Source organism: Bubalus kerabau, chromosome 6 (assembly GCF_029407905.1).
Source record: "Bubalus kerabau isolate K-KA32 ecotype Philippines breed swamp buffalo chromosome 6, PCC_UOA_SB_1v2, whole genome shotgun sequence".
Taxonomy (NCBI): domain Eukaryota; kingdom Metazoa; phylum Chordata; class Mammalia; order Artiodactyla; family Bovidae; genus Bubalus; species Bubalus kerabau.
Window position 1 is genome coordinate 59,658,409 of NC_073629.1, and position 144,179 is coordinate 59,802,587.

The 144,179-nt window shown below is 43.2% G+C and overlaps 1 protein-coding gene across 3 annotated transcripts; it reads left to right on the forward strand.

The window, feature by feature from the left end:
* Window positions 1–1,056: 1,056 nt before the first annotated feature.
* On the forward strand, window positions 1,057–84,807 carry LPAR3 (lysophosphatidic acid receptor 3). 3 transcript variants are annotated; one of them, XM_055585324.1, is made up of 3 exons: window positions 1,057–1,222; window positions 28,998–29,754; window positions 82,674–84,807. In XM_055585324.1, the coding sequence occupies exons 2-3, from the start codon at window positions 29,019–29,021 to the stop codon at window positions 82,997–82,999; spliced, it is 1,062 nt and encodes a 353-aa protein (XP_055441299.1). In that variant the 5' UTR covers window positions 1,057–1,222; window positions 28,998–29,018; the 3' UTR covers window positions 83,000–84,807. The 3 variants fall into 3 exon arrangements, with proteins under 3 accessions (XP_055441299.1, XP_055441300.1, XP_055441301.1); XM_055585325.1 differs by lacking the exon at window positions 82,674–84,807 and adding an exon at window positions 38,978–39,196; XM_055585326.1 differs by lacking the exon at window positions 82,674–84,807 and adding an exon at window positions 38,981–39,196.
* The last annotated feature ends 59,372 nt before the right edge of the window (window positions 84,808–144,179 follow it).

Sequence of the window (144,179 nt, forward strand, 5' to 3'; positions counted from 1 at the left end):
CCAATCTCTATGAAAGTTTGAAGCACACTAGGCTGTCATGGCCTACAGGATGAGATCCATTGCATAAAGAAAAAAACATTATTATTTTCAGAGGGAGCAGAATTTCTTTAATGGTAAGAGGGAAGTTATCGTTCAGATTGTTTCCTGGGATATGGTTCCTAGTTAGCATACAAAAGGGCCTGATATCAGCATCGAATGATGAGTGAAAGAATGGATGAATGAATGGCAAAGGGTTACAGGAAGACATCTCCGCTTCTGTCTGGGTTTCCCAAGGTTTTGAAGAATTAGGAGGAAGGACCTCACTTTACCGTATTTCCCTCCTGTGTGGTCACTAGGAAAACGCGACTCTCTGCACGTCTGTGCCATTTTTGCTTTGCAGACTTTAGAGAGAACCAAGTCTTCATGACAAACATTGTTTTACTTTGCACCTTCCTTCTTTACCAAAGGTGGGTCAATGGAGGCTTTATATTTCAGCTTTGAGAAACAGTATCCAAGACTCTTGACCCCAAGAGGCCCAGAATTCTCTTACAAGAAATTTAAATATTTTGTGTTCCCTGTTGCAATAAACAGGTGCCTAGGAAAGGCCCCGAATCAAATGTCTGTAAACACCCTTGGCTTCTGGGACTGCCTGCTCCCTTAAAGGGCTTTGGGATTCGAGTTTTAGAGCAAGAGGCCAGCTGCCTCCCACGTGATCTGTACTTTGCTGAAGCCACTTCAAAGGAATCTCTCCCCGCAGAATGAGGAGAGGTACAGGGGGACAGTGCTTTAATACAGGGCTCCAAGCTATGGCTCTGTAGGGCCTGTGGGTGCTAGGGGTCCTTCAATGAGTGCCATCTCCTGGAGGCCGGTCGCACTCCTGAGGACCAGTCCCAGGCAGAAGGGCATCTGCAGAAGAGCCCCGAGCGCCGATCCGTGCCTCGCCGGTGGGGGGCGCCCTCCCGTGGGAACAGTCGGGCCGGGCGGAGCGGGAGAGGCGGAGCAGGGCGGGACGCGGACCCTCCGCCCCCTGGGCGCCGCCCCTCGCTCTGCCAAACTTTGGGTTCCCAGCGGGTCTAAGCGGCCACTGGAGAGGAGGCGCGCCGCCGCCCGCCCGCCCGCCCGCCGCGTCGTCGGCCGCTGCTAGCGCTCGGCCCCCGGTCGCCTGTCGCGCTCGGCCCCGAGGGCATGCGGCAGCAGCAGCGGTCCCGGTTCTCGGGCTCGGCGGCGCGGGCGAGCGTGAGCGGTGAGTGGGGCGCGGAGCTCGGGGAGGGTTCCCGGAGCTGCAGCCGGCCGGGCTGCGTGGGGAGGTCGGGGCGCATCTCTGCCGGGCCCAGCCCGCGGCTTTTTTGGGTTGCCTGGCGTCTAGCCCGGACCCCAAACCTAGTACCTTGGACAGACCTCTTTGGGCGACGTGGAGCGCATCTTGCCCTTTCCGCCTTTCTTTTTTCCCCGTTAGGAGTAAAAAGCCGTCGGGACGTAGAATCCGCGCTGCGTCGGTCCCTGCTGTGAGCTGGTGGGCTGGGCGCAGAGGAGCGGAGAGCCGGGCGCAGGTTCCGCTGCCTTTGCACAGGTGCTTCTTTTCCGAACTCGATCTTGCAGCCGTCGATGGTGAACTGAGGTTCTCCAGTAGAGCCCACAGATACAACATTTTCCAGCCATCAACTCCTCCCGGGGCGGCGGTGTGTTAGTTAGGGAACAGTTTGAACCATGCGAGGCATCCAAAGATTTGGGAAATGGTTATTATGAATTCACTAGTAACTCTGTCAGGGGCAGTGCTTTGAGAGTAAGTGAAGGTCCTGACGGTCCCCCTCACCACCTGCAGACAAAAGTGCTTTGTTCTGTAGCAGTGTTACTTTATTGCTTTCCTTCAACAAGTTACAACTACCTAAAATTGCTTAGAAATTTCTCAAGCAAATACTTTGAGGAGTGACTGTGCTATTGGAAACAGTTTAGTTTTATTAAGGGAATCATTAAAACTGCCCCCAAAATATGTGGGCCATTTTTACACGGCATTTTCCACGAAATGTTACTTGTTACTGTCACCGCGGTGCGTTTCACCCCCCTCACTTCTTTGCTGCCCTGGGTATTACTTGGCTTTGGGATATTATTTTAGAAGTTAAGAGCTTCTTTCAGCTTCTCACTACTTTTGTAAGTCAGAGAATAAAGTAAATGCCAGTCACAGGTGATCCCTCTTCACCAGTCAGTTATTATTTCATGCACTGCACAGCATATCATCAATGCATGACCTTTTGTATTGCTAAGGAGAGTTACTGGGTTTTCCAGTGAGCTACTTAATCAGGGGTTGCTAACCTTGCTTCCGATAAGGAATTTCATCCAATTTTGTGTGTTCTGATCCAGTGAATAGAATTTTCCTTTTTTTGAACAGAAGTGATACAGTTAGAAACACACCACTTCTGCTCTCTTAACACCATGCTTGTCCAAAGTGAGCTATTCTAAAATACACCAGCAAGCAGCCCCTGCCAGTGAGGTTTCTATACTTGAGATAAGCTTCTGGAGGTGTCTCTTGTACCATGCTACTGTATATATCCTGTAGTGATATCCAGTCATCTGGACATAACATATTCATTGTTATGTCAATATAAGTACCAAGTGCGTGCATGTGTGGTATGCATGCTCAGGCATATCCGACTCTTTGCAGCTCCATTGACTGTTGCCTGCCAGGTTCCTCTGTTCATCCATGGGATTCTCCAGGCAAGAATACTGGAGTCGGTTGCCATTCCCTTTTCCAGGGGTTCCTCCCAACCCAGGGATCGAACCCATGTCTCTTACGTCTCCTGCATTGGCAGATGGGTTCTTTACCACCAGCGCTACCTGGTAAGTCCATATAAGTACCAAGTACCTAGAAAAACAGATTATTTGAACACATTTTTCAGGTTTTCTATTTTTGTAGCTTTAACTGTAAGTAACACATTTCTTTTCTAAATCTTACAGATGCATAAATAGTAGTTACCAGTCTCTTTATATTATTAGGTCAGGTCTAGTTAAATATCTAGGTTTCCCTGGTGGCTCAGTGATAGAGTCTGTCTGCCAACACAGGAGACTTGGGTTTGATCCCTGCATCAGGAAGAATCCCTGGAGAAGGAAATGGCAACCCACTGGGAAATCCTATGGACAGAGGAGCCTGGTGGGCTACAGTCCATGGGGTCACAAAGAGTTGAATAGGACTTAGTGACTAAAGAACAATTTACATATCTGGATGATTTACAAGGTGTTTAATTGAGCAGATCTACGTATGTTTTCTACAAATGAAGACTAAAATGAAAACATTTCAAAATGGGATAATTTTCCATTTATGTTCATCAGAACCTATTTGAAAATCTACATGCTAATCCACTCTCATTTTTCCAAAACACATAGACACAGAGGAACCCCTGCACACACAGCACCATAGCCAGTTAGCAATCAAGGCACACACCCTCAAAATGGTGCACTCATGCCCGAGGCTGGCTGCCTCTCTGCCAGGTTTTTCATCTTGGAGCAAAAGTCCACCATAATCTAAGCCTAGCGTCTGATTTCTTTGGGCTGTGGCTGGGGGAATCATTGTAACTCGAATGGGAATTGCTATAACTCAAATTACCCATTAGCCATTCTCTGTGGAGTATACATTAGTTCAAAATGCTTTCTGGACTGTGATTATACCCAACAGAGTGGTTAAGTCTGATTGCAAGGTTCTAAATGGCAGAGCCCAGGCCCAGGGCATTATTACTGTGGTGTAAAGAGAAGAGCTGGGCTTTGCAGTCAGACCAGCCTTTGTTCCAGGCCAGGCTTTGCGACTATGAATACTTCGCTTCACCTCTCTAATTTCCTTGTCTGTAAAAATGAAGATTATATCCACCTCCCAAGATGAAAAGAGAAAGCACTTAGTGGGGTCTCGATGTATAGGAAGTACTCCTTAAATGTTGGCTGCCCCCTTTCCTTCCTGCTGCTAAGTCGCTTCAGTCGCGTCCAACTCTGCGCGACCCCATAGACGGCAGCCCACCAGGCTCTGCCATCCCTGGGATTTTCCAGGCAAGAACACTAAAGTATTGACATTTCTATAAATATGCTGCTAATGTACATTGTACTGATTAGAGTGCAAAGAGAGATTCCCAAGTCCTGGGTGACTTAGAGATGTTCTTCTCACTTCTCTTACTCATTTTCCTGCTTCCTCGCCATGGCCCTTTTACTCTCTGTCCATTGTTTCTCCTGAAGGTACTGAGCTGCCCCCTCTCTGACCTTTGTCCCTCATCCTGGATTCTTTGTGTATGTGGAGGAATCCCCTGGAACTTAGTCCTGCCGTGGCTGGGAAAGGTGGAGGTGAGGGGTGCAGAGCTGAGTGAAAGCCCCAAGAGTTTGTGCCCTTACAGTGCTGGGTTAGAGAGGCAGTTTGGTGTACAGGGATCTGGGTTCTAATCCCAGCCACACTTGAGTGAACTCTTGTGACCTTGAATAAATCGTGTATCATCTTTGAATCAGTTTTCTCATTTGCACAATGGGGATAATAATTCCTTTTCTAGCTACCTGCATTGGTTGTGTTGGGTCCCATTAAATCAGGTATGCAGAAGAGCTTTGTGCCCGGCCAGGGTCACATAACGGAGAAGGCAATGGCAACACACTCCAGTACTCTTGCCTGGAAAATCCCATGGACGGAGGAGCCTGGAAGGCTGCAGTCCCTGGGGTCGCTGAGGGTCGGACACAACTGAGTGACTTCACTTTAACGCACTGGAGAAGGAATGGCAGCCCACTCCAGTGTTCTTGCCTGGAGAATCCTAGGGACGGGAGAGCCTGGTGGGCTGCCGTCTATGGGGTCGCACAGGGTCTGACACGACTGAAGTGACTTCGCAATAGCAGGGTCATATAAATGTTGGAATTAAAGAGGCAGGGCCTCCAGATATGGGGCAGACAGGCTGTAGGGGTGGGAGGATCTCCACATGGGTGTTGGACGTGCTGAGTGAACTTGCTGCCTCCTCAAGGAAGAAATCCTGCCAAAGGCTGCGAGATTGCTCCGTGGGAAATATGAGAGGAAGAGAAACTTCAGGACCAAGATTACCTAACATTGTATGATCGAAGGTGCAGGGCAAAGGTCCAAAGAAGTTTTCATTCCATCTTAGAATTACCTGTGCTGTCTGCTCATCTCAGTTCTTAGTAGACAGAAACATAGAGTTAACTAACCAGCCAGTGAGTCAGAGCAGAGCGGTACTGGCGATCATCAGACATTAAATTGGGGTGCCCCATCCTGTCCCTGGGCTTCCCAGGTAGCACCGGCGGTGAAGGACCAGCCGGCCAATGAAGGAGACAGAAGAGATGTGGGTTGATCCCTGGGTCAGGAAGATTGTCTGGAGGAGGGCACGGCAACCCATTCCAGTGTTCTCACCTGAAGAATCCCATGGGCCCAGGAACCTGGTGGGCTACAGTCCCTGGGGTCGCAAAGAGTTGGACAGTACTGAAGCAACTTAGCAGGCATGCACAAGCCGTCCCTACTGGCCTATGCCTACTTGGTAACTTGAGTCTTCAAGGCTTACTCTGCAAAGCACTAAAGTGACTCAAGGCTTTCCCCCTCCTACCCCAAACAATTAAGCCTATTATTTAATTCAGTCTGAAAGGTGTGTGTTGCTCTCTGTCTGACTTGCCTGGTGAGCCAGGAGAACAGAGCCCAGTGAAAGGAACATCTCACTTCCTGGGTTCTACCCCCTCTTCCCTCTCCAGGCTGATGTCTTCATCCTTATTGCTCTTCATCTCGTGGCCTGGCCTCTGTGGCCCTGACCCCTAGCCTCTTGTCCCATCTGCCTACTGCCTTGAACTCCTCACTTGCCTGTTCCCCTCCCTGCTCCCGTGGACCTTGCCTCCCATCCTCAGATGTGAATTATTCATACAGCCAAGTCTGGGCCAGACTGAGTGTCACTCTGAAAAACAGCCTGCCCCACCCCTTCCTAACGATGTTAGTCAGCCCCTGAAATTACTCATCAGCTCTCCTGTGTCTTTATTGTTCCCTGGATGTTTGGCTGGAGGACCTACTAGCCCTGGTTGATTCAGCCTTGTGCAGCCTGATATGGTATCATCAGGGTGGCTTGGCAGGTGGCAGGGATGGGTTGGAGGGCATTTTATCTCCTCCATAAGTGCCACTAGTTTGCCCAAAGGCTCTCCAAACAAATATGCAATCTGAATAAAAGCAGTGTGCTTGCTTTGTAAATGCACCTTTAAGGCAAGTCCCCTGGTCTCCCCTTTCAGTCATGCTGCCTCCAGACCCCTCTTTTTCAGAAAGGCTTGAGCTGTCCCCAGATGGACTCAGAGCATGTAAATCAAAGGTGGGCAGTAGAGTCCATCACAGATGTTCACTTCCCAACTGCTGCTAAGTTGCTTCAGTCGTGTCCATCTCTGTGCGACCCCAGAGATGGCAGCCCACCAGGCTCCCCCGTCCCTGGGATTCTCCAGGCAAGAACACTGGAGTGGGTTGCCATTTCCTTCTCCAATGCATGAAAGTGAAAAGTGAAAGGGAAGTCGCTCAGTCGTGTCCGACTCTTAGGAACCCCATGGACTGCAGCCTACCAGGCTCCTCCATCCATGGGATTTTCCAGGCAAGAGTACTGGAGTGGGGTGCCATTGCCTTCTCCATCACTTCCCAAAGGGAGCTAGAATCCAATGTTAAGGGTCAGAGCCCTTGAGAGTAACTAGTTATTGAAGATCAAAGCAAGGCATTGGATATAGAACATCCCTGAATAATTTGCCTCGTGCCCTGGTTGATTTCTAATAGGTGAATCCTTTGAATAGGAGCCCTTTCCCTGAACTAAACTGTCACATGGGTCTGGCAAGGAGAAAATAAGTATAATCTTTTTCTATATCCCCATGGCATTAGGTGGAAAAGGCAATGACACCCCACTCCAGTATTCTTGCCTGGAAAATCCCATGGACGGAGGAGCCTCGTGGGCTGCCGTCTGTGGGGTCACACAGAGTCGGACACGAGTGAAGCAACTTAGCAGCAGCAGCAGCATGGCATTAGGATTAGTCAGCGTTCTCCAAAGAATGGAACCAATGGGATAGCTATTTATCAGAGGGTGTTTGTTTTAAGAATTGACTTAGGGTCATGGAGGATGAGAAGTCACACAGTCTTGCCATCTGCAAACTAAAGAACCGGCAAAGCAGGTAGTGTAATTCAGTCTGAGTCTGAAGGCCTGGGAATAGAAGCTCTGATGTCTGAGGACAGGAGGAGATGTTATCCCAGCTCAGACAACAGGGAATATTGGCTCTTCTGCCTCCTTTTTGCTCTATTCAGTCTCTCAGCATACTGGATGATACTCAGCCACTTTGCTTGAGGATCATCTTCTTTACTCAGTCTACAGATCCAAATGCTAATCTCTTCTAGAACCACCCTCATGGCACACTTACTTACCAGCTACCTGGGCATCCCTTAACCCAGCCAAGTTGCACATAACAATAATCCTTGCACCACCAAACCATGAAGTTGTCATGGTTACAACAGTACCATCCAATCCACAAAGCCCGCCCATATTTCATCAAGAGTCCCCCAGATGTCTCCTTTTTTCCTGCCTGATTTGGGATTCATGTTAAATTTGTCATGTTGTTTTCTAGAATAGTTCCTCAGACTTTCCCTTTCCTAAAGCCCTTGCAGTTATACAGGTCTTGCATACAGTAGATGACTCTCAGCCTGGGTCTGGCAGGCATTTCTTCCCAACCAGACTTGAGCATATGTTCTTGGCAGGATGCTCTGCTCTTCTCAGCACATCACATCAGAAGGTACACAATATCAGCCTATTCACCACTGGAATTTTGGCCCTAATCACCTGATTATGTTGGTATCTGCCACATCTCCCCACCTTCAATTCACCGTTTTTCCCTTTGAAACATATTGGTGTTTGTGGAGAGGCGTTCTGAGATTATTCTAATAGCCTGTTCCTCATTAAACCTCTACCTAAAGCCTTATTGGGATTCCCTGATAGCTCAGTTGGTAAGAATCCTCCTGCAATGCAGGAGACCCCAGTTTGATCCCTGGGTTGGGAAGATCCACTGGAGAAGGGATAGGCTACCCACTCCAGTATTCTTGGGCTTCACTTATGGCTCAGCTTGTAAGGAATCTACCTGCAATGCGGGAGACCTGGGTTCAATCCCTGGATTGGGAAGATCCCCTGGAGAAGGGAAAGACTAGCCACTCCAGTATTCTGGCTTGGAGAATTCCATGGACTGTAAAGTCATGGGGTTGACGAACAGTCAGACATGACTTTTTATTCTTCCCTGCTGACTTCTGCCAGAATCAGCTACCTCTCTGAAGGTTGCCAAATGGTGATTATTTAGTTCCATTACTCCTTTCACATTTGTTAGTTGGCATTCAATTATAAGGAAGAACTTGCTTTCTCCTTCATGCATTTATTCATTATATTAGGACGTATTCGTGGATTCCTTTTGAATACAATATGTTGAGATCTTGTACTATCATTACTTATTTTGATGCTCAAATTGTTCTCAGTTTGACCAGTTGAGAGTCCCTCTGAACTGGCTCCTTTGTCCTTTTGGCATCTTTATCATTCACTGAGCATTTTAAAGTTTTCTGTCATCACGAGATATCTCAGGCTTATCTTGTACTTTCCCTGACCTGGTTAGTCATCCCTTTTGGTAGAGAATGGTATTTAGAAATCAAGATATGGAAGGTTGGTGTGCCATTGTTACTGGGTATTGTTGCTTTAGATCTCTCAGAGGACAAAACTAGGAAATATATGTATATATACATATACATTTATAAATTGTCTACATAAGGCCATATATTATAAAATCATGAGTTCATACTAAGACCTCCAATTCCAATCCAACACCCAAGGATCTTTCTAGTCTTACCTGTTTATATATTTCTATACATCATCTCTGACAGTTAGAAACTTGACTCCCATTGCCTTCAGTATTTTTACTTATTTGTTCAAAGTAGCTCATCTCTCAGCCACAAAGGCCATCCTGCTTCCTCTGTGTCCACTTCTCTTCCCACTGCTGCCTGTCTTTGACTGCCAGGCCTGTTAGCTCAGGCATGTGTGCAGCTTTATTATCAGCCTCCAATCCCTCCAGCTCCCTATGGTTCCCCAACTATAGCCCTTTCTTCCTTGCAACTCCCCAGATTCCCTTTCATCATAACTGCATTCTCAGCCACCTGCTGGCCCCTCAGTTCTGGAGAGGGAAGAAAAGAGAAGGCAGAGGAAGAGAGAAGATGGGAATGATAGAAAGCAAAAAGAGAAATAGTATATACATTTTAAAAAGTTTCCATGGGTTGATACTAGGTCAACAGTAGCCTTTCTTAGTTAAGTTCTAGTCTAACTTCGGTAGTCAGATAATTGATGTCTGTGGCCTAGTTCAGCTGGTAAACTCTGTTGAGTTGATGGGGAAGGTAAAATTCGTTAGGAGAAACTATTTCTTAAATTATATCATTCAACATGTTAGAAGTAAACTGGGTTGCTTGCTCTTCTGAGTTCTCTCTGAAGGAGGCAAACTAATTAATCGCTATTTTCTATCTGTACTTAGAGTTTTAGCCATTTTCATTTGATAATGGATTTTCCCCATAAATGCTTGTCAAAAATTCTAAGCAGAGATACATTTACAAATTTTATTGACATTTACCACAATCATATTATATTACTTCTAGAATCACTAAATGTTTGCAAAAGGCATTAATGTCATTATGAAAAACAATCTGCATATTTTATTTCTCATGGGGTTAGAGGATTAACTACTGAAAAAAAAGAGGCTGCAGTGGTCAGTGTGGTGGAAAGAGCCCTGGGCTCGAAGGATGAGAGCTGGTCCGAGTGAATCAGTGTCTCCTGGTTTTACTTTTCTCCTCTGTGAGAGGGAGAAAGCTATACTGCCCATCTCACCATGGGCTCAATGGGAAAAGAGACATGAACTCACCTCGAAAACTGCTCATTGGTTTTTTAATGAATATATTTTGATGGGTTACTCCAAGATCCAAAGTGGTAGAGGAAGTGTAGTAAAATTATTAGAAGATTAAACATCAGGTTTAATTTCATTGGGTGAAGATTAAACACCCAGCTGGCTAAACTCCATTTATACTTTTTCTCTGGGGCTGCATGTTTCCAACTGGTAGTGAGAAACACCAGTTAGTGACCCTGGACAGGGTGGTAGAGGGGAGACGTCTTGAGGTTGTAACGCCAGTGACCCAGCCAGCCTGAGTGAGGGATTTCCTCCTTTGATCGTCCCTCCCTGGTAGTCTCTCTTGGGATCCCCGCCCCCACCTGTTGGGAACAGACTTGCCTGTTGCTTTACTGGACTTGTCTGACGCCTCTGGACCTGGAAGTGGGCTGAGAACTTTACACTGGCTGTTTCATTCACTTTGTCCCAATAACCCAATAACCTGACAAGTTAGTCTTGTCTCAGTTTCATAACAGAGAAAATTGAGGCTCAAAGAGGATAAGTAACTGTCCTCGTGTGTACATGCTCAGTCGTGTCCAACTCTCTGTGACCCTGTGGAATGCAGCCCTCCAGGCTCCTCTGTCCATGGGATTTCCCAGGCAAGAATACTGGGGTGGGTTGCCATTCCTTCTGCAGGGGATCTTCCTGACCCAGGGATGGAAACCCAGGTCTAGTGCCACCTGGGAAGCCCAACTGTCCCTCAGGCCCCACTGACAATAACAATACAGCCTCTGTGTCAGAGACTACTCTGAATGCCTCATTAAATCTCACAGTAGTCTTAGGGAGAGGGTACTGTTGTTACCCCCATTTTATAGATGACAAAATTAGGGCACAGAGAGGTTAAACCTGGTAAGCAAGGCTTTGGGTTTACCTGTTGGCTCAGTGGTAAAGAATCTGCCCACCAGTGCAGGAGACACAGGTTGGATCCCTGGGTCAGAAAGATCCCCTGGAAGAAATGGCAACCCACAGCAGTATTGCTGCCTGGAAAATCCCATGGACAGAGGAGCCTGTCAGGCTACAGTCCATGGGGTCACAAAGGGTCTGATACAGCTGAGTGACTAAACAACAACAACAAAAGCAAGGCTTTACACTCAGGCCAGTTATCACCAGAGGCCATATTCTTTTTGGTCTTTTGATATCCAGTTTCCCCAACACCATTTGTTGAAGAGACTGTCTTTTCTCCGTTGCATATTCTTGACACCCTTGCCAAAGCTCAGTTGATCATATACACATGAATTTATTCCTGGGCTGTCTATTCTGTTCCATTTGTCTATGTGTATCAGTCACTCAGTTGTGTCCGACTTTGTGACCCCATGGACTGTAGCATTCCAGGGTCCTCTGTGCATGGAATTCTCCAGGCAAGAATACTGCAGTAGATAGCCATTGCTTTCTCTAGGGGATCTTCCTGACCCAGGGATCAAACCCAGGTCTCCCACATTGCAGGCAAATTTTTTACCATCTGAGCCAACAGTGAAGCCTCCATTTGTCTATTCAGTTCAGTCGCTCAGTCATGTCCGACTCTTTGCAACCCCACGAACTGCAGCATGCCAGGCCTCCCTGTCCATCACCAACTCCTGGAGTTCACTCAAACTCACGTCCATCGAGTCAGTGATGCCATCCAGCCATCTCATCCTCTGTCGTCCCCTTCTCCTCCTGCCCCCAATCCCTCCCAGCATCAGAGTCTTTTCCAATGCATCAACTCTTTTCATGAGGTGGCCAAAGTACTGGAGTTTCAGCTTTAGCATCAGTCCTTCCAAAGAACACCCAGGGCTGATCTCTTTTAGAATGGACTGGTTGGATCTCCTTGCAGTCCAAGGGACTCTCAAGAGTCTTCTCCAACACCACAGTTCAAAAGCATCAATTCTTCGGCGCTCAGCTTTCTTCACAGTCCAACTCTCACATCCATACATGACCACTGGAAAAACCATAGCCTTGACTAGATGGACCTTTGTTGGCAAAGTAATATGTCTGTCTTTATGTCATACTTTTTCTGATCACTGTAACTTAATATTGGTTTGAAGTATGTTTTGAAACCAGGAAATATGAGGCCTCCAGATTTGTTCTTTCTCAAGATTGTATTGGCTATTTGGAATCCTTTGTGTTTTCACATGAATTGTAAGATTGTTTTTACTATTTCTGTAAAAAAAAAAAGTGCCATTGAGATTTTGATAGCAATTGCTCTGAATTTGTTGTATAGGCATCTTAACAATCAATTCATTTAAGTTCAGTTCAGTTGTTCAGTTGTGTCCAATTCTTTCTGATCCTGTGGACCTTAGCACACCACGCCTCCCTGTCCATCACCAACTCCTGGAGTTTACTCAAACTCATGTCCATTGAGTCGGTGATGCCATCCAACCATCTCATCCTCTGTCGTCCCCTTCTCCTCCTGCCTTCAATCTTTCCCAGCATCAGTCTTTTCCAATGAGTCGGCTCTTCACATCAGGTGGCCAAAGTATTGGAGCTTCAGCTTCAGCATCAGTCCTTCCAATGAATATTCAGGACTGATTTCCTTTAGGATGGACTGTTTGAATCTCCTTTCAGTCCAAGGAACTCTTTTTTTTTTTTTTTTAATTTTATTTTATTTTTAAACTTTACATAACTGTATTAGTTTTGCCAAATATCAAAATGAATCCGCCACAGGTATACATAAGAGTCTTCTCCAACACCACAGTTCAAAAGCATCAATTCTTCGGAGGTCAGGTTTCTTTATAGTCCAACTCTCACATCCATACATGACTGCTGGAAAAACCATAGTTTTGACTAGATGGACTTTTGTTGGCAAAGTAATGTCTCTGTTTTTTAATATGCATCTAGGTTGGTCATAGCTTTTCTTCCAAGGAGCAAGCGTCTTTTAATTTCATGGCTGTAGTCACCATCTACAGTGATTTTGGAGCCCAAGAAAATAAAATCTCTCACTGTTTCCATCTTTTTCCCATCTATTTGCCATGAAATGATGGGACCAGATGCCATGATCTTAGTTTTCTGAATGTTGAGTTTTAAGCCAGCTTTTTCACTCTCTTCTTTCCCTTTCGTCAAGAGACTCTTTAGTTCTTCACTTTGTGCCGTAATATCTTAACAATATTAGGTTCTAATCCATGAGCACAGCATGTCTTTCCATTTACTTATGTCTTCTTCAGTTTCTTTCACCATTGTTTTATGGTTTTGAATATACAAATATTTTGCTTCCTTGGTTTTATTAATTCTTAAGTATTTTATTCATTATAGTGCTATTGTGAATCAGATTGTTTTCTTAATTTCCTTTTCAGTTTGTTTATTGTTGGTGTTTAGAAATGCAACTGATTTTTGTATGTTGATTTTGTGTCCTACAACTTTACTCAATTCGTCCATTAGTTCTAACAGGTTTTTTTTTTTTTAACGTATGTGGGATCTTTAGGGTTTTCTACATACGAGATCATGTCATCTGCAGACATAAGTTTACGCCTTCCTTTCTGATGTGAATACCTTTTATGTCGTCATCTTGTCTGATTCTGGCAAGAACTGAGATACTGTATTGAACAGAAGGGGCCAGAGTGAGTATCCTTGCCTTGTCCCTCCTGATCTTACAGGAAGAACTTTCATTTTTCACTGTTGAGTATGATGTTCATTGTCAGGGCCTTGCTCTTTAACCACTCTGCTCACCTGCTTTACTAGTAGTACTTGAACCCAAAACCCGTGTTCTTCCACCACACCATGTCGCCTCTCCTCTGCTTCCTCACCCTCTTCTACCCACGCCTTCCTGCTTCCCTGCTTTGTTTCAAGCAGCAGAAGAGGGAAGTGGCAGTGCCCTAGGCCTCATCACGGCAGTGCTGGGCCCATACTTTCAGGCAGGTGAAGAGTCTTTCCTGGACTGTAGGTAGTGTCGTGTAGGTATAGGATGCTTTTGGTATTCGCCCTTGTTAAATTGAAGTGTTAGAGCATGAACAGTGATTCCAGAATGCCAGTTGCATATTCCATGGAATTTGGGGGAAATTTTGAGTTAACTGACTTTCTTGGGAAGTAATATCTACCATTTATTGAGTACACCCTATGTGCTAAGGATCTTGCTAGGTGCTTTATAAACATTGCTTTCATTATCCTTTCAACAATCTATATAGTTGTTGTAGTTATTGTGCTGTAGTTACCTTTAGAGAGGAAGGAAAAGGCTCTGGCCAGATCAGTGATGTGCCAGGTTAGAGGTGTTGCTGATAGTGAAGAGCCTACATCTGACCCAGGGCCAGCTGTCGCCAAAGCTCGTGCTGCTTTCTCCCTGCTCCCCAGCCTCCTGTGTATCACAGCCTGCCATACTTTCCTTGAAAGGATTTAGATGACCAGAACTCCACAGGTCTGGCCTTCCCCTCTCTAAACCCTGTTTTAAATACTCATGGTAAATGTCCATTTCATTGCTTATTCTGACTGACAAACATTCATTATACAATAGAGGGATAGAAGCAAGCAGACCACAACAAAATAAAACTCCCATTCTGAAAAGTGGAAGACACCTAGGAGCCATAGGTGTGTAAAAATGATGAACCACTGCCGGGCAGGAATTATTAAGGTTTCCCTGCCTCAATCCCTGCTTCTACTCTCTGGGAGAGTCTTCCTACTGGCCTTGACTTTGACTCTGTTGCCTGGGAAGTTCTTCCTTGTCCATTACCCTCTATAGCCATATCTGAAATGGATGTTGGAAAGTGTGAGCTCCATGCCACGCTGTAGCTTCCATGGCAGTATGGTTCCTTAAAAAGTTTACAGTCTTCTGATCTGTTTGCTTCTGGTCAATTCCATACACCAGTTACCATATCCAAGTTCTATTTTGGACCAAGTTCTTTAGCATTCCTTATTTCCAAGCTTCTGTCTGGGCCCATCTCTCTCTTCCTCTCCTTAGTGGTCTCTACTCTGACTTCCTCTAAAACACAGACTTGGGCAGGAGGGTGCACGCTTACTCTGATCTTTCCTATCACCCTGACTTCTTTGTTCCAACGCCATGTTTTACTGAGCGGCCTTTGAGAAAGGCTATGAGCAACGATACTATTTTCTAGTCTTTGCAGTTGTAGAAGCAGTTAACTTTTCTGATCCTCCAAGGCCTCCAGCTTCTAGGTACTGCCCATTTTTCTCCACTTTTTGCTTACAAATGATCCTTGCCTGAGCTCATCTCTTTCTGGGAATGCCTGTCTAAGAGCTAGGGCTTCCCAGGTGACTCAGGGGTGAAGAATCTGCCTGCCAATGCAGGAGACACAGGAGATGCTGGTTTGATCCCTGGGTCAGGAAGATCCCCTGGAGAAGGGCATGTCAATCCACTCCAGTATTCTTGCCAGGATAATCCCATGGACAGAGGATGCTGATGGTCTGCAGTCCATAGGGTCACAAAGAGTCAGACGTGACTGAGTGAGCGCACACACACACACACACACACTAAAAACTGTGAGGAGCAGCCATTGCTTGCTCACAGTATGTTTCCTTCCAACACTTGCACCTAGAGCTGCAGGCTTCTTTGGCAGAGAGGCCCCCAAATACAGTGATTTGAAGATGACAGAAGTTTTTTTTTTTTTCTCTCTTGTTAATAATCCTGAGGTTTGGATTTGAAGGGCTACTTTTATTTTGTTTCTCCACCATCTACCAGGGTAACGTTTCTCAAACTCCCTTTGTTTAAAGATAGATTTCTTTACAGCCAGTATGCTGAAGACCAGTATTTTGGTCTGGACTCCACAGATCATGCATTTGTATTTCATAACAATGTCAAATTGTGACAGACATTTCTAGGTGTTTATTCATAATTTCTGTAGTTTTATCTGTTTATTAATGGAAAGTTGTCCCCGGATGACTTTGAGTTGTGCTTCTAGGGCTCTGCCTTGGTCTGAATGTTGAGTGCCGGATCACAGGCCTCTATGAGCTCCAGCACGCAGGAAGGTGAAAGAGCATGAAGGTGTCGGGCTGCTCCAGGGCTAACCTGGGAGCTGTGCTCTTCATTAACGCTCACAGTCCATTAGCAAGGAGTTAGCCACACGACCACCCTGGCTGTAAGGAGGCTGGGAAATGGAGTGTATTACTCTGTATGAAAAGGAAGACAAGATCTAACAGTCTGTGCCATAGACCATAAAGCCAAGAATGATGAAAGAAATAATTATGAGAGAAGTCACAGGGCAGCAGACAGTCATGGGCAAGTGAGTTGGAAGAACTGTCCTGAGCTCAGTGTCCTGTCACTCAGAACAGGACCTCTTGGAAGTGGAGTCTGGGGTTCTGCTGGCCCTTTTATGCAGCCTGAGGGCCACAGGCTGGTAGTGTGGTGAGGTTAACAAGGGGGAAGTTCGCTCAAGAAGGGGCCAAGAACCATTCTCAGGAGGAAATCCAGAAATGAGATACACAGATTTGGCGTTAGAATCCACAAGGCTGTGTTCAAAGTGCTGGGGCAGAGGTGGATCTGATTGCCTGAGACGCTGCAGTAATCAGGATCGTGGAGCACCGGGAAAGGGGTTATACTAGTCTATCCTGAATCCAAGCAAAGCCCTGGAAGAGGGAAAACAAAAGATCCTGACCAATGTGAGCTGGGAGAAGTCTCTCCAATCCCAAACCTCTCTGCCAGCTTGCAAATGCTATGCTACAAACAACCAGTAAAACCCAAGACCACCCTTGCTTTAGCCCCTGCGTTAAAACCTGGTGCTTAAGCCTCAAACTTTGTTCCTATTCCAGCAGCTGAACTGAAGGAGGTTTCATCCCATCCTGCACAGATGCTACCCTCATGGTGACTTTCTTGTTTATCTTGGAGGCAGTTTGGGAGCTTAGCATGAGAGAGAGAGGACATGAGCAGTGTCAGGGCTTGAGCTAGTTCCAGAGTCACCATATAGAGGAAATAACTTAAGCAATCATAGCTCTGGTGCAAGAAAGTTTAAAGGGAAAAGAAGAGAGACCTGAGGGCCGAGTCTAGGAATATGTACACTCCAAGGCTGATGGAAGAAAGCGTGACAGAAATATTGAGGACAGTGGAATGAGAACCAGGAAAGAGTAGAGTCACAGAGGCTTGGGGGGGGAGTTTCAAAAAGAGAGTAACTCTCTGTCCATATCCACAGTGAAACCAAAGAAAAAGAGAGACTGGAAATAAAGGATTTGTTATCGAATTATTCAGTAAAATTGAGCATATTTTTATTATGTGCTGATTACAGGCAAGTTTCTGTGTTTGTGCTTCAGAGAACAGGGAGACAGAAGGATACCAGCTCTGCCCAACAGGTTTGGAAGTGAGGTGAAGACAAATAAATATTTAATACGGTGTGTTGAATGCCATAGGAGAGGTACCAAGTATTTCATAGCTGAATTTCTTGAAAGAATAGCCTATACTTTCTTTCTACTTCTGTATTACCCAGGCATCATTCAATAAAGTGTGATCAAGTTCTTGCCTCCTCTACTCCCAACCAGCAAACTAAAACTAACCAACACATGAACTAGACACGTGTTGTCCATGCCCATGGACATGCCCATGATGCCCATGTCCATTGGGCATCAGGTGCACAAATTTAAGTAAGAAACTGGTGGCCTTTCAGAAGCTTGCAGTCTGGTGGTCAAGGCTGACACTGAGACAGAGGCTGCTTCTACAGTGCAGTAACAGGGGAGTTCCCCCCAGCAGCTAAAAGAATCTGAATTTAGTAAATAAAGAGTCACCTTAGGAGAATGAATGTATATATGTCTGAAAGTTCCAGGGGTATACATGTGTATAGGTTCCAGAGTTAAGGACTGCCTCTGGCCTCCCCCAAGTGTGTTTGTATTCATTTTGGAGGAGTAAAGGTGATGAATGCTGGAATAAGATGAGACTGTTGATGGAATGGAGATGAGCTGATTCCTGAGCCCCTCCCTCTCCCTCAGTGCCTTAAGCCCCCATGCTCTTTGTCTACTTAGGGACTAAGTCTGGTTCATGTCCGCAGGGCCTAAAAATCATCTGCCATCATAGCATCACCACCATTATAGTATCTCCACCATTTTAGCATCTCCACCAGCCTGCAGAGCTTCTGGGAGAGCAGCACTCGTCCAGCAGCCCCCGTGGCTGGCCCTGCCACTGGAAATGCCACTGTGGAGGGTGGATCAGTGGTGCCACCAAAAGGCAGCCCTTGTGGCAATGTCTGCCTGGCCTCAAATCAGGTGGCAGTGCCCCTTGGTTCAGGTTGTCATTACCCTGCCCCTCTCCACCCCACCCTCTTCACAGGACCTTAAGGAAAAGTCTGCTGCTTCTTTCTCTCCACTTCTAGTTTCAGACCTGGCTAACCTGAGGCCCAAATGAACACCTCAACCCATGTCATTTATTTCCATGGTATATAAGACCAGGAACTCAGAGCTGGGACTGATGCTGGAGTACACTGCAGGACATCCATGAGGTAGACTCCAGCATGCAGGGATCTGTTGTGCAGTCATCTTGCTTGTATATAACCCCTGAGGCAGATGCGTATGTGCTCAGTCGTGTCTGACTGTTCCCAACCCCATGGACTGTAGTCTGCCAGGCTCTTCTGTCCATGGGATTTCAAATGCAAGAATACCGGAGTGGGTTGCCATTTCCTACTGCAAGGGATCTTCCTGACTCTGGGATTGAACCCATGTCTCCTGCACCTCCTGCATTGGCAGGCAGATTCTTTACCACTGAACCACTAGCGAAGCCTGCATGTAACCCCTAACTGTGGGCAAATCACTCATCGATTGAATTACTTAGTATGTGTAAGGAAATTGGCTAGGGTTCTGGCATGACTAAGGGGACATGGGGAACATCTAAAGAATTGTAATACTGGCCCATGACTTTGAGAATACTGTTTATTCCTCTTTCCTTCTTTGAGAGTTGCTACATTTATAGCTGGAAATATTATGTGTGCTTGATCATATAAAAGATTTAAGAAAATCTATAGCATATTAACACCTTTAAAATAACACTGTTGTATTATAATGTACTTGAAGATGATATCTGTTTCACTACATGAGAGTTAATTTGGTATCTGGAGGAGGGGGTTGATCACCTGGTAACTGGGGGAGGGCAGAGTTCATGAAAATCAAGAGATGGTGCAATGACCCAGAGCTGGAAACAGCAAGGAGCTGTTAACACCCCTCAAGCTGAAAGCCAAGGAGAGGGGGAAGGGGAGGCTGCCAGTAACGAGAGGCTGCCTGCCAGGTACTAACCCGGCCAACTCAGAGCAATATGCCAGGGAGTGAGTAGGGGAAGTCAGTGTCTCAGCTCTGCCCCACCCCCTCCTCTTCATCTTTCACTGTACCTCTCAGGGTAGGAGCTGCAGGGCAAGGAAGCCAGTTGATGTGTTCCCAAGAGGGAAAAGAGCAAGTGGAGAGGGTCGGAGAGGGAGCTGGATGGGCAGATGGTTGAAATCAGGCACAGCGTTCTCTTGTCTTTTACATGCACTTCTGTGACCTGATTACCTTAATACAGGTGTGCTGTTTTACTTCTCGACGCGCATAGGATAGTAGAGGGGGATGGAATGGGGATGGCTGTGAGACTCCTGCTTTAGTGACCAAACAGCGGTGCTCTCCTTTACAGCCTCTGAAGCTTTCATTAAAACAACAATTTCCCTCTATAGTCACATGATTTTAAAGTGTGATTTTCCTTTCTGTATCAAATTTCAGGATTCAAACAGGCACTAACCTGGGCAGACATGCTTTCTAGAAGCAAGGAGGGGTCACTGCAGGTCACTATTCACCTGTTACTGGGAAAAGCAGGGGACTATTTGGAACACACCATGTCAGTGAACTCCGGGAGTTGGTGATGGACAGGGAGGCCTGGCGTGCTGCGATTCATGGGGTCGCAAAGAGTCGGATAAGACTGAGCGACTGATCTAATCTGATCAGATGTAGAGTAGGAGATTCTTGAACATCCTTCTCAGTACCAGAGGCAGATTTAGTCACGAAATGGATCGAGCCAGGGAATGAATGCAGTATGTGGTTATGTTAAGACAAGCAGTTTGGGCCAAAATTTTCTCTTGTGAATTTTATAATGAAAAGAAATCTGATTTTCTTCTGAGAAGTCATTGGCTGTAAGTAGGAACTTTGAAATTTCTCAAAATATATCTTCACAGAGTGACAAAGTTCTTTGTACAAAAAATATCTCTTTCAGGGATGAATGTCCACATTTTAAATTTTGGCATTCTCTCCTCCTTCAAACATGTGATTACATGATGATCTAAGGATCATTTGCTACATAATAGAACATATGGAGTTATATGTAAATATTATTCATTTTAAGCATTCTGATTAGCATCTTTACTTTTAAGATGGCCAAAATGTATGTCATCTGTCCAGCCTAATGAATTAGAGGAGATTAAAATTGTATACAATTGACAGAGTAAACACAGTTAAAGATTTATATTACATGTGGATAAGCTGAGTCAGAGAATTTGCTGATCACGTAAAATCCATGTCTCACCTCTTTTATTTGGTTTAGTTCGGTATGTTTTCAAGTTTGCTTTCCTGTTTAACCAAGAGGTTTAAGACAGTCCTCAGTCAGTCATCAGTGACATCTGGGGAACAATACGTTTGACTCTAGTTGTTTATTAAACAAGTTCTTGGGTAGAAGCTGTGTGTTTACAGCCTGCGCTTTCATAAATCCACCCACCTGATGGAGAGAGAAAGCAGTGATCGATCAGCTGACATGCAACAGGCGGTCCTCCCTACCTACAGGGCTTAGAAATGAACCCTGACACAGTCATCTGTTTATTCTGCTGAGCTCTCGGTGCCGTTTCCCCTGTGTGTCACCACTCGAAGCTGAAGATGGCTCGAGGCACGGAAGTTTCTCATTTCCCAGGCGCACCCGGTTGTGCCTGCTCCTCCCGTGTGTCTCCTGCTGGGGCACACCACTCCCAGTAGCGTCTCTCGGTGTACCGCGGGACCTGGATGCTAAGCGGAGAACAGGGGTCGAGATCGGAACAACTTTATGTGCCTGAGTTTACCATTTGCTCTTAAACAGAGTAATGAAACTTTTTAACAGAATTGAGTTTAACTTGCTTAAGAGAAATGGTCTAGTGTATTCAGAGAGGGTAGCAGATTTGTAGTAGCTGTACGCTTAGCAGGTAGCCCTAATATAAATGTATGAGCTTTACCTGAGAATATCGAGGATCCCAGTCTTCTGTCATGGACGGTTATCAGTTTCAGTTGAATCTCCAATAGATGGCTGCTCCTCTGTGTTATTTTGCTATAGCAAAAAGTAAAATTACTGCTTTTGAAACCTACGGGCTTTATTTATTTTGAAATTGCTGCAATATAGCAGAGATGACATCCTCTCCCCTCTCTTTTTAAAATCTATTTTAGATATTATTTGCTTATAGGACAATTTCATATTTACAGAAAAATTGACCAGATAGTATAGAGTTCCCATGTTATACCCCTACTCCTATTACTAACATCTCCCATTAATATGGTGGATTTGTTACACTTAATGAACTGATATGGAAACATTATTAACTAAATATTTATTTAGTTAGTTATCCTCAGATATTAATAATATTATATAATTATAATAACTGCATATAATTATTATATATAATCACATATATAATTATGTACTTAATATATTTAAATTTATAAATTATATATTTATAAATATATAAATATACTGTTTATATTATAATTATATATATTCTATAATAATAAATATAATATTCATTCAAATATTCTCACTTTTTACATAATATTCCTTTTCTGTTCAAGGATCTGAGATACACATTATATTTAGATGTCATGTCTCCTTAGGTTCCTCTTAGCTGGAACAGTTTCTCAGATTTTCTTTGTTTTTGATGACTTTGATGATTTTTGAGAATGTCTTCCTGTTGGGATTTATATGAGGTTTTTCTCAGATCAGGCTGGGATTATGGGTTTTGTGGGGGTTCCTTGGTAGTTCAGCTGGTAAAGAATCTGCCTGCAAGGCAGGAGTCCCTGGTTCAATTCCTGGGTCGGGAAGATCCCCTGGAGAAGGGGTAGGCTACCCACTCCAGTATTCTTGGGCTTGGGCTTCCCTGGTGGCTTAGATGGTAAAGAATCTGCCTGCAATGCGGGAGACCTGGGTTTGATCCCTGGGTTGGAAAAATCCCCTGGAGAAAGGCATGGCAACCCATTCCAGTATTCTGGCCTGGAGAATCCCCATAGAGAGGAGCCCGGCAGGCTACAGTCCATGGGGTCGTAGAGTGGACACAACTGAGTAAGCAGCAGCAGCATGGTTTTGGGAAAGATTACAGAGTAAAGTATCATTCTTAATGTATCTGATCAAGGTTACAGGCTAGCAGTGTGACTGGTCACTGTTGATGCTGACCTTGATTACCTGGCCGAAGTCATGTTTGTCAAGTTTCTGTGCTGAAAAGCGGACCACACCCTGTCATGCTCTCTTTGGGGAGAAGCTACCATGCACAGTCCACATGTAAGGACTGGGAGAGATGTTCCCCTCCCGGGGAACATCTACATAATTTATCTGGATTTCTTCTGCATGGGAGATTCATCTCTTCTTTTTCATTTATTATATTTTTCAGTCTTTTATTTCCATCAGTATGACTAATAGAATTTTTTTGAATACTTTGGGTGATAGTCCAATCCTACTTTACTTTGTTGCTCAATTGGCCTAGCTTTGGCCATTGAGTCCCCTTTTTCTTTGAAAGTTGTGTTCAAAGAGGAGTCATAATTTCTGATGTCCATACAGACCGGGGAGGGGTCTCTACCATGGGACTACCCTTCAGACCACCCTGATTTGCCTGCTCTTGTGAAGTTTCTGTTCCAAGGTGGCAAACACCACTCCTCACACCTCTCATCTAGCAGGGCTGGGAGCCAAGTCTACAGAGGAAAGTGAAAGAGTTCTGAGACCCTAATTAGAGAGTATGCAGCAGCAGAAGCAGCAGCAGAAAGTAATAATGCTCAGTTTGGGTAAACAGGCAGGGTGCATGTGGGCACATGTGTGCTTCATTTAATTCTGCATTGGACTAGTATCTACTGAGTGCCTATATGTGCTGGGCATTGTTCCACGTGCTGGGGACATGCCACAATAGCACAAAGGCCCCAGCTTCCTAAGCATATGGGGAGACAGACCATAACCCCAAGTAGACAGTGTCAGGTGGTGAGAAATGCTGTAAAGAATAATAAAGCAAGGGACAGGGTGACAGTGCAGTTGGCAAGGGGTCGGGTGGGGGTTTGGAGACGTGCTCTTTTACAAAGTGGCAGGGAAGGGACTCTCTGATGAAGTGATGTTTGGACAGGAATGAGGTGGCAGAGTGAGCCCTGAGAATATCTAGGAGAAGAGGCTTCTGAGCAGAGGGGCAGCAGTTTAAGGGCCTTGAAATTCATGGCTGAAATGAACCTCAGGGACCATATGTGGAGTTAAAATATCCCATGCTATCCCAATTTTGCCATTAACATGAATTAGTAAGAAGAATTTAGTGCACAAATGTGGTTGATTGGCAGGAGTGGTCTCTTTTCTGGTTGTTAGTGTACCAACTAACCTGATCTCCAGCTCCCATCTGGCTGGGGTTTCCAGAGAGGAGAGGAGAGTTCTACACTTGTGGACCACAGGAAACGAAAATGTGCACAGCACCAACAGATCTTGTTTTGGAGGTACCCTGTTTCATCCTAAGGGGAAAAAGAAAGTGTTGTTGAAAGCCAGCTAAAAGGCCAGCAGCAACTTGTCTCCCAAGATGTAGTTTGAAATAAGCAGCTTGAGTGGTTTTCACATGTTTTAATTTTCATAATTGTTTCCACATTATGGGCTGGCTGGACAGTGTTTTAGAGAATCAAGTTTGGGAGAGTCTAAATGAAAGCTTTGCTCCTGAAGTTTTCATTTGGATTCTACATATAGACTTTCTAAACCATCATTTTCTGAAGTCTTAAATTACTGAAGTTTAAAGTTGTGGTAATACCTCCAGAGTTTAACATCTTTTGTTTCTGGGTCAAAACTATTCAAACTTGGAAGGAATGATGCTAAAGCTGAAACTCCAGTACTTTGGCCACCTCATGCGAAGAGTTGACTCATTGGAAAAGACTCTGATGCTGGGAGGGATTGGGGGCAGGAGGAGAAGGGGACGACAGAGGATGAGATGGCTGGATGGCATCACTGACTCGATGGACGTGAGTCTGAGTGAACTCTGGGAGTTGGTGATGGACAGGGAGGCCTGGCGTGCTGCAATTCATGGGGTCGCAGAGAGTTGGACATGACTGAGCGACTTAACAACTGAACTGAAAGTTGTGGTAATACCTCCAGAGTTTAACATCTTTTGTTTCTGGGTCAAAACTATTCAAACCCTCTATACCTTTAGTATAGGAAAAAAAAAAAAAAAAGAAGAAGAAGAAAGGAAGAAAAAGAAAAAAAAGCCAAGTTTGAGATTTGGCAGAATTCAAGTTGAACAACATTAGTCTTAAAATTGTATTGTGTGGCCTGCTTACTATGAAATATGAAAGCGTATTTTCAGAAAAAATGCCTTTTCCTATATTTCTCAGGACTTTAAAAACAAAATAAAAACCTAAAGGGTATTTAGGCTGTCCCAATTTTTTTTTAATATGCGTATAACACAAGACAGTCTTTGAACGTGATTTGATGGGATCATTCTATTTTGGTAATTCTGTGGTTATTGTAAGTATGACTATAGTTCTCAGTCTGTCTGGTATTTCATTGTCTGTGGAGAGAAAATGTAGTGTTGTAGAGAAGCTTGAGAGCTTGGGAGCACAGCTGCCTCAAGAGAAGCCAAGGTCTTCCACTTAATAGCTGTGTGACCTTAGGCGAGGATACTTCAGTTTCCTCACCCGCACAATAGATCATATAATAGTATCTGCATCACTGTGGGTAGGATTAAATGAGAAGACCTACATAAAATGCTTAGTCCAGCATCAGGCACAGAGTAATCACTCAAATATTAGCAATTAAAAATAGTAATAGTAAAGTCAAGATATTAAGTAACTAACCCAAGAACACGTAGTTAATCAGTGAAATTCTCCAACTGGCATAGTTAGTGGGTGATGTGTAAGTCATCAAAGGCATTTAACCGAACCTCTTCCTTTTAGTGGGGAAGAGATAGTGTTAAATGGAGATTCATTTGCCTCCTCCACACATGCTGATGCTATAGATGTGAGCATAAAAGGCAAGGTCCCTGGTCTCACGGAGCAGAGAGGTCTAGCAGAGGGGGATGGATAATAAAGACAAAACACACACAAAAATATGTCATAACTGGTAGAGAAAGCAAGGCTCTCAGATAGCGGGAACTGAGGGTTACTTTGGATTGGTTTAGTATCTCTGAGGAGGGGATGTTTAGAATTTATAATAGAATCATATTTTGAGGTTTGAGAGAGGTCAAGAAATGATAAGTCGATCATTTGTTATAAGCTCACTAAGTTTTTGGTAATTTCCAGCTAAGAGAATATGGTGATCTGTTGTTAATATGTACTGGGGACTGTCAACAAGCTTGACAGCTTATGGCAGAGGAAAAAAAAAAATCAGAAGTACTAGTTCACAAACTTCCATTATTCATTTTTGGGACTCTGGGGTGGTTGTGTTGGGAATGTTTTATAAGAGAGTTAGAGAACCTCTTGATTTGGCCAGTTGTCAGCCTTATAAGGTTTTGTTGTTTCATGAAATTTTAAGTAGAAAACCATTTTATTTTCATTATCACTGGAAAACTCTAAAGTGTGCTGTGCTGATATAATAATGAACATAAGTGAATCCTTGAGATTTTTCCTTTGAGGGTTAATTTTGATTTTTCAGTGTCATAGTTTTCAAAGAAAGGTATACTAAGTAGAATGTGTTCTCCTAAAACAGAATTTGTAAACCAGCATTTAAGAGTCTATTTATTTATTACAAAAAATGTAGACTGTAGAAAAAACTGGAAAGAATTAAAAAATAAAACCCCACAATTCTACCATTCTTTGTTAACTATTTACATGTTGAGTTTTTTCCCTTTTCTTTTTTTTGTCTTTTAAAAATAGTCAAGATGCACACACACACACATATTTGTGTGTGTTTATATGTTTATATTGTTTTAATTAAAATAAAGTATATGTATGTATACATATTTATGTAAGTACACATATATTTATATATATATACACACACATATATTTATGTGTGTTTATATGTGTGTGTATACATACAAATATATGTGTACTTATATGTATATGTATACATACATATACTTTATTTTAATTAAAACAATGGCATATGTTTTTCTTCATATTAATACAGCTTCATAGTAAACATGATTTTCAATGGGTGCATAATATTCCGTCTTGTGGAATCTTTTTCACTAATTCCCTATATTAATTTTTTTATATTCTCATTGTCTACTTCTCCCGAAAGTAGAATTAGAGCCTGGGAGGTAGGAAACTGTGGTGGGAGTTCTGGTTAATCATGGTTTTCCTGTGGTTTTCAACTTTGTAAGACAAAACTACTTCGCATTCCCTGGACAATTTTGCTAAAATATGTCGAAGAATGTGCCATTTTGGTTTTGATGAGGGAAAGTTGAATTTGAAGATTTTTAAAGTTTTTAAGAATCATTGTAGTTTTAGGGCATGATGTAATTACAAATTCAACCAAGTTTATGACCACAATAAATGTTAAAAACCCCTTTTAAATGAAATTAGGAAAATTTAGCTTTCTGCTAGTATGTTAATTCCTATATCTTTCTGACATTAATCTTGATAAACTGATGAGTTAAAGATAATATAATTTTAGGACTTCCCAAGAGGTTCAGTGGTAAAGAATCCACTTGCCAATGCAAGAGACTCAGTTTCGATCCCTGAGTTGGGAAGATCCCCTGGAGAAGGAAATGGCAATCCGCTCCAGTATTCTTGCCTGGGAAATCCAATGGACAAGAGGAACCTGGTGGGCTACAATCCATGGGGTCACAAAAAAGTCAGACATGACTTAGCAACTAAACAGCAATAAATATAATTTTTAAATCAGAACTGTGTTTCTCTTAGCTATCTAGAACATATAGCAAAATAAAATACATGAAATATTTTTAATTAGTAGAAGGACACATAGCAATTGCATACTAAAAAGACACATAATCATTACAATTTCTCATGTGGTTTTTGGATTTTTTGTCCTGAATTTCAGTATACTTTCAGTACTGTTGAAAGCTACATTTTCTCTTTGGATATTAAAATTGAATTTTACTAGATTAGTATCTTCCATTCAACTCTCATCTGCTGCTGGTGGGATTAGAAATACCTGTCTTGAGGGCAGTTCAACAACATATACAAGAAACCTTTAAATAAGTTTATATTTGCTACTTCATCAACTAAAATCTATGGATTAATCCTAAGGAAATAATTGGCCAAGTGTGTAAAGATTAATTCATAAGAATGTAGTCTTTCTTGTCAAAGTAAAATATTAGAAACAACTTAAATATCCAACAGTTAGGGATTAGTTAACTAAATTATGGTATAGTCATACTGGAATATTGTGAAAATTATCATATAGATGCATAGTTTTAATTTGGGAAAATTATCATGATAAAATGTAGATATATTGACCTGTTTTATGAAGTTGTCTGATATTGGCAGTTAGTGGTTGGTGAATATCTTCCAAAGAGAATAGTTTTTGTTTTTTAATGACAAAATAGTTTTTGTCATTAGTAAAAGGCACTTAGACCCATTTGTATCTTGAGATCATTCCCATTTGTTTATCTGAAGCATATAACATGATATTTTACCTTTCATTATTTGTGGCAGAGACACATATCTAATTTAGTAAAAATATCATTATACCATTATACATTAAAGACTGTCTACAATAAATATCTATTTTGTACTACTTTAGGCTGATATTTGATCCCCTTATCCTGATTCTGAATGTGATATTGAGCTTTACAAGAGCCTTTAGAATTTATAAGAGCCTTAAAAGCTGGGGATTTCCATTAAGTTTTCACTGTTAGAGCCACTTCATTCCCACCAGTGGACTGCTCAGTGCATGTGTCTATCAGGTATCCAGTTTTCCAGAAGAAATATTGTAGCCTCGTTTCTTGAGAGAGAGCCCTGGTCATTCTCTCCAGAAGGTAGATTTCCTGGTCTTCGACTCCATTCTCCATTGATTGGACCCTTCACAGCAATGGCCAGATCACTCTGAGGCAAAACACCTGATCTTCCCAACAAGCACAGATGCGTGGGCATCGTTTGAGCCCCCGCCCAGCCCCTCCTTGGTCAGAACCCCTCACTTTCGGACTGCAAGAGACCTCATCCTGAGATTAGTATCTTACTTGTCTGTCTGGTACCCCAGTGTGGGGTCTACTTTCAGACATGTGTCTGGAAAACTTGTCCTTACTTGGCAAGTGCATTATTATACCCTTGGACTCCAGATTCTAGTCTTACCCATGAAGGACTGGTCTTCTGCTACCGGCCGTTAAACAGAGCCCAGGGAAGGAAACTGACTTGAAGTGATTGAGCTGGATAATCAAATATGCAAATTCACATTGGTGCAGTTTGGCTTAGGAGAGTAAGAAAGAAGTGAACAAGAAGGTAAAAAAAGGAGGATTGAGGACAAAGTTGCCAGCCCTTTACCACATGCTTAACCATGTTGTCGTAGCTTGAAATTAAAACGTGGCAAAGGTGGACCAGAAGTCTTGGGAAAGGCATTATGGTCATGTGAAGAGTAACTCAACACCTGATATATTGGCAAGAATGTGCCTGGCATTACCAACTTGCCCTTGATTAATAAACAGAACCTATAAATAAGAAATGAGCTGGAAACCACCAGGAGAAGTGTTAGCATGCTATGCTGTAATTGTTACCAGTATAGAGTGGATTATTGCAAGGTTCAGAATATTTGACTTAGTTTTGCCTCCTGATCATTCATTCTTTCAGCCAGCCAGCCAACCATTCAGTAAATATTGGTCTTGAGACAGCCAGGGCAGAAAAGTCCTGGGCTTATCATGATGAACAAAATAGATACAGACCCTCCCTCACTGAGCTTGCACCTAACCTGAGAAACAGACAACAGTGACTGATGTGAGATAAAGGTTGTAATAGGAGGTCGAGGGCCAGGGTCCTGGAGCAGGGGACATTTATACTGGGATCTGAAGGCTTAACAGGAGTTGACTAGAATAAGGGGCTTAGCAATGGCAACTGGTGGTTTAGTGATTGATTTTTGCAAAGAGTGATATTTGTTTCTTCTTTAAATTTCTTTCTAGGATGTTCAGTTCTTCTCCACAATGAATGAGTGTTACTATGATAAGCGGATGGACTTTTTTTATAATAGGAGCAACACTGACACTGCTGATGAGTGGACAGGAACGAAGCTTTTAATTGTTTTGTGTTTTGGAACGTTTTTCTGCCTGTTTATCTTTTTTTCTAATTCTCTAGTCATCGCAGCAGTGATCAAAAACAGGAAGTTTCATTTCCCCTTCTACTACCTGTTGGCTAACCTGGCTGCTGCAGACTTCTTTGCTGGAATTGCCTATGTGTACCTGATGTTTAACACTGGCCCAGTTTCAAAAACTCTGACTGTCAACCGGTGGTTTCTCCGCCAGGGACTTCTGGACGCTAGCTTAACAGCCTCCCTGACCAATTTGTTGGTTATTGCCGTGGAAAGGCACATGTCAATCATGAGGATGCGGGTCCACAGCAACCTGACCAAAAAGAGGGTGACGCTGCTCATCTTGTTCATCTGGGCCATCGCCATCTTTATGGGGGCTGTCCCCACACTGGGCTGGAATTGCCTCTGTGACATCTCTGCCTGCTCTTCCCTGGCCCCCATTTATAGCAGGAGTTACCTCATTTTCTGGACTGTGTCCAACCTCATGGCCTTCTTCATTATGGTCGTGGTGTACCTGCGGATCTACATGTATGTAAAGAGGAAAACCAACGTCTTGTCTCCACATACGAGTGGGTCCATCAGCCGCCGGAGGACACCCATGAAGTTAATGAAGACGGTGATGACTGTCTTAGGTAAGAGGAACCAAGTTAGACATTATTCCCCTTCATTCAGCAAATATTTATTGAGTACCTGCTGTAAAACAAGGCACTTACTAGGTAGTAGGAATGCAGGAGTTAACATGAACAGACACAAACCCCCACCTGCCTGGAGCTTATACTCTAATAGGGGAAGGCAGCGTAAGTACTCTGATAGGACAAACAAAATAATTTTATAGTAAATTTTATTATAAATTTTGTAAAATAAGATGTTGAGGAGTCTAATGGGAAAAAATAGAGCAGGGAAGATAAGGAGTGTGCTAAACAGGTATAGTTTGCAATTTAAAAAAAGTGTTGTGAGGTACAGCTTCACCTAGAAGATGACCTTGTAGCCAAGATAGGAAAGTGGTGAGGGAGCGAATCATGTGGGTATGGGGGGATGGGTGTTCCAGGCAAAAGATGCAGTGAGTTTTGGAGGCTGAACAGCAAGGAGGCCAGTATGGCTGGAGTGGAGTGAGCGAGGTGGGCTATGAGGTCAGAGATCTGAGGGGGTGGGGGTGGGGAGACTCAGATTCAATGGGGCCGTGCAGTTATTGTAAAGGCTTTGGCTTTTCTGAATGAGAGGAGAAGCCATTGGAAGGTTTTGAATGAGGGAGTGACATGATCTCACATTTTAGTGGCATCTCTCTGGCTGCTGTTTGGAGGAAATACTGTAGTGGGGCAAAAGCAGAGGCTTAAGAGGGCATTTCAGTGCCCAAGAGAGATGGTCCAGAGAGCAGGACCAGAGAATAGTCTAGACATGGCTGGTTTCTGAATTTTTTTAGATGATAACCTCAATAGGATTTACTGATGGGTAAGGTACAAAGGAAGATGGGAGGGCTAGGGGAAGGTAGAGATGGGGAAGACAGAATAGATTTGGGGAGAAGGTGGGGAGATTGGCTGTGGTCTAGCTAAGTTTAGGGTTTTTTTTAGACATCTCATGGAGTTATTGAATGAAGCTTTCAGGATTTAGGGGTGGACTGGAGATCTATATTTGGAAGTCACTGGTGGGAAAAGTGGTATTTTAAACCAAAAATCTGGATGAGCCCACTGTGAAAGGGAGTGTGGATGGAGGAAAGAAGAGGACCAAGGAATGAGTCCCAGGACATTCCAATGTAGGGAAGGTGGAAAGGCAGGAGCAACCGGCATAAAACCAAGAAAAGGGGTAGCCAGAAAACCCAGGGGAATACAGTGGCCTGGAAACTGTGAAAAAGAAAGAGTGTATCAGCAATGTACATACTCCTGTGAGGTAGAGTCAGACAAGGTCCTGGGTTTAGCAGAGTGGTAGTTGTTTGGTGACCTTGGAAAGGTCAAAACTCAGGAGTTTTGACCAGCTCTCAGGAGTTTTGCTTTCCACTGTGATTCTTGGACCAAGAAGACTCATTTGGGTGAAGAATTTTACCTTTGTTTTGTATTCTCTCTGGCAGGTAGCCAGTTGTGCACCAATTCCAGTCCTGTGTCCAGGTGACAGGTAGACTTTGTGATGGGTGGACAAACAAAGACTTTTATGGTTTTGCAGGCCTTGACTTCTACATTAGAGAGGCCATTTCTCACCCTGTGTGGTGGCTGCAGCTGTGGGGATCATTGTTGAGAGAGATTCTGGAGTATAGTCCTTTTAATTCCCAATGTGGAGGAACTATAAAGTGAATTCCTGGGGAGCAATTCATAATGGAAGATGCAGGGGATATGTGGTCTGGAATGGGAACCATCAAGATATCTGTAGGTCCTGAAACTGCTGGTGTGGTTTGGAGGTCAGCAGACACGTAGTATGATTGTTAAAATAATTTCAAACTGAGAATTTATTTTAGATAACAAATATTTATATAGGGTTTAATATGTGTCAAGCACTGTCCTAAGGGTTTTATAGATACTAGCTTATTTAATCCCCTTGGCAACCCTGTGAGGTCAGCTACTGTTATCCCTATATCAGATGAGGAAACTGAGTGGAGAATTTAAGTACTGTGGCCAAGGTCATTCATTGTTAATGGTGGAACCAACACTGAGCAGTTGGCCGTTGAAGTCCACATGTTTATTACCACATTCTGTAACTAGTTTTGCTTTATTTGGACTTTTTACTGGCTTCTTTGTTCTGTCTTCAAGTTTGAATACCTCATTCTCCTTGTAGTGCCTTGACAAGAATGTAGACAACAATAAGAAAAGGTGGAGTCATATTGATCCATGTTTCTACTCTTGAGCTAGAGCTATTGATGTTTTTGGTCTTTATTCTTAGTGTCAATAAACTCTACTTTTCCTACTTTCAAGCATAACCATTTGCTTTGTTGTTGTTCAGCTGCTTAGTCATGTCTGACTCTGCAATCCCATGGAGTGCAGCACGCCAGGCTTCCCTGTCCTTTACCATCTCCTGGAGCTTGCTCAAATTCATGTCCATTGAGTCGGTGATACCATCCAAAAATATCATCATCTGTCATCCCCTTCTCTTACCAACAATCTTTCCGAGCCTCGGGGTCTTTTCCCAGTGAGTTGGCTCTTCGCATTACGTGGCCAAAGTATTAGAGCTTCAGCTTCAGCATCAGTCCTTCCAATGAATACTCAGGGTTGATTTCCTTTAGGATTGACTGGTTTGATCTCCCTGCTGTCCAAAGGACTCTCAAGAGTCTTCTCCAAAACGACAGTTTGAAAGAGTTAATTCTTTGATGCTCAGCCTCCTTTATGTCCAACACTCACATCCCTACATACAAGAAAAACCATTGCTTTGACTATACAAACCTTTGTCATTTTTTAATACACTATCTAAGTTTATCATAGCTTTACTTCCAAGGAGTAAGCATCTTTTAATTTCATGGCTGCAGTCACTGTCTGCAGTGATTTTGGAGGCCAAGAAAATAAAGTCTGTCACAGTTTCCATTGTTTCCCCATCTGTTTGCCATGAAGTGATGAGACTGGATGCTATGGTCTTAGTTTTTTTAATGTTGAGTTTTAAGCCAGCTTTTTCACTCTCCTCTTTCACTTTCATCAAGAGGCTCTTTCCTCTTCACTTTCTGCCATGAGGGTGGTGTCATCTGCAATCTTGATTCCAGCTTGTGCTTCATCCAACATGGCATTTCACATGATGTACTTTGCATATTAGTTAAATAAGCAGGGTGACAAGATACAGCCTTGACGTACTCCTTTCCCAGTTTGGAACCAGTCCATTTTTCCATGTCCGTTTCTAACTGTTGCTTCTTCAACTGTGTAGTTTTCTCAGGAGGCATGTAAGGTGGTCTGGTATTCCCATCTCTTTAAGAATTTTCCAGGGCTTGTTGTGATCCACACAGTCAAAGGCTTTAGCATAGTCAGTGAAGCAGAAGTAGATGTTTTTCTGGAACTCTCTTGCTTTTTCTGTGATCGAATGGATGTTGGCAATTTGATCTAATTCCCCTGCCCTTTCTAAATTCAGCTTGTACATCTGAAAGTTTTCAGTTCATATACTGTTGAAGCTTAGCTTGGAGAATTTTGAGCATGACCTTGCTAACATGTGAAATGAGTGCAATTGGACGGTAGTTCAAACATTCGTTGGCATTGCCTTTCTTTGGGATTGGAATGAAAAATGACCTTTTCCAGTCCTCTGGCCACTGCTGAGTTTTCCAAATTTGTTGGTTTATTGAGTGCAGGATTTTTACAGCATCATCTTTTAGGATTTGAATTAGCTCAGCTGGAATTCCATCACCTCCACTAGCTTTGTTCGTAGTGATGCCTCCTGAGGCCCACTTGACTTCACACTCCAGGATGTCTGGCTCTAGGTGAGTGATCACACCATTGTGGTTACCTGGGTCATGAAGATCTCTTTTGTATAGTTCTTTTGTGTATTCCTGCCACTTCTTAATATCTTCTGCTTCTGTTAGGTCCATACCGTTTCTGTCCTTTATTGTGCCATCTTTGCATGAAACGTTCCTTTGGTATCTCTAATTTTCTTGAAGAGATCTCTAGTCTTTCCCATTCTATTGTTTTCCTCTGTTTCTTGCATTGTTCACTTAGAAAGTCTTTCTCATCTGTCCCTGCTGTTCCTTGGAACTCTGCATTCAAATGGGTTTATCTTTCCCTTTCTCCTTCGTTTTTCACTTCTTTTCTCTCAGCTATTTGTAAGGTTTGCCCAGACAACCATTTTCCATTTTTGTTTCTTTTTTGGGGGAATGGTTTTGATTATTGCCTTCTGTACAATGTTTGAACCTCTGTCCTTAGTTCTTCAGGCACTCTGTTTATCAGATCTAATCCTTGGAATCTATTTGTCACTTCCACTATATAATCAACAGATTTGATTTAGGTCATACCTGAATCGCCTAGTGGTTTTCCCTACTTTTTTCAATTTAAGTCTGGATTTTGCAATCAGCAGTTCATGACCTGAGCCATAGTCAACTCCCAGTCATGTTTTTGCTAACTGTATAGAGCTTCTCCATCTCTGGCTGCAAGGAATACGCCAATCTAATTTTGGTGTTGACCATCTCATGATGTCCTGTATAGAGCTGTCCCTTGTGTTTTTAGAAGAGGGTGTTTACTATGACCAGCATGTACTCTTGGCAAAACTCTGTTAGCCTTTGACCTGCTTGCTTCATTTTGTACTCCAAGGCCAAACTTCCCCGTTACTCCTGGTGTCCCTTGACTTCCTATTTTTGCATTCCAGTCCCCTGTGATGAAAAGGACATCTTTTTTTTTGGTGTTAGAAGGTCTTGTAGGTCTTCATAGAACCATTTGACTTCAGCTTCTATGGCATTAGTGGTTGGGGCATAGATTTGGATTACTGTGATATTGAAGGTTTGCCTTAGCAATGAACTGAGATCATTCTGTCATTTTTGATATTGTACCCATGTACTGCATTTTGGACTCTTTTGTTGACTATGAGAGCTACTCCATTTTTTCTAAGGGATTCTTGCCCATTGTAGTAGGTATAATGGTCATATGAATTAAATTCACCCATTCCCATCCATTTTAGTTCACTGATTTCTAAAATGTTGATGTTTGACCAATTGCTGTCTCCTGTTTGACCACTTCCAATTTACCTTGATTCAGGTAAATTGACCTGTACCTAACATTCCTGGTTCCTATGCAATATTGTTCTTTACAGCATCGAACTTTGCTTTCACCACCAGACACATCCATAATTGGGCTTTATTTCCACTTTGGCTCAGCCTCTTTCATTCCTTCCGGAGCTATTTCTCTGCTCTTTCTTCAGTAGCATACTGGACATTTGCTTGGCCATGTACCTTCAGAAACTACTTGCCTGATTGGAGAGAAAACTTTTTCCAGCATGTTCTATATTTTACATAGCATGAGATGGAAAAGAACTCTGTCATCCTGTTCTGTCCTAGAATAGGACTTTTTGTGAGGTGGTCATCATGGTCACCAGCTTCAGTGTCATATGTAACCTTGTCTGGAACCTATAACAAGTTTTTCTGGAAGGATTAAAATTAAGGTTGTATAGTTTGGGCAGGTGTGGTGTTGGATAAGGGCCGAACCAGAAGAAACAATGAAATTGCCAGGCAGGATAGGAGAAGTCATGGCATCAAGAGGAAACAGCATTGAGGAATTGGTTAATGGCAGGAAAATAGCTTGGTGTGGAGGACCTGGGGAAGTTCCTCAGTGGTGAGACAGAGGCATCTGGTGGAAGACGGGAAGTGTGGGGACAGAGGAAATGAAACTGAAGAGCTCAGTGGTATGAGGTTTTTAGACTTACAGCTCCTGACTTCTTTGGATAACAGGTTTAGGTTTTTAGCCCCACTTCTATAATTTTCTACAGAGATGATGTGAAGCTCACCTTTTCCTGGTTAAATTTCCTTATCAGAGGTTCAATAGGTAATCTTTCAATTCTTTTAAAGTTCTGAAATTCAGTAGTCTACCATGACAATAAATAACCAAAGCCTACACAAAGTTCAAGGATTCACTGAGTATCAAAGCACAAAGTCTCCTTCCATGAGAGCATCTTCTATGGTGTTCCTTAGGAAGGGAGCCACTCAGTTGCTCTGTCTGATGCATGTAAGAATTCAGTTGCCTAATATGGGTGTCTGTCATATGATAGTATATATATTAGAAAAATCAAAGGACTGGCACCTACCGCCGCTATAGTCATGGGTTCTGAGTATGTTCAAATGAACAGCTTAATACTTATTTCTTTAAAGATTACTTGATTTAAATAAATTCATGATAAAATACTAAATCTTCATGTTTACTCCTTGATGTGTATTTTGTAGAAAATTTTAATTTAAAATTAAAGTTTCTTATAAACATAAATTCTTTTAAGTATTAGAAAATTAATAAATACATATCAACTGTCTGTTAAATAGCATCTAAGAGGCCAAAAGCTGTACAAACTCAGTGAGCTTAATCTCATTTCAAAGAAGGAAGAAGGGATAACAGGCCCATAGGATTTGGGGAAGGCTTCTTAGGGATCTGGAATGGTGGGTGAGATTTGTATTGGCAGGAGGGAAGGAATTCTAAGCCGGAGAAACAGTATAATCAGAAGTGTGATGGTAGAAACATCTCAAGCTTGTGTAGTATCACAAGGAATGCCCTGTGAAACACAGTTGGATGTTGAGGAACAAGGGGAAGTGACTATGAAGAAGAAAAGTTTAGTTGGCTGTTCTCTTTGGAAGGAAAAGGGTAGATCCAGATGACCTTTATGTTTCTTTCCAGGTTTAGGATTTTGGTTGAACACAAAAAACATACAGAACTGGATGGGGAGCACTCTTTAGGCTTGAGGAGATAGATGATGGTAGCGACGATGGCAGTATGAATTTTAAGTCTGTGCGTGACTGGAAAGGCATCTAAGCAGTGTGTTCCTATTTCAGCTACCCTGAGGCGGAGTGCTGCTCACATCTGGGTTATGATGTGTGATGATCCTTTTACATGAAAGAAGTTGCTTGTTGAATGTTCTAATTGAAAAGACACTGGAGACATATGATCCTACTTTCCACAGGGCACGAAGGCCCTTCCTAAGAGAGACTCCTGTATTTTGAAATCTTACTGGTCAGCCAGCCTATGGCAACCAAACACACAAAATAACCTGTGTAGAAACCTCTAACTTATTGTCATCAGCAGCACCTTATGTGAACTGTGCACCCAGGGATGTTATGTTTCCTAGGAAATGGCTTGGACTTTCTTTTATTTTGCAATATCTGGAAATGCAAAAGAAAAGAAAGATTCAAAGGATTTGTGATGAACCATTCTTTTGAAATTTTTCATAAGTCTTCCTTGTCTCTTAGGATGGTGTTTTCAAGTTGCAAGTGTGACCTACAAGCAAGTAATGAAATCAGTTAGGAAATTGTAACTGACACTTTTTTTAATGACGTACAGTAGAATAGAAGAGGAAGTATCAGAGTTAATTACATATAGTAGATATAAATGTATTGTTTCATAGTGTGTATGTGTGTGTGAGAGAGAGGGAGAGACTGGTTTATGGTATATATATATATATATTTTTTTTTTTTACTATAAGTTATGGAGAAGAATGGGCTTCCCAGGTGATGCTAGTGTTAAAGAACCCGCCTGCCCATGCAGGGGATACTAGGTATGCAGAGACGTGGTTTCGATCCTGGGGTCGGAAAGATCCCCTGGAGGAGGGCATGGCAACCCACTCCAGTATTTGTGCCTGGAGAATCCCATGGATAGAGGAGCCTGGTGGCCTACAGTCCAGAGGGTCACAGAGAGTCAGACACGACTGAAGCAACTTAGCACACAGACATGCATGCATGGAGAACATTTGAAAAGCCATGGTCTTAGGGTCAAGGTTAGTTTTTGCCGGGTCAAGGTTATTTTTTGCCCAGTACAGACTGAGGTTTTTAAAAATATGAGCAGCATTAAGTTAAGGGACTTTTCAGTTTGTGGTCGTTGAATCAAAGAGCTGAAAGTTTTTCTTATTTCTGCCTCCCACCTCTCCACTTAGATCAATGCTGAATCTCCTTACCTTCTCTCAGTGGGGAGGGAAGGGTGACAAAGTGGTGGTAAGAGAAGAAGCAGTACCTGGAGTTCTCATGCTAGGAAATGGGTGAAAAGTTAGCGCCATATGAACCTTGCTAGAGTACTACTAGTAATCATACACATTTCTGTGACACAGTGTCTTTTTCAGTGTTTTAATTGTTCTTGTTTGGACTTGTGGTAATTCTATAGGGTAAGTGGGGAAGATACTATTATCCTTTTCTCCTGCCGCTCCCCTAATTGCTCCTTGTTACTCAGTTATAGGTCATTATTGAGTTCCTCAGTTGGCATCACTGAGCCTTTGCTCAGACTGGAACACCTTTCTTCTTATTCTTCCTGGGAAACTCCTTCAGTTTGTAAGCCTCAACCCAAGGGCCTCTATTCTCTGAATCTTGCCCTGCCTAGATACATCTGGCTCCTAGCTCCTTTGGGCCGCTCTCTGACTTATCTACACCTCAATCAGCACACTTCATTTGTTTGCATGCCTTTAGTTTGAACTAAGGTGTCCACTTTTGGAAGTTGGGACCTGTACCTTGTTGGTCTGCCTTTGCATATCTAACATGTAGCATGCTGTCTGGAATACATGTGCTGAGGTTACAATAGAAGGAATAAGTGAGGAAACTGAGGTTTACAGAAGTGGCTTTTCAAAAGCTAGAACTAAAAATAGAACCCAGGTTTCTTCACATGCAGCCCGACCTTCGGCAGGCTCTGGCTGTGACTTGCCTGTGAGGTAAGCGATGGCGGGGAGTGGGTGGGTGGGTGTCCCCTGTCATACTGTGGGAGACTGAGGTCTCAGAAGGGCCAGTGACAGTGGTCTCTTGGGAAGAGGAAAACGAATGTTTTCTGAGTGCTTACTCTGAGGTCTGCATCTTACACGCTTTTAGGGTTTTATTTCACTTAACCCTCTTGACAACTCTCTGCCAATCTGCTTTATAGATGAGGAAACTCAGATGGACTTAAGCATCTTGCCCAAAGGCCCATACTGGTAAAAATAATAGTAGTTAATACTCGCTGTGTACTATACATGGTTCTGAGACATGTTTTACTTCATTTAATCTTCATGACAACCCTGTGAGAGAGGTTCTGTTATTATAACAGGCAGCTGAGGCCCTGAGAGGTTCAATGTCTTGCCTGAGATTAGTATTAATAACAGAGCTGACATTCAAATCTGAGCAGATTGGCTCCAAGACCCAGTTTTTCAAGGTTAGTTAGCAGCCTCTGGTAAGTGGTAGGGCTAGAGTAGCATTGATGCACGTAATGAGGTTTATGGGCTTCCCTGGTGGCTCAGATGGTAAAGAATCTGCATGCAATGCAGCAGACACAGGTTCAATCCCTGGGTTGGAGAGATCCCCTGGAAAAGACAATAGCAACCCACTCCAGTATTCTCGCCTGGAAAATCCCACGGAGAGGAGCCTGGCAGGCTACAGTCCATGGGATCACAAAGAGTCGGATGCCGCAGAGCAACTAACATGACTAAGCTTTATACTTTGTATCTCCCTTCACTTGTAGTTCAGTTTATCTCAATAAAGGCCCTTGATATCTGACGTTTACCTTGCTCTTTGTCTTAAAGATTCTACAGCATGGTGACAGTGACGGCAGCATCTCCCGGGAGGAGTGACAGCACATCTTCAGACTTTCTGTTCTTTAAAGTCAATGGCAAGCATAGGGGCTTTGAAATAGGGAGGGAACCAGATTTCAATATGGCTTTGCTGCTTCCGAAGTGCGTGACCTTGAGCAATTCACCTGACCTCTCTGTGACTTAGTTTCCCCATCTGTAAAACAGAGATAATATCAGTCCCCCTGGCATGCCAAGGTTTTGAGGATGCAGTGAGACAATGTGCGGGAAGTGCCGATAGCAGTGCTTGACGCGTGGAAAGTACTAAACAACTTACATAGTTAAGGACTAAGCGGAGTAAGTTGCTCTGAAGAGCTCTGCCCTGCATTCAAGCCCTCTTATCCCCAGGAATGTTGCAGGTACTGTGGAGATGGGGACTGGAGGCCCACTGTGGGCATCATCATGATGGCAGATTTTGTACCATGGGCAAGCAGCCAGAAAGAAGCTAACTGGGCGTGCTTTGCAGAGGCTGCCTGACAGCAGACATGTGGCAGCAGCTCAGTTCCCGGAGACCCAGGCCAACCTGAAAACACGGCCACCATGGCCATGAAGGGCTCTGCGCTTGCATCGCTAGTCCCTATAAACCACCCTCTGCCGCCCCGTCAGCCCTAGTAAAATCCTGTCAATGGTTCCTATCTTTAACAAATGATCTTTGCATTAATAATTCATTTGCTTTTGCATCGTTTATGAATCAAACATGCTAAGTGAGACCCTGACTATCAAGTGTTAGCTTAATAGGAATCCTGTAATATAGTACCAACATCTTATGTGTGGATCTATAAGATATTTCTCATAAGAAACTGTCCTCATCTTCTAATGAATTTTACCAGGATTCCTAGTTAGCCACGTACTATTACCACCTTTACTAGGTTTGGGAGATTTGCTCTTTGAAAAGAATTGGTAACACACACAGACGTATATACACACACATGCACAGAAATCAGGACTCAAGAGAAACTAGCTATGGGTCCCCAGGAAATGTGAAATGTTTCTTTCTAGCTTTTGTGACCTTGTAGTGGCTTCTGCATCATAAAAGCCTGCTTTCAGTGTTTGCTGCCTTGCATGCCTTCATAATCAAATTATCTGTTTAAAAAAAAAGTTAAAGCTTTGCCTTAAGAAATGCTGAGTGAAATGATCAGATTTTTTGGCACTCAAGACTTCTCTTGTTGCTGTGCAGTTGTTTCAGAATGACTAATGCTTTTCAGAGTCAAGCCATCCAGGCACCAGTACTCAGTACATTTTGTCCAGGGGTGTTTGTACTTTTGTCTTTTAAACAGCTAATTAAATGAGCACCTTTTGGCAGACGCTTCTCCCATAGGCTTGTCACTGCAGCAGAGGCCTTCAGCAGAGGGGCTTGGCTTCCAGGCCAGCTGTAAATGAATGAGGGTAAAAATGCAGTCACTTCCCAAATGCTGCCCCCAGCAACACAGTGTCACAGACCCTTCCATTCTGAGGGGAAATGTGTAGACTGAGAAAACCTCAGCATCTGGATTTAGCTCTAAATTTTAAAAAAAGCGTCATTGTTTGTCACCATATCCCACCTTTTCAAATTGTCTGCACTTCTTAATACTTCTTCTTATCCCACATTTTTAGGAGTCTGTCTCTTCCCGTCTGCCTCTGCTGTATATGTCCTTTGTTTTATCGTCTCTGGCTCTTAGTTCTTTTTTTTCCTGCTTTCATGTTTTAGATACCTTCCTTTGCAAGTCAGTTCAAAAGTCTTCTTTCCAAATCTTTGTCCTTATTTCCAGTGTAATCACTTCTCTGCCTTATTCCCACTTCCGTTTCCTCCATGTGCCCCTTGAGTTCCGTTCATCTAAATTCATTCAGCTTCTTTCATTTCCCGATCACACGCCCTCCTTCAGAACTGTTTTTTCTGGTTTTTCATCTTTTCAGAAACCTGAAACCTTTCTCTTCAGCTGGAACAATGACTGAATATTTCCTGAGTATAAGGTACAAGAACACGTCTCAAATTCTGCCTCTTTGCTTTTCCCCCCCAACTTTATTAAGGAATAATATAGAATTGTGTGTGTGTAAAGTACACAGCAGGACAATTTGATAGACATATACCTTGTGGAATTGATGACCGAGATCAAGATAATGAACACATCCATCACTTCATATAGTTAACTCTGTTCCCTTTTTTTGTGGTGAGAACAAAAAGATACACACTCAGAAACTTTCAAGTAAACAGTTATCAACTCCAGTCATCATACTGTATATTAGATCCTCAGAACTTACACTTCCTCCAATTGAAACCGTGTGCCCTTTGATCTACACCTCCCATTCCTCCTCCCCTCCCTCTGGCAATCACCATTCTGTTTTCTCTGTGAAGTCAGCCTTTTTTTTTTTGAGTTCACATATACATGGTGTGTGCAGCATATGTTTTTCTCTGTCTGGCTTATTTCATTTGGCAGAGAAGTCTCATTACTCAACCGCATCCCGCTCTCCTGCCGGCACCTAGCCTCCTGGAAGGTTTAGTTCCAGAACTCAATGATGCCCTCTCTCAGGGCCTTGGCATCTGCCAGAGGAGAATGTGCTTATTTCCTGTCATACCAGCTGAATAGCTTAACACCTGAAAGAGCATGGTATATGTTGATCCATGGTAGAATTTACATCAAATCTGTGTTAACCATGTTTGTACTTTTAAAATTTCCACTGGCTCCAAGCGAGGAAAGGAGGGGAGGGGGATAAATTGGGAGATTGGGATTGACATATATATTTATATATATATTATATATATAATATATATATACACACACACACTATTTTTTGTTATGTATTCAGATATTACCTTTTATTTTTGGGGGGGTATAGTTGCTTTCCATATATATACTAATGATACTATGTATAAAATAAATAACTAATAAGAAGCTAGTGTATAGCACAGGGAACTCAGTGCTCTGTGGTGACCTAAATGGGAAGGAAATCCAAAAAGAGGGGATATATGTAAACCTATAGTTAATTCACTTTGCTGTGCAGTAGAAACTAGCACAACATTGTAAAGCAACTAGACTCCAACAAAAATTAATTTAAAAAATAAAATTTCCACTGGGGACTGCACTCAGTGTGTAGCTAAAGCACACATTTTATGGGAGGGAATTGGGAATAAAGGGTGTTTGCTGGAATCACAGCTGCTCATAGACCTAAGGGTCAGCATGGAAGCTGGGATAAAGGGAAACCAGGCAATACTGGCGGGGAGGGGACACCACATGGGCAGCCCTCCCCCTGCTCTGATTGTCCCTCTAGTCCTTCTCTCTCCACAAGGTTGATATCATAGCTCTGCAGAGTGTGAGAAAGAAAGATCCCATTACCTAGAAAAATCAGTATTGGTTGAGAGATTTATTCAGGTTCATCTTGTAAATCATCACTAGTGTGGGGGCCAGAGCTTTGGGTTTCCTAGCCCCTGCCCATGGACAGAGGAGCCTGGTAGGCTGCAGTCCATGGGGTCACAAAGAGTTGGACACGACTGAGCAACTTCACTTTCACTTTTCACTTTCATGCATTGGAGAAGGAAATGGCAACCCACTCCAGTGTTCTTGCCTGGAGAATCCCAGGGACAGGGGAGCCTGGTGGGCTGCCGTCTATGGGGTTGCACAGAGTCAGACACGACTGAAGCAACTTAGCAGCAGCAGCAGCTGCTTCCTGCAGGTCTCGTGGCTTGCCTTGGTGAAATACACCTGTCCTTGGGTGCCTGAGGGGACAGTGATGAACAATAAGAGTTGTTTATTTCCATCGAGTCAGAGAGTTTACATAAACAGTAAAACAGATAAAACAGTGGGCCTGTTTTATCCTTTATGTTTTCTTAACAAGAAGAAATTTCTGCTTTTTATACTTCCCCATCATAAATGTCTATTGAGTACCTTCTTGATTTTAGACGGTATACTGACTGTAAGACATTGCTTCTGTTCTGAAGGCTACAAATCTGTGCGGCTCTAATGTTTTTTGGTTGTCGGGGCATGGCCATGATTTGAGACAATGGTTGGGTGGTGTGTGAGATAGATTGTGTGAGTGACTTATAGGGAATCCTACTTATAGGCTTATCTGAGGAAATAAGCTTATTAAAAAAGATAACTAAAGGAACAAAGAAATATACACAAGAGCAAGTAAAGGGTCCAGGCAAAAAGTACCGTGGATTTGGATCATCTGTGGAGTCCTCCTTGAGGAGAGAGGAGAGACGAGGGGGTCTGTGTGATGTATGGAGAGGAGAGGGCAAGGCCTTACTGATAGGGGAGAGGAGGGGTGGAAGGCAGGCATATAGACATCTAGAGAGACATGCCGAGGTCAAGAGGGGGAGGACAGGACAGGGCGGCGGGTCTCTGGAATAAGGGCTTTGCATGGTGATGACAGTTTGGTTTGAGAAGTGACTGGACCAGAGGTTGAAAGGCCTTGAATCCCAAGATTGCGTGGACTTTATTGTCAAATGTCTACAGAGACCGAGTAGAACACCTTGGTGTGTGAATTGGGCCTGGGGTGGGAATCAGGCCCTAGGGAGGGGTGGCACTGTGGCTAACCTGACAGTTCAACCTTTGTTAAAAGCCTCCATGCAGGCCAAGGCAAATAGGTCTGGGGCCAGTCTTCAGCCCATAGCTAAGCTGCCTCACCTGGCAATGGAGAGCTCCTGTAGGACCTTGGGGTGTTGATGGCTTGAGAAGAAGATGGGAACTGCAAGATGGGCTGCAGAGGGAGAGATCCCTTAGGAGACTGCTGATATTGGCCCAGGACTCTGTGGGCAGTAGATAGCTCAGATACCAGAGAGAGACAGAGCTGGCTTATCCTAGCATTACTTTGCCAACAAAGGTCCGTCTAGTTAAGGCTATGGTTTTTCCAGTGGTCATGTATGGATGTGAGCGTTGGACTGTGAAGAAAGGTGAGCACCGAAGAATTGATGCTTTTGAACTGTGGTGTTGGAGAAGACTCTTGAGAGTCCCTTGGACTGCAAGGAGATCCAACCAGTCCATCTTAAAGGAGATCAGTCCTGGGTGTTCATTGGAAGGACTGATGTTGAAGCTGAAACTCCAATACTTTGGCCACCTGATGCAAAGAGCTGACTCATTTGAAAAGACCCTGATGCTGGGAAAGATTGAGGGCAGGAGAAGAAGGGGATGACAGAGGATGAGATGGTTGGATGGTATCACTGACTCAATGGACATGAGTTTGGGTAGACTCCAGGAGTTGGTGATGTACAGGGAGGCCTAGTGTGCTGTGGTTCATGGGGTCGCAAAGAGTCGGACACAATTGAGCAACTGAACTGAACTGAATGGGTGCTGCAGGAAAGCACATCTGTCATCAGCAGTCCCAGTCTACACAGGGAGGCAAGAGCAGCCAGGGAGGCCCAGGAGACTGCAGGGGAGAAGAAGAGAAGCAGGCCAGTGAAGCATGAGCTGGTGGAAATTTGGCAGGAGAGGAGCTAGAATAAGCAGGTGGCCAAAGTCGGAGAGACCTGGAGGCAGGAAGCAGGGATCTATCATGGGGACTAGGATTTGGGGGTAGGAGGCTGGTAAGAACAAGATTGGACCTACTCAAAGTTTTCCCACTTTCCTTTAGGCTTTTGGGCTTTTCCCTTTTCCCCTCCCAGCTGACCTCTCCTTCCTTCTAACCAAGAAGACATAAGTTACCTGGCATGAATTCCCCTAATTTCTTTCCCTTCACCAGCTTAGCCAGCTGGAAAGACCCCCATCTGTTACCTTCTAGCTTTTCTGTGACAGTGATTTCTCATCTCCCCAGGGGCCTCATCCTTATTTTTGCTCTCAGGTGCTCTCTTTTCGGCCATGAAAAAATGTAACCCTTGATCTTAACCTCCCTTTTGTAACTACTGCTTTATCTCCTACCATTTATTATACTCTTTTCTTAATACCTCAGACCATGCTACCTGTGCCATTCCACTGAGACTGCACTGATGAAGCCGCCATCACCATTTTGTTGCTTAACACTGCGTCTGTCTGGATTCCTTTTTCCCAGTCTTCTCTGCCCCAGGCCTTCCTCCATACCATCAGCTGAAGCATCTTCCTAAAAAGCACAGTTAACTCTGTCCAATCTTTTCTCCTTCCTCCTACGTGCTAGGTCAAACTCAGATTCCTTTGCTGGAATTGCAAGGCTCTTTTCACCTCTCTGTTTCCAGTCTTCTTTCCCATCTCCTGCCCCCATTCCAGTCCATGCTTCTGTGCGTCAGGCCTCTCCCTGTCACCTTGCGAGAATGCAGGGATGGTTTAATGCTCCTTGTGGTAATTCTTAAAAGGGCAAGCTCCTGTCCATCTTTCAAGATCTTTCCCTGTGGTATTTTCTGACTCTTAGGCAGAGTTTAATTATCCAGTGCTTCTATAGCACGCTGTTTATATACATAAAAATATTTAGCCCATTTTATTGTAATTCATTTGCAAATTTTCTATATCTCTTACTAGATTGTGAACTTGTCAAGGACAGGAATAACAAAGAATATCTTCATTCTGCACAGATGTTTATAAAATGAACTAACAAACATATTTACTGGATGGGTCACTGGGCGGCAGCTGCCCTAGCCTCTATCCTCGTCCTTGTCATAACCACAGGGATGGTCCTGCTGCCACTCAGGATCCTTCTTACTAACTCTAGGCTATCTTAATCCGATTGCTTTCTGGAATGCAGGTCCCCTATGTCCTGCTTTTCACCAGTGGCCTTCTTTTTTTGAGCTGGGAAAGTTTTGAAAAGGGTAGAAAGTAAAGCTGGGATGGGAACTGACTTGTGTGAGGAGTGACCCTAATCTCCTTCAAACGAGATTTCTTTGGGAGGCATGGGACTAAAGGTTGAGGGAGCTCCAGAGAATACCTGGAGTTTTATTATGTTGCTTGGGAAGCAGTTATATCAGGGCTGCTGACAGGACCAGCTGCATAATTTGTGGACCTCTTAAAAGAAGGCAGGAAAGGGGGAGGACTGAGAGTTTGGGGTTAACAGATGCAGACTATTATATACAGACTGGATAAACAAAAAGGTCCTACTATATAACCTGTGTCTGTGTGTGTGTGCACACGCATGCTCAGTCGCTCAGTCATGTCTGACTCTTTGCAACCCCATGAACTGTAGCCCACCAGGCTCCTCTGTCCATGGAATTTTCCAGGCAAGAATACTAGAGCAGGTTGCTGTTTCCTACTCCAGGGATTCTTTCTGACCCAGGGATCAAACCCATGTCTTTTGTGTCTCCTGCATTGGTAAGCAGATTCTTTACCACTGTGCCACCTGGGAAGCCCCACTGTATAGCATAGGGAACTATATTCCATATCCTGTGATAAGCCATAATGGAAAAGAGCTTAAAGAGCTCTTAATCACTTTGCTATACAGTAGATTTAACACAACACTATACACTGTGAATCAACTATACTTCAATAAAAATTTTTTTAATTACAAAATTACAGGGAAAAAAAGTACCACTAAAGGTAGTAAGATATAAAGCTCTTTCCTTTCTTCTGCACATCTCCTCTGCTCACACTCATACTCATTGTCCTGTCAAACTTCACTTACAAAAAGTTAAGTTCAAAGATACACTTAGGATTTCAAGCAGAGCTGTAAACCAACCACAGGGCTCTTGTGTGAGCAACTTGTGACTACACAGTCTTCACGCCCACAAGGTTGGCCCTGGCTGCTCAGTTTGACCCCTTGGCCTTAAGTCACTCAGAACCCCGCTGCTGTGATGCAGGGCACTTTGAGCAACTTAAGTCTCACTGCATTTGTGCCATCAGTTTTATGAGGACCAGCCATGTGCGTTGTCTCATGATCTGTCTCCTCGACTATGAGAGTTGTTTTCTTAGAGGCTTCCTTGTCTTCGCCAGGGCCTGTACCTATTTCCAGGGCGAGTCTCCTTATCACCAGTTTTGAGTACTGGTGGGAGGTGGAGTGGGGCTATGTGGCTGAGACAGACCTGGGGCTCCAGCTCAGAGCTCATGTGTTGCTGGGGTTTCAGAACTGGATTCACCGATGAGTCAGGGAACAGCCTGTTCCTGCTCTGTATCTGCTCTGAGCTGCCTCTCTGGGTTCAGGGCAAGGCTTATGAGATAAGGGTTGTATCCAGAACAGTCCCCCTCATGACTGGATCACCATGAGAACACTGCAGATGGGCCTTGTACAAAAGGTCAGGATTTTGCACGTGACTTGAACAATCCCTCCCTTGGGAGGTCTGTGTTTTCCTCCTGAGGACATGTTCCAAGCTTCTCAATCCTGGGGCTCCTCATTGCTAGGTCTGTCATTCTGTGGACAGCTCTGGGCTCCAGAGAAGTTGTAATGAGTTTGTTCCTGAGGGTCTGGATGCTGGAAAGCATGTAGCCAACTTCCTAGGACCTGCGTGGCCCCTTTGATATCTTATCGTTACTCTAGGGACACATGGCAAGCCTTTTGTTTTGAAGGCTTACAAACACACATTTCTTTTCTCATAGTTTAGAGGCTGGAAGGCCAAGATCAAGCAGGGCTGGATTCATCTGAGCCCTGTCTCATCGTCCTATAGATGGATGAATTCTTGCTGTGTCTTCACATGGCCTTTTTTCTATCTACCACGTGGCAGACTTTTGAATGTCATCTTGGAGTGGAGTTCAGTGCTCTCACCAGGTCTGGGGAGTCTAAGGATACTGAGGTCTCACAGCAGGCCTGAGTGGTGCTGGGTGCTCCATTGGATCTCTCTGCAGCTTAGAAGCTAAAATGGTGTCTCTTTGGTAGCACAGGACCCTCAGAAGGACATAGAGGTGGTCCTACAAGAGGGGAATGTTAATTTCTGGAGTGATAACTGGACTATCTTCATTTGTTCTGACTTGGAGGGGAAATATTGTTCCCCTGCTTTAAGGCAACTCACAGTTCAGGGCCTGGAGGATCTTTAGGTGTCCTGATTCTTCCGTGGGACCTCTGTATAATAAGGGGCCGTATAGACCCTTCTGACACAGGGAGTCTCTCCGACTGTAGTCCCCAGGGGCAAGGCCAAGAACCAGCCCCTGGATTCTGGATTTCTGCCATTCGGGAGAGACATTGGCCAGCCTGGGGGCCCTTCAGGGAAGTCTGGACATTTTTAAGTTGAGGGCTTTCATGGATTCCCTCAAACTCAAGGATGAGATAACACAGGCAACTTCACTCCTGGGTGGGAGAGTCAGGCCGAGGTCTGCCCCACATGGAAAACCGATGCTTGGGTTCAACTTGGGGGGCTTCAGCGATTGTAGACTGGAGGAGCCGTGGCCTTTGAATCTGGCCAAGAAGAATAGGGATCTTTAAACTGTGGAGTTCCCTGGCATCTGGCTCTGCAGCTTCTCTGTACCCCCCAGGGCTGGGCTCTGGGAATGTGGAATCAGGGCAGCCTTAAGAGGTGTCAGGGCCTCAGGAGAGAGTGCCATCTTGAGTCATTAAGAGACTGGCTTAACTTGGCACTGGAAGGCAGATTCTGGTAGCTCAGACAGTAAAGAATCTGTCTGCAATGCTGGAGACCCGGATTAGATCCCTGGGTTGGGAAGATCCTCTGCAGAAGGGAATGGCAACCCACTCCAGTATTCTTGCTTGGAGAATTCCATGGACAGAGGAGCTTGACAGGCTATATAGTCCATGGGGTTGCAAAGAGTCAGACGTGACTGAGCGACTAACTTAAACTAGGCACTGGTCTTCCAGAGAACACAGCCAAGCCAGGGTTCATTAGCTGGAGGCAGCACTGGACAATGGAAAAGAAAGTGGAGTAGGGTCCAAGGGCTCTATAGGAGATGCCATATTCTCTTAAGGTCCCTTGGAGGCATACTGGAGGACACTAATGCCTGTCCCACATTTGTCAGTCAGGGGCACTGGATGAGACAATCCTTCCTATGCTGAACAAGAAAGATCAGATGCAAAGCTCAGTGCACCCGTGGGAGATGAAGTTCTCTAGCAGCTGTGGGCTCCTCTGGAGTTTCCTAGGGAGCTATCTGGACATTCCCTTGACATGGGAAATGGATGCCTGGAGATCTGGTAGGACAAATGGCCCCCTGGAGTCTGATGGCCACCTACGTGGAGCTTTTCCCACACATCTTGACCAGGATCAGGTCACAGAGTGATGGCAGGACCCCTTGTAGGGTTAAGGAAGTAGTACAGATGGGGGCTGGCTACATTCAGGTGGAGAATGCTGTTCCCTTCAAGCTGCCACTGTCCAGTCTCTGCTGCAGGTGAAGGCGGGGTCGGCTGAGAGGAGGGGGCCGGGTTGTGGGACCGCTGTGGAGGGAAGGAGCTGGCTCCAGGCAGGCTCACAAATGCCTGTGCCTGCTGTCAGAGGTGGTGCTGAGGGAGTGCCACAGACAGATCAATGTAAGTGGCGGGTCCTTATTGACAGTAGGGGCCCAATATTAGTGCCCAGGAGCCTCCAAGGAAGAGTTGGGATCCAGGCGGAAAAGCTGGGGCAACAGATGTCACTTCTTGCAACAGCCAGGTGCAGGCAGCCCCCCTGGGAGTGGCAGCTGGAAGTGAGGGTCAGGGAAAGCTGGCTGTGGGTACTGGGAACTGGTCATCAACCTGGGGCAGGCGGGGATCAAAATGGGTGGATGAATTGTCTGCAGGGCTGGAAGGTCCCTGAGAGACTGACAGTCTCTGAGAGTCCTTGAGACAGGTCTCTGAGAGTCCAGGAGAGGCTCAGCCTCAGTGGACCTTGAGTATCAGGTTGCCATGGAGACCTTATTAGTGGGGCCGGAATATAAGGCAGATGCCAGGGTTAAAGCGGAACTGAGGCTTCAGGCTCCTCAGATTCCTCCCCATCAGAGATGGGCTCTAAGTGCTCCAAGTGCTTGGTTTGGAGGGTTGAGAAAGGAGGGCCCCAGACAGTTCATTATAGAATGTGGTTTCAGGGTGGTGTGGTGATGCTTTGCATCAAGGTCGCGTGGGTGTTTTGCACATACTCAGAGCTCTCCTTCCGCTCCTACACACACATACCAGTTTCTACTTCAGTGGTCTGCTGGCATAGTCCTGATGTGCGTATTTTGAAAAAACTACCGAGGTGTTCTGAATGCCCTCATTCCACACATACACACTGCAGAAGCAAGAGTTCCTGTGATGGCACTGAGAAAAGAAAAGAAAAGATAGAATTAAAAGACATTAAAATGATAGATGCCTCAGAATGTGGAGACATATCAGACATGAGGGGAGCAGCCAAAGGATGACTCCAGATTTCCAAATTTTAAAATTTGGGTGACTGACAGAACAAAGAAAATGGTGGTTTAGAAATGGAAAAGTTCAGTGAAATAGAATCAAACCCAAATCTCTGATATTCCTAAGAAACATAAAATATCATTTCTTTTAAGGCCTTTGGAAAACACCTGCTTCCCCAACTCCAGTCTCTAGGAGAATAACCTATAGGCTAGATCCTCACAACTTCCAGGTAGCACATTGAAGCTGTATCATTTGCTCTGATAGACCTACCTATTTATATACATTTCTTCTCTTCTGCCTCTCTGTTATAGAGACTTAACACATTTTTCATCAATGTCTTATTCTTTTCATTATAGGAATAAACTATTTCGGTAGGTTGAAATTAGCCAGTGTGAATTTGTATCAGATCTCATTTGCTCTGACACAAATAATCCCTTGGTGGGTAATGAAAACAATTTAGGGATGTGGTTTGAAGGAGAAAACAATATTACTCAAACTATTGACACCAGGGGACTTCTCGCTGACCTCTCAAGATGCCCTGCAGACTGTGCTTGGAGTATTACTGCACTCTTGAGGAAACATGGAGTGGAAGCTTGCCCCGAAATATTTTAGAGAATGCTTCATGTGGGAAAGTCGTAAAGGCAGAGAAGGGGAGAAGGGACTTCTAAAATTAACCTGATGACAAGGTTGACTCATTTTGAGAAATGTCTCTAACACCAGTCTGTCTGAATTGTGCACAGGAGCCCGTTGCTATAGCATCTTGAAGATAAAAATTACATAGGGTTCTGCAATATTGTGTTTTGAGATTCTCTAATAGGACTGGAACTTTCAAGGAAATGCAAATTAGGCCTAGCATTTCCAGCCTTAATTCTGAGTGTTGGGTGAAGCCCTTTGAGGCAGAGACTGGTTTGTCTTTATATTGTACTGTAAACTACACACAGGAATTGAATTATCCAAGCAAGGACATCTTTAAGAAAACAACCTTTTCGTGCCTAGAAGTATAGATGGAAGGAAGAGAGAATAATGATTATTATTTAAAATTAATGTCTACTGTTTCAGTTATATAAATGGGATATCTTTAAAATGCCTGTTTTAACATAAAGGAAAATTTATCTGGGAAGTTATTTTTAGTCTTTTATGATCAATAAAGGGCTTCCCAGGTGGCCCTAGTGGTAAAGAACCCACCTGCTAATGCAGGAAACGTAAGAGACATGGGTTGGATCCCTGGGCCGGGAAGATCCCCTGGAGGAGGGCATGGGAACCCACTCCAGTATTCTTGCCTGGAGAATCCCATGGACAGAGGAGCCTGGTAGACTACAGTCCATAGTGTTGCAAAGAGTTGGACCCTACTGAAGCGACTTAACATGCACGATGATCAATAAACATGCTATCTCGAATTTGGTTTTTAGATCCATAGTGCTGGGAAATTGATAGAACTTTGTAATATTGATTAAAAACTTGCTTGAAGCTGAAAGAATTGGAACATACCCACCTTATCTGGGAATGTGCCCTCTTATTTGAAGTCATGTCAAGAGTGAGAGGGGCTTCCCTGGTGGCTCAAACGTAAAGCATCTGCCTGCAATGCAGGAGACCCGGGTTCGATTCCTGGGTCAGGAAGATCCCCTGGAGAAGGAAATGGCAATCCACTCCAGCACTCTTGCCTGGAAAATCCCATGGACGAGGAGCCTGATAGGCTACAGTCCATGGGGTCGCAAAGAGTCGGACTTCACTGAGTGACTTCACTTTCACAAGAGTGAGAACTTCCAGGGTTATGGCTATGTGAAACAAGTAGGACATGCCATGCCCTCGTTTGTACACCCACTTGTGTATAATGGTAGCTGTGCCCCAATGAACAAAACTTCCTTCATAAACTTCCCAGTGGCTAAAACATCCACCCCTTCATAGATCTTGGCCTTATGGTGGCAAAAGGTCTTGCATAACTCAATGATGCTATTAATATGAGCCATGCTGTGCAGGGCCTCCCACGGTAGACAGGTCATAGTGAAGAGTTCAAACCAGTCAATCGTAAAGGGAGTCAACCTTGAATATTCTTTGGAAGGACTGATGCTGAGGCTGAAGCTCCAGTACTTTGGCCACCTAATGTGAAGAGCTGACTCATTGGAAAAGATCCTGATGCTGGGAAAGATTGAGGGCAGAAGAGAAGGGGGCGACAGAGGATGAGATGGTTGGATGGCATCATCGACTCAATGGCCATGAATTTGAGCAAACTCTTGGAGATGGTGAAGGACAAAGAAGCCTGGTGTGCTGCAGTGCGTGGGTTCGCGAAGAGTCAGACACGACTTAACAACTAAGCAACAACAACAGAGTATCCCTTTCTGCACTTTGGTGGAATTAGTGCCCCTCTTTTTTCTAAGTCTCATTTTTCCTCCCGGTAAATGCATGTTTGTCTTATCAAAACATACATTTTCTCTTCTTAAGTAAAATCCTGAAAATTTATTCTGAAGAAGTTTTCCTAAACCGTTCTGGTTTTAAGTGCATTTATTTGAGCATAATTAAAAAGATTAATTGGCCTTTGTAAAGATGGACCAACATACTTTGCAGGAAAAGAAATGTACAAGTTTGTTTTTTTTTTGTGCTGCAGTCATATTTTATTTTATAGTTCCTTAGGTGCTTATTACTGCTCCTGACTATACCCAATCCCTTACATCTTAGAGGATTTCATAGTTTCCTGAGTCTATTCACCTCCCTTTTCTCTGGGTAATGTATGGGATGAAATGGGAGTTTAACGTCAAAGTATTTGATTCTAGTTGTACTATCCAAGGGAGAAATTTAATTTCTGTCTGCCTGAGTTTCCTCACCTGTAAAAATCATAACACACATCCTTTCTAGAGTCTATTCTTAGGAATAAATGAAATATAATGCTAACAAGAAACTTAAACAATATACATAATGGCTTCTTGGAATGTAAAGTGTTTTTAAAACTCATCCCATGAATTTGATTTAGCTACCCAATAACCCTGAGCAGTAGACAGGACAAGAATTCCTAGCTTCATTTTATGAGTCAGGAATAAATAAAACCTAGAGTCGGTAGAATTTGTTAATCTGAATGTCACGACGAGAGCTCAAAATGTAGATAATTTTATAAATATTAAAGTTCTCTGGCTCCAGAATTTAAATGATGTTTAAAACCTTTATTGTTTTTTATTGTTATGAACATGGCATTTGCTTGTTGCTGAAATGTACACACGACAGAAATGTACTGTTTAGAAAGTGGAAGTCCCCCTCAGCCCCCTCTTTAGAGTCAGCACCACTGTTAACAGTTCCACGTGTCATCTTGGAGACATTTTCCCTGCAAATAAAATATGTGCTACACGCACATAGTGATGATTTTTGAACAGAGAGGTAGTCTTAATACTCGTAATAGTTCTCTAGCTTGCTTTGTTCCCTTGCCATAATATCTTGGATTTTTTTGTCGTATCAATATCCACATATGTATCTAATTTTCTTCAGTGACCGTATATGCTTATATTGTATTCCACACTGAATGATTGATATTTTATGGATTACTTGGGCTTCCTAGGTGGCTCAATGGTGACGTATCCACCTGCCAGTACAGGAGACGTGGGTTCGAAACCTGGCTTGGGAAGATCCCCTGGAGGAGGAAATGGCAATCCCCTCCAGTATTCTTGCTTGGAGAATCCCATGGACAGAGGAGCCTGGAGGGCTACAGTCCATAGGGTTACACAGAGTTGGACACAGCTGAGCATGCGTGCACCTATGGGTTACTTCTGGTTTTTCACTGTTATCAATAATGCTGCAGTGATCATCCTTGTATATACATCTCCGGGGATTTGTGGGACTGTTTTGTCCACTATATTACTTGAGAGTTAGTAGATCAAGAAAATGCCTGTTTAAAATTTTGTTAGGTATTTCTAAACTGTCCTCCAGCTGATTTTATCAAACCCCTATCATACAAGCAGTGAAGTATTCTTTATCCTCATGCTTTCCATCAATACCAGGTTTATATAATTCACATACCTTTAAATGAAGTGTTTCTGCTTTAGCACAAGACGTGCAAAAGGGTGAGAGCTATCCATCTCCCGATTTCCTGTCAGCAAACCAAGAGCAAAAAGCATAGAGGAGTAAATCAGAGCTGACAGGGAGTTAGAAATGAGAGATCTGGCTTCTGTTCCTATTCATTCATTCTTTCTTAGCATTCACTGAGGACCCATATGGGCCAGGCCTATCTTAGGCCCCAGGAATAGAGTGATACAAAGACAAAGTCCCTGCCTTCGTGAGCTTACATTCTAGTGTGCATGAACCTTAAACAAATGATTATATCATCTCAAGTAGTGTGATGTTCTTTGATGGAAGCATAAAGCAGAGGAAGAGATAGAGAGTGTGGCAGGGTAGAGATGGGAGGAGAGGGGGTGGTCCTGGAATTTTCTCTGCAGACTTGATGCCTGAGTAGAACCCCAGATGCAGTGAGGGCAGAGCCCACTGCTGTTCAGAGAGGGTCCCCCCAGAGCTGGCAGGAGCAAGAGCAAAAGCCCGAGAAAGGAGAAGTTTGGCGGGTTCCAAAAGTAGCCCCAAGGCGTCACTGACTTTTGATGTGTCCGAAGAGGATAATGGGCTACTTCCTTTCTTTATAGAAGGCCATGTGCAGGTGAGTGAACTTGGAAATAGATTAATTGATGCTCTTAGGGTAAACTAAGACTTTTAACCACTAAACTCCCTCAGCTAGTCCCAGCCAGGGGCCAGCAGACGTGGCGTTCTCACATTGTCTCTGTCACTAGCAATACAGCTCGCTGCGTAGAAACACGAAAGTGTAAAACCACACCCACCACCCCTCAGGTTAGACCAGCATACTCATGACTGACGTGTCCTTCCCCCTTCTTCTTTGCTTCCTAAGAAGGCCGTTCTTTATTGAAGTGTTTTAAAAACCACCAGAGAGAAGTCACAATTGAAAACCAAGTTTGTTTGGAAGGTGGTCACAGAAAGTAGCTTCCACTCTCCAGGTCTGGGAAGTTACTCCTGTGTCCAAAGATGGATCACTGTCCCCTCATCTCTGACTTGGGGACTCAGGCAGAGGCTGAGGGCAGCAGCCAGGAGATTGAAGGGTAGCTGAGTGGAGCTTGAAAGAGGATGCACTGAAAGCAAAAAGGCAGCTTTAAATGTGAGGATGAAGGTAGGAGTTAGAATTTTCTGTGGGCCAGAGCCTCCATAGGCATTGAACTTCTGGCTCACCCCTGACAAACACCCCAGGCTTGAGTTCCTTTTAATGATGTGAAGAGTGAGACAGGAGTTTACTTTCTCTTCAGCACTTGGTCCCCTCCTTGTAGAGCTCATCTTGTAAGGAAAGGATGAAATTGCCTGGCTTTAAGGATTATAGAGGCCAAAGCATTGCATACTGGGTGGTTTATGCTGCTTGCACACCAGCTCCTTCATGTCTCAACATGTGGTGAGTCTTTTTTTCCTTCTCCAAGAGTCTTATGTAAGAAGGCTCAAACAAGAAAAACCTCCCTGTGAACCAAACAGTACCCCTGGAAGACTTTGATATTCATGCCAAGTATGATATTGAACTTGAAATTCAAACATAGGACTGTTATTATCTTCTGCTTCTGAAAGGAGCTCTTGAGTCTACCCCTTTACCTACATAAGGAAGAAATGTGCCTATTTAGAAGTGCTTTAACAGATGATTTTTTTTTTAGGTGACAAGTTTATAAGAGTGCTATGAATAAACAGATGGATGCACACTTAAAGTCTGCACACTTTGCACTTTATCAAAATGAAAACTAATCTATTTAAGTGCACCTCTTTAATACACCTCTTCAAATCTCTGACTTATGAAGCTAAGGGAAATGGAAGGAAAATAATTTCTAAAAGCTTATTTACATCATTAAAGCCACTTGTGTGGCAATATATTATGTTCTATGCCAGCCCTTCCCCCCAAACTCTTTGGGAACTTTTTGGCTTTTGACCAATGAATGACTCAACTTCTTTTTGTCTGAGATTCTAAAATTATAGCAGATGATTGATCTGATTGCAGTGGTTATGACACATCTGGAAGAAACTATAATTTCAGTTTCTGAAATATATGGAAATCTATGCTTACATTTAGAGTTCCATTCATTTATTAACTATACTCTTAATTGCAAAAACAGGGACGAACTACGTCTGTCAGCTTAAGTGAAAAAGTTGAAGAACCAAGAGTGTATAGATCACCAGACCTAAGGAGTGGCCTGGAAGCAGGGTATGGAAAGTCCTGTATTCTCCAGGAAATTCTACTCCCTTTTCATCTGAGTTTCCCCTATGTGCTTATTTTCTTCTTATCTCCCTCTGCAAACTGCTTTTTATTAGCCTGCCAGGCTCCTCTGTACATGGAATTTTCCAGGCATGAATACTGGAGTGGGTAGCCATTTCCTTCTCCAGGGGATCTTCCCAACCCAGGGATTGAACTGGGGTCTGTCACGTTGCAGGCAGATTCTTTACCATCTGAGCCATCAGGGAAGCCCTTTTATTTTCCAGCTACTTCTATCTAGATTGTGCAAAATGTGTAGCCAGTAGCTCCTATATGTATGTATCAAGGTCTCTCTCTCCCATTTACGTATTCTCTGGGATGAGTCTTACCTGGCCCAGCCTGAAATCAGAACAAACCTTACAACATTCACATCTGGCCAGAAGCTGGGGTCTAAGGATGGGATTTTGATTGGTCCAGTTTGGGTCAGGTGTTTCAGAGGAACCAGTTTTGGTCAGGGGTAGTATCAGGTGTGCTAGGAGCCTTACCTGTGTAACCAGGTGGATGGAGTGTCTGTATGTGTGAGGGGGGGAGAGAGAGAGTGAGAGAGAGACAGGATAAGGGATGTGATACTTAATTTCTACAAAGCTAAGACATAGAGAGATTAATTGAGGCATATGCAATCGCCAGAGAAGAGGGAATCTTTGACTTGCAGGTGTCTGTTTTAACCTCCAAACATGATACCCTACACACTGCATAATTTACAAGTACAGTGGTGGGTATTGACAAATGACAGGACAAATTCTCAGGAGCCCCTGAGAATTTCCTAGGATCTCATAAGGGGCTTCATCCGCTTATCTTTCCCACTAAAGAACAAACTCCACTTCAGAGAAATCTAAAAACTCTCCAGATTTTTAGTTGGGGTTTTGTTGTTTCAAAAAATTTTATTAAATTCATGAATAAAACAAACATTATTTGTCATAAGGGACCATTAGTTGTCCTTCCAAACTTCTCAAGCAAATAAAGAATTTCATGATTATTCTACATTTCAAAGAGGATTTAATTTCCAGCACAGAAATGGGAAATGGAGTTTCAGGAATTCATTTTTGACCTGGGATCCAGAAAGAATAGACAGCCACAGCACCTCAATGAATACTGTTTTATTTTCTTTGCCAAGCATTGCCAAAGAATGGATCATTGTTGAAAACTGAAGGATAATGTTTATAGTAAAAGTTCTGGTTGCTGTTTCTTCACAGGGAAATTCCTGTGAGCATTTAAATGGGTCACAGGCGAGAGGACCGAGGCTTTGGACTGCTTGGCAGAGGGTCTACTCTGAATGAAACTTTCCTGTATTTCTATGTCTCTTTTGGTGAAAACCAGCCATTGTTTTCAGCAAATAGGGTCTCCATTCCAGTATTTTCTAAACAGAGAGTGTTCCTAACAAGGGATGCAATACTCAGTGACTCCACAGAATCCTGGCAGGGTGTCTTTTCGTTCGATTATATCCTTTCTAAATTATTGTTTTAATAAGGCATCTGCTGTGTTTTTTAGAGCACACAGCTAAACCCCTGTCCAGGTCTGAGGATGCAAGTTTTTTCGCTGTCAATGAATAAATTGTTCAGGGAATTTTTGCCATAAATTTTTCCCCATCAAATGGAACTTCTTTGGTCCTAACCCTTCTCACAAATCTGAGCTTGTCCTGTTAGTTAGTCTTAGGAAACATTTCTTGATAGCTCTCTTATTTAATTTGGTCCTTATATAGGGCTTCTCAGGTGATGCAGTGGTAAAGAATCTGCCTGCCAGTGCAGGAGATGCAAAAGACATGGGTTCGTTCCCTGGGTCGGGAAGATCCCACTGGCAACCCACTCCAGTATTCTTGCCTGCAGAATCCGCCTGGAAAAGCTGAATGACAGAGGATCCTGATGGGCTACAGTCCTTGGGTTGCAAAGGGTTGAACACGACTAAACACAGCACAGGAGAATGTGGGAGTTCATTCTTTATGTGAGTAAGTGGTGTGCTCTGAAACTTCGAGGCCTTTTCCTCTTTAGAGTCGGCTAGAGCTGACTCATTCATCTGCTGTTTTTGTTAGTTTGTTGTTTTCGTTGTTCTTTAAAAAAATCTGCTGACAGGATATTTTGTAAGGAATCCATCCTTAAGCTGTTTCTTTGATGCTTTGTAACAAGTATTTGGGCAATGGTGTTTAATTCTAGGACCAGCAGATGTTTGAGGATTGTCACTTTATCTTAGATTCTCTTGCTTGTAAAATTGAACTAATGATATTCATTCCATTTTACAAGTGCTTTTAATTTCTTTGTTAACAGGAATGCTAATAATAGCAAACACTTGTATAGTCCTTATTTGTGCCAAGAATTCATCTAAGCATGCACAAATATCAACTTATTTAGCTTTTACATGAAATATGTATTATCATTATCCCCATTCTAGGCAGAGAGGTAAATTGCTCATGGTTACACAGTCATGGAAAGACCTGAGATCTGAATGCAGAAAGCTCCTAGAATGTGCTGTGTACCATCTGTTCTGTGCAAGTTGCTTCAGTCGTGCCTGACTCTTTGACCCCATGGACTGTAGCCCGCCAGGCTCCTCTGTCCATGGGATTCCCCAGGCAAGAATACTGGAGTGGGTTGCCATGCCCTCCTCCAGGGGATCTTCCCGACCCAGGGATCACACCCTCGTCTCTTACATCTCCTGTATTGGCAGGCAGGTTCTTTACCACTAGCACCACCTAGGAAGCCCAAGAATGTGCTCCTAACCTTTATACCACTTGCCACCCTTTCCACTGTACTGCCAAGCATTGCTGTCCCTGCCTTCAGTTATTAATTTACAGACATTTATTGAGCTTCATCTCAGAGACCACTAAAAATCAGACATGTATTTTCCCTTCAGGACTGCACTCTGTGCAGAAGATTGGGAAAATAGATAACTGTAAGTTTTATGATAAACACAGGAGCCTCTGGGAAGACTTTAGAAGTGGCACATAATCCAGCTTTGTGAGATCATGTGAGCTCATCTATAAAAGAGGAACATGATAATCCCTACCTCAGAGAGTTGATGAGGGGATTCAGTGACTGGATGCATAAAAATGCCCTGAACAGAACCACTCACATTAAGTGAAAGCTATTCTTTTTATTAAACCGAACACTGGAAGCTGTGGAGTGGTGTGAAGAACTGGCAGGTGGTTCTTTAAAGTGTGTTGGAGATAGAGGGAGCTTCAGGGACAAAAACCTGGAAACGAAAGATGGAGTGGTCTGTTCAGGGCGCTGCAAATAACACAGAGGGTAGGAACCAAGGGGTGAAGGGGCAAGGAGACTGGTGAATCAGTCAGGGTGAGCTCATGAAGGACCTGCTGGGCAGGCTCTAGACTTTGGGCTCATCCTGAAGACTTCTAAGCTAAGAGGTAGTTTTGTCAGTCTTGACACATATAGAGACTGCTGACCACACTTTGCAGAATATAGGGGCAGAAAGACCATTTGGAAAGTTCTTAAATTAACCCAGGCTAGCAATGATCTGGATCAGTCAAGGTGAGCTCATGAAGGACCTGCTGGTCAGGCTGTAGACTTTGGGCTCATCCTGAAGACTTCTAAGCTAAGAGATAGTTTTGTCAGTCTTGACACATATAGAGACTGCTGACCACACTTTGCAGAATGTAGGGGCAGAAAGACCATTTGGAAAGTTACTAAATTAACCTAGGCTAGCAATGATCTACCACACAATTTCACTCATCTCACATGCTAGCAAGAGAGTTCCAGAAAAACATCTGCTTTATTTACTATGCCAAAGCCTTTGACTGTGTGGATCACAACAACTGTGGAAAATTCTTAAAGAGATGAGACTAACAGACCACCTTACCTGCCTCCTGAGAAATCCATGTGAAGGTCGAGAAGCAACAATTAGAACTGGACATGAAACAATGGACTGGTTCCAAATTGGGAAAGGAGTAAGTCAAGGCTGTATCTTGTCACCCTGCTTATTTAACTTCTATGCAGAGTACATCATGCAAAATGCCAGGCTGGATGAAGCACAAGCTGAAATCAAGATTTCTGGGAGAAATATCAATAACCTCAGATACACAGATGTCACCACTATTATGGCAGAAAGTTAAGAGGAACTGAAGAGCCTCTTGATGAAAGTGAAAGAGTAGAGTGAAAAAGCTGGCTTAAAGCTCAACATTCAGAAAACTAAGGTCATGGCATCTGGTCCCATCACTTCATGGGAAATAGATGGGGAAACAGTGGAAACAATGAGAGACTTTATTTTGGGGGGCTCCAAAATCACTGCAGATGGTGATTGCAGCCATGAAATTAAAAGATGCTTGCTCCTTGAAAGAAAAGCTATGACCAACCGAGACAGTATATTAAAAAGCAGAGACATTACTTTGTCAACAAAGGTCTGTCTAGTCAAAGCTATGGTTTTTGCAGTAGTCATGTATGGTTGTGAGAGTTGGACTATAAAGAAAGCTGAGCACCGAAGAATTGATGCTTTTGAACTGTGGTGTTGGAGAAGACTCTTGAGAGTCCCTTGGACTGCAAGGAGATCCAACCAGTCCATCCTAAAGGAAATCAGTCCTGAATATTCATTGGAAGGACTGATGCTGAAGCTCCAATACTTTGCACACCTGATATGAAGAGCTGACTCATTGGAAAAGACCCTGATGCTGGGAAAGATAGAAGGCAGGAGGAGAAGAGGAAGACAGAGGATGAGATGGTGAGATGGCATCACTTGACTCAATGGACATGAGTTTGAACAAGCTCTGGGAGTTGGTGATGGACAGGGAAGCCTGGTGTGCTGCAGTCCATGGGGTTGCAAAAAGTTGGACATGACTGAGCGACTGAACTGAACTGAACTGAGGGATGATGGTAATTCAATCTCTGGGAAACATAGGGTAGTTGGAAAGAAGCAAATGGATTAAAGAGATACTAAAGAGATACTTGAAAGTCCTTGGCGATTGTTTGCATGTGAAGGTGGGAGAAGGGACAAGTCAAGGGTGATCCAAATTTTTGGCCTGGACAGCTGAGTGGACAGTGATCCCATTTCCTTGAACTCATAGCATGTAACCCATATATAAGAGCATAGGTTCTAGCAGCATTGCGGAACATGAGAGATGATGGAGTACACAGTGAAAGAGGGTGACCTATGAAAGAATCCACCGTGGAGCCGGCGCAATCAGTACTGGGTGGCACAGACTTCTCAACATTCGTGCAGAGAGGCTAGTAATCAGACTATCTTAGCACAGGGTTGTAGGGAAAAATGGTCCTCACCCTCAGATTTCCTTTGTTCTGAGAATACCTGCTGGCCGCTTAGCCTCCAGGGCGCTCCCTGGCAGGAGGGGAGTGCGCCTTGCTTCTCAAGGAGTTGGCCTGATGCTCTTTATGCCCCAAGACATGATATACCTGTGTTTTATAGAGCTCTGCTATTCCAGGGAGTTTTAAAATCACATCCTGTTATCTCAGGAGGGACTTCAGATGCCATCTAGTTTGGCTGTTCACGGAGGATATTTCACAAGTAGATGTGATAAAACTGAATTATGTATATTGTAAGGACACCATTTCTGACTCACATCATTTTTGCTTCCAGTTCCAAGTAAGATTGTTTTCACCCTAGTTTTTGTGCCAATAAGAACATAACTCTCCCCAGCCTCACTACCCTCCTATTTCTGTATCTTGTTACTTCCGTAAGATTTCAGCATTTTTTTTCCAGTGGCAACAAACTGATAAGAATATTGTTTGTGTGTTTTTTACATATATATGTGTTGTTTTACATGTATATGTGTGTGTATATGTGTTTTTGCATATAAATGTGTATATATATATGATATGTGTGTGTTTTATAAATATGTGTGTATATGTTTTACATATATGTGTGTATATATATTATGTTGGGCTGTGTGTATGTGTTTTACATATATATGTGTATATATATTATATATTAATATGTTCCTGTGTGTATGTGTTAGTCACTCAGTCATGTCCGACTCTTTGCGATCCCATGGACTGTAGTAGCCTGCCTAGCTCCTCTGTCCATGGGGATTCTCCAGGCAAGAATAGTGGAGTGGGTTGCCATTTCCTTCTCCAAAGGATCTTCCCAACCTAGGGATTGAACCCGGGTCTCCTGCATTACAGGCAGATTCTTTACCATCTGAGCCACCAGGGAAGCCATGTATTAATATATGTGTCATATTTCCATGTTTTATCATGAGAAACGCCTGCCTAAGTTTGACATTTCATGTACCCTCTGTAGATTCCATTAGAGTTGTTTTTTTTCTAGAATAGGAAAGGACCCCACATTCTCTGAACTGGCCCCTAACTGGCTCATAACCTGAAGGGAGGCATATCTGCTGCCTAGAATCAAGCTGGGGGAAGTTTCTGTCTTTTTTAAAATGAAGTGCTTTGTTCATATCAAGGGAATTTTATAATAAATAATTGATAAAGTAAATGTTTTTCTTTCAGTGATATAATTTTTTTTTAAGAATGTACGGCTTTTAATTTGCTAAAAAGATCAGCCTTAATTGTATTATTTGCTGATAAGATTTACTAACCCCTTTGTGTCTCAGTTCCCACACCTGTGAAATGAGGCAGTTAGCACAGAAATGATTGTTTGAGACTTGTCGTTTTAAGATTTTGTTCTAATTTTCCAAATAAAGTCCCAAATGAGCATTTATGGTTGATTGTAAATGAAGTAGTCTTATTCTTTCCTGGGATACAATGTATATGTGAAAAAAAAAAGTTTTGGACTTTAGAAATTTAAATTTCATTGTCTGATCACCTTTACAAGATCTCTGAGTATTTTATAAATATGAACATTTTTATATGAAGTCAGAAGATACATCAGGAATTTATATTGCACAACTATTTTAATATTTGATAAAGAAACATGCTCAGCAAAATTGTAGAATGGATTTTTAAGTTAAAAAATAAGAAATGGTGCTCATAAGACCCACATATATTAAGTAACAAATTAATTCAGTTTATAATTTGTGATAAGGTTGCTAGAAGAGTAGCTAAGAGAATGCTATAGACAGTATGTATATGTGGATGTCAGGAAGACCTTTGATAATTGGACATTGTATTCTCATCATCAAGAGGAACTGTGGGCAGGATTATAGAATAGTCAGGAGATTCACCAGTAACTGAACGTTTCACCTGAGCCTTGGTGATTAGGTACAGGCTTGATGTCAACCTAGCAAGAATCTCAGGACTGCCAGAGGACTCTGTGCTTGGTCCGTATTTCCCCAGCAAAGTAGCAATGACTTAGAGAAGATGGAAAAAACATTACCTGCAGATGTCAAAATATGCAGGTAGCAAAAAGAGAGAAGAATTGCTAATATGTTAGGTAGGAGATTCCAGACTCAAACAGCTATCAACAGAATAGATCTGCCAAAGCGAACAAGAACAGCACTTTATAAGAACAGATGTAGTCATTAGGTTTCAATGAAACACACACGTTGCAGTTATACAACCAAAGAGATTAGGAACATCTTAAAACAACACATGTGGGGGGTAGGGGGAAAAGAAGAAGAAAGGGTTTTTATGGACCAAAAGTGCAGTTGTGTCGAGGACATCATGTTGTGTAATTGTCCTAAAGTGGAGTGTAGTCATAGACATGTTTATTGAATGTGAAGGATCTAGACTCAGGAAATTGTCCTGTATTCTGTGGACACAAGGACTTTCACGTGGCACTATAAAGCCAGATCTGGAGCTCACATTTTGAGATGAATATTGTCAGTGTAGTGAGCACCTACTGGAGGGTGACTGGGGTTTGGAAGGATCCAGAACAGATGAAGGAATTGGAATTGTCACCAAAGAAGATAAGAAATGAGGACACAACTATTATTTTAAAACATTTTATGAGTTGTTACCTGGAAAACGAATTACATTTTAGAAGTTTGAAAGTTAAGATAGGATCAAGGGGTAGAAATTACAGAAGGAATATTTTAACTCATTATCAGATGAATTTCCTAAAAATGAGAGCCGTTCTCCAGGGGAGCCAGCTGCCGAGTGATGTCAGGGAGCTTCCTCCTGCTGGAGGTGCTGGGTAACTGAGAGATGATTCTTCATGTATGGTGCTATCCAGGGATTCTTACACAGTGTGGGAGGATGGATGGACAAACTGTAGAAAGGCTTGTGAGTCTCAGAGTCTATGACTCTATAAAAAAATGTTTTATTGGATTTATTGATAACATTTTTTTGCAAGTATGTATGGGAAGATGACTTGATCTTATTTGAGCTGGGTGCAAGCATTAAATACTTCTGTTGGGTTGGGTGTATATCATCCGCATTAAGCAAAAACAATCTTGCCAAAGGCCCCATGCAATGCATCAGCTCTGGCTAGGCTAACTATAATTGCCAAGAGGATTCACAATAAAATCTTTCTATGGTAAAAACTAGGGACTGTGAAATTGAGGTTCCAGGCTATAGGGACATCATTCTTGTTCATCTTTCTTTTCATTTGCTATTGGTTCCTACTTGGTGATCTAAGAGTCAAATTCTACTCAGATAGTATAGAAAGATCTGCATGATATGCTTGTACTTGAACAAATGTCTACATGTATCTTAGAAAGTGAAATGAAAATGTTAGTTGCTCAGTCGTGTCTGACTCTGTGACTCTGTGGACCATAGCCCGCCAGGCTCCTCTGTCCATGGAATTCTCCAGGCAAGAATACTGGAGTGGGTTGCCATTTCCTCCCTTAGGGGATTTTAATTCACTCATTTGATCACTCGCTCATTAATAAATAGTAAGTGCCTGCTTTATGTCAGGCACTCTGCTAAGAACTGGGAATGCAAAAGTAAGTTGGCTGAATGTAGTCCTCATCCCTTGAGGTATGTACGGTCTAGTAGAGAAAACAGGCATGAAGATGAAAAATATCTGCAGCATCACTAGTGCTCTAATAGAGATGTGCTAAATGGATAGGGCTCTGCAGGCTACTTCTGCCCCTCAGGTCTTCTCACTTAGTTATTCCTATGTTCTAAAAGGCTGTTAAAAAACATAATGAAAAAATTAAAGACTAAGTATCTTGATAAAAATCATTATCCCAGTGGGATGACTTAGGAAGCAACAACTAATTTTTGCATCTTAAGTAATTGGTTTCTTAGTATGTTCCCACCTCTTCCCACTCTGGAGTCTGATTCTGAGCATCTTTAAACCTGGAGAGCAGGGTCAGCAGCAAGAATGGCTAACACATCATGTCTAACTCAGTGCTGAGCACTGATCTAGATACTTTATGTATGATCAGTTATGTAGCCCTTACAGCAACCCCAGGAGGTGGGCATCCTTGTTATCTCCATGTTACAGATCAGGTATAACTGACGTATAGGTAGGTTAAACAGGTTAAATAAAAATAGCCTAAGGGTACCCCAAAGCAAGTGTAAGTTAGGGGTTTGAACCCAGTAGTTTGGCCCTAGTAGACAAACTATTATAATTCTCTGCCATGTTGCTCCTCTGACCAATGCTGTTGTATTAATAGGTTTTTCAAATATCAAATCACAAAAGCCTTTTCCTGGAGAAAGAATAAGAGATGCTGATCAGGATGATGACTTTGTGCTCCATGGTGTACTGAAGAAACTTAAGTCCGTTCTCCCAACTGGGCCTCACCAACTCCACAAGGGGAATTTTATTGTCTATTTTGCAGATGAGAAAACAAGGTTTAGCAAGTTTAAGAAAATTACTCAAGTTTACCTAACTAGTAAATCCTTCAGTATATGAATATCGTTAAGTAAAAAGATCAAATTAGTCATTGTACCCAGTAATAAACACACATTTGCTTCAGGAAAATATTGGGTTGGCCAAAAAAGTTCATTTGGGGTTTTCCATATCTTCTAGAAGAACCCAAACAAACTTTTGGACAACCCAATAAAAAGGTATATGTTGAAAGAGGAAGTGTTTAACATTTTCCAGTGGGTGGGGGCTAAAGGATAAGAAGATAAGCTTTCTGCTATTTGAGTATCAGGATGTCTTTAGTTCCACAATTTGAGTGAGACAGTATCTCAGACTTTATTTATTTGCCCTTTATTGAACTTAGGGTGTTTGATGTACCCAATATCCTGTACCAAGGTAAATAGATAGTCTCTAGTTCAAAGACAGACTCCTTAAACTTTGAATGACCTTTCTCAGCATCCATATCTATGTGATTTGGATGTTTCTTCTTCCCTGATTAACAATTTACAAATTATTTATTGTTGTTTACATATTTGACTTACTAATCTTATTTGATTACTAGAATAGTAAAGCTAATGTTTTGAACAGAGGGTTCTTTCAAACTATGATGTAATGTGACTTAAATGTGTTTGATTAACCCAAATATAGCTTCCCTGGTGGCTCAGACGGTAAAGAATCCACCTGCAAGGCAGGAGAACTGGTTGGGAAGATCCCCTGGAGAAGGGCATGGCAACCCACTCCAGTATTCTTGCCTGGAGAATCCCTATGGACAGAGGAGTATGATAGGCTACAGGCCATGGGGTTGCAAAGAGCTGGACACGACTGAGCAATTAAGCACACAACCCAAATGTGGAAACACATGGACTGTAAGATAAGCCGCAGACTCCTCTGTTCTAGATTATAACAAATCATCTCAAATGAGAAGAGGGGTCCTTGGCCTCCCAGGTACCTATGATAACCTGGTTTATAACATGGGAGAAGAATGCACTGGGAGCTCTACCATTTTGCTGCTATTATTGCACCAAGGGACAGTGCCTCATCTCAAAGCTATTGGGTACATTTACATGTCATGTGTGTGGTCAGTGGGTTAGGAGCATGTCAGCTTTCCTTTCCCGCTTTCTTGAAAATTGAGTAACTACTAAACATCCAGCCCCCACCCCCCATTAAGTGTCAGGAATCCAAGGTGAATACGGCAGCACCTCTGCCCTTCAGGTGCTCTCAATCCAGCTGGCCAGATGAAGGGATAATCCACTAACAGTGTCTGATTCGATGATCCATATGTGGAGAGCCTACGGGAACATGGGATGGGGATCACTTGACCCAGCCTGGGAGGTGTGTCTGGGGAGAGCTGCACACAGGAGGAAAAAAAGGAACCAGCTTCGAAAGAGTAAGAAGAACCCAAGGCCATGAAGTTAGCAACAGAAGAATGTGGGTGAAGCATGGCACCAAAACTGGCTTCCCTCCTTCCCTCCTCCCTCTGGCCTACCCTCTGGATTGTGTGTGTGTGTTTGTAATTAACTAGAATGCCATCGTGTTTATTTGGATTGAGGAAATAAAATTACCAAGACGTCTGGATACTCAATACCTGGCAAATCCAGTTACCATCAGAGGTTGCTTTTTGCACAGAATCAGAACAAAAGCGATATCCCAGCCATGAAAAAGACTGACGTTGACCAAGAACTTTCTCCCTTGAAATTGTATATGGCCATTCTAGACATCCCTAGCTCTGATGACATTCTTTCTTCTGAGATGTTATTGCCTTCAGTCAGATTTCAGGAGAGGTGTTGCAGGTCTGGGGACTATAATATCTCTTTAGGACTTAACTAAAAGAACAACCTCTTTCCTCTTGTTTCCAGGTTCTTACAGAATGTTTCAGTGGCATCTCCTTGCAGTACTTGTAGTGTGCATTGTTTCTTTCACGCTTATCTGTTACATGTATTCTATTTATGTCCTCCAACCTTACTTTGCTTTCTTCTCCTTTCATCCTCATCGTATCTTACTTAACTACATACTCCCTCATATTCCTTCTGTCAGGCTTTGGAAGTTTGTTCAATGCAAACTAAATGTATTTCCAAATTATGTTGGGTTTTTTTTCCCTCTTTTTCTGATTACATAGTATGTTCACTAGGGTATTAACCAGATTGTGCTTTACCAGTAATTTTCTTTTTCTTAAATATGAACCTGACTGAAAATGGCTTTTATTAAGTTCCTGTAAGCCTATACAGTTCACCATTATCAAACTGCGTATCACAGGAGTCTACAGAGTATATTCGAATTGAAGATTTTTCCTTTCCTGTGGGAAGATCCCTAAGTGGGATGTAAGCAGATTTGGTCATCAAACTTTAAGACCTGGGTTTGTCTAGCACTTTGTACATTTACCCTGAGCATGAGACTCCCTTGGGACATTGGTTAAACATTCAGATTCTGTCCAGTTGGGATGATTTGCGATTAGTAAAGGAGTTAACCAACCAGTCAACAAATAAACAAGATAATTGCAGAGAGTGACACAAGGAAATCCAACAGAATAATATTTGAGGAAATGACTGGGCTGGGTGCTGCTTTATATGGCACAAAGGAAGAGCTCTCCAAAGGGTACATTTGGAGCTGAACTCTGAGAAGGAGCCAGTGAAATCAGGAACTGGGAAAGAGCTTGTATGTCTCACTTTATTTACCTGTGCCCTGGGTGCTTGGCACTATTGTTGGCATCTCTTGTGGCTCAGTGAATTTTTGTTAGATAATGCCTGCAGTCCTGAGGTAGCAGTGCTTATACCCAGATTCTGAACAATGGAATCAAATAAATGCTGTTTAAGTCTGCAGGGGTCTCTAAGTCAGGTTTAGAGCATTTAGAACTTGAATGTTTAACAAATGTCCCAATGTCTCATGCTCAGGGTAAATGTGCAAAGTGCTGGACAAACCCGGGTCTTAAAGTTTGATGACCAAATCTGCTTATATCCCACTTAGGGATCTCCCCACAGAAAAGGAAAAATCTTCAATTTGAATATACTGTGTAGTCTCCTGTGATATGTAGTTTGATAACGGTGAACTGTATAGGCTTACAGGAACTTAATGTGGGGTTATTATCACAAGTAGGATACAAGCAGAATTCCTGAAGAAATAGAGAAAATGAAGAAAAGTGGATAAAGGAGAGCATCTGGGATGAATAGGACATGGTTGAGGGAAGGGGAGAGAGAGGATGGCAGAAGAGCAGCTAAGGAGTTGAGGGAAAAAAAGAACTAGAAAAGAAGGTCATCTTTGCACCCATGGCATCACTGTACTGCTGTCCACCAGGGAAGCCCCTAAAGAAAATTAGAAAAGAAGGCCATCTTTGCGCCTCTGGCATCAATTATTGCCATCTTCTTGGGATTTGAGCAGTGTGCTCTGACTAGCATAGCATTGCTTTCTATTTTGTAAAGTAAACTAACAAAAAAAATCTTTGGAAAACAAAGATGGTGTCACATTATGGTGGTGGTTAATCACTAAAGCAAATTATGGTAAATACCAATTCCAGCTAGCTTAGGACAAGTTAGATGTGATCAGAAGTAGTAGGTAAAAAATATTTTGACAGAATCTGAATGGCACTCAAATTCATATAGCTGCCAAGTTAAAACTATAGATGTTTGTCACTTGGATTTATTTTTACCCACTTGGTCACAGAAAGCATAACACATGCAAAATGAGTTGTTGGAGAAGCTAGCTACTTAAGAACTATCAGGGTGTATTTACAGCTGACTCTCTCCACATCGGTGTGTGGAGAAGGAAGCTGTAGGTGAAACCCAGAATTATCCAATGTAAGAGCCAGAAGGAAACTTCCAGGTCATTCTGTCCAACCCCTTTAATATACAGAGGAAGAACCTTGGGGGTGAGACATAGAATGGGCTTTTTCAAAGCCTACTCTAGTCCAGGGCCTGGATTTGAATCAAGATCCCTTCTTCGTTTAATAAGCTTCTGTTAAGTACCCATTGAGTGTACCGTGCATGGCCAAGCACTGGGTATCACAAGCTGAAGAAGATATAAACAGGATCTCCCCTGAGGATGTCATTCTAGCAGGGCAGCCAAAATAGGACAGAGTGTAATAAAGTGTGTGTGTGTGTGTATGCACGCAGGTGTGAGTGTACAATAGCAACTGAAGCTCTCTACCAGATGTGTTTCTAAACTGAGAAAGCACAGCAGGGGAAGTATCTGACCCCATCTGGGCAGTCAGAATGAACATTTTTGGAGTGTTTTCTGTGTTAGACACTCTCCGCCCATTATCTCATTAAATCTCACAAAAATCCTGTCTGGTCAGTATCTTTCATGCTCATTCCATAGCTAAGAAGTGCAGAGAGTCTCAGGAAAATGAACTGATGTCCCTGTGGGCATAAACCAGGATTTCAGCTCTGGGACTGCCTGATCTTAAGCCCTTTTTACTGTAATAGGGATAAGTAGACTCATCTCAAGGGCAAATTCCAGCTGATTGCTAGCGGCTGAGCACTGTGCTGTGAAGGAGTCCAGGAAGTATCTAGGTTCAGAAGCACATGGTGTGATAGGTTAATGATGGCGGCCATTGGGCTTCCCAGATGGCGCTAGTGGTAAAGAACCTACCTGCCAGTGCAGAAGACATAAGAAATGTGAGTTTGACCCCTGGGTTGTGAAGATCCCCTGGAGGAGGCCATGGAAACCCACTCCAGAATTCTTTCCTAGAGGATTCCATGGACAGAGGAGCTTGGCGGGCTATAGTCCATAGGGTCGCAAAGAGTTTGGACATGATTGAAGTGACTTAGTGCTCATGGGTGTAGAATGGAAAGGGTAGCCCTGAGTCAGGACCTTGTACTTCCTGAGTTATACCATGCTCTTACTGTTCCAGGCCCAACTCTGAGTCACATCTTCCAGCTCCTAACACATCCTGTTCCCTTCCTCTGAGCTCAGGATAGTATTTTGTGCCATTGAGATGTCTAGAATCTTGTCTCCTAATCAGGTCAGCTCCCCTGTGCAGTGTCCCATGCTGTGTGTGTGTGTGTATGTGTGTGTGTGTGTGTGCACTCATTCAAGGCCAACTCTTTGTGATCCCATGGACTGTAGCCCACCAGGCTCCTCTGTCCATGTAATTTTCCAAGCAAGAATACTGGAGTGGGTTGCCATTTCCTCCTCCAGGGAATCTTCTCAAACCAGGGATCAAACTCATGTCTCTCATATCTCCTGCATTGGCAGTAACTCTTTTCACAATTTTCAGCCCCATCAAAGATATCCCTTTTGCAATGCCCCACAACCTTGCTGTGTGCTAATGGCAGCTTATGTGTTATATAAATTATTACATGCCTACAGTTTTATATGTTTGTATGTATAGGTATAATGGCTGCTGCTGCTGCTGCTAAGTCACTTCAGTCGTGTCCGACTCTATGCGACCCCATGGACTGCAGCCTACCAGGCTCCTCCGTCCATGGAATTTTCCAGGCAAGAGTACTGGAGTGGGGTGCCATTGCCTTCTCTGAGGTATAATGGCAGGCCTTCCTAATTCAAAGGCGTGACTCCAGCAGAAAGAAGTTCAGATCCTGGGGCAGGCTAGCTGGGATGTGTCAGGGTTTAAGATTACACCAGGCAAACAGCTGCTGTCAGTACACACAGTTGACCTCACACCTTTTCTTAGATGCTGGAGAGCCCTTGTTACAGTAGTTACAGAGGTGCTGAGTTTTGCAGGCCCCTGCATATGATGCTTAAAGAGGAATCTGGAGGTGGAGATGGTGTTCTCTTTCTGCTGCAGTTTATAATTTCCAGCTGTCTCTCTGAGTTAGACACTAGAATTAGGTTTAGGCTGTGGTTCTAGCTGGTATGCCTCTGCTTTAAATTTTATCTCCTAACCCCTTGGCACCAAAGAATTTCAATTTTCCAAAGCTGGCCACAAATTTGAAACAAGTGTCTAAAACCAGTTGTTAGAGTCAAAAGACCCAGCAGTAGGAACAGTCGTGTTAAATGAATCATTTGTGGAATGCTTAGCTGCTCATCATCTGTTTGAAGTGTCTCAGTGTTTTCTTGTTTTCTGCAGTAAAAATAAGTCAGGTTTACTAAAGGTATATATTTTCATTCCTTTCACATATGTGACAATCTATTTTCTGAATTATTGGAGTTCTAAAACACTGTGGGTAAACGAGTATAAGTTTGAATGCAAACCACATCTGAAGGTGTTACTTTTAAATTATTAAATAAATTCCTTAGTGTCATAAGAGCATTTTCACTTGAATATTCCATTAACATGTAACTTACGCATTGTGATACTTCTAACCAAGAACATCTATTGATTTAAAATTTTTTACTTTTAAAATTCTTTTCAAATAAGAAGAGAGCTTCCTGTGGATGAGGCTCCCAACCTGATTTTTATGTAGAGTTGTAATTTTCTATTTTAGTAAATCAGACAGTCCTGTGGCTTAGTAGGTTAGCATTATTGCTAGTACCCTGCTGTTTTTTTCCTGAACTAAAAACAAAGAATAACAGAGTGAACATATCTAAAATATATCCTCTTATTTGATGAAATGAGTAGCCCATGTGCCAAAGTGAAACTATTCTGTGTGAGTGATTTATTGTTATGGGTGTTTTATTTGTGTGCCACTCACATGTGAAGGTTTCTTTTTAATTGTATGTGTCAATTTTAAACAGATGAAAATAAGGCTAACTAGACAGAATATAAAACTATGAGTACTAAAGAACAGGATTATAAAAAAACTTGAGAGAAGTCTGGATCCTCTACATATCTTGTCTGTCACCCAGACCCCAAGAACTATCTTAAATACATTCCAGTGAGGGGCTTTCTCCCAGATGGACTGGTATTCTTCTTTCCTATGATATAATAGGAAGAGAAGAGATATGATGTGTATCTCCTCTTTCCCGTAATGCAGTGATGAGGTATTAACCAGAGTATTGTTTGAGATATTTTGAAACCTTCCAAATAAGGTAGGTGGTGGTTGTAGATTATTTCAAGATAATATTGACTAGAGAATTGGAAAGACCTTTGATTTCACTTGTCACCAATATTTTCAGTTGTAATTTTATTTTCAAAAGTGTTGAACATTCCTTAATTTGATGTTTCTGATTACCTTAAATTGCAGTCATTAGATATCATTTCAGCTAGTATCTGATTCACTATACTTTAGAAAGTTACATGAAACTCACGATACTAGTTTCTTAGTATAGCACTGAAACTAGTTGAATTACTGGAGGAAGGCTCATTTGTAGTCTAATTGGACTATAAGTGAGTCTCTTATTAAACAGATACTGAAAGAAAAGAAAACATCATTAAAATAAAAAAATTATTGCAGGAGCTTCCCTGGTGATCCAGTGGTTAGGAATCTTCCTTCCAGTGCAGGGGACATAGGTTTGATCCCTGGTCAGGGAACTAAGGTCTCACATGCCAGCGAGGTAAGCCTGCAAGCTGATGAAGACCCAGCACAGCTATAAAAAAGATAAACAAATGCTTCTCATCAACATAACTGACCTGTCATGTGGCACTAGAAGGAAGTTATATTCGTTATCCAAATGTAATCACCTGGAAGCCGTTCACTCTTAGTAGCTGGCGCATGGCATGCAGTTGTCTAGTAAGTATTTATTAATGAAAGAACAGCTTCAATTCCACCTACTGCTGATGACTCCCAAGGCAACATTAAAATTGGGAGCACTCATTATTCTGACCCATGTTTCTGGCTGCTTTCTCCTCTTGTATACCTGGAGGAGCCACAGATAGTCCAACCCAGTGCCTAAAACTGAACCACCATCTCTTCCTTCTAAACCTGTCTTTACTCTCTCTCCCACTTGGTTATCAGAATCACATGCTGCCCAAGCACCCTGGAATCTTTCCTTTCCCTCCCTTCCTGCTGCTGCTGCTGCTGCTAAGTTGCTTCGGTTGTGTCCGACTCTGTGCGACCCCACAGATGGCAGCCCACCAGGCTCCCCTGTCCCTGGGATTCTCAAGGCAAGAGCACTGGAGTGGGTTGCCATTTCCTTCTCCAATGCATGAAAGGGAAAAGTGAAAGTGAAGTCACTCAGTCATGTCCGATTCTTAGCGACCCCATGGACTGCAGCCCACCAGGCTCCTCCATCCATGGGATTTTCCAGGCAAGAGTACTGGAGTGGGGTGCCATTGCCTTCTCCGCCTCCCTTCCTAGATCTAGTTATTTATACATCAAATCTTACAAGTTTTTATTCTTACCACCTCCTAACCTGGTTATATCTCTACATCTCCATCACCAGTGTTTTTTCAAATCCTTAAACTTTTCACCTGAATTTCAGCTGGTCTTCAGGGGTGTCTCCCTGCCAAATCAGTGGTTCTTATACTTTACAGTACTAAAGCATTTCCCAGGGAGCTGTTTAAAACTGGAAATGCCCAGATCATACCTTCATCAGGTTCTCATTTGGTAGGTATGGGTGGGACCCAGAAATCTGAATTTCAAGCCAGCATCCCAGGTGATTCTGATGTGTGCCACCATTCCATCATGAGCACTCAGATACAGCTTTGCTCTAAAATATAAGACTTATCCATGCTACTGATTAAAAATATTCAAAGAACAACCATTCTACAGCAGTGGTTTTCAAACTGTGGTCATTGAGGTTCCCAGGGGTTCCTCAAGGGTTCCTCAATGTGTGTATGTGTAAGGCATGGTGGTGGGGGGCACACTGTATGGTGAAGGGTAAATTCTCTATGAAGATCCTTATTCAACTACCCCCACTCCATCTCTTTCTTTAGTCACAGCAGCTCTCATTTTGAAGTTTAACAAGAGATTTCCTTTGGGAAGTAACCCTCTATGTTTTAAAAAAATAATGAAGTAGATTTCAATTTAAAAAAAAAATCAGGACCTCACAGTGAGAAATAATGTACATTCTCTATCATGACCCAAAACATAAAAATATTTTTCTGTGTAACTGAAACAAGTTTCATGAAACATACCCTTACTATATTTGATATGTCCTGATGTTTTTCTGTTCTATTTTATTTTATTTTTTAGAAAATTGCTGGTTTCAGCCTATTAAATGATTTCACAAGCCACTGATGAGTTGCAACTGAGCCAGAAAAACCTCAGCTCTAACCTTTCTCAATAGGTTTTCTTTATGAACCGTGGAACATAGAAATATTTTCTTAATCCTCCCATGATGGTCTATGACTCATACCATTCTAGGTGCTTGGAAGAGAGGTTAATTCAGTGTTAATACACTGCATACCTGAGGGAATTCAGACTTAATTCTCCTGATGAACTCCTGATTGAAAAACACTTATGGATGTGATTTACACAATAAATCCAAACTCTTGAGAGCTTCCCACAGGGCCCTTCCAGGTCTTACCCAAGTTCATCTCTCAGACTTCATCTTACTTCCCGAGTCACTTTCCTGGGTTAGAGCCATCCAAACCTGTTTGGAATTCCCCAAGTGTATCACACTATTCCTCACCCCTGCACAGTCATTCTTGACCTTCAGCACTCTGCTCAACTGAGTGTCATTTCACCCGACACCTTCCTTGACAGGAGTCAGAACCATCCCATCCTGGTTCCCTGCCTGTAAGTGCCTGAAGGGCAGGGCATTATACTGCTTGCCTCAGAAATGCTAGCACTTATTCATTACCTGGCCTTGTGGTTGTTAATAACCTTCAGTTACATTCAATGGACATGTCTTCTCTGCTACTTGAGTGTGGGGCTCTATACTTCATTCTGAGGATACAGACAGGTATGAGGCACAGCCTTCATGCTTGGGAAGTTTACAATGGACCTGAGCAATGGGACCTATGTATTGAAAATTACTTCAGTGTAGTACAATGCTCAAGAATTTGCATGGAGGAATCAGGCTGGTGTTCAAATTCTGACTCTTCTATTCATTGGCTTCTGACTAAACCATTGAGCCATTCTGAAGTTCAGATTCATCAAGTATGAGACTGAAAATAAGAGTAGCAACCTCACAGGGCCATGAGATTTAAACAATGGGTATACGTAAAGCTTTAAGCACACTGCCTAGCCCCGAGGTCTTGGGAGATGTTAGAGTGGAACTAAGCAGGTGATATGCCCAGTGCCACGTGGATGTTGTAGGTGGGAAGCGTCACAGGAATTGAGAGAAGAGAATGGTCACTGTGGGTTGGACAAATGGGAGAGGTCCAGTGGAGGAGGCAGAATAGGAGCTAAGCTTGGAATGAAAAGTAGACCTTAGATTAGGAGCCAGGAAGGCATTCTTGGCAGGGTGAACCAGAGAGCGAGCTAAGGCCAGCAGAAGATGGGGTATGCCTTGCCTGTATACTAGTTTTCATGACTGTGTTTATACATTTCTTTTATGTATAAGATCTGTTCAAACATTTTTTCAAATAGAAGCTGAAGGTATTGATCTAAAGGTGATTTTTTTTTGTTTTAAAGAATTCTACCTCTTTTCCATGTCTTTTGGCCAAATCTATATAGAGTCTACAATTTTGCGGACAAGGTCAGCTTGATGACACCTTACTGGTCACCATACAGAAGTGATTTGTGAAACTGGTCATGCATTGTAACCACCCAGGAAACTTCTTCTACAGATTTCCCCATTTGACCACAGAGAGTCTGGCCATTGGGTCTGATATAGGACCAGAGGATATGCATTAGTAAAAAGCTCCCTTGGGAATTTGATGGGCAACCAGCTTTGGGAATTGCTATCTTGGAGAATTTGTCTTAATCAGTTTTTAGCCATACTGTCTGATAATGATGTCTGGGAAACCAACAAGTCGAATTTCTTTGGATTGCGTGGGGGGTTGAAACTCATAGTTTGTAGATAGCAGTTTTCTACTTGGAAAACAGTTCAGAAGCCACTTAACCCTCTCTCTCTCATTTGGGGAAAATCCCTTCCCTTTGTACATCTCAGGATGATCTGGGCAAAGAAAATACTCAGGCTAAGGGAGGCTCTCTGTCTGTTGGACAACAAATTCCTCTCAAAAATAGTTTTATTTTCTTTAAAAAAAAATTTATGTTCAAATTCTGCTTTTTGATACTTTTCCATTTGGTTCAGGGTGACCTTCAAGCTAAGTTGTGCTTCTTTTTAATGTAACGACCCTTCAGGTATTTGGGGACAGTTAATATAATCTTGTTTTCCTTTGCCCTTTCTTCTCCAAGAAAAATGTACCTGATTTCTTTCATTTCCCAGATAGATACCTTTAAATCTGCTCCTATTTGTTAATGCCTAATTTAGGGGGAAAAAAAATCCAGTCTTGACATATGTCTCTTGGTAAGCCTTGCTTATTCCTAGCTGTTTGTTCTGAGCATTGAGTTTAAATACTCAAAAAACACTCATCTTAGTTTTTCTTCTAGAATTTATTGGAAATTCATAAGGGGCTGACTGATATATATTTGCTAGGATGCACCATCTGGCCCTCTTTTAAGAACTGGGACAGTTGCCCATTTGTATGCTTCTGACATCTCCCACATTCTTCAAGAATTCTCCAAGAAGACAGATTCCCAAGGCCAGAACCATTCCTGGCATTTTCTTCTCCTTTTAAATATTTTTGAGGGACCTCATATCTGCTGCTGCTGACACATAGTAAAAAACCCCTAACAAATGACTGTTAGGATAAGCTGTGCCTCCACTGTGGTGCGTTTAGAAGGAGAGCCTGGCCGCTGGGTGGAGGAGTCATGGAGCTGCGGTTTCCCAGGGCCCCTGCTTGGAGTGTAATCGTCACCTCAGATGGCACCACTGAAGCACCATCTCTGGATCAGCAGCCCAGTGTGTTTGGGCTGTTCTGTCAGAGCCTTGCCTTTTGTTGTTCTTGGAAACAGTGTAATAGAAAGGTCAGCAGATTTTTTTTTTTTTTTTTTTTTTGGCTCTTCATACCCCAATGGCCAGCCTATATTTTTGCTGAAATTCTTTCTCCTTTCCTCCCTCCCCTTCCCCTTCTTTCTTTCCTTCTTCATCTTTCTTGCTTCCTTCCTTCTTTCCTTCCTTCCTTTGCCACAAAATCTTTGTTAGCAAACCAAAGAATGACGTAGTTGTGATATATGCAGCTTTAGGGAGAAGGCAATGGCACCCCATTCCAGTACTCTTGCCTGGAAAATCCCATGGATGGAGGAGCCTGGTAGGCTACAGTCCATGGGGTCGCTAAGAATTGGATACGACTGAGCGACTTCACTTTCACTTTTCACTATCATGCATTGGAGAAGGAAATGGCAACCCACTCCAGTGTTCTTGCCTGGAGAATCCCAGGGACGGGGGAGCCTGTGGGCTGCCGTCTATGGGGTCGCACAGAGTCGGACACGACTGACGTGACTTAGCAGCAGAGTTAGATATGACATTCTATGAACAGGACTTTAAAGGTCAAAAGTACTCTCTCCTCTTCCCCATTACTTATTTTAGAAATAAGATCCTTTGTACTCACTTCTGAGCCTAGCACATGAACAGGAGCACAGGCTCTGGGGCCAGGCTGCCTGAGTTCAAATCCTGGCCCTTCCACTTATCAGCTGCATGGCTTTGAGCAGATTACCAATTTATCCGTGGTTCATCTTTCTCAGATTTAAAATGAGGGTACTCAGACAGTACCCAGATGGTACCGACTCAGATGGTAAAGAATCTGCCTGCAACGAGGGAGACCTGGATTAGATTCCTGGCTTGGGAAGATGCCCTGGAGGAGGGCATGCCAACTCATTCTCCTATTCTTACCTGGAGAATCCCCATGGACAGAGGATCCTGGTGGGCTACAGTCCATGGGGTCGCAAAGACATGACTGAGTGACTAAGCACAGCACACAGCAGTGTGTGTGTGTGTGTGTGTGTGTGTGTGTGTGTGTAGTAGTAGTAGTACCTATTTCCAAGGGTTGCTATGAGGATTAAATGGTTAATTCATATAAAATGGTTACAACAGTGCCTGGTATATAATCACTGCCCAAAGAAAAGCGTTTCAGTGTTGATTGAATGAAATATTTTATGAAGTTCAATGCAAAAGAAAAATGTGTATGAATTACCACATTATGACAAACATATCTGAAGATTTATTTAGAGTGTTAAGGTCCCCTGATTAATCCAAACTAAAGTTTTATGCTGAGGAAAAAAGCTTTAATGAATTTTAAAAATTCCATTTTAAAAACAATCTTTAGAAAAACATATTGGCAATTTACTTTTATCCCTTTTTTGATGTTTGTGTATGAAATAGATCATTCAAACAAAATTATATGATATGTGTACAGTTTAAAGAATAATACTTAAAAGAATTTAAAAAATCAAAACACCTGTGTACTTGCTACCCAATGTAATAGATCATTATTAATGTCTTTAGAACCTCCTTTGTACGCTATCCTGGTGGGCCCCTCTCTCCTGTAGAAGTAACCATATCATAAATCTCATGTTAATCATCTTGGCTTTCTTCATGAGTTTTACCACATATGGTTGTAATGTTAGGCATCAAATTATTTCAATTGGCTTTGTTAACTATACAGTTAACATTGATTTTGATTATTAGGATATCATTGACCCTTGAACAAAAGATGTTTGAATTGAGCAGGTTCATTTATGTGAAGATTTTTTTCAGGAAATACATTCTACAGTACTACATGATCTAATCTGAGGTGTGTCTACAGATGTGGAATCATAGATGCAAGGGCCAAATGTAGCTATATATGGATTTTCGACTGTGCAGGGGTCAGCACCCCTAACCCCCATGTTGTTCAAGGGTCAACATACTTGGATTCATTTCCAGTACCTTATTTTTCTCTTTATCCCTACTTTTCTATGTTTGCCACCTTTCTTTTGTGTTGAGACCCTTTTTTCCTTTGCTTGCATCCTTCCCCTTCCATTAGTTTGGAAGTTATATATACTATTAAAGTTTGACAAGGAGCTTCTCTGGTGGCTAAGTGGTAAAGAATCTGCCTATCAATGCAGGAGACACAAGTTCAATCACTGATCCAGGAAGATCCTACATGCTGTGGAGCAACTAAACCCATGTGCCACAACTACTGAGTCTGTGCTCTAGAGCCCAGGAGCCGAAACTGCAGAAGCCCTTTTGTCCTAGAGCCTGTGCTGCACAAGAGAAGCTGCCACAATGAGAAACCCACGTACCCCAAATAGAGAGTAGCCCCTACTCACTGCAACTAGAGTGAAGCCCTCACAGCAACAAACATCTAGCACAGTCAAAAATAAAAAATAAGTAAATATTAAAAAAACCTGTGATATGTATATTTACCTAAGTATGAAGTTTACCAATATTTCCTCCTACCCATTAACACAAAACCCTTGGAAACTCCCTCTGGAATTTCTCTGGAATTCTGCAGTTTTACACAGAAAGGACACGTCAAATCAAAGTTGGTAGCTACAGCTTTTGATGTCTGCTTTCTTTAGTTTGTCCCTGTTGACAACACAGTAATCCTGTCTCAGAAACAGCAGAAAGAGGAGAAGTGTTATTGTTCTAGGAAATACAGACCACTGGAGCTAAACAGGGCCTTTTTCAAACTTTCTGACTAATCCCAACAGTCAGAAATATCTTACTTTATGCCCAATGCATGCATAAATATGTGTAATATACTCCGAGCTGTTTCATTCCATTGCATTTTATTCTTTCATTAAAAAAAAAAAAAACTTTTCCAAACTCATTAATTTGATTGCATACCCACTAAGGTGCCCCAACTCACAGATTGAAAAACCCACAACTTTCCACAGATCCTCAATTTACAGTTTAGGAAGATGAAGCCCAGACTGATAACACGGATCTCCCAGAGTTGTACAGTAAATGAAGAATTTGGACCCAAATCTCTGATCTTTTCACTCCAAGGTCACTTCTTTCTTCATATATGTCAGCCAACCCCCAAATAATAGAGGATGGAGAGGAAAGGGAGCCACTGGAGAGGTGAGAACTCCGGCACATCTTGTCAGATGTCTCTCACAAAGCATCTCATGATAACCACTGCTGAGTGAACCCAGTGCAGTGTTAGACTCCACTTTTCATTACCTCTGACCTTCCCAATTACCTCGTAAGTCAAGATCATTATCTTTATTAAATGAGGGAATTAAGAAGGCTCAGAGAGGTGATTTGCCTTATTAGTAGCTCATAAGGTGAGGAGCTGGGCCTAGCTGTCTGACCCCAAAACTCATGGAGTTTCATGGCCTCACACTGCCTCTTTATAATTCTTGACTCGAATTGCTTATCATTATATCTCTCAGAACAAAGATAAAGCACTAAGAGGAATACTGTCCAGGTCTGAATCTTACCAAGGGGAGTAACTAGTTAGTGATAGAGTTCACAGACTTGCTTGTCCATTCTCTCTCCCCCATTAGCTCCCAGAGCGCATGGTCCTCGCCTCATTCACCTTCTAGCACAGTTCTTGGCACACTGAAAGCTCACAGTGACTATTTGTTGAATGCATAAGTAAGGGCATTAAGAAATGATAAGGACTTTTGGAAAAAGAAATCACACCCCAAGATGGAGGCAGGTCCCATAGTGGCCAAGTGCGCAGCCTGTGAAGGAAGATTGCCTAGGTTCAAAATTCAATGTCACCTACAAGCTGTTTTCTCATAAGCAAGTTACTGAATTTCTCTTGTACCTCAGTTTCCTGAGGATGATCATGATGTCTGCTTTCATAGTGTGGTTCTATGAGTTAATAAAGGGAAGCATTCATGTGTTAGCTGTCATTGTTATCTGATGTTATGCTGACTAAGTAGGGAAATAATGAACCTGTGTCTCATATCTCAGGAAGAATAAATCAGAAAGTTCTGAAGTGAGCTAAATTGGTCAGATGGATAGAGACTCAGAAGAGGCCCTCCTTCACGTGCAGTTGGTGCTAAAATTATGCTAAATAAATGTGTTAATAACAGCACATCTCTATCTCATCATGAAAGAGAAAAACTTATTTCTGACACAAATATCTATCTCAAGTTAGACCAGTTGATTAAGCAGATGGCCTGTGAATGTTAAAAAGAACTTTGTGTCTACTCAGCTTAAACATGGTTTTGTTAAGAATATAGTTTTTGAGCAAGTGACTTGATTAAAAGACTAGGAGACACCTATGTATGCAGTGTGTCTTATTAAGGACAGCACTTGGAAAGTCTGAGTTGGAGAACAGCAGAGCGCAGGGTTCCCCACATACACTATGTGTGTGAGGCTTCCCCCACATAGACTCTGGAATTGGGCCTCAATTTTCTCACCTGCAGAATGTGGATAATGACAGCACAGCCTTCTAGTGTGATTCGGAGAACACATGGAAATAAGGTCTGTGTTGTGCTCAATATGTAAGTGATAAGTGTAAGCCTCTAACTAAGGTACCTGGGTAAGCAGATGGGAAGGTGAAGTGGCATGTGGTTTATAGTCTGCTTCTAACAAGCCCAGGTCTCAAATGCTTAGAGGAAGTCTGGAAGTTTGCTTTGCAGTTGTCAAAACAAATCCTCAAAGTCCCTTGATGCCACTGATGGAAGACTGGGTGAGAAGAAACCTAAATAATTAACCTGACGTCTGAGTGCCTGTTGCTTCCTCCCTCTCTCCCTCCAGGGGCCTTCGTCGTGTGCTGGACGCCCGGCCTGGTGGTTCTGCTGCTGGACGGCCTCAACTGCACGTGGTGCAACGTGCAGCACGTGAAAAGGTGGTTCCTGCTGCTGGCGCTGTTCAACTCCGTCATGAACCCCATCATCTACTCCTACAAGGATGAGGACATGTACAGCACCATGAAGAGGATGCTCTGCTGCTTCTCGCAAGAGAACCCGGAGAGGCGGCCCTCCCGCCTCCCCTCCATGGTCCTCAGCCGGAGCGACACGGGGGGCAGCCAGTATATGGAGGATAACAACCGAGGCCCCGTCTGCAGCAAGAGCAGCTCGTAGGCTGCGATGCCCCTCCGCCCACCCCGGCCTCCGAGGGGAGAAGAGGTGTTCGGAATGGTTACCTGTCTCCAACAAAGCCCGCGTACAGTGTTATTTGAGCTCTGAATGAATCATTGGGAAGTTTGTTTTAAAAATTGTTTTACGTCAAGTAAAAGCACGGGCAGAAGAGAGAGGACACGTGCATTTACAGAGAACGCACAGAAAGAGGGACGGCAGCACAATGCGTTCCCACCTGAGGCCCGGTGACCCTCTCGGAGTACCGCCCACCAGGCCGTGCTTTCTGGTCTCTGCCGCCATCTTGTAGGCATTGTCTCTTGTTTTCAAAGGATGTTGTTAAAGGGCTTAGGACAAAATAAATAAAAACGTTACTTGAGCCACTATCCGTAGCTGCTTAGAAAGCGGATGTAGTTCTTTCTGCATGCATTTGAAATGTTAAAAAGTGCTTCAGCAGTGATGTTTTTCTCCTCAAACAAACCATGGCCAGTAGCTAGGTGTTCAGTAGGAATCTCAAAGTAATACATCAGTCAGGGCTCCAGATTAATTAACTTGATCTTTGACCGAAAGGACAGTCTGAGGAAAAAGATTTACTTTAATAACAAAAAAGGTAAACATTAAATGCTCTATTTGCAGCGAAAAAAGAGCCCTTGATGTAGTCCTCTCAGTGTGCACGCTTGTGTATACACACCTACATATTGACATACTTCAAATTTGTATTGAGAGACATCACAGATAGTGATGGTGAAATAAATTCACTGGCCACCTAGACTTTTCAGTCTAGGACTAATAGTTGTAGAAATGACCTCTTAGCTCTAATAGCAAGGGGTGATTCATTTGAAAACAGATCAGCAGGGTGAAAAGTATACTAGCATGTGGGCTGAGTTCCTTGCAAGTCGCTCAGTGGTGCCCGACTCTGTGACCCCATGAACCGCAGCACACCACGGCTCCCTGTCCATTACCAACTCCCGGAGTTCACCCAAACTCATGTCCATTGAGTCAGTGATGCCATCTAACCATCTAATCTTCTGTCGTCCCCTTCTCCTCCTGCCCTCAATCTTTCCCAGCATCAGGATCTTTTCAAATGAGTCAGCTCTTCACATCAGGTGGCCAAAGTATTGGAGTTTCAGCTTCAGCATCAGTCCTTCCAATGAATATTCAGGACTGATTTCCTTTAGGATGGACTGGTTGGATCTCCTTGCAGTCCAAGGGACTCTGAAGAGTCTTCTCCAACACCACAGTTCAAAAGCATCAATTCTTCGGCACTCAGTAGTTGAGTCTTTCTATCAAGTTCCGTCCATACCCTGGTAACTTGTCAGATTTAATATATAGAGTAATTTTCACATCTCATATTTTACCTACAATTTTTGACATATTTCCAGTACTTGCTTTACTTATGGACTGCATTTTGATCTGGGTTCTATTTAAAATTTTTCTCCTTCCAAGACCTAAGTAACATGAAAGGCAAGTCAGTAAGAAAAGCTTTAAGCACGTAGGTACTGGCCAGAGTTTTCTATGTAAAGCATGTAGATTATATTCTGATTTTAGCATAAGAATAACTTCAAAGCAGATATTATAGTATTTATGTAGTTTGCAAAAGAAGTTTACATTTTTTTTTTTGCTATTGTGATATAACATTTCTGTGCAAAAACTACTTGTAATAAAAGGATTTGAGAAGTCATGCTTTTAGATATAATGACCTAAAATAGAGAGTAGTATGATTTGAAGGTATAGATTTCACAAACTGTGTAGTAAGTGGATCTATCTGAAGCTTATACCAAAGCTATCTATAAAATAAAATAAAAAAGAGAGAATCTGTTTTCTTTTGTTGGAGGTGTATTATTACTTTGTGTATTTTCTAAGTAAAAATATAGTTTGTGGTAACTATAGCTCTCATTACTATTACAGAAGAAAAATCAGATTTGCTTTGAAGTACATACTCTCAGTGTTTTATGTAAGCATTTTGAATCTACAGCTGGGCAAGGGGTGGAGAATTGAAATTGAAAACCAGTCCCTGAATAGCTACTAAGGGACCTTTAAAGGTTTTATTTTGAGGAAAGCACCATTTTTAGTACCCTTCAGCAGAGTGTCATGTTCAGAATGGTGTCTGGAGGGGATCCAAGTGTGGAAACTCAGGGTGGAAATAGATAGCTTTTGTTTTTATGCACATACATATCTCAGCACTGGTCCAAGAGTAGAGGAGTCATATATATTTGAAGATGACAAGTGCCAGCCATCTCAGGGCTCACCAGGAACACAGCAAAGCCATCTCTTTGTTGGAAAAATATAAAGAAAGAATGCTTCTATTCAAATTCTAGGACCCCCAAGTTTATCTGTAAGTCGTTGAGATGATAGTTCTAAAAATCTGACCTAACCTTTTCAGACAGGCCCTTGACTCAAAGCAGGGGCTACACCCAAGCCAAACAAGATTCATTTTCTCCTTAGATTCGTAGCACTGCCCGAGATGTTCTGCTAAATACGTGTTGATGAGAGAATTTAGTTCTTCATGAAGACTGTCTCTTGGAAAGAAAGAAGTTTTTTGGAAATAAATTGAAATTTCTTGGTGAACAATTTTTTAAGTGAGTGGTAGACTTGTGTAAGCCTCTAACAAAACTCTAACTTCCTTCACAGTCAGCACTTTGATGCTTTTTATAAATATTTGCAATCAAAGTTTGGAAACCTCAATGCCTCTGCTTCACTGGCACCCTGAGCCCATGTTTGAATGGCCCAGGATCAGGGACTGGGGGAGCTCAGCATCAGCAGCAGCAAGCAGGATGGGGGGAGGGTACAGGAGAAGTGTGGGGGGTACAGCTCTGTTCATCTGCTGGGGCTGCCCCGCGTAGATGACAAGGCATGCAGTACCCTGTGTTCCTAGACTAATTGCAGGTGATTAAGAGCATTTTGTTTTTATTAGCTCATTGATCCTCTAATCATTCTGTGAGTGGAAGCGGAGGCAATCAGAATGCTTGGCCCTCTTTTAACTGAGTGGACTAGGCATAAGGCAGGTAAGCCCTGTGATGACACTCATGAAATTGACTTAGAGACAGACTCAAGCCCTGTTAGAACCTGGAGTGAAAATAACCAAAGTGTTATTCTACACAATGGTGCATCTCACTGCATACTAACAAGAATTTAAAACACACACATACCTGACTCATGGGATGCTTACCAGAGAATTCTATGCCCTTGGTGGGTCGCTAAATGTGAGATTAAATTGGAAACTCCTAGGGCTCCTTTTAACATTGCACATTGTCTTTCAGGCATAGGGGTTGGGGTTAGAATCATTTAAAGGCATGAAGGAGCTTGAGGAAAAGCTGCATTTTGTGAGAAATGTTCCCCTGAACACATCACATAATTTAAGATAGTCATCATGTAAGACTAGTTTTCACAGAGAAATAGCATTAGGATTGTAGGGATTTTTATTTGGCCTTAATGCCTTACTTATTTTCACATCACTCTCTCCAGTGTCTTAGAGTGTGCTCTCTCCTAAATTAACAGATGGTCAAGTGTTTAAGGATTCAGAGTATTTTGTCACATGTAATTTCTGAGCTAAAGGTTTATGGTGCAAACACTAGTGCAATGGTCACTAAAATCACATGGGGAGATTCCGGTACATGTGAGTAAGAGGGCGGGTCACGTCATGCTATATATATAATGCAGCACCTCTGCATGTCAATCCACGAACATGGTTTGCAATTTACTGGGTTTTGGAATTTACCGTTCTTGCCAGCTTTTTAGAGAGCTGCAATTTTATACAGCAAACTTTATAGAATTTTTTCTAGATTACAAACTTCAAGTTTACAGAATTCAGATGTCCATAAACGTCATCTGTATTGTGTTTATTTCTGAGATTAACACCTACGCATTCTATATTAGTCACAAGGCTATATTGAAGAAGAACAAGGATGGTGCCTGCCACAAGTCCATGTTACATCTTTGTGCATATTCAAAAATGCTCTCCCTTCCTCAAGACACTTCACTTGCATCTATTGGAAATCATCTGATATATTAATTTTGTTAGAAGTTTACCACTACTTGTCAGACAACTATACTAACACATAAGCATATCCAGAGTATGATTAGCACACACAGCGGGGTTGTTCACTTCACCACTCACACAAATGTTATGATAACCATCTTAAAGAAATCACTAGGCTGAAATTCAGAATACTGAGATTCAGAGTTCTGTTCTGTCCTAAACTATCTATGAAATTCCAGATATGATCGCTGATCTAAATAACAGACTTAAATGATCTATGAGAACATTTCCAGCTCCAAAATTCTGTCATCCTATACATCATCTCCCAGATGTGAATCATAAAAAGAACCCCAAGCCTTGGATTCTTTGGATTTTATTCCTTGCATTAGGAATTTCAACTAAAAGGAGCTGATTCATTGCAGTGGTTCTGAAGATTTAGTGTATGTAAAGATCACCTAGGGAGACCATTTGAAATCTAGGAGGCAGGTGTGAAATGTGTAACTGTAAACCAATCATCAACACAGGGAAGAAGGAATTTCTGGAATAAAATGGAATCACTAATCAAAATGGAGAACCTAAAAGATTTGATGATCTGCTTATGGGTGCTAAAGCGAACTTAAATTCAAAATGTGTGAATTGTTGTTTACTCCATCCAGGCAAATGGAAACCCACACACTTATTTTTACATTGCATTTAACCAACATCTTTGAACATTTCCTAGGTGCTAGGGAACAAACAAGCAAAAAATCCCTGCCCTTAAAAGAATGGACAAAATCATACACACAAGTAATTGGACAGAAATACAGAGAAAGGAAGCTGAAAATATTAAGGATGGACTATGGCAAGTTAGCTGTCCACCTGGTATCATCACTTGGAGCATTGTTTGATATTGGTGTATTTTTTAGATCCAGCTTCTGTAATAAAATTATTGATATAGAGTTCTCCAAAAGGAGGGGAAGAAAAATCACAAAAGGGGGTACTTCAGAGATTAAAATCACTTTACATACAATTAATGGGTTGAGGGTCTGGAACTGATCATCTAAACTAGACTTGTCTTTAAGAGGACACTTGACTACATGTTTATATAAATTAAGAGATTGGAGATTTCAGTCAGTCTTCCCCTGAAAAACAGAAACCACTCTGGACACTTGAAGCAGGAAGGCATTTAAAATACATAATTAGATGCTGATAAGAGAGTTGGAAAAGCCAGAGGAGCAGAGGTGAAAGAAACCCATTGTTAGCTTGCAGGTTTGTGGCTAACCTTGGAGGAATTCTCGCCACACAGCTCAGGAAATTGTGGAAGCCACCCAGAGAGGCAGGTGATTCGTGGGGGGATACACACGCAAAATTGCGGTGGAGGGGCCACTGCAAAGTCTCACAGCTATTGCTGGGATGAATATGGCCTCTGCCTGCCTTCTGCCTGCCTTCTCGCTTGTATGTGGCACTTGCAGAATCTAAACTGGGAAAGTTGCTGGCTTTGTATTCTGGGAAATATAATTCCCAGGCTTCCAAATTTTCGGATTCAGGGGCGAGCAGAGAAAGGATCAACAAGCCAGAGGATTGCTGACAGACAATACAGCAGGTGGAAAAAGAAAAAAGGAAGGCGGCGGGGTCTTCTTGGTTTCTGAGACTCTGCCTTTCTGAGCTATGGGTCCCAGCAGTTTTTCTTGACTGTGGATAGAAGACAATATAACTAGTTCTAGAGTGAGTGAAGTGTGAAAGTTGCTCAGTCGTGTCCAGCTCTTTGTCGACCCCATGGACTATGCAGTCCATGGAATTCTCTAGGCCAGAATACTGGAGTGGATAACCTTTCCCTTCCCCAGGGGATCTTCCCAACCCAGGGATTGAACCCAGGTCTCCCACATTGCAGGTAGATTCTTTTACCAGCTGAGCCACAAGGGAAGTCCAGTTCTAGGGTAAGAGATGAAAATTCTGTAAAAACTAGTGTTTGTATGTGCAACTTTTGAGTTCCACCTTACAGTATATGGATCTTCTGAAGGCTGAATGGGTAAATAAGACAAAAAAACAAGTAAGAACATAGTTTACTTATTGGCTATTTATTATCCAAATCTGTGATATCAAACTTGAGATTTGAGCATGAGAAATAAAATGTATGGTTACAGTTGATATATAGCCATGGCAAATTTAGTACTACTTAATCATCCCTGGTGGCTCAGTGGTAAAGAATCTGCTTGTCATTGCAAGAGACATAGGAGATGGGAATTTGATCCCCGGGTTGAGAAGATCCCCTGGGGAAGGAAATGGCAACCCACTCCATTATTCTTGCCCAGAGAATCCCATGGACAGAGGAGCCTGGTGGGCTATAGTCTATGGGGTTGCAAAGAGTCGGACACGACTGATAGACTAAACAACAACAACCTTTCTTTCAGATTTTGAGATGGTGAGAAGAAAATCTTGAAACAATGAGTGAGCCAAGGTAAAATGAGGTATTAAATATAGGTGTGCAAAAAAGTCAAAACTGAGTGTTCCACAGTCTTAAAAGATGCAATGGACCAATTATTTTGTAGAGCTGAATGGAATAGATCTAAGTTTCAGAGTTTGTGGCTTGTTTTGGGGGCAGGGGGAAGTAGCACTAAAGTTTCTCCTTTTGATAGAAATAAGGGTCTGATTTAGGCGTTATTGCGAGGAAGTTGTAATGTAGGGATTGTCTTGATGTTACAAATGAGGAAACTGAAAACCACAAGATTGAATGAGTACTTAAGTGACTAAATCAGGGGTAAACTCAGCTAAGTTTTTCAGAGGTTCTTCTCTATTAAGAAAAAGTTTCCTACAACTATACATGTAACTTCACATTTCAAAGAGCCAACGTTTACTAATAATAAATAGGTTAGCTATTTTAGGGATTGAGAATGTTTATACTCTGACCAATTCAGCTTCTAAGAATGTATGCTAAAGAAACGATTCTAAATTAGGAAAAGGTTTATTACACAAAGGTGATCAAAACAACATGATTCATAACACTGGAAACTTCTACACAATGTAAATATTCAAGCATGTGATAAAGGTAAAGCATTGTAGTCAAGCCTGTGAACTCAAATCAATTTTCCTGCATTTACAATCAGCCATTTCACTTACTAGCTCTGTGACTTTGGGCAATTCCTCTGTGCGTCAGCTTTTAATCTACAAAATGGGATCACAAGTCTATCTCCCTCATAGAGTTGTTGTAGATTAAATTATAAGTCAAGCACTTGGAACAATGCTGGGCACTGTGAAAGTGTATTTATCGTTATTGATAGAATGCTATTTGGTGATTTTAAGTTATGGGTAGCAGCAGGGATGATCAAATAAGGAAAAGCATGTGATGATGTAGGATTTGCCAGTGGATTGGATATGGCAGCAAAAGAGGTGTGTTAAGACAACCTCAAGTGTTTTGATCCAAACCATTACAAAAGTGGGATTTCTTTTAATGATGGAGAGGTGGCAGTAACAACAGATTTGGGGATGGGTAGGAATCAAGAATTCAGTTTTAGCGTGGTACTTATGTTGTAGAGATACATGTAAGTGGAGATGTTGAAAAGTCAGCTGCAGAAACAAATCTCCCACTCAGGGAGAGGTCCAGGCTGGAGATACTAATCTTGGAATCACCAGTATATGAATGGTATTTATAGCCACAAGGCTGGGCTAAGTCCCAGAGACAATAAGTATAGATGGATCAACAGATTAAAGAATTAACCCCTGGGCATTTGCAATGTTGGAGGTCAGAAAAATGAGGAATCAGTTGAGGAAACTGAGGAGGAGCAACCAGTGGCATAGGGAGAAAACCAAGAGTCAACGAGACCTGGGAATCATCAACTGTGTCCAATACTGGAACTTGAGGCTCAAGAATTGACTGTTGATTTGACCATGGAGGTGTTTGTGATCTTGACAAAGCTGAGTGAGTTAAAGTCACTCAGTCATGTCCAGCTCTTTGCAAACCCACGGACTATACAGTCTATGGAATTCTCCAGGCCACAGAACTGGAGTGGGTAGCCTTTCCTTTCTCCAGGGAATCTTCCCAACCCAGGGATAGAATCCAGGTCTCCCGCATTGCAGGTGGATTCTTAACCAGCTAAGCCACAAGGGAAGCCCAAGAAAACTGAAGTGGGTAGCCTATCCCTTCTCCAGCAGATCTTCCTGACCTAGGAATTGAACTGGAGTGTCCTGCATTGCAGGTGGATTCTTTACCCACTGAACTATTGGTGGTGAAAGCGTAACTGAATAATTGTAGGGGGTTCAAGAGGGATTGTGAGGAGAGGATAGGAGACAAGTGAGGACTAGGTTTTGTTTGTTTTATTTGGAATGTGCCAAGTGGCATGTGGGATCTTAGTTCCTGGATCAGGGATAGAACCCTGCCCCCTGCAATGGAAGTGCAGAATCTTAACCACTGAATGGCTAGGGAAGTCCCAGGGCTAGCTGTTTTTAAATTATTGTTTTTGTTTTCCTAAAAAGGCATCAAAGAAAGGGAGAGTACTTGAAGAGATGTGCGAGGTCTGGGGGCAGGGGTAGGGATTTTTTTTAAGATGGGAATCATTGCAGCTTATTAGTTGCTGGTGGGAATGCTCCAGTAAAGGGGGAATACGTGATGATTCAGGAGAGTCATGGTGATAACTGCTGAAAGGAATGGGCTCTGAGATACAAAAGGAAGGTTTGACCTTTGACAGCAGTGGGGACATTCCATTCCTATTTGGGGGGCGGGGGGAGGAAAGGTATGCAGGCATGGACCTGGAAGTAAATCTGATGAGTGTGTGCATGTACTTTTTCCCCAACTTATCAGTTAGTGAGGGCTTCAGATCCTTAGCAGAGAATAATGATAAGGCAAGAGGTGTTGGAGGCTTCCCAGGTGGTTCAGTGGTAAAGAATCATCCTGTCAATGTGGGAGACACAGGTTCAATCCCTGGGTCAGAAAGATTCCCCTGGAAAAGGAAATGGGAACCCATTCCAATATTCTTGCCTGGGAAATCCCATGGACAGAGGAACCTGGCAGGCTACAGTCCATGGGGTCTCAAAAGAGTCAGACAGGACTTACTGAGTATACAACAAAGACGAGTTGGAGGTTTGAGTAGCAAAGGTGAGGTGAGAAACCACTGTTCAAGGAGTAGGCCAATGAATGCATTTAGTAGTGCTTCTGACAAAGGTCCACCCAGTGAGATTTAAGACCAGAAAGTTCATGTGTTTCCCTTGAGTTTGACTAGTTGACTGGCTGCAGTCATGGTGAAAACAGAGTTGAAATGTCTGTCAAGTAATATCTGGGCTCCATCCCAACCAATTAGATCAGAATCTCTGGAACTTGGTCCCAGGGGTACATCCAAAGTGATTGCCATGTGTAGCCAGAGTTCAGAACCATGGATTAAAGCAAGAAGGTGAGGGCGGGGAGCGGGGGTCGGTCACAGAAAAGCCTAAAATCCTGGACATCCTGCTGTGAAAAAAATTCAGTATCTGTTTGATAACCTAATTGTGGGCTGAAATTTTAACTGAGAAAAGAAGGCAAAATAGGAGAAACTAACATTGATTGAGTGCCCATTATGGGTTAGGAGTTGTGTTGTGCACTATATCAATATCCGCGCCCCCCATAAGATAAGAATTAGATAAGAACCTTGGAGATAAGAATTTTAATCTCTACTTCATAGCATTGAGATTTAGACAAGTGATGTGAGTTGCCAGTACTAATATGTAGTCAAGCCAGGATTTAGATCCAGAACCAGTTGACTCTAAATTTTTGCATAAGATTTTGTGGTAAATGTGAGACTTGAGCTGTGTGCCAAGGGTGGAGTGAGGTTTTGATTTTGGAGAGGCAAGAAGGCTTCCCAGCTGGAGGGATGCTGTAAGAAAAAAAAGGAATGGCAGCAAGAAAGAACATGATGAACACAAGGAAAATTCAGGGAGAAGGGTGCCTCCTGTGGCTCGGTAGGTTGAAGTAAATGAAGGAACGAATGATTCAACCAACCAACTAACAAACAGAGCGAGTGTCTTCTCTCAGTGGCCAGACAGCTGGGCAGCCTGCCAGGGGATTTAGGGCTACAGGAAGTTGCACTGCAGAACTGCTAAGCAAACGTTTTCCGTATTGTTTGTACAATTCATTATTTTTAAGAAATGTTAGCTGTTGGGGTCCATTGAGATAAAAGATGGCCTCTAAGTATAATCTCATTATCATCTGTCACCCTGGCTTGGGAGTTTTATGTGTCTGCAGAATCTTAGAATCTATATTTCTCCAGCTTTAATCTCAGGGTCAATATCCCAACACAGCACTGCTCATAATAAATAGCTAGTTGTAAATGATAAAGTAGGCTACTGTGTTTTATTTTATTTGGCTTTCAAGCCAATCCATTTTATAGCTGTCTGCTTGAGTGCTGGGAAAAAAAAAAAAAAATTCTGGAGACAGCAAAGAATCATATGAAAAACTAGAACATGCTGACAAAAAAATCTTTTTATCTCCCCCGCTGCCCCCACAGAAAGAGGCCCTAGATAGACTGTTGATTATGCATCTAATAAGGTGGCTGCTCATGGAAATGGTCCCTTTGATTGGTTTGCAGAATAACTCTGTTTTATGCCCCTTTGGCCCATAATACAGCTTCTCAGAGGCACCTGTGTGGTATGCTCAGTCATTACATTGCTTTGCTTGCCTTCTCACAGAGTTTGTTTGTTTTTTACTTTGCGGCTATGGAAAATCATAATTCCTGAAGTGATAGCAAATAAAAAAAAAGAAAGAGAAATGAAAAATAAAATAGCCTGTCCTCAATAGCAGTGGTGATTACAAAGCTGAATTTCTCCTCTCTTTGTCTAGTTATTATTTTTGGAAATATATGTGGTTCAAATAAGGTTGAAAGTGTTTTATCTGCCCTCTGATGGAAAACCTACACTTCTGAGGTTTTACATTATAGAAAAAAAAAGTATAAATGGTCCCCCAAAAAAAAGTATGCAATAAATTCTGCATAAAAGACAATGATTAAGTATACTTGTTATGCTTATCAGACTTTCAGTTTCTGACCAAGAAAGTGTTTTTATTTCAAGTCATTCATTAATGCATCATGCACTCACTATTCATTCATTTTCTGAGCACACTTTCAGAGTACCTATCATAAAGCACTGTGAAATAAATACCAAGGAAAATGAGATTGACTCTAAGCTCATAAAGAGCTTACATTAGTGACTAAGCCTCTTCGAGTAGATATTCATGGAGCATGAGTAGATATTCAAGGGGCTAAAATCAGTGGTTGCCCACACTGTCCAAGATGCACAGCCTTTGCAAAATTTACAGACTATGGCATAAAATTCACTGTTGTTATGGAACCAACTGGAATTTTCCTAAGAACCAATGACTGCAAGAGTATTTGCATGTTAATGTGCACATTTTACGTGGGTTATATGAATGAGTTTTATAAGCCTACTTAAAAAATTATTATTGCTATCCCAAGGTGTATTTCTTGATTTTTATTTCCTTTATTACTTTTTAACACTTAAAGTCCATTTGAGTTCCACTACCGAAGTCTATGCAGAAAGTCAAAAGATGTTTAGCTAGAGAGGAAGAGTTAGGGGAAACTGAGAGGGCTACAACAGATATAAACAAGCTGGACTGTTAAGGGGCTCAGTGACTTCGTGTGGAAGACATTTCCAGTTAAAAACAGACCCTAGTGCCGTTGAGGATCGGTCCCTTGCTTCCAGGACACACATTTCTCAGTTGCCCCTTCTCAGTCTCTTTTGCTGGGGTCACTCTTCTCCCTGGCATCTCAGTGCTGCTGGACTCTGCTATCAGTCAAGTTCTCTTTTCTGTTCACCTCCACTGTCTTGGTCATTTCATTTAGTCATGTGGCTCTAAGTAGATGTATGCTGACAGCTCTGACATTTTTATCTATAGCCAAGACCACGCTCTTTCTCTTCAAACTTTAAACTTATAGAAAATCCCTCCTTGACGGAGAGCTAAATTAGGACTTTAGTATTAACATACAAACACTTCTATATATAACATAGATATACAACAAAAACCTATTGTATAGCAGAGGGAACTATACTTAATATTTTGTTCAGTTCAGTTGCTCAGTCATGTCCGACTCTCTGCAACCCCATAGATTGCAACACACCAGGCTTCCCTGTCCATCACCAATTCCCAGAGCTTACTCAAACTCATGTCCATTGCATCAGTGATGCCATCCAACCATCTCATCCTCTGTCATCCCCTTCTCCTCCAGCCTTCAATCTTTCCCAGCATCCGGTCTTTTCTAATGAGTCGTTTCTTCGCATCAGGTGGCCAAAGTATTGGAGTTTCAGTTTCAGCATTACTGATGCTGAATATTGAGGACTGATTTCCTTTAGGATGGACTGGTTCCATCTCCTTGCAATCCAAGGGACTCTCAAGAGTCTTATTCAACACTAAAGTGCAAAAGCATCAATTCTTCAGCTCTCAACTTTCCTTATGGCCCAACTCACATCCATACATGACTACTGGAAAAAGCCTAGCTTTGACTAGATGGGCCTTTATTGGCAAAGTAATATCTCTGCTCTTTAATATACTGTATAGGTTGGTCATAGCTTTTCTTCCAAGGAGCAAGCATCTTTTAATTTCATGGCTGCAGTCACCATCTGCAGTGATTTTAGAGCCCAAGCAAATAAAGTCTTTCACTGTTTCCATGGTTTCCCCATCAATTTGCCATGAAGTGATGGGACCAGATGCCTTAATCTTAGTTTTCTGAATATTGAGTTTTAAGCCAACTTTTTCACTCTCCTCTTTCACTTTCATCAAGAGGCTCTTTACTTCTTTGCTTTCTGCCATAAGGGTGGTGTCATCCAGCCCAGCATTTCTCATGATGTACTCTGCATAGAAGTTAAATAAGCAGGGTGACAATATACAGCCTTGAAGTACACCTTTCCCGATTTGGAACCAGTCTGTTGTTCCATGTCCAGTTCTAACTGTTGCTTCCTGACCTGCAAACGATTTCTCAGGAAGCAGGTCAGGTGGTCTGGCATTCCCATCTCTTTCAGAATTTTCCACACTTTGTTGTGATTCACATAGTCAAAGGCTTTGACGTAGTCAATAAAGCAGAAGTAAATGTTTTTCTGGAATTCTCTTGCTTTTTCGATGATCCAGTGGATGTTGGCAATTTGATGTATGGTTCCTCTCCTTTTCTAAGTCCAGCTTGAACATCTGGAATTTCACAGTTCACATACTGTAGAAGCCTGGCTTGGAGAATTTTGAATATTATTTTTCCACTGTGTGAGATGAGTGTAATTGTGCAGTAGTTCAATTTGAACTATTGCACAATTTGAAACAGTTCAACTGGAATTCCATCACCTCCACTAGCTTTGTTCATAGTGATGCTTCCTAAGGCCCAATTGACTTCACATTCTAGGTGAGTGATCACACCATCGTGGTTATCTGGGTCATGGAAATCTTTTTTGTATAGTTCTGTGTATTCTTGCCACCTCTTCTTAGTATCTTCTGCTTCTGTTAGGTCCATACCATTTCTGTCCTTTATTGTGCTCATCTTTTCATGAAATGTTCCCTTGGTATCTCTGATTTCCTTGAAGAGATCTTTAGTCTTTCCCATTCTGTTGTTTTCCTCTATTTCTTTGCATTGATTGCTGAGGGAAACTTTCTTATCTCTCCATGCTATTCATTGGAACTCTGCATTCAAATGAGTATGTCTTTCCTTTTCTCCTTTGCTTTTCGCTTCTCTTCTATTCACAGCTATTTGTAAGGCCTCCTCAGACAACCATTTTGTCTTTTTCATTTCTTTTTCTTGAGGATGGTCTTGATCACTGCCTCCTGTACAATGTCACGAGCCTCCATCCAGAGTTCTTCAGGAACTCTGTCTATCAGATCTAATCCTTTGAAACTATTTGTCACTTCCACTGTATAATCATAAGAGAATTGATTTAGGTCATACCTGTATGATCTAGTGGTTTTCCCTACTTTCTTTAATTTAAGCCTGAATTTGGCAATAGGGAGTTCATGATCTGAGCCAGAGTCAGCTCCTAGTCTTGTTTTTGCTGACTGTATATAGTTTCTCCATCTTTGACTGAAAGAATATAATCAATCTGATTTCAGTATTGACCATCTGGTGATGTCCATGTGTAGAGTCTTCTCTTGTATTGTTGGAAGAGGGTGTTTGCTATGGCCAGTATGTTCTCTTGGCAAAGCTCTATCAGCCTTGCTTCATTCTGTACTCCAAGGCCAAATTTGCCTGTTACTTCAGGTATCTCTTGACTTCCTACTTTTGAATTCTAGTCCCCTATAATGAAGAAGACATCTTTTTTGGGTGTTCTAGAAGGTCTTGTAGGTCTTCATAGAACCATTCAAATTCAGCTTCTTCAGCATTATTGGTCAGGGCATAGACTTAGATTACTGTGATATTGAATGGCCCAACCCACAGAGAATGAGCCAGAACTGTGTCTGAGTATCTCCTGTGGAGGTCCGGGTCAGTAGTGGCCTGCCTCAGGGGCAGGAACTCTGGGTGGAGCAGACCTCGGTATGGCATAAGGCCTCTTGGAGGAGGTTGCCATTAGCCCTACCATAGAACTGCCAGAACTTACACAGGACTGGGGAAACAGACTCTTGGAGGGCACAAACCAAATCTTGTGTACACCAGGACCCGGAGAAAGGGGCAGTGACCCCACAAAAGACTGACCCAGACATGCCCATGAGTGTCCAGGAGTCTCCAGTGGAGGTGTGAATTGGCATTGGCCTGATGCAGGGTTGGGGGCACTGAGAACAGCAGTGCACGCATGGCACCTTTTGAAGGAGGTCGCCATTATCTTCATTACCTCCACCATAGTTTGGCCTCAGTTCAAGCAACAGGGAGGGAACACAGCCCCACCCATCAACAGAACAATATCTTGTAATAACCCATAATAGAAAAGAATCTGAAAACAAATATATATATATATATATATATATATAATGGTAACACAATTCTTCAGGTTGCTCAGGACAACAATCTTAATGCCTTCCTTTACTTTTCCCCAAAGATCCCACAGCCAGTATGTCAACAAATTGCCTTAGCTTTTTTTATCATGAAAGCAGAATCTGCCCACTTTTTCACCAGCTTCAGTGCTACCTCCTGGCCTGAGCTACCTTTGTCTCTTGCCTAGATTCCTGTATACCCTCTGACTGGTCTCCCTGCTTTTACCCTTCTCTTCCAACCATCTACTATCCACACTGTATCTAAAGTGATCCTTTTCAAATTCAAGTTAAATCATGTCATCCCTCTGCTCTTAATCTTGCAGTGATCTCCCATTTTATTAAAGGGATGCTAATGACCTTCTGCTTTATTGACTATGCCAAAGCCTTTGACTGTGTGGATCACAATAAACTCTGGAAAATTCTGAAAGAGATGGGAATACCAGACCACCTGACCTGCCTCTTGAGAAATCTGTATGCAGGTCAGGAAGCAACAGTTGGAACTGGACATGGAACAACAGACTGGTTCCAAATAGGAAAAGGAATACGTCAAGGCTGTATATTGTCACCCTACTTATTTAACTTATGTGCAGAGTACATCATGAGAAACACTGGGCTGGAAGAAGCACAAGCTGGAATCAAGATTGCTGGGAGAAATATCAATAACCTCAGATACGCAGATGACACCACCCTTATGGCAGAAAGTGAAGAGGAACTAAAAAGCCTCTTGATGAAAGTAAAAGAGGAGAGTGAAAAAGTTGGCTTAAAGCTCAACATTCAGAAAATGAAGATCATGGCATCTGGTCCCATCACTTCATGGCAAATAGATAGGGAAACAGTGGAAACAGTGTCAGACTATTTTGGGGGGCTCCAAGATCACTGCAGATGGTGACTGCAGCCATGAAATTAAAAGACGCTTACTCCTTGGAAGGAAAGTTATGACCAACCTAGATAGCATATTCAAAAGCAGAGAATATGTCAACAAAGGTCCGTCTAGTCAAGGCTATGGTTTTTCCTGTGGTCATGTATGAATGTGAGAGTTGGACTGTGAAGAAAGCTGAGCGCCGAAGAATTGATGCTTTTGAACTGTGGTATTGGAGAAGACTCTTGAGAGTCCCTTGGACTGCAAGGAGATCCATTCAGTCCATCCTAAAGGAGATCAATCCTGGGTGTTCTTTGGAAGGACTGATGCTAAAGCTGAAACTCCAGTACTTTGGCCACCTCATGCGAAGAGTTGGCTCATTGGAAAGGACTCTGATGCTGGGAGGGATTGGGGGCAGGAGGAGAAGGGGACGACAGAGGATGAGATGGCTGGATGGCATCACTGACTCGATGGACATGAGTTTGAGTGAACTCCAGGAGTTGGTGATGGACAGGGAGGCCTGGTGTGCTGCAATTCATGGGGTTGCAAAGAGTTGGACATGACTGAGTGACTGAACTGAACTGAATGACCTTCAAGATCTAGCTTTGTCACCTCTTTACCTCTTTCCCTTCTACTCTCCTTCTTGTTCATACCACTCCAGTTACATCACCTTTTGCTTGTCCTTGAACGTGTCAGGAATGCTCCCACCTCAGGGCCTTTGCACTGTTGGTTCCTGAACTGCCTGAAATGCTGTATCCCCATCTATCTGCATACCCCTCACCTCCTTCAAGTCTTTACTCAAATATCTCCTTCATTATGGTGTCTGCCTTCTTGGCACTGCCTTTCCCCCTTCCCCTGCTCCATTTATTGGGTCATACTTTTCCTTTCAATAAGTCTCCTTCCAGTGGAACTTAAGCTCCGTAAGGCAGAGATGGGTGCTTGTTTTGTTTGTGATCCATCCCAAACACGTAGAACAGTGGCTGGCAAATAGTAGATGCTCAATAAATATTTGAATATAAATCAAAATGAATGAATGCATTTTATGGAGAAGAAAACCTCCTTTTAAGGACTATAGTCCTCTATCTACCAAATTTGTGTTCAATAGTCCCTAAAGGAACACAGGAACACTCTTCTGAACAGCTGCTAGATGTATAAATTCTAATATTCTAAACACTAACACTTTTTAAAAAATGCTTTTTGCACTGTGAGAAGGACTGTACAGGCACTTCTCTTTTAATCCTCACTACCCAATGAAGTAACTTGAAATGATGTTGCTTCCACTTTATAGACAGGGGTCCACCATCTCAGAAAGACTAGGTGATTTTCTCAAGTCATACAGCTTATACGTACATAATAGTTTCTTAACCACTCTACAAATCCTTCTCCTTTAAGTAAGAACATACTATCAGTATTGGTTCTTTGAGAGTCATTGCTCAATGATTTGTTCAAAGTCCTAAGAGTCCTACCCGATTGTTTGAAACTGGCAGTGGAAAGACCTTAGGAGTGTGACCAACTAGTCAGGCAAAATCATAACAAGAATGACAGACTTCAGTTGGGTTCCACTGAATCTCTAACCCTGAGAGTTAGTGAGCCTAACAGATTGAAAAGACATGGATCCAGGATTCTGAAGTTCAGATGTCTTTAGAGATAAGCAGAAAAAATATTTTTATATGTTGTGTTAATAAACACAAAACTTAATCAAGTGAAGTGTGCAGTCCAGGTAGAAGGAGGGTTGGTGCCAAATTCCATGAAGAGTTAAAGACAGTCAATAGAATGGAATATAAATTCAAGGCTGGACTGTGAAACAAGTTCACCTGGAGGGCATTGGTAGCTAGGCTATAAATAGCACTAGTATGTCCCAGCGGTGTTGCCATCAGAAAGGCACCCAGTTACCACCTCTGAGCATTACCGTGATTCATTGGAATGACAGCCACTTTGTGGGGATGGTGGATTGAATGGTGGCCCCCAGAAAGACATGTCCATGTCCAAATCCCTGGAACCTTATATGAGAAAAGGCTCTTTGCAGATGTAATAAGATTAAGGATCTTGAAATGAGATCATTCTGGCTGGATTACCAGAGTGGGCCCTAAATCCAAGGCAAGAGTCCTTATAAGAGACAGAACAGGAAGAGTTCTTTGGTGGCCCATTGGTTAAAAATCCACCTGCCAGTGAAGGGGATAGGGAAGATCCCTGGCCTGGGAAGATCCCACATGCCATGGAACAACTACGCACATGTGCCACATAGAGCCCATTTTTTGCCACAAGAGAAGTCACCACAAGAGAAGCTCACACACCACAAAGAGCAGTCCCCTCGCTGCAAATAGAGAAAGCCTGAGTGCAGCAAAGAAGACCCAGTGTGGCCAAAAATAAATAAATAGATATAACTAGTAAGTTAAAAAAAAAAGAAACACAGAAAAGGAGAGACACAGAGAAGGTGATGTGAAGATGGAGGCACACGTTGGAGGGATGTGGCCACAAGCCAAGGAAGCCAGGGAAGCCTGGAGTCACCAAAGGTGCAGAAGATATGGAAAGATGCTCCTCTCCAGCCTCCAGAGAGAGCAGGGTCCCGCTGACATCTTGATGTCAGACTTTGAGCTTCCAGACCTGGGAGAGAATAAAATGTCTGTTGTTTTAAGCCACTCAGCTTGTGACAAGTCTGTAACAGCAGCACTAAGATTGTGATACAGAGCTTAAACATCACTCCATCCCAGTCTGGCTTAGATTTATGTATGTATGTGTTTAAGGAAATCAACCTGCTGTATAATAATATTTTGTGTGAAGGAGAAGCATATATTTGGTATTTCATGTGCCTATAATGTTTAACATGATTTGGCCTAATATTAAAATTAACAGATTTTCAACTCCAATTTATAATATGTGAATAATTGCTTTCAGTTTTTGTTATAATTTTACTAAATTTATATACAACATTGAAACATTTGAAAGAAGTTAAGGTTGTCCCTATTTATAAGTTTGAATTATGAGCGGTGGCTCAGATGGTAAAGAATTTGCTTGCAATGCAGTAGACCTGGGTTCATTCCTTGGGTTGGGAAGATCCCCTGGAAGAAGGCATGACAACCCATTCCAATATTCTTGCTGGAGAATCCCTATGGACAGAAGAGCCTGACAGGCTACAGTCCATGGGGTTACAAAGAGTCAGACACAACTCAGTGACTAAACATACTCTTGTCATTTGAGTACTCAGGAAAATTGTGTTAGTTCAATGAAAGCATGGAAATAATAATTAAATAAAGAAATAGAATACATTGATTTATAAGTGCAATTTAAAATTCTTGAAGGTGTTAATTTAGCTAAGCTTAGAAATAGGATCATATATTATCCAAAGGCCTTTGACATAGTTTTAAAAAATATGACAGGATATATATATTATTACAGTGAACAATAACATTTGATGCAGAACTTAAAAGCTTCAGAAAAAAAATAGTTTTTTAAATTTGTAACTTTAAATAAATTGAATGTTAATTTTTAAAAGCAACATTAACCTCTGAGTCATTTTAACTGCCTCAAAGCCGCTCGAGGGCACCAAAAGGCTCGCATTTAATAGAAGCAACATGAAAGAAACTTTCTCACTATGCCATCCTTCAGGAGCAGGGCCCTGGGAGGTGGTCAGCAGAAGTGAATCAGTGTCTGGACTGATCCCCAGATCTGAAAGTGATCTGGGAGGAACGTCAGGTCCAAAGGCCTCTAGTGACTGAACAGATAACGTGAGCTCCGCTGAAGCTCAGCTCCGCTCATCCCTGCCTCTCCTCCCCATGACAGCATCGTGAGGATGGCATTCAGTCTAGTGTGTGGTTTTCTGTTAAGAGGAACCAACTCTGTCCCTCAAACTCATGTCCATTGTGTCGGTGATGATTGGATGGCAGCACTGACTCAATGAACATGGGTTTGAGCAAACTCCAGGAGACAGTGAAGTACGTGGCTGGCCGTGGGGTCGCCAAGAGTCGGACGTGCCTTAGCGACCGAACAACAACAACAAAACTCGGTCCCTACAGAGAAAGCCACAGAACGACCCTTTCTGGTTTAGTCCTTTAATTCCCATCACTGCTGCCCTTATCATTGGTTTCTTGTGTGTGGCTGCTGGTCCTAAAATTTCCACTTTTGTTGGCCCATTGGTCGGGTCCCGGTGAGAGAGCCCTGGGCAGATGCTGCCATGACCTGGGATATAGAATGTTAGTCTTAACTTTACCATTGTCATTTCTTTGAAGAACCACAGCAAAAGACTTAAAGATGTATCATGTGGCAACTATTAAAAAAAAAAAAAAAAAAAAAACTCTAAGGAAACAGAAATGATTTTATGTGAAGAAAAACCTGAAAAGAGAGTTGATAATGATCTTAAAATGTGCAACCATTTTAAGACTGTTGTTATTTCTGTCTGCATCTCTATTTATTTTAAAGCTCTCAGCGTGCTCCAGGGCTGGGAATGGAGCAGTGGGAGAAGCGAGGTGAGTGGGGAGCTTGAGGCTGGATTGGCAGAGATGTGGCCCCAAAGTTACACGCCTTCCCACCTTGGACTGCCCAGAGCTCAGCGCTCTTTCTCCACTCTGGGCCCGATTTGCCAGGTCTGGAAAAATAGACAACATCCCACTTGCTACTTCCCACTACAGTACCTCATTAAGAAAGGATTAGCCACTCAGTTGTGTCTGACTCTTTGCGACTGTAGCCCGCCAGGCCCCTCTGTCCATGGAATTCTCAGGGTAAGCATACTGGAGTGGGTTGCCATTTCCTCCTCCATGAGAGAAAAAGAACACTGGTTTTTACTGGATTGAATCAATGGAGTGTTTTTGTGTTTATCTCCATGGAGATTATTTGGTAGGAAACCAAAGCACAGTATACCAAGATTTTTATTTTATCTACTTAGAAATTGTTCCTGAAGTCTCTTTAATGTAGTTGAGTGTCCAGAAGTCTCTTTAAGGAAGTTGAGCGTCCAGCTGTAGCTGAGAGACAAGAAAGAGCAGCCAGGTGCCTTCTCAGAGCAGTCTTCCCCAGGCTACCCTGCATGAGCCCCCTGCTCTGCCATCTTCCATTTTATTTGATGATTATTTATTTGGCATTTGCTATATGGGGCATCTAGTAGTCTCTGACTTCAAGGAGCCTACAGTACAGTGAAGAGAGAGAAAAGTAAACAGATACTCACAACGCAGTGTTAGAAACAGTATGACGTAGAAAGACTTGTGGTTTCAAGTGATGGGAACTGTGAGGGAGGGATAGAGTGGGAGTGCGGGATTAGCAAATGCAAACTGTTATAAGTAGAATAGGGCTTCCCTGGTGGCTTAGTGGTAAAGAATCTGCCTGCCAATGCAGGAGACAGGGGTTCAATCCCTGATCCAGGAAGATCTCCTGGAGAAGGAAATGGCAACCCACTCCAGTATTCTTGTCTAGAGAAATCCATGGACAGAGAAGCCTGGCAGGCTGCAGTCTATGGGGTTGCAAAGAGTTGGACAAGACTGAGCAACTGAACAATAGCAACATCAATACATAGAATAGGTAACAAGGTCCTACTGCATAGCAGGGGGAACTATATTCAATATCCTGTGGCAAGCCATGATGGAAAAGATATTAAAAAATAATGTTTATACATCTGCAATGGCACCCCACTCCAGTACTCTTGCCTGGAAAATCCCATGGATGGAGGAGCCTGGTAGGCTGCAGTCCATGGGGTCGCTAAGAGTTGGACACGACTGAGCGCCTTCACTTTCACTTTTCACTTTCATGCATTGGAGAAGGAAATGGCAACCCACTCCAGTGTTCTTGCCTAGAGAATCCCAGGGATGGTGGAGCCTGTTGGGCTGCCAGTCTATGGGGTCCCACAGAATCGGAAACGACTGAAGCGACTTAGCAGCAGCAGCAGCAGCTGAATCACTTTGCTGTACTGCAGAAATCAACATGACTTTGTAAATCCACTTTATTTTGATAAAAAAATAAATTAAAGTTGAAAAAAATAGGAAACACTTTGATGGAAGTGGCAGGGCTGCTGTGTATGGTTATGTAAGTTGTGTGCTACACAAATCCGGGTCGGGGGCAGGGTGGCTTTCATATTGCACAGCCACATGTAGCAACCTGGGTCTCTCTGGAGGTGAATAGGAGGAACAGTTAGTCTGGGCAGATGAAGAAGAGTAAAGATGCTAAATTCTAAAGTGGTTCCTGTGCTTCCAACCCACTGTGTTCACAACCTTCTGTCACCCCTTCCCCCGGATCTGTGAAGTCATTTTAACCAACATGGCAAAGGTGATAGGATGTTGCTTCTGTACTTTGTTACATAAACTGTAACATCTCTCTTGCTAGAAGACCGTCTCCTTGACTGGTTTTGAGGAAGCAGCCTGCTGTGTTATGAGCTTCCCTATGGAGAGGGCAACGTGGCCAGGAGCTGAGGCAGCTGGCAGCTAGCAAGAAACAGAGGCTCTCAGGCCCACAAGAGCTGCTTTTCACTGTGTCTGACTTAGTAAGTGCTCATTAAGAACTTCTTCTAAATTTCCAGGGCTTAATACAGTGCCTGACACATGCATTATAAATGTTTATTGAATAAATGGTCAAGTGCAAGAACTGATGGAGAAGTCCAACGTATACCAACCTTATGGCAAAAGGAAAAGTGTCAAAATTTGCCCATCATCCCTCAAGGTCTGACAGAGGAAATGAAATCAACAATCGTGCCAGGATGACTAAGCAAACCCAGGCAGAAGCAGGCCCAGTTACAGGGGCACCCATTAGAAGCTGCCTCCGGGGTTCTGCCCACTCTGGACACCTGGTTCTTGACTGAAATAGACATGTGGATTTCACCCAGAGGTTCTTTTTGATACAGGCTTTATGAACCCATATTTTGTATTGAGAACAATAGACAGTTTCCATACACAATGCAGTATGTAAGAGTATCGGCAGATTGTGATGTGACTTTTTAATCCCTCCTTTCTAAGGATCTGGTAAGATCCTTCAATCCTCCCTTTGCTGCTTCTTTCATTTGTCATGTGTTTATGCATTCCACGTGCAAAGGTTTACTGAGGACAACTCTGTGCTAGTTGATGGGTTAAATGCTGAGAATACACAGAGTTTCTCGTGGTCCTGGGGCTCATTAGAGGCACATCAGGTTGGAATCTCTTCTCTATGTCCTGGCAGTCCCCAGACTACCTCCTTGCTGTTTGTGCTATGCTGGAAGGTTCTACTCCTGTTTTAAGGTTCTCAGTATTTTCTGTAGTCTTTACCCATTGCTTATACACTTGCTTCAAGAAAAGGCTCTAACAGTTACTATTTAGTTGTGGGATGGGCTGCAGTAAACACCAACATAAGCACAGAGAGAGCATCAAGGAGAAAGTCTAGGCACAAGCAGCTTAATGCATCCCAAGGGGATCTGGCAGGACCAGCATCGGACACTGCAGCCCAGCCTACACTTATTGCTGATTTCTTAGCAAAATGTTGAGTCCACCAGGTAGAATTATAAATAATTAGACTTGCTTTAAAGTTCATTTGCTTGTTTTTAAGAAATTAAAAGAATAAAATGAGCAGTTATGAACCTACAACCCAACTTAAGAAAAAGAATGTTATAAATATCATGGAAGCTCCTTGTGAGTAGGGTTGCCAGATTTAGCTGAAAACAAACAACAGAAATGAAAAAGGACACACAATTAATTTTAAATTTCAGATAAACAACAAATAATTTTTAGTATAAGTATACCCCATGCAGTATCTGAGATATACTTATACTAAAAACATTATTCATTGTTTAATTTCAAAGTTATGATCAACCTAGACAGCATATTAAAAAGCAGAGACATTACTTTGCCAACAAAGGAACCCTCTAGTCAAAGCTATGTTTTTTTCAGTAGTCATGTATGGATGTGAGAGTTGGACTATAAAGAAAGCTGAGCACCGAAGAATTGATGTTTTTGAACTGTGATGTTGGAGAAGACTCTTGAGAGTCCCTTGGACTGCAAGGAGATCAAACCAATCCATCCTAAAGGAGATCAGTCCTGAATATTCTTTGGAAGGACTGATGTTGAAGCTGAAACTCCAATACTTTGGCCACCTGATGTGAAGAGCTGACTCATTTGAAAAGACCCTGATGTTGGGGAAGATTGAAGGCAGGAGGAGAAGGGGACGACAGAGGATGAGATGGTTGGATGGCATCACCAACTTGATGGACATGAGCTGGAGTAAACTCCAGGAGTTGTGATGGACAGGGAGGCCTGGCATACTGCAGTCCATGAGGTTGCAAAGAGTCGGACACGACTGAGCGACTGAACTGAACTGAACTGAACTGGGAATAGTTTGCTTTTGCTACTTTGGTTATAAGTAAGATTGACCTATGAAGTTTCCTTTCTAGTCATAGTTTATTTGATTTTAGGATCAATGTTATGCTATTCTCACAAGATAAATTGGAAGAATTTAAGATTGATGCAAGAGGATGCTCAATTAAGTTTCAATTGAAGCACTAAGATTCAAAAGATATAAACTTCCAAAGTGGGATGATAGGCCAAGATAGCCTTTTCAAAGGAAGTAATCAGGAATTAGTTCATTGACATCAGCTCCTCATCCTCTTGAACATATAAATGGCTTGAGAGAATGAAGTTTGATGAAGATTTTGTTCAATAAGATTTTTCAATTTTTTCCTTTGGAAAGTGTTACTGGTATGAACTGAGCCGGTTGAGAAGGGATTCAATAGTTCCCCTTGGAGAACTCCCTATGAATCCTCTGCAGCTAAGCAGGTCCAGTGGCCCCATGTCTGGCTCCTATCTGGAACACAGAGGGCAAGACGAGGGCTGGCTAGGGTAAAAGAAAGGTGCTGCTGGGCTTGAATAAGCTTGTATCCCCCAGTTTTGCCTGGGCAAAGAATGTGTGAGTGTCTCCTTGGCTTATACACAGAGCTGGCACGGGGTCCTCCTAGACTGTTTCAAATAGAGTCAGGTCAGCTGGAAGGTGAATAGGTTCCATTACAGGGGAAGCTGGAGGTGGATGCTGGTCTCTTTTTCTTTTTTTGGTATTAAATGAGGATTAATATGCAACTTATAGAATATAATGCATTCATTCAAATCTAAGGAAATTAGCAGCAAGGAGGTAAGAAAATAGATTCTTCACAGGAAAGCATTCCATCAGAGAAAGAACCAGCTTCAAATACCCAGCAGGCCCAGAGGGAGCCAAATACTCTAATAACAGTACTAATTCAGTAAGGACTTGCTCTTCCCTTTCCTTCCCCTCTTCCAAACCTGGACAGGATCAGAAACAATGCTGAGTTTCAGTTCTTTAGGGTCCCTTGTCTAAGCTTTGAAGCTTTAAGACTTTTAACTTCACCCTTTTATTCCTCCAGCCCTGGAGATGGTAACTGCTTCTTAAAAGTGTTGTTTTTGACACCTTAGAATCCTCTTCTTGTCTCTTCAGTTACCTGGTTAGTAACTTTACATTTAGTTGATAATTCTTTATATTGAATTTTTTCTCAAATAACTGGTGTGTCTTCTGTCTTATTCATTGGACCCTGATTGATCGGGGAGGGAGAAGGTAGACAAGAGGAAGTGAAGAATCTGATTCCATCTCCTGTCCCCAAAATAGGTGGTCAGCCTGCCACAGCCTCTCATTGGGGAAAAAGAAGGTGGAATGAAGTCTTAACTTTTGAATTGAAAGTGCAGTTTATTATATTGTACTGGACATTTTAAGTTACTAACTTGGGTTAGAGTTTATGTCTAAAAGTAAACATAAGCATTTTTTTTATTCAATAATAATCATAAAAGTCTGGGCCAATGGCAGGGGGAGAAGATTTAAAAGGACCGTGCTCAGTCACAACGAACTGTGTGACCCTGTGGACCCCACCAGGCTCTTCTGTCCTTGGGATTCTCCAGGCAAGAGTACTGGTGAGTTGCCATATCCTCCTCCAGGGGATCTTCCCAACCCAGAGATCAAACCCACATCTCCTGCATTGGCAGGCAAATTCTTTACCGCTGAATCATCTCACATGCTAGTAAGGTAATGCTCAAAATTCTCCAAGCCAGGCAGGCTTCAGCAATATGTGAACCGTGAACTTCCTGATGTTCAAGCTGGTTTTAGAAAGGGCAGAGGAACCAGAGATCAAATTGCCAACATCCACTGGATCATAGAAAAAGCAAGAGAGTTCCAGAAAAACATCTATTTCTGCTTTATTGACTATGCCAAAGCCTTTGACTGTGTGGATCACAATAAACTCTGGAAAATTCTGAAAGAGATGGGAATACCAGACCACCTGATCTGCCTCTTGAGAAATTTGTATGCAGGTCAGGAAGCAACAGTTAGAACTGGACATGGAACAACACACTGGTTCCAAATAGGAAAAGGTGTTCGTCAAGGCTGTATATTGTCACTCTGTTTATTTAACTTATATGCAGAGTACATCATGAGAAATGCTGGACTGGAAGAAACACAAGCTGGAATCAAGATTGCCGGGAGAAATATTAATAACCTCAGATATGCAGATGACACCACCCTTATGGCAGAAAGTGAAGAGGAACTAAAAAGCCTCTTGATGAAAGTGAAAGTGGAGAGTGAAAAAGTTGGCTTAAAGCTCAACATTCAGAAAACGAAGATCATGGCATCCGGTCCCACCACTTCATGGGAAATAGATGGGGAAACAGTGGAAACAGTGTCAGACTTTATTTTTCTGGGCTCCAAAATCACTGCAGATGGTGACTGCAGCCATGAAATTAAAAGACGCTTATTCCTTGGAAGGAAAGTTATGACCAACCTAGATAGCATATTCAAAAGCAGAGACATTACTTTGCCAACAAAGGTTCGTCTAGTCAAGGCTATGGTTTTTCCTGTGGTCATGTATGGATGTGAGAGTGGGACTGTGAAGAAGGCTGAGCACCAAAGAATTGATGCTTTTGAACTGTGGTGTTGGAGAAGACTCTTGAGAGTCCCCTGGACTGCAAGGAGATCCAACCAGTCCATTCTGAAGGAGATCAGCCCTGGGATTTCTTTGGAAGGAATGATGCTAAAGCTGAAACTCCAGTACTTTGGCCACCTCATGCGAAGGGTTGACTCATTGGAAAAGACTCTGATGCTGGGAGGGATTGGGGGCAGGAGGAGAAGGGGATGACAGAGGATGAGATGGCTGGATGGCGTCACTGACTTGATGGACGTGAGTCTCAGTGAACTCCGGGAGTTGGTGATGGACAGGGAGGCCTGGCATGCTGCGATTCATGGGGTCGCAAAGAGTCGGACACGACTGAGTGACTGATCTGATCTGATCTGAACCAACTGGAAAGCCCAAAGGGACCATATGAGGCAACAAAGTGATCACTTTCTCAATTACATCCCACGCATCCTGCTTATTTAACATACTGATCATAATCTGAGGTTATAATTAAAATGTCTCCTAGAACTCACAAATGAAATTCTGGGAGAAAAAAAAGAAATTCTGGAAGACTAGGATTTCTTTTGTGGGAAGATATTTTACTACTGATTTTGCTTTCTAGTTCTTATTAAGTCAACATTAATAAGTTATATCTTTACTAGATTTTTTCCATTTAAAATGCACATTTTCAAGCTTACCAGCTTAAGGATTTTTCTATTTTATATTTCTATTATTCTTTTGATCTTTGTATATTCTCCTTTTTCATTCCTAATATTTGCACCTTCTCTCTTTCTATGTATATATATTTAAATTTCCTTTGTCATTCTTTCAAGGGTTTAGTCTCTTCAAAGAGCCAGTCTTCGGCTTTGTGGATCATCTTTATTGTATCTGTTATCTGTTTATTTCGATTAAGGTTGTTTCCTTTTTGTTACTTTCTTTGGAAATATTCTGTTGTCTCGTTTCTCCCTTCATATGGTTGATGCTTAGCTTAATAATTCTAAGCCTTTCTTTTTTTGTTTTAACCTAATAAACTTTTAAAGCTACCTGCTTTTCTTTGTGTTGGGGAACTCGTTATTCTCCTCCATCACAGTTGCTTCTCCGTGATCTGAGTGAACTCACTGCATACTGTAAATGTTGAGAACAGTGTCACGTGATTCTTTCTCTTTATGTTTTACAATTTCTTATTGACTCCCGAGTTATTACGTAATGTGGTTTTGCTTTTTAAAAACTCTTTCTCAAAGCATAATGCAGAAGATGTAAATATATATTCATATTACACAGAAAAGTGCACATATAATAACTTGAAAAAGTTGTAGGAACTATACACACCTATGTACTCACAGATTTAGGATTTAAACAGAGGTAATGCACACTTCTTTACTGAGGTGGAAATTCACATAACATAATGTCAGCCATGTTGAAGTGTATGATTTGGTGCATTGACAGTGTTGTGCAAACACTAGTCAGTCTAGTTCCAACACATATTCATTACTTCAAAGAAAACCCCCTCCCCATTAAGCAGCCACTCCCCAGTCCTCTCTCCTCCCAGGCCGTGCAACTGCAATCTGCTTTCTCCCTTTAGATTTTTAAATAATGGGCTTTTAAAGGTCTAAATGTATGGAGGTTTTAAGTTGCAATTTTTTTTCTGATTTCTAACTTAATGATGGTATAATCTTATAAAACTGATTCTTTGTAATGTGTTGAGATTTACTTCAAGGCTTAAGTTATCATTGGTTTTTGTAAATGTAATATGTGATTTTGGAAAGAGTATATACATTCCAGTGGTTGAGTGCCATGCTCTGAAGTCCTTTATGTCACACTTGTTAATCATGTTGTTCAAAATCTTTATAACTTGACTGAATATTTTTGGTTGTTTGATCTCTCAATTACTAAGAAAAAAGCGTTAAATCTCCCACTCTGATCACGGATTTGTCAATTACTCCTTGAAGAACTGTCAGTTTTGGCTTAAGTGATAGACTTTTTCAGCTAACACAGAGAGGCACTAATCAAAGCAGAAACTTCAAATGTGCTACATTTGCAAAAAAGATTATCAGCTGTCTCAGTCTTTTCTGCCATATTAACCCCATTTAGCCAAAGTCTTTACAGAACAAGATGGCCCTTTCTCTGTCTTTCGCCTCTTCTCTTTTCCTTCCTCCCATTCCTGAATACATGTAATTAAAATCAAAAGAATGATCTAAGAAGATGTGGAATAAAAATACTCTAGACCAAGTATCTCAAGATTAGATATGCAGCTGTCCCATAAGAGAGTTCTTTATTTCATTTCAGCAATACAGCTGAAAATATCTTTAAAATATTGCTTCCCTAACTGCCATGCAACCTTGTAGTTTTTCATTTTCTGCAAGGACTGAGGGTGGCCCAAGCATTGTTGGCAGCTCATGGCCATGTGGTCTCCAGCATCGTGCTGCCTCTTCTCAGGCAGTGAAGGATGAACTGTGATTCAGTCCACTAAGGGGAAAGCCTCCATCATCCATCCCTCAGCTGAGTTCACTCCGTGTTTGTCTGCTGTTTTAGCCAGAACAGCATAGAGAAGCATGGGTACTGAATGGTTGGGCTGGGTCCAGCATCTTTATTCTTCATTACCTTCTACATCTAATACCATTGCTAATTGAAATAATTACTGTCTTTACCTGGTAGTAAGGTTCTATTTTGCTTCTATGACAGTCTGACGGATGTGCTTTGGAAAAGCAACAAACTTCTACTGAGCTTGGATTCATTTCCCTTAGCAGATGATTTCAGGAACTTCACATCATTTTTCATCTGGCAAGTCAAGGAGAGCCAAGTTCTAAGACAAATGAATCTTGTTCCCTGGAGTGGAACAACGCCCCGGAAAGTGAAATGACTTCACTTTCCCTGCACATGTGTATGCAGAGAGAGGTGCCTGGGTCTGCTCAGATCCGCTTGTGGTTCTCATACTAATTAGGTGTTTGAAATGGGCTCCCTGTCTGGCAGCTGCTTCAGCCACCAGGATGGCCCTGGGGTTGCTGAGTCATTTCTCTCCCTAAGACTGAATGGCCCATTATTTGAAAGGGATGATGGAGCCAACCCAGTTTGCCCCAACTTGCTTTAGGTGAGCTAGGAGGGAGCGGCCTCTCCAGTGCTGCTGTTGAACTCTGAAGTCATTTGCATCTTAGCACAAGAAACAGCCTGAGGAGATGGTTCCCTGGAGCCTAGAGGACAGACTGTGTATGCTAAGTTGCTTCAGTCGTGTCCGACTCTTTGAGACCCCATGGACTGTAGCCAGGTTCCTGTGTCCATAGAATTTCCCAGGCAAAAATACTGGAGTGGGTTGCCATGCCCTCCTCCAGGGGATCTCCCCAGCCCAGAAATTGAATTCATGTCTATCTCCTGCATTGGCAGAAAAGTTCTTTATGACCTGGGAAGCTAGAGGGCAGAGAAGGTCATCAATTCTGCTGGGTTGGAGACTCAGGGATGAGACAAGTTATGCAAACCAGGCAACTGGCATGGTTCGGGACCCTCATTTACTCATTTTTCTGAGCTGAAAAGTAATGGCAAAGTAAAGGGTTGTGGAGCAGATAATGACTTGCCAAGTTTTGTGATGATGAGCACTCTAATATTCATTGATAGAGCCCTGTATGCATCTAGGCCTTCTACATCTGTTTCTTGAGCGTCTATTATACACACCAAATGGTACTAAGTTCTGTGAGGGATATAAAAACAGAAGTCCAATAAGATATCTGCCCTCAAACTCCTTAGAGTCTGATCAGAGACCCAAGACCTGAATACTAAACATTAAAAACAATACAGAAGTTAAATGAGGCCAAAGTAATCAAACATTTTTTAAAAATGCCAAACTCAGTTCTCACAGTAGATAAATTTCAACCTCTGGAGGCAAATGACTTTGAATCTTCAGCAGAAATACCTGTGTGAATAACAATGAATAGAGGCAGCATTCTTGAGGTTTTACTATAGTAAAGCATTTGCAAGCTCTTTACCCATTATTTTGTTTAATCTTCAGAAACATCACTAAAATGTAACAAAAATCTTAAAGAGTGAGGCATGATTCAGGTTTAAAACTAGTACTGCAATAAATACCACTCCTTTGAATTTCAGCCAAGGCCTGATTTGTGTCAAAGTCTGGAATTAAGTTCTTTATGCTGTAGCATGTTGCATCGGAGAAGTTGATCCAGGTCCAGGCTGTAATATTGTGATGTAGACCCATAAATGTACAAATAGCCCCGTCACACTGAATCACAGGGGTTAAGAGCAGGAGACAGGAACAAACCTTGATTAATAGGACAGCTTTATGGAGGAGAAAGTATTTCAATAGAAGTCGAAAGGTCTATTTACAGTTTAGGAACTAAGGTAGAGACTGAAAGTTTCGACCTATAAACTTTCAACTAAACATCTCAAGATTAGATATCCAGCTATCAAATTGTTTAACAAAGGAGCAGCTTGGTTCTCTTAGGGCTGGGGAACATCTCCCTACAGTGTGTGCATGCATGTTCAGTCGCTTCAGTCGTGTCTGACTCTTTGTGACCCTATGGACTGTAGCCCACCAGGCTCCTCTGTCCATGGAATTCTCCAGGCAAGAATACTGGAGTGGGTTGCCATTCCCTCCTCCAGGGAATCTTCCCCACTTAGGGATCAAACCCATGTCTCTGGTGTCTCCTGCACTGCAGGCAGATTCTTTACATTGAGCCACCAGGGAAGCTCTCTCCTTTCAATCAGTTCAGTTCAGTCACTCAGTCGTGTCTGACTCTTTGAGACCCCATGAATCGCAGCACGCCAGGCCTCCCTGTCCATCACCAACACTAGGAGTTCACCCAAACTCATGTCCATCGAGTCGGTGATGCCATCCAGCCATCTCATCCTCTGTTGTCCCCTTTTCCTCCTGCCCCCAATCCCTCCCAGCATCAGAGTCTTTTCCAATGAGGCAACTCTTCACATGGGGTGGCCAAAGTACTGGAGTTTCAGCTTCAGCATCAGTCCTTCCGATGAACACCCAGGACTGATCTCCTTTAGGATGGACTGGTTGGATCTCCTTATAGTCCAAGGGACTCTCAAGAGTCTTCTCCAACATCACAGTTCAAAAGTATTAATTCTTCGGTGCTCAGCTTTCTTCACAGTCCAACTCTCACATCCATACATGATGACTGGAAAAACCATAGCCTTGACTAGACAGACCTTTGTTGGCAAAATAATGTCTCTGCTTTTTAATATGCTATCTAGGTTGGCCATAACTTATAAAACTGTGATCTAGCTTTCCTCTTCAGTGTTCTCAGGGGACTTCTCCTGGAGTAGTGGAATACTGAGCGAGCTAAATGTTATACCGACCATGTCAGCCCCTTTTGCTTCAAACTCTTGTAGGATAATGTCTTACAGATAAGGGCCTGGCATTCAACATCCTGCTCAGGTTCAGGGTTTCATCCTGTCTTTAGTGCCATCTCTCAGCATCTTTCAGCTTGCACCCATCAGCCTCTTGGTGGGCATGCTGGGCACCTACTGGGTGGTACACACTGTGTGCTCCTTGAAAGTAAATGCCATCATGTTCCCTGCCTGGTTCTGGAATGCCCACCCACTCCCCAGTGCTGGGGCCCTGACATGTATCCTTGACAACCGAGCCTAGGTCACATCCCTCTGGGGAGCCTACGCTGGGTGATGTACTTTTCTCTGTTCCCTCATTTATTGGAGTTGTGTTTCCAGGTGTGACTTAATCCCTCAGAGTAGAGGCTCATTCATTTTATATTCCCCAGCACTTGCCATTGAGCTTACCACACAATAGCTACTCCATAGATGCTTGTTGAACTGAACTTAACAAGGAAAGGCTGGAGACACACGTGCAGAACATACATCAAGGCCATCCAGCAAGGCAGGGCTAGGGTGAAATGGGGCAGTGCACATGTTAGATGACTCAATGGTTCTTTTCCCTGGAGTGGATAAATATGCCCAGATTCCTTGGTGTTCCTTTTCTTTACAGGGGATCTTCTGCTCTCTGTGGGCTGATCACCGTCTCCCCTGGAGGCATGTCCTACTCTAGAGGGAGGTGTAGACCTTGGCCCAGCCCTCTGCCCTCTACATTAGGGGAGGGTAAAAATGAGAGTAGGTGTTGAACTGACCTAAGAGGATCAAAGATAAAGATGTGGAAACTGGACGGATGAAAGTTTGAGCCATAGCCCAAGACCCTGTGACTGGTTATGTGATGACTTACAGTGATTGTGGTCAGAAAGCCCAGTGAGGAACCCTGGAGTGACAGACCCCAGATCCTGTGGCCACTCTCTGCCAGTGGCTAACAATAACACAGCAAGAATAGTAAACACAGAGGGATTGCGAGCAGCGAGGCATTGTGCTAAGCCCTTTCTGTGGTCATGTAACAGGACTAACCGAGGAAGAAGGGGTCAAGGTCTATGAAAGGGTCCTCTGAAACATGCTGACTTCACAGAGAAGAAGAAATTGGTCTGGTTTTGAGCACCTCCTCAGAAGAGGTCAAGATCAGAGTCAGGAAGAATGCCAATAATCCCGAGGTTGGCCTTGAAGATTTATAGAAACAACCAGCCTGTGCCCCCAACCTGGCCCAGCAGACAAGCCTCTGGTAGGCTGGCCTGGTTCCTCTTGCACATCCCGGTGAGCTCAGGGCCACCCCTTTACACTGGCAGGTGGCACTAGTGGTAAAGAACCCACCTGCCAATGCAGGAGATGTAAGAAACATGGGTTCCATCCCTGGGTTGGGAAGATCCCCTGAAGGAAGGCGTGGCAACCCACTCCAGTATTCTTGCCTGAAGAATCCCATGGACAGAGGAGCCTGGCGGGCTACAGTTCATGGGGTTGCAAAGAGTGGGACACGACTAAGCGACTTAGCACATGTGCACGCCCAGTCCTGGACCCCGGAACCTGCCTATCAGGATCAGGCTCCCTGCTGGGAGGGATGTAAATGTGAATGGAGCATGGCATCTTCAAACATCATACGGAGCAGAGGGACAGCAGGCTCCAAATGATAATATTTGAAAAGCCACAGGGAGCCTCCCCTGCTGTCGAGTTAGAATTGCTCATCTTTCATGTGATTAAAGAAGCCCTCGTGGGTTTTTTCTTTTCCTTTGAGACATACCAGGGTGTCTCTCCTCCTACTACAGCACTGAATGGTTTCTAAGGCTCCTAAGTGCACTGCATTTACATTTGCTACTCATTCTCTAAATGAAAGCCAGGCTCAAACACATTAATGAGCATCCTGATTACTGCAGCCCTTGAGAAATTAATTAACGACAATGCAGCATGCACTTAACATTCCTCCTGCTCCGGGAGATGAGACGGAGAGCCAAGGAGTGGAGCTTTTATCCACATCCAGCCCCAGCCAAGAGCCGCCTCCACACGCCTCCTTCACCCAAGGAGCCACTTTTCCTAGGCACATTTTGCTTTTCCTAGAGAATACTATTCCCTGGATATTTAAGTGACAGTGTCTTTCTCATGGACTGGAGTTTTTCCCCAGGTGAGGTGTTTTTAACCGGAAGAGACTTTCGTTTGTCTTCTTTCCCTTCTTGTTTTTTTATTTATTTATTTTTTGTCTATTGTTAGAAAGCAGTATCAAGCACCAGTACTTACCTGGTCCTACCCTTATACAATAACCCACACTTAATAGTGCTTGTCAGGGTCTCTGTGTACATGAGTATACATTTACTTATTCAATCTCACAAGAAATCTGGGGGGTGTGTGTGTTTAGTTGCTCAGTCGTGTCTGACTCTTTGCGAGCCCATGGACTGTAGCCCACCAGGCTCCTCTGTCCATGGGATTCCCCAGGCAAGAATACTGGAGTGGGTTGCCATTCCTTTCTCCAGAGGATCTTCCTGACCCAGGGATCGAACCCAGGTTTCCTGCATTGCATGTAGGTTCTTTACTGTATAAACTACAGGGAAGTTCCTGAACTCTGGGGTAGGTGCTATTATCATTGTTTTACAGAGAGTGAAACAAAGGAACAGAGATGTCAATTAAGTCACTTAAGGTCACACAGCTAGAAAGTGGCAGAACCACAGTCTGAACTCAAGAAACTGGCTCAGAATCCATGCCTGAACAATGAATCACATCTACAGCTACCTACACATTGTATTTTTGGTCAAGTTTTTAAATTCCAAAATGTATTTATTGAGATAGTTTCTTATTTATCTTGATTCAGGGTGCTTTCCGTGCTGCTTCTGCCTAAAGGAACATCCTTCAGTGACTTTGCTCTGCCTCTGAAAGCCAATAGAAGAGCCAACACACAATGCTACTGTCTGAGCATGGATAAACACCAAGGTGATTTTATAGCATCCAGGCATTTCTCATCCGGGAGATAGGAGTCGGGCTCTGCACCTGGAATTTGGTCGTTTTTTTTTTTTTTTTCTTCAGGAGAGAGTTGAAGGAGATTCTTCACAAGAAGCATATTCTCACATTGAAGAAGGTAGAAAGAGGTTGACGTTTTTTAGATGAGGCTTAGGGAAGTCTATTGACTTACCTGCTCAGGGTCATGCAGGTAGTTTTTGTTGTTGCTGCTTTGTGTGTGTGTTGATTTTTTTTTTTGTTTTTTGTCTGTTTTTTGTCTGACTCTGCAAAACTACAAACTAACTGATTCCAAATTGCTGTTCTTTTCACCACACCTCGCTGTGTCTGCGTGATTCTGCTGATAATGCATTCACTGACTACTCCTTATGCTTATTTCTGATCTTGGAGTTAATATAAGAATGAATCAGCCTGAAAAATGTGAATCCCCAATGCCAGGTTCTTAAAAGAACCTTTCACCTTTTTAGCACCCCCAGGAAGCCCTGAAATAAAGTTGAGGACCAGAGTAGCATTCATGGGCATCTTGGGAGCAACCACATTTACCTCATAAAAACCGTGAAGACACAAAGACTTAGCAAGGCACCTCCAGAAGTAGCTTTGGCTGAACAGTGTTTCCAGGTAAGAGAAAGAAAGGAATCATAAAAGAAAGTGATTTGCCTGAAGAGCAAAGTATCTTCCATGTAACACACAGTCTCGTGTGTGTTTCCTCCACAGGAAGCCCTGTGGGCTTGGGAGGGGCCTCTGCTGTAGCAACACAGAACACTGCAGCTGAGAGGCTGGGAACATGAATTCAGCCTAGACACAGGGGCTGAGCGTCAGCGCAGCCGTGTCCTAACTATGAGATCTTAGAGGAACCAGGCTGTCTTTCAGCCTCTGCTTCATCATCTCTAAGATGGGAAAGTAATGGTACCAGTGACACAGGACTGTTGAGACAATTAAATAAGATGGCATATTGTAAGGAGCAGACTTCCCAGGTGGCTCAGTGGTAAAGAATCTGCCTGCCAATGTAGGAGACTCAAGTTCAATTCCTGGGTCAGGAAGATCGCCTGGAGAAGGAAAAATGGCAACCCACTCCAGTATTCTTGCCTGGACAATTCCATGATCAGAGCAGCCTGGAGGACAATAGTCCATGGGGTTGCAAAGAGTCGGACACGACTTAGTGACTAAACCACCGCCATGTAAGGAGAACACAAGATGTAACAGACACAATAAGCACTCAGTAGTAGTAGCTGTTCTTAGTGTCCAGAGTGCTCTTTGCCAGATTCTCCCTTCTTCTAAGGGAGAATCCCTCCTTCTAAGGGAGAATCCCTTCTTCTAAGGGAGAGTCTAAACACCCACGGATCCCTCTGAAATCCTCCCCACTCAGGACTCTGCTCCAAGCTCAGCTCATCAGCAGACCTTCCCAGACCACCCCACCCAGGGAGGCTCATGTCCTCCCAGCTTGCTTTATACTTTTCCTGGTGTGGATCACGATCAGATGCTAGGTTGTACAGTCATATGTTTTATTTGCTGATTGTCTGTTGCCTTCCCCAAGAACGTTAGCGCCATGAGGACAGCAGCCGTGTCGGGTTCACTTTGGACTTTTGGTGGCTAGACCAGTGTCTACCATGTGGGGGGTGCGGCGGGGGGAGGTACCAAGTCAGTGCTTCCTAAAGACATGAGAGTACAAGGCATCTCTTCTGAGTAGATTCTGATTCCATACAGTGACACGGCCTAAAAGCGTATGTCGGGCACAGGAGCGTTTGTGTACCTGGGACAAGCCTTGGGTTTCAGAGTGACAACAGAGTGCCCAAAAGGTGCTGAGCTGTGCTCTGGGGAGCCCTACAGTCCCCAAACACACAGGGGATCTGAGCCCTTGCTGGGCTGGAAAATTATAGCCTGAAGGGACTCCTGGAAGCTCCCCCGCCTCCCCCTCCCCACAGCCCACCTCCTCTCTCCCTCCAAGGTATCATTACTTCCTCCAGGACCAAAAGCATGGTCTTAAAAGTAACCCCTGGCAATGGGTGGTCTACTGCTTTTAAACTCAGGAATGATTTTTTAATGGCAGCACACAGCACGGATGTTGATTTTCAATAAGTAAAAGCAAAAGTTGAGTTTTGCTCTCGACTCTGCCTGGCTGCTACTGATTTTGCAGCAACCTGTGTTGGTCACACCCTGGCCTCTGGGAGGGCTGCCTGGTCCTGCTGTTTCTCTGGGGCGAAGCTAGAGGGAGCAGTTAGCATCCTGGCCCTACCTCACCCAGCCTCCAGGGTTCACACACCCCATTAAGACCAGATAGAGGGTGAACTGAATACAATAATGCGCCTTGGAGACTTTCTGGAGGTTGACTTAGAGGTGCCTCTAATGGCATGGGTTTTTTCCATAGGACAAAGTGCTTGTAAACTCCAAGCGCTTTCAGAGGTTGTAATAAGCGGATGTGTGCCTTCCCCAAGCCTGCATGGAGCAGAGAAATCAAGCAAGAGGAGAAAATTAATTCAATAAGGTAACTAATAGCAAAAAGGAGAGCATGCTCCATGAACTCTAGCGTGACCTAGCAATTCTTGCTAGAATTTAGTTAATTTAGATAATTCATGTTCAAATTTAGTTTCGCGCTGGGCAGTGAGCTTGGCAAGGTAAGGAAGAAGCCACCTTTGGGCCTTGGCTGTGAACTATTGCCCACGCTGTAGGCAGCGTTTCCATGGTAACACACCTGTGACACAGCAGCACGGTGGCAGTAAGTCTACTGCATGAGGCCCATGGGCTGATGCAGCCATGAAAGGCTATAATATCCTGAACGGACCTGGGAGCAGGGAGAACCCAAAGTGTCCTGATGTTGTGGTCTAGAAGTGTGCTGGGAGTGTTTTTCCTTAGTCATGTCGCATAAAATCACACGTCTATGGCTCTCTGGAAAAACCTAGCTGGATTTCCTGAGCAGTGTTCAGGTTCTCTGGCCAGGGATGGGTTGTTTCTTTTCTTTTTTTAGATTTTATTTATTTAGTTAGCTTTGGTTGTAATGGGTCTTTGTTGCTGCCTGAGGACTTTCTCTCGTTGCGTCTAGTGGGGGCCACTTTTCACTGCAGTGTGTGAGCTCCTCCTTGCAGTGGCTTCTCTAATTACATTGTACGGGCTCTAGGCCCAGGCTTCAGTAGTGGCAACACACTGCTCAGTTGTTGTGCTTCATGGGCTCATGAGGACAGGCTCAGTAGTTGCTCTGTAGCACGTGGAATCTTCCTGGACTAGGGATCGAACCTGAGTCTCTTGCATTGGCAGGTGGATTCTTTTCTATTGTGCCATCAGGGAAGTCCTGGGTTGTTTCTTTTATTTATTTATTTTCTCCCTGGGTTGGAGTGTTTCTTAGATACACATAGCTCTTATTGAAGAGGACATCTATTTGGGATTCCCTAGGCAAGGTTGTGCCAGAGAAGGAGTGGCCTCCTTCCAGGCAAGGATGCTCTTTCATGGACATCACCGTTCCCATTGTGGTAAATTAGGATGCTGGTTTCTGATGTCCTAACCACCTCCTGGGAGGCTGGAGGACTCGACCCACACCCTAGATGCTGGTCCCCACCAGAGAGGGCAGGCAGATAGCCTGTGACCATCAGGACTGAAGCCTGGCAAACAGATCTAAGAGTCTATAAAAAAAAAGCTCCATGTTGTGAATTTCATCCCCAAAACAACTCCAGGTGGTGGGGAGCTTTCCCACCCTTTCCTGTCCCCTCCTGCATCTACTTTGCGCCCCCACAAAACCCAATACTTCATTCTAACATGGCACCTGTAACATTTTGTACTGGTTCCCTCCCCATATTTGAAAGCGCAGTCAGGACCCATGGGGGAGCCTGAGCTTGGCGCAATGCCTGGAACATAGCAGATAATAAATGTTTGCTCACTTATTTGTCTGAGGACCTTTCTGCCTGGCAGGGAGTGCATCTATGCACGGGAGCAGAGGAAATACATTCAAATGCAGAGGAAAGCATGATGAATCTGAGCATGAAATGGGGCCAGGTGTGTAAAGAAACCCAACAAGACAGTTTGGGTCAGGAATGCTTACCCAAATGTCCTGGTCTGATCCCAAGGGCAAGGATTGCCCCACTAGGGGGATTCAGACTGTTCCTGCCTCCCCTGCAGGGTCAGCCCTGGAATCCCAGGAGACAGAAACTTAGCCCCAGGTCTCAGCTGATTGACAACAAGGTCACCTTTGATAGTGACTGAATGTCTCTGAGGACCCAAATCATATTCACCCTCTGGTGATATCATGTTGTGAAAATTAACAATACATCCTTGTGATGCAGATGTCTGACATCCTGGGGTTTGTGTGATTGAGGCATGTGAGCTGATGGTGACAAAGAAAGGGCGAACCCACTTGGTTGGATTGGAGTCGGGTGGGAGCTGGTTGGGCCCTGTGTCTGAACTGAGAGAAGAGGATGGGAAAGTTTGTCCTGAGAAGCCGATTGGAAGGCTCACTGCTCGGAGAATACAGGCCTCTTTCAGACCTATCAAGAGCTCCTTCTCTGCAGCTCTGAGATGAGTTTGGGCCTTCCTCCCTGTGGAGCTGCCCGCCTGTGAAGACAGCATGTTTTGAGGGAATCCCATGCACACGGAGAGCCAGGCCCAGGCATCCCTGGAAAGGCTTGGTTCCACACAGAACCTGAGGAATCCCTTCCTAGCAGCTTGTCAGCTGTAGCCACTTTTCCTGGGACTCCGGCAATGCGGATGCTTTTTTAAAGAGTGGGTTCATCACATTGCAAACAGAATGGGCCTCAGGCTCCAGGGCCCTGGATGTGCCCCAGAATCCCCCATGCCCAGGGTCCAGGCTGCCTTGTCTACCCAGATGGCACTCTCCCTCACTGCGTGGCCAGAGGTTCCCTGCACGGGCTCAGGGCCACTGCGCTGTCTCCTAGATGAAGGCGCAAAAGACGGATGGATCGCCGCAGGCCACTTGCTGTGTGGGAACACAAAGCCCAGGCCTCTGCTCAGGGCAGGAGCTCTGGGTGCCCCCATGAGAAAGCCGGTGGGGCCCCAGGTGTGCACTCAGGGGAAGCTGATGGGCCAGGTGCTGGCTGCCAGCCAGCGAGCACAGGACGTTCCTTCACAGGACAGCGAGTCCATCTGGGTGGGCAGCCTCTCCACAGCCAGCCTCTCTGCGACGGTGCCTCTGCCATTTGGAGGCCGCAAGCCATCACTGGTCACTCAGGCGCTCCTCTGCAAGGCAAGGAGGCCGGTGCCTTTGTCCCCTCGCCCTCCCCTCCTCTCTGTCCTCCCCTCCCCATCACCCGCCCCCCACCCCCCCACCTGCAGCCCCGAGGCTCTCCTCCTGCTGCCACTTGTCATTGTACAGGGCATGCCTTTGAGAAGTCTCTTTCCAGACAGGCAGGGAGGAGAAGGGCATGTTTTAACACAGACGTGAGCCTTTGGGTCATTTATTTATTTATTTATTTGGCGGGGGATGGGGGGGGCGCATTTATTAAAGTCATCCGGTCAACCTTCTGTCAAGTGTTAAGGCTTTCTGTCCCTCGGAAAGGAAGAAACACATCTGTGGGATGGGCACAAAACTGCTCAGAGAAGACTAGGCAGGCAGCCTGCTGCTGCAGCACCATCAATTTCTTCATCATCATCATCCAAAAACATCTGATTGCCTGTGACATCCAAGTAGGAGAGAGAATTGGTGGGGGATGGTGGGACTTGAAGGGAGGAGTCCTGAAGGGAGGGGGCCTGGATTCCAATCTCTCTTCTGGCTCTGTGCCTCTGAGCATGGCCTGTGTTAATCATTCAGTCGTGTCCAACACTGCGACCCCGTGGAATGGGGCCTGCTAGGCTCCTCTGTCCATGGAATTCTCCAGGCAATACTGGAGTGGGTTGCCATTTCCTTCTCCAGGGGACCTTCCTGACCCAGGAATCGAACCCAGGTCTCCTGCCTTGCAGGCAGTTTCTTTACTGTCTGAGCCACTGGGGAATTCCTGTTGTAGGCAAAGCCCTTGACCTCCAAAGTTCCCCAGCCTACACCCATAGTAGACATGGCTAATCAGTCTCTCTCCCCTATAGCCTTAGAACATGGGCTCTTTAACTCAGAGCTCCCAACAGCCAATGCCCACTGAAGTGAAGGGCATTCAGGATGAAACCTTTTTGCCAACACTGCCCTGGGAATCTATAACCGAATTTTGTACCAAGAACAGGCCAGGAAACACACACACACACGCAAAAAAAACAACCAACTAACCAACCAAACAACAACAAAACAGAAAGAGGGAGAAATAAAAGATAAAGCTTAAAAATCAATAAATAAATTCACCTGAACAATCTGGATGGTCCAAATGAATGATACTTAGTTATTAGGCAAAGATGTCTGCACTGAATCCTTTTATTTGAACAGATCCAGAGTCAGAGAGGTTCTGGAAAATGTCCCAAAGCAGACATGCTCTTTCCTTATATATATGGCATTCTGGAAGGGTAGGAACTTTAATGCAGCCTCTTTACTTCACAGGTGAGGGAATAAAAGCCTCAGGGACTGTGGCACCTCTGCCCTGAGCTTGGCAGAGGCCATATCAGGAAAGAACCCAGGCTTTCTGGTTCCCATCCCAGTTCCCTCTCCACCCACTGTCTTGCTTGGCATGAGAAAACTCCGGAACAACAACAAAAGAACACAGCTATTTAAGGCACGGGCAATTAATAGTTTTCAATAGTGTTTGTGGTAAAAATTAACAAATCAATGGTCCCTCACTGATACCATAGAAAACAAAGTCCCAAACACTGGAGGTTAATTGAACAGGGGGTAAAAATGCCTTCACTCCACCTCTCCCTCTTTGGATATGTGGGGAGAGTCACCTACCTGTTTCTTTACCTCGGTTTTGTTGCCTGTACAATGGACATCAATACTGCTGTCTATATGTACTTGCCTCGCCAGGATATAGAAACAGAAAGCAAACAATGTGGAACTTCTGCCTCCAGGAAAACAGCAGTCACCATGAGGGGGTGACAAGCCATCAGATAGTGTCTGTCATTCCAGGATTAGTGGCAGCATTGACAAATGTGTGGGATAAACGCACTGCAGCCCAGGGATGACCCAGATACTTCAAAGCAGGGCCAGACAGGCTTCAGAATATAAATAAAATAACATAGTCTTTATTTAGAAAGAAAGAAATAGTCTTTATTTAGATGGGAATGTCAGGAAAAAAGGGACTTTCCAGGTGGCTCAGCGGTAAAAAAATTCACCTACCTATGCAGGAGATGTGGGTTCAATCCCTGGCTTGGGAAGATTCCCTAGAGTAGGATATGGCAACTCACTCCAGTTTTCATGCCTGGGAAATCCTATGGACTGAAGGAGCTTGGCAGGCTACAGTCCATGGGGTCACAAAAAGTCAGACAAAACTGAGTACACACGTCGGGAAAAAAATAAACCCAGAGGGATCTCCCAAAGATGAACGATTGGTCTATGTTGGCAGGCAACCCAAGGGGTCCTTCCCTCCTCTTTCTGAGTCAGATGTCTGGCCGGAGGTCCTGACTGCAGTGTAAGGCCCAGGTGGAAGCACTGCATGTATGCTTAATAAGTGTTAACTGTGGAGCAGCTGAAAGAATTAGGGACCAGTGTGTAACAGAGCAGCACACAGGGAGTAACCAGACACATCTCCCCATTGCATGTGCCAGGGCACCTCAGTGTTCCTGACATCAGGAGCCTGGCTCTGGAACCACATGCCCTCCACACCAAGGCCTTTGCCATAGGAAGTGGCTGTGTGTTCACAAAAAATATCTTTCTAGGACATTAATTAAACATGTGTTTCTCCCAGGTCTGGTAAAGGAGTTGATGAACTGGCTTTGTTCTCTTACTTCAATGGAAACCGATGAGCAGAAGGCATGTTCGAGGGGAAAAAAAAAAAAAAAAAAAAAAGCTCCAAATTGGCCACTAGGTGGGGCCAGAGCTCTACCAATGAGACCACAGTTGGCTTATGGCCCTTTTAGGGAAATTCTTGAGATGAATTTGAAGCATCCTAGAATTTCAAACCAACATTGGACCTTAGAGATCATCTAGTTCAACCTTATCATTCTGAGGTCAGGTTTGTCGAGCTCAGAGAGACGAAAGATCTTTCCTCATATAAACAACTAGTTAGTGCAAAACTGGATTTAGAAACCAGGTCTCCTCCCTCTGGGTTAGGCTCATTCAGTCAAGCCACCATATTTGCTTTCTCTTCTTACTGTGTATTTTGGATTTTTGGCCATGGCTAAAGCTGAAGTGGCTTTGGATTGAGCACAGGAGTTGAGGATTAAGCATAGGAAGGGACAAGAAGGGACTGGAGTTTTTAGGTCTCCCCTGGCAGTGCGGACTGGCCTTTCCCGTGACCCAAGTGCTTGGGTCACAAGGTACAGAGAATTCAACTTTGGTCCTGCCCAACCAAGCTCAGTCTCTGCAGTTGCAGTTCTGCCCCAGGCTGTAATTAATCAGATCATGAGGCTCAAAGGCAGTTGGGACCTAGCCTGAAGACAGCAATACTAGGTCCACTCTGCTCCCTACTTGCCAAACCCAAGATACTGTCCTAAGACTTAGGTTTTGTCTTACTAGGGTAATATGGCAAAGGGAGGGTGAACTCTGCCATTAAAATTCCATCCAAAGACCATGGGGACTCAGAAAGTGAACCTGTCATGTTTCTGTTTTCTTGTGTTCTTTATTCCTTTGCATATGTTCCAGAAAGGAATGAAAGAACAGCTGAATAGTAGGAATATTTCACAGAGACCTGGAAATATTTGATGGTAATGATGATTCATTCAACAGAATCTATCCAAAAATATTTATTAGATGCCAAGTCTGTTTTTACATATGTCTACTTTATTTGACACTCCATCAACCAGAAATCACATTTCTACACATAGATACACTAGTACATCTTCACTTTTTCTGCCAAGTATCAATTCATATTTATAACAAAAAAGGCATTTACACTACTGGAGAGCTTCAGCGTGCAGGCTCTGTTCTGGTTTGAATTTTTCAGCTTTTTGTCAACCTGTGTAACATTGGGCATTCGTGTAACCTCACCAGTCCCTATACTTCTCATCTCTAAAACTGGAGTCAAGCTTTGATTCGAAATGATTTATAATGATAGGTAATGCCACCTAGTATCCAGATCTTGTTTTCTAAATACTGTTCTCCATCAGAGAAACAAGGGCTCCTTTGGAAAAGTGGCTGACTCTAGGACTGAGAGGGAAGTTCAGTTCAGTTCAGTCACTCAGTCGTGTCCAACTCTTTGCAACCCATGGACTGTAGCACGCCAAGCCTCCCTGTCTGTCACCAACTCCCGGAGTTTACTCAAAATCTTGTCAATAGAATCAGTGATGCCATCCAACCATCTCATCCTCTGTCATCCCCTTCTTCTCGGGCCTTCAATCTTTCGCAGCATCAGGGTCTTTTCCAGTGAGTCAGTTCTTCCCATCAGGTGGCCAAAATATTGGACTTTCAGCTTCAACATCAGTCCTTCAAATGAATATTCAAAACTGATTTCCTTTAGGATGAACTAGTTGGATCTCCTTGCAGTCCAAGCGACTCTCAAGAGTCTTCTCCAACACCACAGTTCAAAAGCATCAATTCTTCGGTGCTCAGCTTTTTTTATAGTCCAACTCTCACATCCATACATGACTACTGCAAAAACCATAGCTTTGACTAGATGGACCTTTGTTGGCAAAGTAATGTCTCTGATTTTCAATATGCTATCTAGGTTGGTCATAACTTTTCTTCCAAGGAGCAAGCATCTTTTAATTTCATGGCTGCAATCACCATCTGCAGTGATTTTGGAGCCCAGAAAAATAAAGTCTTTCACTGTTTCATTGTTTCCTCATCTATTTCCATGAAATGATGGGACTGGATATCATTATCTTAGTTTTCTGAATGTTGAGTTTTAAGCCAACTTTTTCACTCTCCTCTTTCACTTTCATCAAGAGGCTCTTTAGTTCTTCTTTGCTTTCTGCCATAAGGGTGGTGTCATCTGCATATCTGAGGTTATTGATATTTCTCCCACCAATCTTGATTCCAGCAGGTGCTTCATCGAGCCCAGCATTTCTCATGATCTACTCTGCATAGAAGTTAAATAAGCAGGGTGACAATATACAGCCTTGACGTACTCCTTTCCCGGTTGGGAACCAGTCTGTTGTTCCATGTTCAGTTCTAACTATTGCTTCCTGACCTGCATATAGGTTTCTCAGGAGGCAGGTCAGGTGGTCTGGTATTCCCATCTCTTTCAGAACTTTCCACAGTTTATTGTGATCCACAGAGTCAAAAACTTTGGCATAGTCAGTAAAGCAGAAGTAGATGTTTTTCTGGAACTCCCTTGCTTTTTCGATGATCCAACAGATGTTGGCAATTTGATCTCTTATTCCTCTGCCTTTTCTAAATCCAGCGTGAACATCTGGGAGTTTGTGGTTCATGCACTGTTGAAGTCTGGCTTGGAGAATTCTGAGCATTACTTTAATAGCATGTGAGATGACTGCAATTGTGTGGTAGTTTGAACATTCTTTGGCATTGCCTTTCTTTGGGATTGGAATGAAAACTGACCTTTTCCAGTCCTTTGGCCACTGCTGAGTTTTCTAAATTTGCTGGCATATTGAGTGCAGTACTTTCACAGCATCATCTTTTAGGATTTGAAATAGCTCAACTGGAATTCCATCACCTCCACTAGCTTTGTTCGTAGTGATGCTTCCTAAGGCCCACTTGACTTCTCATTCCAGGATGTCTGGCTTTAGGTGAGTGATTACACCATCGTGGTTATCTGTATCATGAAGATCCTTTTAGTATAATTCTGTGTAGTCTTGCCACCTCTTCTTAATATCTTCTGCTTCTGTTAGGTCCATACCACTTCTGTCCTTTATTGAGCCTATCTTTGCATGAAACATTCCCTTGATATCTAAAATTTTCTTGAAGAGATCTCTAGTCTTTCCCATTCTATTATTTTTCTCTATTTCTTTGCATGGATCACTGAGGAAGGTTTTCTTATTTCTCCTTGCTATTCTTTGGAACTCTGCATTCAAATGGGTGTATCTTTCTTTTTCTCCTTTGCCTTTCACATCTTTTCTTTTCTCAGCTATTTGTAAGGCCTCCTTAGACAACCATTTTGCCTTTTCGCATTTCTTTTTCTTGATCACTGCCTCCTGTACGATGTCATAAACCTCTGTCCATAGTTCTTCAGGCACTCTGTTTATCAGATCTAATCCCTTGAATCTATTTGTCATTTCCACTGTATAATCATAAGGGATTTGATTTAGGTCATACCTGAATAGTCTAGTGGTTTTCCCTACTTTCTTCAATTTCAGTCTGAATTTGGCAATAAGGAGTTCATGATCTGAGCCACAGTCAGCACCCAGCCTTGTTTTTGCTGACTCTATAGAGCTTCTCCATCTTTGGCTGCAAAGAATATAATCAATATGATTTCGGCGTTGACCATCTGGTGATGTCCGTGTGTAGAGTAGTCTCTTGTGTTGTTGCAAGAGGGTGTTTGCTATGACCAGTGTGTTCTCTTGGCAAAACTCTGTTAGCCTTTGCCCTGCTTCATTTCTTACTCCAAGGTCAAATGTGCCTGTTACTCCAGGTATTTCTTGACTTCCTACTTTCGCATTCCAGTTCCCTATAATGAAAAGGACATCTTTTTTGGGTGTTCTAGAAGGTCTTGTAGGTCTTCCTAGAACCATTCAACTTCAGCGTCTTCAGCATTACAGTTTAGGGCATAGACTTAGATTACTATGATATTGAATGGTTTGCCTTGGAAATGAACAGAGATCATTCTGTCATTTTTGAGATTGCATCCCAGTACTGCATTTTGGACTCTTGTTGACTATGATGGCTACACCATTTCTTCTAAGGGATTCCTGCCCGCAGTAGTAGATAGAATGGTCATCTGAGTTAAATTCCCCCATTCCAGTCCACTTTAGTTCCCTGATTCCTAAAATGTCGACATTCTCTCTTGCCATCTCCTGTTTGACCACTTCCAATTTGCCTTGATTCATGCACCTAACATTCCAGGTTCCTATGCAATATTGCTCTTTACAGCATCAGACTTTACTTCCATCACCAGTCACATCCACAACTGGGTGTTGTTTTTGCTTTGGGTCCATTTCTTCATTCTTTCTGGAGTTATTTCTACACAGATTTCCGGTAGCTATATTGGACACGTACCGATCTGGGGAGTTCATCGTTCAGTTTCCTATCTTGTTACCTTAAAACACAGGATAAATCTGAAACATTTTGGTATTTCCAAAAGGTAAGAAATTATCCCCAAAAGGAAAACTGCTCATTGAAAAACCACATGAGCTAATCTGAAAGAGCTCCCAATGGCCAGAGCTAAAGCAACTTGAGCAGCAAAAAACTCAAAACAGTATCATATTTCATAGAATAAAATATTCCTGAGTCAATATTGATATAAATAAATTGTCAAATGAATAAATAAAAATGGGAAAGGGACAACTCTTCTCTACAGGAAAATTAAAATTAATAAATGAGGGCATGAGGCACATATAACAATCACCTTCAGAACAGCATGAGTAGGATTCACAGATGGATGCTAAAATTAGTGCACAGAAGTTTGACAGGAAACAGATTATTTGAATGGGTTGCAAGTATCTCCTCCAAGACGTTCATTAATTACAATGGGGCCATAGTAACTTGAGGGTGGGAAAACCCAGCAAACACCTCCTTAACCAAATGTTCATGGTCAACATCACCAATTGTAAGACAGTCTGGCATCACGGATTCCTGGGTGTGATAGACTGAGATGGGCACATCACTTCTATGCACTCTTGATAAAATCTTTGATCTAATCATAAGAAAACATCAAACAAACCCACTTTGAGAGATATGCTATAAAAAATAACTAATGAGAGTGCTCCAAAAGCATTGAGGTGATGAAAGACTAGGAAAGCCAGAGGAGTTTTCAGAGATTAGAGGAGACTGAAGAGAAATGCCAAGTAGATGGAATGTGGAGTCCTGGATTGCAGCCTGGAACAGGAAAAGGGCATCAGTGTTCCTGAAAGAGGAGAAGGCGAGGGGCTTGAAGCCCTCATCATCTGGCAGGAGGGCACCAGGATCCACTTCTGTTCCCCTCCTGCTGTACAAATATTGTCATTTTCGACGTGCGCCATGGTGGGATAGAAGCAGCACAGACGCTGAAGACTAGACCAATGGCGAATCTTTCCATTAGCCCTCCTGCTTCCATCTTGCAGACTGGCAGATGGCCAAGGGCAGCCTCTGAAATCAGTGACCCCGATCAGGCTGGGGTTGGTGTGTTCTGGACAGACCCTCACACTTGTGGGCTCCAGTTTGGGCCTGGTTTTATCTTCAAGAGACAGCCCAGAACTTACTAAAACATCTAGTGTACTAAGAAGAGCTCTGGGATAAAACACGTCTGAGTTTAAAATCCCACTTACAGCTGTATGACTTAGAGTAACTTACTTAATCTCCCTGATCTTTGGTTTCCACATCTGTCAGTGTGGATTAATAATGGTACTTAACATTAAGTGTTGGTTGGAAGGATTAAATGAGACACAGTAAAGAGTTAGTCATAGGTTGTTTGCCTCTTTCTACACCTGTGTCTTTGGTGGTGTTGGAAAACTAATGGCAGGCTACTTGGAGGCATTAGGCTTCTGTCTAAAGTGAGAGGCAGCCTGGCTGAGTTAAGTTGTTCAGTCTGTTGTGGTGGAAAGGCATCATTAACAACACCATAAATGGCCCCTTCATACAGAAACTAGATGTGGGCATGCTCATGCGTGCTCTGTCCCCCCATTTTGTCCAACTCTTTGGGACCCCATGGACTGTAGTCCACCAGACTCCTTGTCCATGGAGTATTTTAGGCAAGAATACTGGAGTGGGTTGCCATTTCCTACTCCACAGAGACTAGGTAATAAATATTAAAAGTTAAACACAGATTTAAAGAAAAATGAAAACCCAAATAGATCAGAGGTCAGAACTTAAATGGACTCTTGGGAGCAAAAGAGGGAAAGACAGAGTAAGGATGGGGCAAACTGATTGTTTCTATTCAATATCCATCCTCCTAGACTTCCTTAGTAATGAACTTCAGTTGTGTGCATGGTGGCCACTTACCAGCCAAAGTTTTGATATTATATTTTCCAGCTTCCCTTGCAGAGAGTTGTGTCCACTTGACAAATTTCTGGCCACTGAAATATAAATGGATGATGTTTGGTAGAACTTCCAGGAAGGCTCCTTAAAGAGGAAAATGGTTGAGAAGTACTCTTGTTCAGTCCCTTCTGCTTCCTACTTGGAAGTCAGGTTTAATGCCTGGAGTTATTGTGGCCATGCCTGAAGCATAAGGCAGCTTTGAGGTGGAAACCACAACTAAAAGTGTGAGATAAAACCCTAAGTTCTTGATGACATAAAGAATCACCAACCAAAAAAAAAAAAAAGAATCACCAACCAGGCCTGGACCACCTACCTCCATGTCCTACTCTTTGCAACCCCTGGACTGTAGCCCACCAGGCTCCTCTGTCCATGGAATTTTCCAGGCAAGAATATTAGTGTGCGTTGCCAGTTCCTTCTCCAGGGGATCTTCCTGACCCAGGAATCGAACCCAAGTCTCCTGCATCTGGTGGCAGGTGGATTCTTTACCACTAGGCCACCTGGGGAGCCCTACTTATCTCCAAACTTCATGTTTATTATGCATTATTTCCAGCCTGTTAGTAGCAACCAATAGAAATTTCTAGCTGATATAGGAATATATGAAATAAAATAAAATTTGATCATTGATGTTGATCATCACAGTGAGAAAGATAAATCTCTTTGGTGACCTTGACCTATTCTTAACCCAGGTAGAAACACCCCTGGGTAGACTGTAAAATATCATTAGTTCGTGTCTTAATCAGAAGTGCCAAATTCCTATGACAGTGTAATTTTGATTTTCGTTTTTTGGCATTGTGCAGAACAAGAGACTACTAGGCCTGATGCTGTGTAAGAAGGGACTCTGCATAGGCTCTGGGGTTAGTTCACTTGTCCAGCCATTTATCCCATCTGTTTATCAATCCAACTATCAGCTCACCCATGCATTCATATTCATCTATCCAACCATGTACCCACCCATCTATCCATCCATATCCATTTATCCATGCATACCATCCAACTACTACCTAACCATCAATCCATCTACCCTTCCTTATCCAACCATCCACCACCCCCTCGATTCATATCCAACCATATCCATCCATTTAGCCATCCATATCCAGGCAGCCATCCACCCAAGAACATTTACTCAGGACACTCTGTGCCAGGCATGGAGCTTACTGATAAATGAGACACAGCTCTTGAACTTGAGGAGCTCCTGTCCCAGGAATCCACATAAGGATATATACTCAACAAACGGAGTTGAATCTATGAAACTTCACTCATTTCCCAGCATAAATATAAATTGGTGAGTTAGCAGTATTGGAAAGTAGCAAGTTAAACCCCATGTATTAGTCTAGAATACCATTTATAGAATGATTACTTTGTGCCTGGCACTTGACATGCACTATCTCAGTTCATCTTTACCATGATTCCCTGAGATAGGAATTTGTATTGGCTGGGATGCTTCAAGTTGTAAGAATCCAAACACCAAACACAAATGGTGGTCTAGACTGAAGTCATTTAATCGTCTCACTGGACAGAAGGATGAGCAGTTCCAGGGACATTCAGCAGCTCAGTGATGTCCAGGCACGGGGTGAGCATCTTTGCATGCTCTTGGCCTCCCTTTCCGGAGAAGGCAATGGCATCCCACTCCAGTACTCTTGCCTGGAGAATCCCAGGGACAGAGGAGCCTGGTAGGCTGCAGTCCATGGGGTCGCTAGGAGTCGGACACGACTGAGCGACTTCACTTTCACTTTTCACTTTCATGCATTGGAGAAGGAAATGACAACCCACTCCAGTGTTCCTGCCTGGAGAATCTCAGGGACTGGGAAGCCTGGTGGGCTGCTGTCTATGGGGTCGCACAGAGTCGGACACGACTGAAGCGACTTAGCAGCAGCAGCAGCAGGCCTCCCTTTCATGGTGACATGATGATGGCGGTTGCAAACATCACATTCTCACAAGGCAGCATTCACAGCAGAAAGAGAGGAATGTAAAAGAAAGAAGAACCTCTTCCCATGCCTTCTAAGATAGAGGAAACCATTTCTCCTAATTCTCCAGCAGTCCGTGGCCAGGACGGGGTCACCTCTAGCAGCAAAGGAGAATTGGAAGGCATGTGTCTGTTGTCTCCACTTCTAGCAGGTGAGGAAGACAGGGTTGGGCATGTTCTATAGTTATATATTATACACACACAAACACACAAGGAAGGTGAGACAGTCATATAGACTAAAATGGCAGAATTCAGATTAAAATTCAGGAAGGTATGATCTTGGGCCCAGACTCAATCACTGGATAATTCCCTCATCAGCTGTACAAGACTGTGGCAAATTTAACAACTTTCCCATTCATTATATTTCTCTGCTCTTCCTATTAACCTTACATTGAGGTCCAATGTTGCCAATTCTTTCTATAAGGTGAAGAGGCACGTGCAGTGTCTCCCCAGCATCGTGAGGGAACTGAAGTTACCAGAGAAACAATAAAACTCCCAGGAAGGGAGCAATTAAACAGAGTGGTGATGGAGGCATGTGGCTGGACTTAGCAAAATCCTAAATTCAGCACAGAAGCTGGAAAACTATCTTTCACACTTGGATGGCGGATGAGCGCTTGCTGGCCCAGCAACATTTGCACCACAGAAGTGAAGTTCAAGATGAACGGCAGGTCTCAGCCACCCAACAATCTTAACACATAACGTACCTTGAACATAGCACCATTTCAGTGATTTCTCTCCATGACTGTTAACACTGATTTCATTGGAAAATGCATTTTAATTTCTGCTGGGCTGTGTCAAGACTCAAATGACACTTTGTGTCATGTGTTGATTCAAAGGCTTCTTCTAATATGTGGATAAGGAGCAGTGGGTGGGGAAAATGACTTATTAAGCCTACATTTGTCTAACTTCCCTAGTGGTCCAGTAGTTAAGAATCCATCTGCCAATGCAGATGGGCTCCCACAGCGATCGGAATCTCGACCCGCACGGGGTGCGCTCCCGGCGCACCCTGGTCTGGGAAGATTCCACATGCGGCAGAGCAACTAAGCTTGTGAGCCACAGCTACTGAAGCCCTCGCTCTAGAGCCTGTACTCTACAAGAAGAGAAGCCACAACAATAAAAAGCCCATGCAATGCAACTGGAGTGTAGCTCCCACTAGCAGGAAATAGTGAAAGCCTGCACATAGCAATGAAGACCTATCACAGCCCACAATAAAATACATAAATATGTATTTTTTTAAGACTATGTTTGTCAAGTACAAGTGAGCTCCAAATCTGAAGCGCCAAAGAGTTACACCTGACCACATGGAGAAAGGCATGGCAACCCGCTGCAGTATTCTTGCCTGGAGAATCCCATGGACAGAGGAGCCTGGTGAGGTACAGCCCCTGGGATCGCAAACAGTCATACACGACTGAAGAGACTTCGCATGCACACACATGGGTATGGGCAGAGAGGGTTCAAGCTCCAGGCAAGCTGTCTACCCACAGGGTAGAAGTGCCAGGGGTCAAGATGACACTGCGCCAGTTACTGGGTGCATTGAATAGAGGAAAGACACCCTAGCTCTGTGATCCAACTGGTAAAGAACGCTAGCTGCACCCTCTCCCAGGCCCATTTGGCTCCTGAGCTGCAGCTCTTGGGACAGCACTTCTGCCGCTCTGGCTGCTGAGGTCGAGAAATGCTGTAGACAGAATGTGCTTGGTCCCTTCAGTCATGTCCAACTCTTTGTGACCCCCTGGACTGTAGCCTGCCAGGCTTCTCTGTCCATGGGATTCTCCAGGCGAGTATACTGAAGTGGGTGGCTGTTTTCTTCTCCAGGGGATCTTCCTGACCCAGGGGTAAAACCCAGGTCTCCTGCACTGCAGGCGGATTCTTCGCTGCTGTGTCAACTGGGAAGCCCTGTAGGCAGAATAGTGGCTCCCCAAAGAGGGCCAGTCCTAACCCCAAGAACCTGTGAATATGTTCCTTACGTGACAAACAGGACTCTGCAGATGTGATTAAGTTAAGGATCTCAAGCTGAGGGGATTATCCTGGATTATTCAAGTGGGCCCAATGTAATTGCCCAGGTCCTTCCATGGCAAAAAAAAAAAGTTGGTGGTGGGGGGAGGGGTGGAGGGGGGAGGCGGCGGGGAGCAGAGAAGCTCAGGGAGTAATTTGAAAACACAAAACTTCTGACTCTGAAGATGGAGGAAAGAGCATGAGCCAGAAAAATGTAAGCTTATGAAATTGTAGGCTTTCCTGGGAACTGGAAATAACAGGGAAATGGGTTCTCCCTTGGAGCCTCCAGAAAAGATGCGCCCTGCTGACACCTTCATTTTAGCCAAATACGACCTATTTTAGGCTTCCCCAGTGGCTCAGCAGTAAAGAATCTGCCTGCAATGGAGGAGCCGCAGGAGACGTGGGTTTGATCCCTGGGTCCAGAAGATTCCCCTGGAGGAGGGCGTGGCAACCCATTCCAGTATCCTTGCCTGGAGAGTCCCGTGGACAGAGGAGACTAATGGCTATGTCCATGGGGTCACAGAGAGCTGGACACAACTTAAGCGACTGAGCATGCAGAACACACTCACAACCCGCTTAGACTCCACACCTTCAGAACTGTAAGAGAATAAGAATGTGCTGTTTTACACCACCTGGTTTGTGGTAGTTTGTTACAGTAGGAATTGGAACAAGTACAGGGGTAGACGTGGAAGCAGGCACCCACTTGAATATGTGCAGACAAGGATGCAATGGTCAAGGTGAGGCGGACATGGGCCAAGAAGGGAGGGGGTCTGTGGGAGCACCCAGCTTCAGGCGCCCTGTGCTTCCCCCTCCACCGCGGTCTACCTTGGAAAACTATCTGCACCAGCCTAGACCCCTCCCCAAAGCAGGTGGGAGACTCTTCTTTGGAGCTGATTGCCTACCTTCTATCTGTGTGCTGGAAACACACCACATATCTTCTCTCAGGGCTAAAGGGCTGATGACTAAGCCCTTGATTTCAAGTGCTCTGGCCCATTTCCAGGGCCACACTGAAGGGCTCCACTGTATTTCTCCTCTAAAGTGTTTTCTTTGCTCTAATTTTAAATGATCTGGCTGATGGGACTGCTCTCTCTGGCTTCCCTGGGAGTCTTGGTTCATTACATCCATTAGCACTTCCCAGGGTGTTCCCAGCAGGAGCTTTTCAAAAGCACCCGTTCAGACAGGCAGCCACCTCCCTTCCAGCAGAGCATCCTGGCTCCATTCTGGTTCCCTCCCCTGTTCCCTGGCAGTGGCAACAACCCAGGTGGCCTCTCTGCAGCTGAGACATATTTTTCCCGTTTGGTGAGAGAAACCGTGTGCCCTTGGGTGTTACATGGATTGCATTCCTTTGCAGTAGATGGTCCTTGATTGGGAAGATCATCACTTTCAGAGTCTACAGAGAAAGTGAAAAAATACCTGAGTGAATAAAACTGCTTTCAGCCTTAACTCAGGAGATATCCTTGTTTTACCTGAGTTGACTGTGATCACAGGGCACTTCATGGACCATTGATTTGTGTTAGAAACCTCACAAGGGAGTGTCTGCACAAAGACTGGGACTCTGTCTAGAGTTTCAGATGTAAATTGCCTCGCTGTGGGCACCCAAGTCAAATAAGGACTGGAAGAAGTATATTTGGTCTTTTGCAAGAGCATTTTTTTTCACCAAACTGCTGGATGAAGACCAGATTGTGCTTCACTGTTAAGCATCCAGAACACGTTATTTACTGAATGCAGATGACACTATTATGCAGGATTGGCTATGCAGACAAGCAGCAGCGTTCGAGGCTCAGAGCACCGAAAACTAAGAGTCTACATAATAACAATGCCTCAATGCTATAAAATATCAGTGGAAGGCATTTTAATCCAGCTGCATTTTGTTTTACAGATCTTTTTCTCATTATTTAACCAGAGCTATGGATAATACATGCAATAGCCTCCAAGAATCTATGGGCTATATGCAGATACAGTCAACTGGAAGGGCTACAGACAGCTGAAAAACTGGCTCGTAATGACTGAGAACATATTATACTGACAAAAAAAAAAAAAATCAACAGCCAGGACTATATTATATTAACAACAACACAAAGTATGTGCCTTTTGGAAGCTTCTAGTGAAATGCTGGGAAAATGGCAAGCTTGCTGCCACCCCTTCCTGTGACAGTGGCAGATTTCATTAATCAACCACCATACTTTTCCTGCTAGGTCAGAATGCTGCATTAAAATCCTTCTCTGCATCATCAGAGGACAGGGCTTGGCATGCAAGATGAAAATCCAGTCTGCAAATTAGAGTCCCTATTAGCAATTTCATTCAAAACCCTTCAGTTTCTGAGGATTTTGCTCACAAGAATGCCTATGTTTCTAGAGCAATGTGTTTGGCACTGGGAGAAAAGGGATACAATGGAGGTTTTGTTGCGCTAAATGGAATGAATTTGTAAGATGGGGAAATCTTCCCAGCAAAGATAATATTTGAGTTGGCTCCTAAGGAAAAGAGGGAGTAGAGGGTCATCAGAAAGGGGCAAGATCATGAAGAGCCACAAGGAAACGAGTCCACTCCTGGCACATCCCCAGGAAACAGAATGTCGGGGGTGAGGTCAGGAAGACAGTCATTCTGTGAAGGACCTTGAATGCCACACTAGGAGTTTTCTGCAGCAAATGGAGAGGTGATGACAGCTTGTGAAGAGTGACCCAAGGCTCTCGGGAGGATCCCCTTTTCAGCAGCAGGCAGGAGGTTTGCACAGGCATGAGCCCAGAGAAAGGAGTCAATTGTCTTAAAGGGAAGGATGTTATCCCTTCCTCTCCCTTCTACTCTGCCATGTCAAAGTCTTACGGTTGTCAAAGTCTTATGATTGGCTCATTGCTGGATTGAAGATCTTACATTGATATCGATTGGGGTCCTTAACCACTGGGCCGCATACTACTACCAGTCCATGGCCTGTTAGGAATTGGGCCACACAGCAGGAAGTGAGGGTTGGAAGAGCGAAGCTTCACCTGTATTTATAGCTGCTCTGCATTGCTCTCATTCCTTGGGGCCATGGATAAATTGTCTTCCACGAAACTGGTTCCTGGTGCCAAAAAGGTTAGGGACTGCTGATCTAGATGACACTTCCTGAATATGTGAGTCTCTGTACTGCTGCCATTCTTCCAAATGTCTGGAGGTCTCTAGTGACCTGCCCTGCTTGAGGCTTGATCACTAGATTGGAAACTCTCTGAGGGCAGGGACCAGAGAGAAACCCCTTTGATGTTCCAGTACCAGTCTATTCCTGACCCACAGCAGCTACCCACAAATGTTCATTGAACTCATTGTAAGCTGTTCCTTTTTTTTATTATTATTAAATATATGGCTACTACATGTTCTTTTTCATACTGTTCATGGAGTTCTCAAGGCAAGAATACTGAAGTGGTTTGCCATTCCCTTCTCCAGTCCTGAATATCCATTGGAAGGACTGATACTGAAACTGAAACTCCAGTACTTTGGCCACCTGATGGTAAGACCCTGATGCTGGGAAAAATTGAAGGTAGGAGAAGGGGGTGACAGAGGTTGAGATGGTTGGATGGCATCACCAACTCAATGGACATGAGTTTGAGCAAGCTCCGGGAGTTGGTGATGGGCAGGGAAGTCTGGCATGCTGCAGTCCATGGGGTCGCAGAGTCGGACCCGACTGAGTGACTGAACTGAACTGCACGTTCCAGGCTTCCCAGGTGGCGCTAGAGGTAAAGAACCCACCTGCCAATGCAGGAGACGAAAGAGACATGGGTTTGATCCCTGGGTTGGGAAGATCTCCTGGAATAGGAAATGGCAAGCCACTCCAGTATTCTCGTTTGGAGAATCCCATGGACAGAGGAGGTTGGCGGGCTGCAGTCACGGGGTCACAAAGAGTCGGGCACGCTGAGTGACTGAGCACACATGTACTGCATGTCCTGCCCTGGTGAGCAGATTTCAATATTTTCCAAGCAGGAGAGCTTTTTCCCAGATGCCTTTCTCTAATCTCCTTCCACTTCAAGAGAAAGCCTTCTCTTCTCCATTCCCACAAAACCCACTTCACTCTCATCCCTTCGAAGAAGACAATATATTGTCAATAATATGCAGATCTGTCCATGGTTTCAGAACTTGGGCTTAACAAGTCTATGGGGAGGATACTCATCATATACCCCTGCCTAAAGGGAAAACTCTGCTCCTTTTGTCTCCAGGGTCTTTGTTAGCTCAGACTCTTGACATTTTATAGCTGCAAGCAACCAGACAGAGCCAACTTCATCGTGTTACAGTGAGCAGCCGAAGCCTCTTTCACCCAGCTTCTGAGAGGCAGAGTCAGGATTAACTTGGTCTCCTGACCTCTCCATCTTCCACAAAATGTCACAGCTGCCTCTCCTATTCACTGGGTGCAGGGTCCATGAACTCGCTGCAAAGAGTTGTTAATGGAGATGACAGCCATGTATAGATTACTGACTTTGAAAGGAACATTTTTTTTTTTCCCAAACAAAATCCATTTTACACTACAGTGGCATGGAACATGATTTCTAGGGGATGATGTCAAGAGCTCTAGAAGACTGGACAGTCCTGTCTCATGTTGTTTGCACAAATCCAGTTGATGTCCTGTACAGGCAACAACTAGGGGACAGAGTTAGTAGTCAGACTGACTGAAGGAGGGAAGAGTTATAAAACATCCACCACAGGGCAAGTCCTTACTCCCTCTCAAATTGGTTATTTTGTTGTTGATGATGATGTTCCTGGATGCTACAGCTCAAGCCTGGATGTTACCATTCACCCCTGAAGGATCCAGGAGCAAGCTGGGGGCAGGGGCGGGGGCTGGACTGAAGGCTGGAGAGAACTAGCGTTATTAAATCCAGCCCAAGGCCAGGACCATTGCCAGAAACTCCCATATCTGTTTGATTCCTCTCACACCCAACAGAGCAGACATCACCGTTTACATAGACCGCATTACTTCACATACAGCGTCTCAGACCCTAGCTGTCAGTTACACACTGCTGCCAGGAAATTGCTATAAAATGGATGTTGTGTTCATTTATTTATCTTTGCATTATGCACACTCTTTAGGAACACAGATCATTTGCATTCATAGGTTTCCTTTCGGGAAAAAGGGTTAATAATAATTCCTACTTAATAGCATGGTCATGCATGAAAGATGCTCAGAACGGTGTCTGACACACAAAGTTTCTTGGTAAATTGTAATTACTATAATGATGATGATTGATATTATTTTTGTTTATTTAGTGATGCATATTTCCTTTTCAAAATGAAGCTAATCTTTTTCTAATAACCAAATTAATATATAAAAAGCAGAAAATAGAGACTAGAAATAAATATTAAGCACTTTTAATACCCTGGCTAGATTATCTTAGATCCTTTTTGGATACATATGCACATAATACAAGCTCTCTCTCTCTCTCTCCCACACACACACATAAATCTGTTCCAAAACACATTGTAAGCTATCAAAATTTAACCCAAATTGCAGTCATTCATCTAATCACTCACTCACTCACTCATCCAACAGAAATTGTTGAGAATTGACAATGTGCTGGCATTGCAAAGGCTGGTTGAGGTATTGAGCAAGGCTGGGCTGCTTTTCCAAGCTTTCAGATGCTTTTCACAGCTTGAAATGAGTGACTTTGAGAAGCATGCAGAATTTCTGTAGAAGAAACAAACCTGGCTGGCTTAGGCAGAACAGACCCCTGGGGCCCCTCCTTTGACACTATTTCCACAAGCACCCTGAGGACATTCAGACCTTGGCCCTCCCCCATCCCCATGGACTCCCCCCTTCTTCTCCCTTCCCCAACACACACAGTTGGCCCAGAAGGTAGGAACACCCATTGCTCCCATGACTTTGTGAGAAGCTTTTTGGGTTGTGTGAAAACAAAGATCCTAAATTTTTACAGGGAAACATGATTGTTTCTGAAAAACAAACAAACAAACAAACCTCATTTGATGATTAAATATGAGAAAAGCAAGAGGAGAACTATTTACTGTTGGCAGTTCATCAGACTTCATCCATCTGGTGGCCAAGGCCAGCTCTCGTCCCTAGCTGTGCTGGGGGAACAATTCAGGTCACTCAGAGCCACCTCGAGGCCTGCCAGTGAGCTCTGCCCAGACTGCTGGGGAAGGAGTAGTGGGTGTGGATTATTTATGTTCCCTTTCAAAACAAACCCAACAAAAGAACAAAGCTCCTCTTCTGCTGGCAATGTTAACAGCCCCGACATATGGCACTGCCAGGTTCTTTCTGCTGAGGAGTGGGAGTCCAGGTTGTGCGAAGGTGCTGCCTGCAGCCACCTTCTGGGTGCCAGCTCGTTTCACTCTGAGCTGAATTCTAACTGTGAAACAGGGCAGTAGGGGCAGCGGAGGAGAGAGGCTGGGGGAGAAGATGTGATTTTGTGACTGAGGAGACATGCCCATCCAGATCATCATACACGTGGCCCAAACCCATTCTCTGGAAGAAGCATGAGATCCTATGTGTGTGTGTGGGGGGGGTGGGGGGGGGGGCAGGAAGGTGAAGGACAAGGGCCTAAAGAGAAGTGGAGAGGGGAGCAGGGTACCTGGAAACCCAGACTCACAATTGGAGTTGTTCGTAGACTTCTGATCACAATTATTGGTGCACTGGTGCTTCCCAAGTGGTGCAGTGGTAAGGAGTCTGCCTCCCAATGTTGTAGCCACACATTCTGGGAAGCAAACTCACTCAGAAGGACAACGCAGATAGTGGAGTGCAGTTTATTACACCGGCAGGCCCAAGGCAGAGTCTTCTCTTAGCCAAGGACCTGACCAGTTTTTTGTGAAAACCTTATATACCCTAAGTGTACATGCTCAAACCCACCCCCCCACCAAATTCTCTGAAACTAGTCTGAACAAAGGAAAAGAAAGATACAATCAAAGTTAACCCATGATTCCTATGCCTTAAGCCTCGGTAGTTAACAGTGGACAATTATCAATAGGCCTGTGGTCATACCCGAATAAGCAAAATAGAATTTATGATTCTATTCGGTTACACAGATAATTAGGGTATTCTTTTAGGTGATGGAGAGTCTAGGTATGAGCCCTGGGGCTCTTCCATCCAGGGGGCCTGGTTTTCCAGTTGGTATGTCGTTTCCATAGATACGGGGCATATAGCTCAAAGTCCACAGTGTGGCCCAAGATGGAGCCCTGCTTTCAAGATGGAGCCTGTTCTGCCTGTTTCCTCCTTCATTCCCCCATCTTGACACTCTTAACTCATAGTATGAGCATCATTCATCGGGATATATTGTACCCTGGCTCTCCGACCGCCAATATGGGAGAACGACACCAACCTTTGGGTTACAAAGTTCATAATACATTGTAAAATGCAGGGTCCACAAAGCAGAACTATAAAGGCAACTGTAATAATGGTAAAAACAGTTTCCCGCCAATCACCCTTCATCCAAGATAGGACCAAAGTCCAGAAAGGAATGTTTTCATTTGACATTGCTTTTACCTGGTTTTTCATGTCATCTAAGGCAGCTGATACATTGCCAGATAAATCAGGAATATGTACACAACATTTAACCTTAATTAGAGCACAGGTCCCTCCTTGAGCAGCTGTGAGCATGTTCAAAGCCATTCTATTTTGAATTACCGCTTTTCTCATTTGGATTTGTTCCTCATTTAAGGCTTGAATGGCTTTAGCACAATCTAGGAGGGCCTGTTTTGTGAAATTAGTCCAGGCCTCTACTTTAATTATAATATCTGTTGTCCCTATAGAGGAGAAGGCAATGGCACCCCACTCCAGTACTCTTGCCTGGAAAATCCCATGGATGGAGGAGCCTGGTAGGCTATAGTCCATGGGGTCGCTAAGAGTTGGACACGACTGAGCAACTTCACTTTCACTTTTCAGTTTCATGCATTGGAGAAGGAAATGGCAACCCACTCCAGTGTTCTTGCCTGGAGAATCCCAGGTACAGGGGAGCCTGGTGGGCTGCCGTCTATGGGGTCGCACAGAGTCGGACACGACTGAAGTGACTGACTTAGCAGCAGCAGTCCCTATAGAAGGTACGAATAAGGCAGCAACATACTCATGCCATTGAAACACAGACCTTGTCCACCTAGTATGTAAATAAGGTAGATTTACCAGGGCTTGTTGTAGGTTAGGCTTTATGCTGCCATGGGCAAAAGTGAATCCCAGTGTGCAGCAGCCTACCCAGCCGATTGGTAACCAAGGCCAGTTTAGGTCCACAAAGCCATTGGATCCCATTGGGTGCCATCCAGTGGATTCCAGGGTTATATTTCCAATCAGAGCCTGGCCAATGGATGGACTGGTTGGGGTAGTATGTGACCTCGAATGTTCATTTACATTGTT

Excerpts from the sequence above, each read along its gene's own strand:
- LPAR3 (XM_055585324.1), top strand. The coding sequence starts at position 29,019 with ATGAATGAGTGTTACTATGATAAGCGGATGGACTTTTTTTATAATAGG. Across the intron at positions 29,755-82,673 it reads GACGGTGATGACTGTCTTAG|GGGCCTTCGTCGTGTGCTGG; the intron begins GTAAGAGGAACC and ends CTCTCCCTCCAG.